This window comes from Rhododendron vialii, chromosome 8a, assembly GCF_030253575.1.
Source record: "Rhododendron vialii isolate Sample 1 chromosome 8a, ASM3025357v1".
In the NCBI taxonomy this organism is placed as follows: Eukaryota; Viridiplantae; Streptophyta; class Magnoliopsida; order Ericales; family Ericaceae; genus Rhododendron; species Rhododendron vialii.
In genome coordinates, this window is record NC_080564.1 from 2,449,514 (window position 1) to 2,589,979 (window position 140,466).

Sequence of the window (140,466 nt, forward strand, 5' to 3'; positions counted from 1 at the left end):
TTCTACTAAAATCAACATGAGTCCCATCTAATTTATGAGATTTTGTCAATATTAGATCATTATATAAATTCGTGTATTCCAATTTATAAATTACCGACAGAGCATAGATGTATACTGCTTCCATATATAAATTCTCATGTTATGCAATCTCACCAAAACTTTAAATTAGAGTGATAATTTTTTTTTCAAAAGGTGCACTCTCACGGCCTCGCCCCATCCTGTTAGTTGGTGGATTTACTCTCCACGTGACCTTCGTTCGATTCCTGAGGTCAGCACGCAAGAAATCAATTTTTTTGTGAATCCCAAAATTGCGGTGTGGATGACTTGCCTTTAATCGAACCGGAAAGTGAATTAATGAGCGCGTGTAAGGTCAAGGTGTCCTCCACATATATGGGTGTTGATTATTGAAGTGTCACGTGTGAGACCGAATTATTGGATCGATGGGGTCAAGAATAAAAATTCATGGGTATACACAAAGATATTTTTGTTGGCCGACTTCAATGTCTTGCCAACTATATATAATGTGATAATGTAAGTTATACCATATGATTTAAACATGCCACGCTGTTTTACTTTTTGCTGATGTGAGATCTTGACTATATTCTTTTTTTGATAATGCATCTTGACTATATTCCTTTAAGAATATAACGGGTGAATTGCACCAACTTTTTCTTGAAATTTCAAGCTAATACATTAGGACCCCTGAGGTTCTCAGTATTACAATCCTTACTCAGAGTTTTGGATTTGTATTACCCACAGACCCTTCTAGTCGCTAGTTAGGTGAGTGTTGCATCGTCTGTTTTTCCAACTATTAACGAAAGTCACATACTTGTCTTGAGAAGGAAATGAATCGACCGCTTATATTTTTTTTTATCGGCTCGCTTATAGGTTCTTAATTTGACTTATTGAATATTTCAATTTTTATGTCCTTTTAAAACCGAAAGTGTGCTTTACATGTATAGTCAAAACTTAAACGAAGGGCATTGCTACAATTACCTACTCACCCTTCTCTATTTTAACAAGAAAATATGTGTTGTTTCAGCACCAATTTCTACTATTTCAGAAACAAAATTCATTCTCTAACTAAAGTAGTGATACTCTTTAGTTATTGACGAAGAAAATTTGGTCAGAAAGTTGTCTCCTTTGAGCTTTATAGAATTCGAATCAAGAAAAAGAATTTACTTTCTCTGATAGTTTTTTTTTTTTTAAGGGGACTCTAATAGGATAGGATAGTTGACTAACAAGTCTTCTAAAATTTGTCTTCCATAAATATTGGTCTATTTCAAGAACTCCAGTTTTCACTGTTCAGATGCTGCTTCCACAAATTGGTCACGCGGCATGGACCACCGAAAGAATTAAACATTTTTCGGGTACCTGTGTAAAATGGACCTAAAAGAAACTTTTGTAAACTACAAAAAAGGACCCCTTAAATCATGCAATTATCGCATGGGTCGTCATCTCTCCCTCTCTTTTTTTTTTTTTCCCCGACAGTCAGGGACTTGGATCACTTTAAGCACATCTTGACTATTTCCTTTTTCGGTCGGGTCAAAGATAGATCATTCATGTTGGGTCTAAGGGGGCATTTTCCGATAAGCTAAATAGGCTAGCTCCCATGTTTGCACAGATATTTAAGCATGCAATTCTCATCATATACATCAACTAAAATACTACTATCATTTAGCAAAAATAACTTGACAATTGTCAATAACATGTAATTCGATAATATAGCAAAAACTACGCACCTTGAGGGATTGACAATAGATTTATCGCTTGCATCTTCATGTTAAGAGGTTGCCATGTTTCAAACTCATGTTTGAATTTGTAGTTCATTCTTGTTGTCACTTTTTTTCCCTCTCTCTTTTCGCCTAGAAAAGAAAACGCAAGTTATATTGATACAAATCATATACAAATTACGTGTCGCATAGGTCGAAAAATAACAAATACAACAAAATAAGAACAAAACACACAGAAACAATGAGAAAAAACACAAAAAAGATAAGCCGTTCAGCTCCAATGTTGAACCCAATACTTTGCTCGTGGAGATGGGTGGAAGATGATCGCTGGTTACGGTCCCTCTCTTTATTTGTACGTGAATGTGTACAATGTACATATACATTTATATATATATATATATATATATATATATATATACACTACACGCAAGTACTCCATAATACTATTCAAATCAAGGTCCGTACTCTGACTCTGACAAGGACCACTGAAGTATGGTGGCACATGCCCTCTGTCAAATCACCCCTAGATGGACGGTCACGATCCTCCCACCAAAATGCCTTTCCACTGATCCACAGAGAAAGCCACAGCTCGATTCCTGGTCCTCCCTCTTTCTTTCTCCCTCCCTCTCTCTCTCTCCTCCATTTTCTCTCTCCACTGCTACCAGGTCCAGCTCCGGTCGGGGCCATTATAAAACTCGCTCTCTCCCTTTCCACGCTCTTTTCTCGTCATCCACAGTGACTGCCAATGAAAAAGCTCCAATTTTTTTTTCCACTGTAAAATTTGGGGTTTTGGGAAATAAGGAGTTCATTCATGGGGGTTTTTCAAATTAGGGCTTGGATTTGGCAAAGGAAGTTGCTTTTTGTTGGGAGGAGCAGGTGGGGGGGTTGAAAAGTATGGTTTTTGGTTTTGCTGAATTGTAGGGTTTAGGTTTGAGCTTTTTTTTGACTATGGTGTGAATTAGGTTAAGAAAGAAAATGATGAAATGATGGAGTGTGGAGCCCTGGTTGAGGAGATGTCAAAAAGGTTTAAGTTTGAAGGGAGGTTTAAGTGTGAGGATTATGACAGCTAGAGCAATAGGTTTTCTAAGTTAAGATTTTTATATATAGTTTAAACTACTTTCTTTATACTTTATATTTGCATTAGATATGAAGCTTTCAACATCAGGGCTGGGTCAGCAGGCTCATGAAGGTACCTCTTTCTGTCTCTCTCTCCTTTCTCTCCATTGTCTTCCCATGTTGTTTTATATGCTTATTTATGTCTCTTTGTCAACGTGTTTCTGTATTTCTTTATGATTTCTTGATTTTATATGTTACTTTTTCATGTGTTCAACCATCTGTTTGTCTAATCGGATTTACAAGTATATATAGATAACCAACAATTGGGGTATGTCTTGTTTGGTTTATGAAAGGGGAGAACAAATGCTTGAATTCAGAGCTATGGCATGCTTGCGCTGGTCCTCTCGTGTCCCTACCGACGGTCGAGAGTCGCGTGGTTTACTTCCCTCAGGGTCATAGTGAGCAGGTTTTCCATGTTCGCTGCTTTGTTCATTTTTTCCCTTCCCTTATTATTCATAGCTCTCTGAATCCTTTTCACACCTTTAAGGAGGAGATATGTATTGAGGGATTTGATAAGAAAAGAAAGGATTAGGGTTTCTTTCTAAATCACTCATTGGAGAGGAAAGTAGTAAAAGGATGTGTTTTGATTGGCTCCTTCCCCTTTCTTTTCACACCCTTTCTCACAATCCAAAGGGGCTAGTTAAGTGATTGGTAATAACCCCGATTGTGATTGGAAACCAGGTTGCAGCTACAACTAACAAAGAAGTTGATGCCCACATACCGAATTATCCGAGCTTGCCGCCTCAGTTGATCTGCCAGCTACACAATGTGACAATGCATGTGGGTTCTGTCCTTTATGCACATTCTTATTGAACCGCTCTACTTACTGCCTCTTTCTTGTGAATTTTGCATTGAGGTTTATGAAGGAATGAAGTGGTTGTTATATGTGGAATTTCAGGCTGATCTTGAAACAGATGAAGTATATGCTCAAATGACCTTGCAGCCCTTGACACCGGTAGTCTTTAATCGTACTCGTATTTCTTAAACTAATTATATGGCTCATAGTCCAATTTCTAAGTGTCTTTAATGTATTGATGCAGCAAGAGCAAAAGGATACATATATTCCCGTTGAGCTTGGAATTCCAACCAAGCAGCCTACGAATTACTTCTGCAAGACATTAACAGCTAGTGATACTAGTACTCATGGGGGGTTCTCTGTTCCTCGTCGCGCCGCAGAGAAAGTTTTCCCTCCATTGGTGATCTCCTTGTGCCCTTCTTCTCTTACTGTATACCTAAGCTTATGGCCTAATGCATGTTACTTGTTATTGGGTTCGTCAGGATTTCTCTCAGCAGCCACCTTGTCAGGAGCTCATTGCAAGGGATCTCCATGATGTTGAGTGGAAGTTTAGGCATATCTTCCGAGGTAGGCAATACTTTTGAGTAAAATGTCTTACATGGTTGAAAGTAATTTTTTTTGTAATCAATCAGTGAAGTACGGACTCAATATTATTGCCAGTCAATCTGTTGGAGGGAAATATATGGTTGGACCCATTTGTTAGCAAGTCAAGCTTTTGGGAAAATTGTGATTTAATAGGAGTATATCTTTTGAGAGCTTCTCTGGTTTTAGGAGGTCCTAGGTTTAAGTCTTGCCACCCTGCTGAATGCTGTTATTGTGTATTATGTTATGCCTCTCTTTGTAGTCCGTCCTGTGCAATACTGGGTCCTTCTGACGGGAAGTGTTAGTTTGGTAGACATAGTTGGGCCATTTTCTGGCATCTTAGGCTTTGGGATAATTGCTTGTCCAACGCATAGTGATACCTTCTCCTTGTAGAACAATGCCCTTGAAGGAGAAGCTGTTAGAGTCTCAAAGGTAAAGAGGAAAGATAGTTAGAGCAGTCCATAGAGGTAAGTGAAGTTGGCGTGCCGGCATGCCCGTATGATGGGAAACTATTTCCTGCGGTTTCAGTGAGGAATCAACTGTTAGTTATTTGTTTGTACGTGCTTGGTTTTGGGGCAAACCTTTTCACTCTAGTATATTTTATATGCATGGTGAAAAGAATTGTTTGGACACACCTAGGACATGACAGTGGTTATGCGAGATCTACCCAATGCTAGATGCAATCATACAGTGATGCGTATGAACTGATAGACCATCATGATTGTGTCCTAATAAAACTGGTTTTTCATGACACTGTCTTCTTGCATTGTTCTCTTCTTCCGTAGAAAGGTACTCTTACGGAAAGTTTGTTACGTGTGATCTATTAGTGCTCATGCATTTGGCTCTAAGTAATTCATATCCATTCCCGGTTGCGGATAGGTGGTGTTTGGTAGCGAATTCAATAGATCTATTGCTCGCCTTGCCTATACCTCTAAGTCGGTTTGTCTTGAATCACCTACATCGGGAAGCAACCTTTCTTTTTGACGAGTGAGAAAAAGAAGAATGAACATGCTTAATCCCCGCCTACATGATGATAACTTTGCTTGATAATCTAATGCGGAAAATGAATTTCTTGACATGCTGACATGTATTCTTTCGGCCTCATTATGCAGGACAGCCTAAACGGCATCTTCTTACTACAGGGTGGAGTGTCTTCGTCAGTGCTAAAAGACTTGTTGCTGGAGATTCTGTTCTGTTTATCTGGTATTTGTTCTCTACGTCTTCTGCTCTATATTATCAGTTTGAATTTGTCATTTATGACTTCTTGCGTGGCCATTTGTTTTCGGTATCTTACTTCTTTTTTATTCTGATGATGAACAGGAATGAGAAAAATCAGCTACTACTAGGAATTCGCCGTGCTACTCGACCTCAAACTGTGATGCCATCATCTGTCTTATCTAGCGATAGCATGCACATTGGACTCTTTGCAGCTGCAGCTCATGCTGCTGCTACAAATAGCTGTTTCACAATTTTTTATAACCCAAGGTGGTAATAATTGTTCATATTTGCTCTTGGTATCTTTTGTCCTTCCATCTGTAATGATGTCTTCTTTTGATTCAGGGCTAGTCCATCTGAATTTGTCATATCCCTTGCGAAATATATAAAGGCGGTCTATCATACCCGAATTTCGGTTGGCATGCGGTTTCGAATGCTTTTTGAAACTGAAGAATCGAGTGTTCGCAGGTATGGTAATGATTATCATTCAATATGTTTTTCTTGGTTCATTCTTGCTTTGTCATGACATAGGAAGCTAGTCTAATTCGCTATGATTAGTTTCTTTCATCATTTATGATATTCTAGCAATGGACCTTAGATGCATGGAATTTACCAGAGCCTAAACCTCCACGGTTTGTTAAGAAGCTGCGGGTGTGTAGCATATAGTATGGAAGAAAACTAGTACAATGGACGTGCGGTTTTCCATGTCTTTCTGTTTGGAGACAGGTGGCGTGTTTGATTGCCCCACCTCTTTTGGTGGGAGTTTACACAAATCCGGTGCCAATATATCATGCCTATCTTGTGTTGTGGCACTTGTGTGCTGCTTGTGCGTCCAATGTTCTTATTTGGGGGGGCTTTGTTTCTTATATGTGGGTTCTTTCTATTACCAGATATATGGGTACTATAACTGGCATTAGCGACCTTGATCCTGTTCGTTGGCCAAATTCTCATTGGCGATCTGTTAAGGTAGATATTTGTACTGCATTTACTTCTCGTATAGTGGCAAGTAATTCTGTACTCATATGCTCAATTACATGGGATACTCAGTTCTATTAGTCATCCATTTTTGTGGAGTGAGCAAATGATTGCTTATGCGTTAGTTGCTTTGTGGTCTATTAAGTTGATATCTTTCACGGTATAGTAAGCAAATGTGAACTTTCTTTGGATGGTCTAAACTCTAAAGCCTTTTGTTGTGAAGAATTCAGGACAATCAGAAGCTAAAGTGTCATCTCTTATGCTACATGTGTCCTCTTTTTTTTCTTTTTCTTTTTCTCTCTCTGTAGAAAACACAGAACATGTTTTTGTTTGTTCTCCAACAGAGCTCAAAGTAGGATGGGCTTCCATTACTTCTGATCCACTCATTTTCACTTCTATTGGTAAATAGCGGGAAAGCATGTTTCATGTGTTTTAACCTTAATTTGAAACTGTTTTCAAACTTAAAGTTAAAAACATGCATGAAAAATGTCTTTGTTGTTTTAGAAGTCTGTAAAATGTAAATATGAAAGCATAAACTGAACTTTAACCAAATGATTCCCCGAAGAAACTATGCGTGAGGCTCCCATCCTATGCCTAAAGCTCTATGTTGGTTATTAAATACTATTTTACCCTTTATAAGTAAATAAGTATATGAATTATGAAATTTAGAAATCTCCGTGCCGTTGGATGTGGAAATTAGATGAATCTGATGCTTGGAGCCTTCAAAGCCCTGGTCTACACAGAAGGCACCTTGGTGTTATCTACACTACCAAAGCCCTCCTGCTTTGTTCCTTGTTTGTCACTCTTTGCCCTTTGGTTTGGGTGTTTTGATTTATGTCTCGCCTTTATTATATTGATTAATAGACTGTAGAGAACTGTATATGGTTTTCATATAGTTGCAAACCTTATTTCTCAAAATATATTGGACTGAACAAAGTTGGTATCTGTTAGCTTTCACTGACTGGATACTACTGCAGTGGTTTGCTTTCTTCTATTGTGGTCTATTGACAACCTATGCAGTGGCATGTTAGCCATGACTTCAACTCTTGTGACTCTAAAATTTCGTACAGATCTTGCGCAGATGACATAATTTATTAGCAATTTGTCATTTCCCTTTACCACTGAGTCCTTTCCTATTACCCAACTGGTTGTTTAAAGGATGCATTCCAATCTACAAAACTGAACACAGAATTTTGGTACATCATGTTGGAAATCGTCATATTCTATCTTTATTGTTTGGTACTCTATTTCTTGTATTATTATCATCCGCCGTGGCAATACAGCAAGGAAAATTACTTGTGGGGTCATTACTGAATATGTCAGTAGTCTGTTGCTTTGCTCGGTATTAATTACCATTGTTCCTGTACTCTGTTGCCATTTCAATGTAGGTTGGCTGGGATGAGTCGACTGCAGGGGAGAGGCAGCCACGGGTTTCGTTGTGGGAAATTGAGCCTTTGACAACTTTTCCAATGTACCCGTCACTCTTTCCTCTCAGGCTGAAGCACCCTTGGTATGGTGGAGCCCCATCGTTTCTAGGTACTTTCTATCCTTAGATGTGTTAACTTTTAACAGTTTCCACCCATTTCTTGGCTGCGTACTGGTGTTGTCATTTTTGAAGATGTGGAACCAAGGTGCTTTGGTTTTGTTAGTGGGACTTCACCAATTTGATTTTTTCTTTAACTTGCCGCCAAGGTCCCCCATCATGTGGGCTGTATTATTCCCTGGTGTGGCTGCATTATTTTAATTGGGCAATAAAAAGTATTCAAGGCTTGCCTTCTCTGATACCATGTTACTAGCAGACAATGGTGGGGAACATATTTTCCCCACTAGTGAGTTAGTTATCTATGATGTGAACTACTTGTCTGCAATACGTATTTCGATGGTCTATCTTCCTAGTTCCATCAATATGGTAAAAGCATAAATTTGCTCTTGGTATGTTAACAGTGTGTAGGTTAGGACTAGGATCACTATCCTGTCTATTCGGGTGGCTGTATGCCTTGGTTTGTATATGTTGTATGCGTATAAGGCAAGGGCCTGGGGCATGGCTTAGTTAAAAATGCAGAGTAAATGGTTGTAAATATACAATCATTATAAATGTAGCTTCTTAACCAATGGGTATAGGACATTGGTTAGGATTTACTAATTTATACATCCCGACGAAACTCTGAAGATATGTTAGGGAAACCTTTTCAAGCAACTCTCTCTCTCTCTCTCTCTCTCTCTCTCTCTCTCTCTCTCTCTCTCTATCTCTCTGTTTTTATTTGCCCGCTGTGTTCTTACAATTATCAGTTACGGAATGATGTGGTTAAACAGGAGAAACTGGAGAGCAAGGACTTCATTCCCTTAATTTTCAGAATGTTGGGATGTTTCCCTGGACTCAGCCAAGAGTGGATATCAATCAGCAGTACCAAGCCATGTTGGCGGCCGGTTTACAGAATGTAGGAGGTGGGGATTCTCTCAAACAGCAATTCTTGCAGTTGCAGCAACCTTTCCAGAATCTTCAACATCCGGGTAGTCAAAATCCACTTATGCAGCAGCAACAAGTAAATCAACCAGCAATACCCTTGCAGATTCTGCAGCAAGTCAACAATCAGCAACAGGTCAACAACCAGCTAGAGGAACACCGACAGCAACATACTTATCAGGAGGCATTTCCGATCCAGCAGCAGTCGAATGTTCCATCTCCTTCGTATTCTAAAACAGATTTCTCCGATTCAAACAGTAGTAAATTTTCGGCACCTGTTGCTCCTTGTTTACAAAATATGCTGGGGTCGATGTGTGCTGAAGGTAGTGGCAATATGTTCAGCTTCTCTAGAACCGGTCAGTCCATGTTCAGTGAGCCTTCCCAACAACCACCACAATGGGTGTCAAAGTTTACACATTTACAGGCCAATACTTCCGCCAACTCGGTGACGCTTCCATCATATCCTGGGAAAGATTCTTCTGTGGAGCAGGAAAATTGTAGCTCCCAGAATCATGCTCTTTTTGGTGCCAATATTGATTCTGGATTACTCCTCCCCACTACGCTACCGAATATTGGTACTTCAGTCAATACTGATGTGTCCTCTATGCCGTTAGGAGCTCCAGGGTTCCAGAATTCTTTGTATGGATGCATCCAAGACTCTTCTGAGTTGTTGCATAGTGCAGCAAATGTTGACCCCACAACCCCCACCCGTACATTTGTGAAGGTGCAAACCCCAATGTTCACTGTGTATTTGGGATTGGTTTCTTTCGACATAGGACATTTAAACAAAATATTTACGCAGTTTGTCTTGTTTGGTTAGATAAAACTCAAGTAAAACTTATTTTTGGGAAAACAAATGCCCAGGACTTTAAAACGACTTATGCATCAAATCACTTTATGTCAATTTTTGGAATGGATCGATTGTAGTACAGCCAACAAGTCTTCACGAGCTGTGAGTTTTCTGTCTGCTTCTCAATGTTTCCCCTCCATTGGTAGCAATATACTCCAAGGTGTAGAATCTCCTACCACCACCACCACCTGAAACCACCATTCGGCAAATGGCATTGCCACATGAGATATGAAGAAGAGTTCATTCTCCTCTTACTCATTTGTGATCTGAAAGGTGCACAGAGCAGGGAATTAGCTTACTGCTTTCTAGGGATTGACGGGAGAGTATTGAAATCAAGTACCTCTTTCGCCAATTGATTTTTTCATGTCAACCAAAGACCGCAAAATGGACATTAATAAAGCATTTTTGTAAACCATTTACTGGGAAAATATTTTACGGCAGAAATTGTTTACATTGAATCAAACTTTTTCTGCAGAGTATTCAGCGGATATAACATTTGTAGTATTTGCAGGTTTACAAATCGGGGTCCGTTGGACGGTCACTGGACATCACTCGGTTCAACAGCTACCATGAGCTGAGAGAGGAGCTGGGTCAGATGTTTGGGATTGAAGGGTTGTTGGAAGACCCTCAGAGATCAGGCTGGCAGCTTGTATTCGTTGACAGGGAGAACGATGTGCTTCTCCTTGGAGACGACCCATGGGAGTAAGTAGTTAACTGTATACCAGCGCTTTCTTATACTGTTCTACATGGTGTCAACTTCCTAACCATTGATTTACTATTGTCTTCTTGTTTTTGATTGTCTTTTGTTGTGATTTAGAATGCTAAGAACTTTTCTTTAAACTCTAGCTGTAACTTGATTTACCGGGGAATAGGCATTTGCCACCCAAAGGCACAAAGCATTTGATATCTGGATGTGATGTGGAAGTTTTCGGTCTGCCTCGTCCCCTTCTGCCTTCCTAACTATCTTTGACATATTCTATTTATGCTATGTTTGGATCTTGGAGTTATAGATTAAAAGGAATAGGAAAGGGGAAAGATAGGAAAAGAAACTGAGTAGTTTTCTCTTTTTGGTGTGGATTACAAGAAGAAAATGAATAATGACTTGAATAGTTATTTTGTTTTACAAGTTCTTTTTCCCTCTTTTGTCTAGTTGGCCATATAGATGGTGGACATCTGTACTTGTTTCATTTACCTTACATATATATTCGCATTTGGATTTGTCCAATTGGTATTAACTCTATCGTACTGTCTACACCTATAGTCCGTGGAAGGTAAGAGAATTCTAAATAATTATGTCTTAATGGTCACTAATTTCCTTTGGACTCGCTTGATCTTTTGCAGGGCATTTGTAAATAATGTCTGGTACATCAAGATACTCTCACCAGAGGATGTGCAGAAACTGAGGAAGGAAGAAGTTGAATCCTTCAGCCAACACACAGGTGAAAGGACGAATACCAGTGGGAGTGATGCTCGAAACCTTGTTTCTGGACTACCCTTTGCTGGCTCCCTTGAATACTGAATGATTGAGAATGAAAATGCAGTCTTCCGAATTCAGTTTGCTTCAAGAACCGTCGTCGTCTTCTAGTTCTAGAATTCTACTATTTTGTATTTACTTCTTTTGTTCTTTTCAACTACTGAAGCTTTATACATGCTTATTTAGTTGTTTTTTTAAAGTATGGAGTTTCGTGGATATTATTCAAGTAATATCGAACTTAGTATGAAGGGATGAGAGAACTAGGAACATGTTTGGCTAGCCTAGTCTTTAGCCCTTGAAACCAGGGCATCAAATTGTATTGTGGTTATCCTGTAATTTCCCTTGATTTTCACAACCTCTTCTATGTTCCTTTGTATTGCCAAACTGCATTTCTACCCACCTGCTGGGTTCATTAGCTTGTGCTTCATTCATAGTGTGAGCATTTGATAGTTCTCTCTCGCTTACCATGCATGTTTAGAGCAACCATTTCACATTTATGCTGTGATTGTTGGAATACTGCTTATTGCAGATGTTATTAATGGCCTCAAATCTCTTGCTTTATGTTCTTGACAACTTTGGAATGTTGGAACATTGAGCAAAGAGGTGCAGAGGCAAAAATAGTTTTTGCTGAGATTTTGTTCATGTAACTTTTGAAGGAGGGAGATCTTGATTAAATTAAAGTCGTTATGATTACATTTCAAGTTCATTTGTTTCCACCGATGGCTGGAGACATTCCTTCAAGGCTTCTAGCATAGTTATTGATTTACTAATAATGCTGGACGCAAGTGATTGCCTCTGGGATCTTTTGGCAGACGGAGTTAATATTAACTACTAGCAAATAAGCGCAAAAGTTGGTTCAACTATCAACTCGTTTGGACAGCTTTGCTCTGGCTTTGAATGGAGCTCCGGCTGATGGACGTTGAACTCGGTTTCCCGGGATTAGTCAAAGTTCACGAAATTGGACTGAACACTTGATTATCAAAAATAAAAATCTCAAGTTACTACGATTTATGGGTGGAAGAGGCTTCACGATAACCAAACCAAATTAAACTGAGCCTTGTGTTCCGATAGATTGGGGTCGGCTACATGAATCCTGTGTTATCCATTGAGCTCTGTCTAGGATTATTTTTTCGCTTAGATTTAGTAAACTCAAGTCCTTTCGTAACAAGGCATCTAAAGTCTGTTTAGGTATTTTTTCCCTAGCTTGACTGTCAATTACTATCATGTCATTATTCTATTCTTAACTATAACGTCTGTAGGTTTATGATAAATATGTTCGAACAATTTTATTCTATTTTCTCTCAATTTATCCTGCATAGGTACAATTCTTACCGTCTTACGAATAATTTCATTTCTAATTCTAGTTTTACCGTACTTCCACTTTAACATTCTCATTTTAGTTACTTATCTTACTCACTTTTTACTTCAACATTCTGTCCACAACACACCCAAAGTGGCTCTTCCGATTTGACAGAGTGAAGCAAGCGGGGGAAGAAGGGACTAGATCACCCATGGGACGGGGGCGGAAGATGGAGTGGGCGGCGAGAGCCAACCACATGGGGGGCATACCGCGGAAGGCAATCATCTTCGCTGCGGGGGCTTTCGCCAGAGCCGTCGCAAATCTCCTAAACTCGACCACCGTTCACAATCCCGAAACCCTAATCCGCCTCGTCCGATCCCGCCCTCCCGGCGTCCCTCTCCTCACCGTCAGCAACCACATGTCCACGTCAGTCAGTCAGTCTTCTCTCTCCTCCCTCTCTCTCTCCCCCTAGATAGTCTACATTTTATTATCAATAATACTATGGTGATCACGACCATGTTTTGGATATCAAGTGATAAAAGGGGCCCCACAGCTGCATAATACTAACACGTCGCGTGGTATCCTAGACATGATTATCATGTCTTGCCATGCCTAGCCCGGTGACAAGCACAAGCCGTGCCATGAACATTCCTTTTTAACGATGACTTAGGTTCTTTTTCCCATAGTAGCATTGGCCGCCATGAACATTCCTTTTTAACGATGACTTAGGTTCTTTTTCCCATAGTTTGTGCTATCACGAGCATTGAAGCCAAACGGCCAAGACAAGGTCATGGCTTGTGCTCGTCACCGGGCTAGGCAAGGGATGACAAGACGTGTGCTTGTCGGTCACTGTAGTATTGCTCATCTTAATAAAATCAATTAGGGGTGATAAACAAGCTGAGTACGTGTAGTTAGTTGTTCGAGTTTGATTTGAAAACTTAACGATTTCAAAATACGTTAACCTTAGCTTATTTATGAGACAAGCCGATCTTGAATGAACTTTAATCAAGCCGAACAAGTGTTGATCACGAGTAGAATAATATGTTATACATCATGAGCTGAGTATTAGGTTGTTTGTGCTTGGTTGGAAAGCTGAAGGTGCTTCAAAATATGTTCAAGCTTGATTTTATAATATATCGATCTTGAATGAGTTTTTAACCAACGAACATGAGCTTAAACTAATAAACTCGAGTATGTTGGTTAGTTTATCGGCCCGAAATCAATCCTTTACTTTCAGCGTACTTGTAGGTTAACTTTGAAGCCGTAATTTATTTGCTGTTTACTTTAATTTTTAGGCATTCGTACTCTGCCTCTACTTGTACCTGGTGAGCTCAAGTCATTACTAGTACGGAAGTATTCTAAGATCTGGAGAAGATTTTGCTGCTGTCTATGGGTTCTTTAAGAATCACATTAACATTCCATTTTTGGTCTCCGTACAGCTTGAGCGCAACATTCTTTCTAAAATTCGTGATCAGGGTTTGACAGTTTAAATGGACACCGAACAAACACGAAAAGGTGTTTGCTAAAACAGAACGGGCAACTTCAGTAATTGTTGTCAGACATTACAGCTATGTTTAGATGACCGGAATCATGAGTAGGAATAAGAATATGATTGCCAGGAATCAAATTCCTAGGAATTCAATGTCTGAAGTAATTATATTCTAGTGTTTGGATTGATTCAATAATCTTATGTAGGAAACACGTAAACATTTCCATTTTATGAGGATAGAGTCATAAATCTCAGATTACCATGGGGTAATGGAGCCATTAGATTCACACGTAGGCTTGGAATGATGACTGATTAAATATGTCACCAAGAATTACATCCATATTCCGGTCTATTCCAAAGGTAGGAATCATGAATATGACATCACATTCCCATTCCTCCTAAAGATTCCTGCCATCCCAACTGAGGCTACTACAAGTTCTCCTGTAGATGGAAAGTTCCTGTGTAGAAAACATTAAGCGAAATGTTCTAATTCGTTGTGATTTCCATACTGCAATCCTAGCAGATGGAGACAGTTTGACATGGATGGATGTCTTCTTTTACGGGATTTTCTTTCTCCATGGGGCTGATCATCTCACTGGAACCCGAAATAAATGAATCAGTTATTCTCACTGTTGTACGGCTTCATTTTTAATGAACGATCAAATAAAACAAAAAGGTTCATCCTGATGCCATTGATAGAACCAAGCTCTTAATTCAAATCATGCTAATATTTACCTTAGATGGTAATGGGATTCACTTCTCAGTCATTACTTCTGATGGGTTTTATTTGGTTCATCGCAAAGATTTAGACAGGCATAATGGGTTGAGAGATCTTCATCAGGGGCCTCTAAAATATTGGTATTATTGCAGGTTGGATGACCCTGTGATGTGGGGATTCAAGGGCTTTCCCACAATGGATGCAAATTTGGCACGATGGGTACTCGCTGCAGAGGACATATGCTTCAAGAATCCGGTGCTGTCATATTGTTTCCGACTTGGTATGTAAGCTCATGCTAATTTGGTCCATTTTCTGATGTTTATTTTCCTTTTGTTCTTGTTATCTCTAACTAGTAACTTCTCTTGCCAATTTGCGCTATTTTCCAATGTTTATTTTCCAATGTTTATTTTTCTTTTGTTCTTGTTGTCTAACTAGTAACTTTGAAGCTTCTCTCAAATTAGAATTGTTATGCGCGGTATTCACTCGTTAACAAGATGAAAATGTTGAATCGTGGTTGTAGATCAGGGTTTCTAGAAGAATAGTTTTTCTGGTCCCATGTATTTGATAGTCTTATCCGGAAATGGCAAAAGGGATTCTTAATGTGGATTGTTAGTGCTTGGGTTCTTTCTTGCACTTAATCGGGGAAGTTAGTGGCGGGTTCGGTATATGCATGTTATGTTGAGTAACAACATGCAGTCATATATGTACTATTATTCTGTCGCAATCCGGTATCACTACCAAAACTTTGAGGTGGGATGAAATAACATTTCATTAGAATGGAATTGTGATCGAGTAGCCCCGTAACGCCAGTAAACAAGCAACAAGTGAAATTACTCATATTACACAATTTTTATAGAGAATTCTACTTTTGTGAAATTGTGTTATGTTGTATATTCACATGGCAAGTGGCGATTGGATATGTTGTCGTACACCTTTCTCAGTCTTAATTCGGTAGCTTTTTTTTAAAAATATTTATATTCTACAAGGCTATGTCTTTTGGCAACACTCTAAGAGCTTTAAAGTTGATGTAATGTTGGATAATTGTTCTCTTTATTACGTGGAGCCTAGTAGGAATCATTGATCATCAATTTTGTGATCCCTTATTGCTGGGGGTGTTTTCCCTATGCTTCGTTGAACTAGGTTCGCTCCTGAAAGAGTTCAATTCGCAGGGAAATGCATACCTATAACAAGGGGTGGTGGAATTTATCAGGAACACATGAACGAAGCCCTTGACCGGTTAAGCGATGGAGCATGGGTACTTCCTATATAATTTACGATGATTGCTTCTATTAGTATAACTTTGGCGTTGTTTTTTAGAATATTGCAATTCTGGAAAATTCGGGCTGCACCTTTCTGAATATGGTTTACAGCTCTTGTACGGTTGCACCTGCAGATTTATTATGGTACCAGCTTTGAAAATTTACCAAATGAACCTAGTTCGAGATACATGGTCTTGACTCATCATAGTCTGCTATATTTTGCTAATGTTATACAGAATTCTGGGGCTTAGAGCATCCACAGTGGAATAACCAAAACTATAGGATTGTTAAAGTTAACAATATTTTTTCAAAAAAGTGTTCACAGTGGCATAATGAAATTTGACAACATCTTAGCAACTCATCAAATTTTGGCCCTTGGATAATCAAAACTAGCAACCTTTAGCCAATAACCAAAAACCTTTTCTCTTCCATTTCTCTCTCTCTCTCTCTCTCTCTCTCTCTCTCTCTCTCTCTCTCCAATGTTTTTAAGAAGAATATTTTAGAAGAAGTTTTTGTTTTTTTTGCAAAACAGTAAAATTGTTTTTCAAAAACCATTTTTTAAAACTATATATTTTTTTCAAAAACTGTTATTTTAAAAAAAATTGTCTTTTTTTCAGAAACTTTTTTTAAAACTTTTTCCAAAGAGTGTTTTTTTTTTCAAAATAAAAGTTTTCAAAAAATTATTTTGAAATTCTAATAACCTTTTTTTTATTAGTTTGAAAACTATTTAAAAAAAATTTGTTTTATATGGTGGCAATTTTTTGATTTTTATAGGTTGAAAAGGTGACGTGGCAAGTTTTGATTATTCAATTTTGATTATGCCATTGTGAACATCTACATTGCTAACCTTAGCAATCTCTTAAATGGATAACCAAAAAATGATGTGGCAACTTTTGATTATCCACGTTTGATTATTCCACTGTGGATGCTCTTATAATGTGTTTGTTGTTTTTTTGCAATTGTAGTCGGCTAAATTTTGGTACATAATTGCTTGCCTATGGTAATTTTCTCCATTTAGGTGAACCAAATATAAGACAATCTCATAAAATCTTCGGATTAGGCTGTCATGTACTAACAATGGGTAATTATAGTTGACCATTTTGTGGTTTGGCTGAAAAATAGCAGGTGGGCAAAGTGAACACAACCTCCATTAATACCAACATGATGCCTATTTAATTATAAAACACAATGCACATGCGGAATAGGATAAAGTACAAAGTCTAACCCCAGTGTTGGTGCTGTAAAGAATCTATGTTTCACTTGTTTTTCAGTTATTTTATTTTCTTCAAGATAGTGTCACCACGTCATAATCTCTCTCTCTCTCCATAAAACTAGAAGCTAATGTTAACTGAAAATTTGGATAAAAGAAGTGGCAAACTAATTGGTTTTTGCACGGAGATTTGGCGGGAAAAGATCTTCCCAGTCTATTGCCTGTAAAGGAACATTTTGCACCCATTTCACATTACCTACAAGGTGGTAATGCGTTCACTTGTAGACTGTGGGAGGTTTATTTGTTTCTTCGCCTAACCTCGGGGACAAAGTGTGATTACTCCTAACATAATATATGCTGGTCTGAACTTTATCTTTCTCTGTGCCATAAATCAGTTTTATCCTTTTACTTGTGCGGGAACTGCACTTGAAGTTCTTTTTATCTGGAATTTGCAGTTGCATACTTTTCCAGAGGGGAAAGTGTCTCAGGAAAATGAACCGATTAGAAGATTAAAGTGGGGGACTGCGAGTCTCATTGCTCGGGCTCCTGTAACCCCTATAGTTTTGCCCATTGTCCATCATGGTTTTCAAGAGGTAAGCTTCCCTAGTATTTCGTTGAATGTACCCAAAAAAGCATAGCCATTCGAAACTTTTCTCTATACATGTCAAGTTATTGGAGTTGGTATTATTGTTGCTGGTAATTGTGTTCTGTGCTGCTATTCTACGTTTTCCAATTTGCCCCAAGCCCATTATTTTGCTTCTCTGTGTACAAAACCTAAATGGGAAGCGATATACAGCATTGCTATTTTGGCATCCTTTCTTACTCTTCCATGTAGTTATATTTTTCCTATACACGGAGAAAAGAAAAATATGTTTCCTGTCCTTTACTTTAACATTGCTAACATCCCCTCCCTCCGTTAATTTTCAGGTGATGCCCGAGAAATATTTATTTGGCCGAAGGCCTCCTTTTCCGCTATTTAATAAGAAGATAACAATAACTGTGGGTGACCCAATAGAATTTGATCTACCTAAAATGAGTGAGATGGCCGTGTCAATGTCCAAGGATTGTTCTTCTTCAAGTTCTGGATGGCCGAGCGCCACCCGTTTTGGACTGAATGAAGCTGCACAAAAGTGTCTCTATAGCAGCATATCGAAGCAAATCTGGGTGGTCATGGAGAACTTGCGGAATTTGGGCAAAACTTTTCTTAAACAAGATGATTAAAGTTGCAAGCTTTTTCTATAAAGACTTCACACACTGCTCAAGTGTTTGAAGTTTGTAGTGTTTCCAGCAGCAAGGAGGTAGTAATTTGGCCTTCCGCCCATTCACAACATTGAAGTTTTTCATGATTTTTTGATTTCATTGTTTCCCATTTTGGGGGACTTTCTAATGTTCTTGACATAGATAATTTTTTTGGGTCTGATTTATTTACCGAAATGTGCTCTGGTTAGAGAATGGAAATGGCATATTTTTACATTTGTGTCGTGTTTTGTATTTGTAAGTAATTATGGTGAAAATATTGTAGTTTGAGGCCTGAATTGCAATTTGGTGTGCATGTGGCAGAGGGAAATTAGCCAGGAGGACCATTTTTTGGGTGATCGTTCTACCACTTCCTGAAATTTGATTCGCATTATGGACTTGTAAGTAGTTCAGGTGAAAACATTGTTGTTTTTTTAGACCTAAATTGCAATTTGGTGTGCATGTACTGAGGAAAATAGCCAGTAGGACCATTTCTGGAGCATCCAGCACTTCCTGAAATTCAATACTCCATTTTCAAGTGTTTATTTATATATACAACGCACATTATTGGGAGTATGGAATAGATTTTTTTGTTTACTTTTTCTGTACCTGTAACGCCACTAATTCTATATTTTTATGGGAGTATCGGCATTGCCTAAAATTAGCTTCTTTCGATAAATGCTATGATGAGCGTTATCTACCTACGCTCTTGTCGCTTGGTATTTGGTTAGAATTTTGTGATGAAAGGGCTGAGCTGGTGCCTGGTGGAGCTAGAGCCACCGCCTGCAGCTTCTCTGTGTTTTTTCGTTGTATTACATTACAAGGTGTCTCGGGTCATCTTATCTCCGCGTTGCATGCGCATTTCTATTAGAACCATTGCCTTGCCATCTTTCACTGGTGCATCTTACTATTCTTTTTTTTTTTTTGATCCTATCTTACTATTCTCATCGCGGTTGATTTTGGCGGTGCATCTGACAATTATTACAACTTTCTTAGTCTATTTTATTTACGTCTTACTAATACCATAATAACTATCTGCAGTGAATACGATTTTCATATGATTCTCTTACTATTTCATTAGAATTAAACTACGATACTAAAAAAACAAGTAACATATGAAACTTAAACACTAGTACAGTACTATTTTGATGCAAAATTCTTCTCTTCTCCGTCCCCCACCCCACCCCACCAAATACTTTGAACACTTGCAAAAATTCTTTCATGGCCCTTTTTTTTTTTTTAATAAATTCGATGGCCCTTTTTTTCTTTTTAAAAAAAATTAAATGTTAGGAAATTATTTACTACCCAACTCACACCGACCCAAACGTACTCCCATAATTATTGAAAAAGTGTATCAGTTGGATCGATGTTAAATTTTTCTTGGAAAGTCACAAAAACTTTATAAATTTAAAAGACGAGTATGTTTTGCACAACTCAGACTTCAAAAAATAAATTTGGGTTTGAGAAATAAAACAAAGATGGTGGTGGGAATGAAATCCCCAATGGCCGTACAAAACACCCAATCCCCCACCGTTCACAACCACTCCGCCGCCCGCCGTTCAATCGCTTTCACGACGCCGGAAAACTACGCCGCCCGTCTCTCCCACCTCCTCCGCCTCAAGGGCTGGGCCCCACTCTGGTGCCCCACCGTCCTCGTCCAAACCACCCCACACACCAAATCCTCCCTCCTCCTCCACCTCTCCCCACCAAACCCTAACTCTAACCCCAATAATAAACCATCGCTCGAATCCTACTCCGCTATCGCATTCACTTCCAGAACCGGAATCTCAGCTTTCTCTGAAGCCCTAGAAGACGCCGTTGAATCCCCCTTGCTCCCATACGGCGACGTTTTGACGATCTCTGCCCTAGGAAAGGACTCGGAGCTTTTAAAAGACGAATTTATCGAACGGATTTGCGAGAATCGTAAGCGAATTAGGGTTTTGGTTCCTAAAATATCGACGCCGGGGGGAATTGTGGAGGAGTTAGGGTTTGGCGGCGGCCGGAGGGTTTTGTGCCCGGTGCCAGTTGTGGTGGGGCTGGAAGAGCCGTTGGTGGTGCCGAATTTCCTGCGGGAATTGGAGTCGAATGGGTGGGTGGCGGTGAGGGTGGACGCGTACGAGACGCGGTGGGCGGGGAGGGAGTGCGCGGGGGAGGTGGCGGGGAGGGCTCTGGGGGGAGGAGGAGAAGGGGAGGGGGGTTTGGACGCGGTCGTGTTTACGAGTACGGCGGAGGTGGAGGGGATGTTGAAGAGTTTGGGGGAGTATGGTTTGGATTGGGGGAGGGTGAAGGGGAAGTGGCCGGAATTGGTGGTGGCTGCCCACGGGCCGGTTACGGCGGCCGGGGCGGAGAGGTTGGGGGTGGGGGTGGATGTGGTGAGTGAGAGGTTTGCTAGTTTTGAAGGAGTTGTTGATGCACTTGCTTTGAGATGGAATAAAGCTTTGGAATGTTAATCGGGATTCCCAAGTTGGATTTGAGTTTTGTACGTTCAGGAATTTGGATGAATTTGATAATGAGGTTTCTTGCTTACAATTTCACCATAATGTTACATTTGCAACAATAGGTTTGAATGACACTGTGAAATGTCACCAACGAGTGTAAATGCTCTTATTTTTTCGTCGAGTTTGTGGTAGTTCGCAGTGGAGAACCAAAGTGAATAATTTGTTTGTCGCGGCGGGGGTGGTTCAGGCATGGGCCAGTGGTGGCGGAGGGACGGAGAGGTGGCTGTATTCGCATCCTGTATCGATATCAGTGCTCTATAGGTCCGGTCGAATTGCCAAGTTAAGAGTTTACCCTCAGCTAAACTGCCAAATCATCTGTTCCCCCCTTGGTGACTTCACAAATACATATAGATATCAAATGCGCTAACTTAATTTAAAGCATTTATTCCCTCTGTAATTTTTTTTTTTTACGTAACTCAAAACAGCCAAATAGGATCTATCATGGCTGTTTTCAACGATTCTGGGTTGTTTATTTCCTTGATAAGCGTATATCGCCAATGTCGGGAATATTGATAAAGATTTGGTCGAATCATATTTTAGATTAAAAATATGATTCGTTCCAATAGATCTCAATATCCGATGAACTTCATTATTTGCATGGATTTACATGATCTTATTTAACCATTCAAACTATTTACATATATGAGACATCACATGACGGTCCAATGCTGGCACTGGCTGGATGCCGGCCGGCTGACTTTTAATATCCATGATATCTTGTGCTTGATAAAGACCGAAAGAATTAAGAATATTTTGGTTTGTCTAAGAAACCTGCGATGCTTTCGAAGATGCCACTTAACTCGTGTGGTAATGTAAATAAATGTACTAGTAGTTGACAAGCACATGGCTTGTGACAGGAGAATAACAAGCACAAAATTTTACTAGGAGGGTTCTAACGTCATTCGCGCATCCATCGGTTATAGGCGGATCAACAACTTTGGTTTCGGCCTAGTTCAGGCTTTACATTTCCAATATAGCTTTCTTCTTGTTGATTTCTCTCGTAAACTGATTTGATTATCTATTGAACTTCTTGCTCTTTCAAATGTGACTTTCTGCGAAATATGACGGGTTTTATTACTTTATTCAATATCAAGCTGAATAGATATACGCAAGAGTATATTTTTGATCTTAACTTACGCAAGAGGATTTTTTTTGGGATCAATTTGTAAGATCTTATTATCTTCCAGAGTAGTCAATTGTGAATGTAAATATTATTCTTTTGTATCCTTTTAGTTTTGCTTCGTATTATCAATGTTTTTCACTATTCTTTAAAACTTATTATGTGACTTTCCGTGCATGACATGGTGAGTTTTATTTATAATACTAACATTAATTATACTGGGTAAACATACGTAAGAGATTCTTTTGATCATAGCATAACATATTATATCAATGAGAGTATTTGAAATATACTTCACTATTCTTCCTCCCTCCTTCAGCTCCAGCTCTCTTTTCTCTCTCTCTAGACTGAGCACTGGCAGAGTTCTCAAGTCTTCTGCCCGCGAAGTTCCCCTGAGGTAGTGCAGTACCATCTTCCGGTACAAAATATTTCATCCATTTCAAGCTACTTTGCAGTTTGTGTTCCAATTGTGTATATGTTATTTATGTTTTCTAGTACGATTACATTCAGCCACTCAAAGAGTCTCATTTTGATGATCAGAGTCATTCATTTTGTTTTTTAGTTCAACCCCGTCGGTAAGTAAGGTCAAATAACAGTTGTTCCGATTCATTGCTTGAATAATCATTTGTTGAAGTCCACTTGAGTTAATTTTGTTATAGTTACTTGAGTTAATTTTGTTATAGTTTACAGCGAAACAAACCAAACTCTACAATGTGAACAACTCTAATTATCTAAGTAAGATTAGGTGTAGACCCCACATAGGGTGGATAAATTCACTCTTTCGCTGGGTGGGTGAATAGAATTGCACTCTATAAGTTTGTGTGAATATTCACATGCTCAGATGGCGTACACTTTGGTGGTCTTTTGATTTTTTTTCTACTTAATTTCACTCTCTTTCAAGTTTCATTTGAATCTTCTAGATATTTGGTTGGTATTGCTTATGTTATTGCTTGCCAATTTCTAGGTTCTTCTCTGTGGGTTCCCTTTTTATGGTATGCTGTGCATGCAGAGACGCAAACATCCACACATAGAATGAAACAAAAAGCTAAGAGAGTAGGAGAATGCAAATTGGAAACAAATGCAAACAAAGAGACTTCAACCCAGGACCTCCCATAAACTGTGAAACCATGCAAGATTACCATTCCAAAACCCAAGGCTGTTACCAACTGGCCCAAGAATGTATATCAAGCTATAAAACATGATATATGTGAGGCAACATAGTTGGATTTGAGTGCTCGCTTTCTGGTTGTTTTGTGCTTGTAATAAGATGTCTCCGGGGATCATATGATGAACTTGATTTAATTTTGTAATTGAATAAGGTTGCTATTCTGCAGAATTGGAAGAATCTCTCTCTTTAAGCGCATGCTCTTTAGATTTTTTGCACTTAACGATAAATTAAAATTTTGTCCTTACTCCTTATTCCTTAAAATCAGTTTTAAGGTTCATGACATGGGTGACGACAATGAAGGGGTAAAATTCAGTTAAGGCAATGAGGTAGAACAGTTTTGCACTGTTCATGATATTTCTGATGCAATGACATCTGATATGCCTCAAGTTATGACACAAAGTGTTAGAGAACTCATGTTTTCAAACACCTGTATGACCAGGGACGGATACAGGTGGGTGCCGGGGTGCCAGGCTCCTGCACAACACTAAATTCTCCCCTTAATTATACTAGTTTTCAGGTTCATTTGGGAAAGTTTTTAAGGGATTGGCCCCTGCAAGTCCCTTGGCTTAAAAAAAAATCTTAAAGTTTTTATATCTGTTGGAAAAAAAGCCATAAAAAATTTGAAGTTAGCAAATATTTTGGGTTGCGTCTGTAAATTAAATGGCGGCTATGTACATACATGTCTCTTGCTCAAGCTTTTTCATAGCAATATATACTAATGAAATATACACTTTACTGTCAATGTAGAACATCATGTGGTTCGGGCCTCCTCTAAGTACAAATCTTGCGCCCAGTGCTACCCCTCCCAATGTCAAAAGATCTTCCTCAGTCAACTCTGTTGCTCTCTCAAACTTGGATGATTGTGAAAGCGATGGTTCCATTGTTCCACCACCGTAAGTTTCTTTCATTCTGCTATGTTGAGATGTCAGCTCTTGACCTTATGCCTACCTGTAAGGCATCACGGGCACTTTCCTCTCTTAGAATAGATTGTGATGATTCTGTAATTGTACATAGGATTTGCTGCCTCAATGGCAATTCATGTAGAAGACTAAAGTTGATTTCTGTTGAATGTTATCTTTTGCAGTACATCAGCTACCCTCCAAAGGTCGGTTAGTACTGCTTCCCTCCAAAGGTCTGGTAGTACTGCTTCCCTCCAAAGGTCAGGTAGTCTGCCAGATATTGCTGGAGCTGTACCCTTTATTGAGAAATTCCAGGTGACAAGATATGCTTATGCTGATAATTATTATCAACTGTCCTATTAACCACCGCGAGGTGGGAGGTATATAATACAAACAAAATGCTATTTTTAAAAAGTTTCAAGCACAGTTCACCTGAACCTGGAAATGACATTGAATTTTGATACACATTTCATGGACATCCTTGCACATTTTACACATTAACCATTGCCTTAGAGCAGTTGTTAGCATTTTTCTACTCTTAATTGATTGCGACTCAAGGCTCTATTTGGTTTGTGGCTGCACATCCAAGTTTTGCTTTAGTGCTTCTGGTTACTGGTGGTTCAAAAATTTTGCCTCACTATATTCTTTTCTTTTTGGTTTGTTAGGTTGAGGGGTTTCTTAAGGCAATGCAAAAACTGAATAAATCTTTCGGGAGACACAGTTTTTTTCCCAGCATGTCCCTGGGCGCTCAAGTGCCGGAAAAATTCACAATTGAGGATATGTTGTGTTACCAAAAGGTGACTAGAAACTAAAAGTTTGATGAGACTTTGCTGTATTGTTGCTTATATTAACTGAAATTGAACTTGCATCTTTCAACAGGATCCTATACCAACTTCAGTCCTAAAGATAAACAATGACCTAGTAAAACTGGCAGTTAAACTATTTAAGCATATTTTGAAGTACATGGGCGTTGATTCACCCGATGAAGTAAGCTTAGACGAACGTATTGAGCTTGTTGGGCAACTGTACAAGCAGGGTTTGAAGAATTCTGAGCTGAGAGATGAACTTTTTGCGCAAATTTTAAAGCAGACAAGGAATAATCCTGACAAGTATGCATTTAACCTACTCTAGGCATTGATGCATTCTTTATGCTTCATCTATTTTTATACTAAGTGCTTTCCTTTAATTGTCGCTTTTGGAAAACAGGCAATATTCAATTAGAGCGTGGGAGTTAATGTATTTATGTGCGTCATGTATGCCTCCTAGCACGGATATTGGCGGATTTTTAACAGAATATGTTCGCAATGAGGCAGAGGGTGCGAATAGTGATCCAGATATCCAAGTCCTTGCGTTGAGCACCTTGAATACATTGAAGATTTCCTGTAATGCTGGACCAAGGCAAAAAATACCTGGCCGTGACGAGATTAAAGCACTTTTGATTGGTAAACAGTTGAACACTACAGTTTTTTTCTTGGATGAAACTTTTGAAGAAATTACATATGGGATCTCGACGACTGTGGCTGATGCTGTTGAGGTACTATTGGACTTTTCCTTTTGCATGTGTTGATACATACATGATAAGGAGAGGTTAGAAATATAATGAGAAGTAAAATATTTAATGGGGGCAAACCAGTATGTTCAGGCATTTTATGCAAGTACCACGGAAACAAATTCTGAACGAAGTTCATAGATTCGTGGCCTCAGCCTGGTTGTTGAGAGTCTCCCTTTCTCAATCCCATGAAGTAGGAGATTAAAAGAAACTGCATGAATCTCACTGTGGAAGCTACTTTTTGTCAGATTGATCAACAAGACAGTGGGGAATCTTGTTAGTCCTCGGTCTTAAACTCCATTGGATGGACATTTAGTCAATGCTTCCTAGACTTAATCGAAAGGAATATTTCAATGATCAGAGTAGCAAAATAATAAATTCTAACTAGAGAACCGTCCTCTATTAGTTTCAGAATCCTAAATGTTTCACTAGCTTGATAATTACATTAATTGGATGAGAGAATTTGGAAAAGAATGATTTGTCCAAATTGCTAGCAGAATTATCTGGTGTTTGAAAAATTCTTCACAATGTCTTCGATAGAGAGGTTTCAGCTATCATTTTGGCTATTGCTTACTAGGCAATGACTTTTCTTCTTGTTTCTTAGCAAAATTGATCCATGCCTGATTCCTTTAGTGGTTTCAAAGATAATATGAGCGCATTCTGAAAGTTCAGATTGTAATTCATGGGAAAGGAGAAGATGCTTCATCAGGTCCGAATTAGTTGTATTCAAAGTTCATACAAAACAGACTGTCCAACACTATCAGATGTGGCTGCTCAGGGAATTTTCAGGGCAATGACTGAGAATATTCACGTGCTTGCCCCTTTGCTGCTAAATTTGCTTGTGATGCATTTGCTGTGTTTTCTAAATTATGCGGGGTAGCGATTTCTTACAGAGTTTCTTAGCCATGCAACTCTTGATAATATGACGCCAACTAGTTCTTTCTTTCCAAGAAAACTCTTTCCATTCGCTCATGTTGCATGCTTGTATATTTTAAGGGGCCTCCTTGATTGCTAGTTTATTGCGTGCTAGTACATTCAACTCTACATATGTCGTTATGGCCACCTTGCTTTTCCAAAATTTGGACAATCATTTGAAATATTTAAACCACAGTTTTGGGTGCATATGGTGGATTTATACTCTACCCTTTTTCTTTTCTTTAACCCCACTTTAGTCCGTATGCTTCAATGATATCTTCTTGTGATTTATTAGTATTGTTTAACAGCATATCCGCTTCAGGAGCTTGCAGGGATTATTAAATTGCAAGCATATTCAAGCTTCAGTCTATTTGAGTGCCGGAAGGTTGTTGCCGGTTCTAAATCACCAGAACCTGGAAATGGTATTTACATTAACCATGTGTTGTGAGATTTCTTGTAGTTTACCATCCTCTTAATGACCTTAACGGAGGCGAAGGGCCTTTTGTACTTCGTGGAGAGGTTGATCATAGTAATTGCATATACTAATGTTATTCTTCCTCTCTACCATGGACATAGGCACCCTGCCAAACCACGCAAGACCATGTATATGTCCTGGTCTTTTGCTTTCTTGGAGTTCGATTTGTTCTCTTTATAGTTTGTGATTACAACCATCTTGTTACTTTTGTAACACCTTGGTTCCTAATTGAAAGTTCTTTGAAAGGTCTTCTTAATAATGTGCACTTTGATGTATACAGATGAGTATATTGGGCTGGATGACAAAAGTTACATCGGGGATCTTCTAGCTGACTTTAAGGCACCGAAAGACCCAAGTAAAGGAGACCTGATGCTCCGCAAATTGGTATTTAGAAAGAAATTTTTTCGGGAGTCAGATGAAGCTATTGGAGCCCCAGTTTTTGTATATTTATCTTATGTTCAAGTACGTAATCTTGTTTTGATTTTGTTTTTAATTGCTTAATCACATGAAAATATTCAACAATGCATTTGAAGCTTAAATTACTTCTGACATCTGAATCATTGATTTCTGGGCGTATTCTGACAGTTGCAATATGATTATATACTGGGAAATTATCCTGTTGGAAGGGAGGATGCGGCACAGCTGGCTGCATTGCAAATTTTGGTTGAAAATGGTTATGTTGTGAGCCCTGAATCATCCGCGTTAGTATTTGTTTTTCATCTGCAAATTTCAGTTGTAACATGGTTTTGTTGTATTCACTTCTTGTCGCATATTAGCTGCAGAGTTCTTTTTCATTTATTTCGCTGTGGTGGTGTTTTTCCTCATATGTTTCTTGTCTTTGTTGCTTATGCTGAAGCCAAAATGCATTATTGATTTCAGATTGTTTCCCTTTGGCGTATATAGAAACTTACTTTTCTCTTAAATGTTACAAATTTTCAGTGATTGGGCATCACAGCTGGATCACTTTCTACCAAAGCATATTGCAGTAAATCGACCAATTCGGGAATGGGTGTCTGATATTTTATTTCGGTACCGTTCAATGGTAAGAACTAAGAACACTACTATTTTGGAATTCCATATGAATTCGTAATTCACTTTTATGAAGGTAGTGTGGAGTTTCGTTTCCTTGTTTTTCCTTTATCATTTCTGTGTGATTCAGGATCAACAAGTGCATGGTAGAACTTTCTGTTTCCTTTCATCAGAAAAAAAACCAATTTTGCCCACTGCCATATTTGACTTGTCTTTTCCAGATAGAGCCCAATACTTTTTCCTCCGTAGTGAGCGATCTCTGTGGTTCTTATTTGATTGTTAGATATCTCCTTTGAATGATTATTTTTCGGGATAGTTGCAGAATATAAGGTTTTAGATTGAATTTTGTCTCTCTGTGTAGGAAAATCTTACAAAAAACGAAGCAAGACAACAATTTCTCCGGATCTTGAGAGCACTTCCATATGGGCATTCAATTTTCTTTACCGTTCGCAAGAGCGAAGATCCCCTCGGACTCTTGCCTGGGAAGTTTACTTTGGCCATCAATAACCGTGGGGTGAGCCTTAAAATAAGATTAAGTGTTGTAGACGCATTGTAGATTTGTAGTTACTGGGCACTAGTATGATCAACGCTCAATTTTTTTAACAGGTTCATTTTTTCCGCCCCATTCCCATAGAGTATTTGCATTCTGCTGAGTTAAGGGAGATCATGCAATTCGGAAGCAGTAATACAGCTGTATTTTTCAAAATGCGAGTTGCGAATGTGTTGCAAGTCTTTCAGTTTGAAACTAAGCAGGTACTTGACACTTTCTCATGGATCCATTGATATGTCAATTCTTCACATTTGCAACTGTGGCCTTTTTTTTTTATATCATTTATGTTGTTGTATGATTTTTCTCCGTCTAATTCAGGGAGAGGAAATCTGTGCCTCTCTTAAAACCCACATAAATGATGTCATGCTACGTAGCAACTCAATAGCAAAGTCTGCTGCTAGTGTGTCAACAAATGGAGATATTTCTGATAAGTTTAGGCCTTCCAACGGTGAGGCTTATGAGAAACGCATCGAGGATTTGTCCAGAGCTCTCGAAGAATCACAAAGGGCTGCAAATCAAGTGAGCAATTTCGCTTTTGAAAACCTTGCTTATTGTTTCTTTTCGTTGTATAAGTAGTCAACCATAAAATCCTCGAAATGGTCCTGAAATAAAACTGTTGTATAAGTAGTCAACTGTAGTAAATATTCAATCGTTGTAATAATAAGACCAATAGATATACAATTAGGTACCAGTATTCCCGGTGAAGTAACCAGATTTTTACAACTGAAAAAAGTGCCGCGCTATACGTTGTAAAAGGGAGTTAGGTGATGTCAGAATATCTCATGGAATTTGCACTTGACAATAGTTTGGGTATGCTTGCAGTTGTTGGAAGAGCAACGTGAGAAACAAAAGCAAGAAGCGAAACTGCAAGAAGAATTGGAAAGCCTGAAAGGTGTTTTGAGATCCGAGGAGGAAAACTTAATGGAAGTTACTAGTGATCGCGACAAACTCAGATCTTTGTGTGATCAAAAAGATTCGGCACTGCAGGTGACTGACTATGCTTTTGAAATTAGTTATCCAATAGTTGCTCATTTACTTACTTGTACTAGTGTTTTGGTACTTATCAGGCTGCTTTATCTGAGAAACGGAACATGGAAGAGAAGTTGACAACGCGTAGTACTAGGGTGTTTGAGAGTAACGCCAGCAAGGAGCTAGTTGAAGTAAATAAAAAGGTATACTTGTTATTGCACTCCCATTGCCTCTTATTCTTAGTCTTCTATTCCATTCTGGAATCTGGACAATTTTTTTCTGACTTAAATTAGTCTTAAAAGTAGGGATTTAAGGGGCAATGTTGGGAATCTGATTGCACTCGACTTGTATTACATGTAATGTCCACTTAGACGGTTGTAAGTCCTAAAATAGACGAACAAAAAGGATAGAGGGTGTACATCGTGTTGTAGTCAACTGAATTGTAGGTACGTAGACAGTTTCTTTCTAGGTAGCTACGTGAAAATTCATTGAAAAAAGGATCAACATTATGTACAAAGGGGTAAAAACTCAACTGTGCTTAGTTTCAAAACAACTTTCACGGCTATTAGGTGCTGTTAGAATTTCTAAGGAACTTCAGCAATCTGGGTATGCAAATGCAGTTATTGGAAGAACGACGTGAGACACAAAAGCGAGAAGCGAAACTTGAAGAAGAATTGGAGGGCTTGAAAGCCATTTTGAGATCCGAGAAGCAAAACTTAATGGAAGTTACTAGTGATCGCGACAAACTCAGATCTTTGTGTGATCGTAAAGATTCGGCACTTCAGGTGACTGGCTATGCTTTTGAAATTAGTTTCCCTATAGTTGCTCATTTTCACTTACTATGTAGTGTTTTGGTACTTATAGGCTGCTTTATCGGAGAAACAGAGCATGGAAGCGAGGTTGGCAACGCGTGGTAGTAATACAGTGTTTGAGAGTGCTGCCAAAAAGGAGCTAATTGAAGAAAATAACAAGGTATACTTGTTAGAATTCTACTCCCTCTGTCTCCCATGCTTAGTCTTCTATTCCATTTTAGAATGTCACAAAATATTAGTCTTTTCGGAAGAGTCAAAAGAAAAAGTGTGTAGATTCCAAATCTAACCTTCATAAAGGTAGTTTTAAAAGTGGGGATTTAAGGAGCAATTTTGGGAATCAAATCCGACTTGCCTTGTCTTACATGTATGTCCCTTTAAACAGTTGAAGTCCCAAAATAGACTAACAAAAAGGGACAGAGGGAGTATGTCATATTGTAGTCAACTCAAATCCAGGTAAATGGCTTCTTTCTAGGTAGCTAATGAGAATCCATTGAAAAAGGATCAACGTTATTTACATGCAAAAGGGGCAAACCCTCAACTGCTTGACAAAAGAGGTTCTACAAAACACTACCATGGCCAAACCGAAGAACATATGTTTCTCAATTTAAAACAAAGCTAGAGCAATAATATCTCTTGCACAACCAACCATTCACCATCAACTTGACATTCCTTAAGCTCTTCTATGACTTGTAATTCCGTGAAACTTGCACGACACCATCTAATGCCCAGTTCATCTCCTTTTTTACTCCTTTAAGTTCCTTCTTAATACGCTTCAATTGTCTGATTCAATCCGTTAGTTTCGAAATATCTTTCAAGGCTATTCATTTGCTTAATTATTGTTCAGAAAGTCTTCGGATTATAACTGATAACTATTGCTTTCCTTATGATTGTTTATGCCTAGGTTTTACAAAAGATCCAAGATGAATTGAACATGTGCAAGTCAGAGTTGCGTGCATCAGAAGAAACTAGAAGAAGACTGGTTAATGAAAAAAAAATGTTGGAAGAAAGAATTGTCAGCCTTGAAAGGCAGAAAGCTGAGGAGGTAATAATTGGAATCTTTGCTTTCTAAAACAAACCTAGGCCAATTTTTGCTTGGAGAAGGCTTTGATGTCCCCATGGCCCTGGAATGCAGGTGGAAATTCTTCAGGAAAGCTTTGAACAAGATAGCAAGGCCACTAACCTTCAAGTTTCTGAACTTATAACAAAGCTGGAAGAGGTTACACAAGCTTTGGCTATGACACAATCGAGTCTTGCGACCAAAGAGAAAGAACTTTCCTCTTTGAAAAATGATTACAAGGAACTTGAGGAACTCAGAGAAATGAAAAAGGTGGTGATGGTGATCTCATGCTAAATTCTTCAGTATTTTGCTAGTTTTAGGGGATATGGTTTTATTCCTTATCTATTGTAGACATATGACTGTATTTGTTTCGGTTTGTAGATAAATATCTTAAATTTTTTACTGAAGGGTTCTTGGTTTTAGGACATTGATCGAAAGAATGAGTCAACTTCAGCGCTCTTGATGATGCAAGGTGCACAATTAGCTGAATTAGAAACACTCTATAGGGAAGAACAAGTCCTCAGGAAACAATATTTCAATACAATAGAAGGTAGAATATTCCCCTTTATTTTCCCACCGGTATGAAGGAAACTTTATTGTTGGGTTTGATTTCCCACCTTAAATCATCGTAATCTTATTGTCACATGTTTATAATTTGAAAGATTCAACTTTCTTATCCAATGCTTGTATTCACCATTGAATTTTTTTTGCACACGTCAGACATGAAAGGCAAAATTAGAGTCTTTTGTCGATTAAGGCCTCTTTCTGACAAGGAGATTGCTCAAAAAGAAAGAAACGTGCTTCAAACTATAGATGAGTTCACTGTTGAGCATCAGTGGAAAGATGATATAAAACAACATTTGTATGATCGTGTTTTTGATGGCATTGCCTCCCAAGAAGATGTATTCGATGATGCAAGGGTAAGTTCAACTAATTTGAGCGGTTTGTTGACATTTAATGTTTTTGGAATACGATATACCTACTATGTTGCAGCTTCGTAGGTTCTTCTCACATTTTTTGTAATATTATTGGATTCTCATTTACCTTTTTCTGAAATATCGATGCAGTATTTGGTGCAATCTGCAGTAGATGGCTATAATGTGTGTGTGTTTGCATACGGCCAAACTGGTTCTGGAAAGACATTTACAATTTATGGCTTGGAGGATAATCCCGGGCTTACGCCACGAGCTGCATCTGAACTTTTTAGAATTCTGAAGCGGGATAGTAAAAATGTTCAATTCTCTCTAAAGGTAACAACTATATATCCCATAAATCTTTGGTAGTAGTTCAACATTGGGAAAACATACTTGTTTCATTATTTTTTATCGATAAGCAGAACCCGTTCTTGAGTAAACACACTTGTTTGATGATCTCACAAATTTATTCACCATTTGATGCATCTTCTGTCTACCCATTAGATGCATAATTTTAAATCTGTACGGACACATACAAGTGGTCTGTTTATCCGGCTACCGATAAAAGCTATGGCTAGTTTTACTTTGTCTACATCATGGTTGTAAGTTAGTACAACTAACTTAGCATTATCTTCATCAACTTGCTTTGGATAAATGTCTTACACATCAACCTGAAAATATGCAGGTATATATGGTGGAGCTATATCAAGATGTACTAGTCGATCTTTTATTACCGAAGAGTTCAAAGCGTTTAAAATTAGATATCAAAAAAGATTCAAAGGTGATTATACGTTTTTCTCATTGGATATTGACACTTTAATTGTATGTAAATTTGCATGTTTGACTTTTACAAACTTTTCTTCAAATTGACTATTATTGGTATATTGAAATGTGCAGGGCATGGTATCTATTGATAATGTGACAGTAGTATCAATTTCAACACTCGACGAATTGAATAGTATCATCCGGAGAGGATCTGAACAACGACATACAAGTGGGACTTCGACGAACGAGCATAGTTCAAGATCCCATGTAATACTTTCCATTGTCGTTGAGAGTACCAACCTTCAAACTCAATCCGTGGCTAGAGGAAAGGTATTATTTTTGGTAACACTATATCATTTCAATGAATATGGAGACATCTACCTTGACGGGATAAGACTTAAAAGAGCTTCTCCAATAGGCTAGACAAATGAGACCTGAAAGGCATTTTTGTTAGTCTAACTTTGTGCCTTGAAACTACCTAAATGTATCGAACTTCTATATTTATATCCCTCTTTCTCTCTACCTAAAATAATAGGTTTTGGATGACTAGCTAAAATAAAGAGTAGTGTTATATACTTGCAATACTTATTTTGCTTATTCGTCTCACCATTCTAATTGTGCAGCTAAGTTTTGTGGACCTTGCCGGTTCTGAGAGAACGAAAAAGTCTGGCTCTCATGGTGTTCAACTCAAGGAAGCTCAAAGCATTAATAAATCACTTTCGGCTCTTGGCGATGTCATCAGTGCTTTATTTTCTGGCAATCAACACATACCTTACAGGAATCACAAGTTGACAATGTTGATGAGTGATTCACTTGGTGGTAACGCTAAAACGCTGATGTTCGTGAACATATCCCCGGCTGAGTCGAACTTAGATGAGTCAAACAATTCTCTAACGTAAGTTCTTAATTGTTTTCCTTTGTGGTAGTTAAAACTCCCAAATTTTTCCGATTCACTTGGTGACAATGCTAAAAACACTGATGTTCGCAAACATATCCCCGGCTGAGTCAAACTTAGATGTGGCTCACAATTGTCTAACTTGTTAGACTTTATCCCAAATCATTTACCTAAGCCATCCAAGCTTGGTTATATATAATCTAGAGTCTACTCCATCTATTGCCAATCGGTTTTAAGTTGGACCTCTCCAAGAAATCTTATCAAAGCTAGATCTTGGGTGACCTCGTCTCATACGGACAAGTCTCCGCTTGAGTCAATTTCCTCACCTCCTCAATTCATACAAGTACCTCCACGTGCTACCGGGCTAACGTGTCGAGTTTATCCCACATCGCTCCTCACCTCCCTGAGTTTTCCATTGAGTATCGATGCAAGGAAAGTACATTTAGTCGTAAAATCATGAGCAATCCATTAGGAAAGCAACTGAATAGTAATTCTTCTCTTACTATGTCATTTTTATGGATAATCTTTATATTCTTACCATCACATGTTGACTCTAGCTTCAATTTCTTATATCTAACCATATCATAAACTTTCAGGCGGTTTCTGAATAATGGATATTATACATGGATTTACTAATGGGAAATTTTTTTTTTAGGAACCACATTTGTGAATTTAAATTCGACTGTTCATTATCTTATTGTACCCAAATAAGTGCATGCAATTGTCGAAATCAGCAATAGAAAATAATAAGAGGCCAAACTATGCATTTCCTTGACGTAGACCATGACGGTTCTATTGTAATATTTCAGGTACGCATCAAGAGTTCGGGCAGTCGTCAATGATCCAAAAAAGAATGTTTCATCGAAGGAAGTACTTCGTTTGAAAAAGTTGTTGGCATATTGGAAGGAGAAGGCGGGTAGGAAGGGAGACGATGAAGATCTAGAAGAGATCAAAGAAGACCGGCTAACAGAAGAGTAAGGCCAATGGACGTTACCATGTGGAATACATACATCTATACATAAACATTTGTTGAAGTTGGTAAATTCTTGTTGATGGATTCTCTCACGTATAAGGAGCGATACAACAACAAACATGTCGAAAATGTTGTACCGTGTTTTTTTTTTTTCTCTCTCCGGATAATTGTTTTTCTTTTCAGAGGCCCGAGGATGGAGTGCTAGATGAGGGTAGGAGAATGTTTCACAGGAGTACTGCTGGTTGTTTGTAATAATACGTATTGATTCTTATGTATCTAATATTTTGTCTTAGAAGGCACAAAAGCATTTTCTTTCAGCAAACATACTTTTTCCCCCCCAAGGGGGAAACTATTTCTTGCAATAATCTTCTTTTTAGCAGATTTCTTGCAAGATTAGCTCCATGGAAAAAATGATGCAAGGAACTTGGATCTAACGTTTATCAAACTTAAGGTGGCTCTTTAGTGTTTGTAGCAGAGTTTTCAAACTGTCACTCTAAACAAAATTTGTGTTTGTATCCTAGTGAATTGTTGGGTCGTGACCCGACCCTCGAATTTGCATCCCCAAGCACAAGCACGAAATCAACCAAGCACAAACGAGAGATATTTGAGAAAATACTCCTTGTATATATTTACACACATATACAATTGAAAAAACCTCTACGGGATAGCCACAAACCGGCTTCCCCACTCCTCTCTCTCCCTCACTCCGGTGGCTCTCTGACAGTCTCTTCAGACATCTCCGAGGAGCCCCGCTCCTCCCTTTGGGCCGGAAAGCTCTCAAGCTCACACTCTCCCGCCCTCTCCCACTATCTAGACCACACACACACTGCCGAAAGGCAGTCCAAAATAGGAGAAAGGGGACCAAGGCGTTATATCCCCTACAACACACACCCACACACTTGGGTGTACCCCAACAGGAATCACATTGTGCACATCTTGTTTGGCACCATACATGAATCCACCTATTCACGCGTAGCTCGGGCTGGGGCTGGACTCGTTTAAATTTTGTTTGAGATTTATCGATTTGGAAAACAAACGAGCACGGGTCAAATTTTTCGGCTCTTTTGGTAACTGAATTAAGCTCGAGTACACTTTAAGAGCTTGAGAAGGCTGACAGAAATAAGAATATGTGTATAATGAATAGATATAGGAATAAAACATTTCGATATGTGAATTATGGTTGTCAAAAATATTAATTATTGTGTGATTAAACTGATTAACATGGTGAACATGTTTCTATACTTGGTCCACATCTCGTCTATTATTTCTTAACGTGAATCTGATTGAGGCTTCTTTTCTCTTTGAGGTTGAGCTCGGTTCATTTATATAAATGTGATTGAGTTAGACCTTTTCAATATCAGACCAGTCGAGCTCGAGCGGGCTTAATTTTCATCGGATGGAGAGCTCGAACACCAAAAAAACTCAGCTCGACTCGGCACATATCCCTATTCAAATTACATGCCATTGTGCTACGTAAATTACACTACTGCGTCATTGTAAGCAAAAAGCAAAGTATGGATTGCCAAAATAAGAACCAAACTTAGACCATGCCCTCCGCAAATAGTTTTTTTTTTGGGGGTAAATACGGCAAATAATTTTTGCTATAACGAAAATAAAAACACGAGGACAGAAAACACAATAGTTACATAATTAATCCAAACAATTCACCTAGTTCAGATTAATAAGTACAAGAAGCAAAAAACGTAACCCTAACGATTCATCTGGTCCATAATATGGAGCTGACATCCGTTACGCTTGCGAAAAAGCTACGGGTACCGATCATAAGGGTGTGCATATTGTATAGATGATGTGTGGGGCCCACTAATGGGTCCCGTACAAATGATTTGATCCGATCTGCTCGGTAATTTGAAATTTTTTTTTCCGGAAGTAAGTCTTGTGAAAAATCAGCTCTATTAAATATTTATAAGTGATTGATCCAATAGCTAAATTTTTCTCAGATCATTTGAGCGGGATCCATTAATAAGCCCCAAACAGTACAATATTTATACGCCTATGGTCGGTACCTACAGTCGGTCTCTCGTCATTCAGGTTAAAGAATCTCCTTGCACCGCAGGCGGGCTCGTGGTAGAGTTTCGTGGATTAAAAAGGGGACAAACGCACAAGAAGTTTTCATCATACATGAGCTCATGCTCGTAATGACGTACGGTCCTGCGATATGGACTCAATTAAAATCAAATTTAGTACTCGATTTTAGTACTCAATCAAAATAAATTACTAAAGGAATTGATTTAACAACTAATTACAAGCTACCGGGCATATTTTTTTCACAGACTGCCGCGTGAGAGCATCTCCAACCCTTCTCTATATCTATATTGCGGATGTGACATATTGAGGGCATTTTTGTAATTTCTCTTTTATTTATTTATTTTTTTTAAACTCTTTGTACTTTATGAGAGAATATTAGAAGAACCCATCATGTTTTTTTTTAGACTCAAAAGCATAAAAAGTAAAAAAAAAAGGAAATAAATAATCAAAAACTTCATTGATATATCACATCCACACTCTCAAATATAGATATAACATATGCTCCGACTCATCATCATCATCGCTAAAAAACAAAAAAACAGAGCTTTTCCTTGTCCCCTGCCTTTAGTCAAAGACCTGAGGATTTCTTTATATATTTGGAAAAAACAACAACTGGAATTGGTTACAACCTTACATTTTCCACAAAGTACCTCGAATCTAGTCATTTTTTGTGAGGTTGGAAAAGACAACTGAAATACAACTTGTTAAGAAAAACCAACCGAGTTACTGAAATACGACATGTGGGGAAGACCCACGTTTTTCATCATTTCTTATACAGGAACATGTGTGTACGACATTTGGAGAAGACCCACGTTTTTCATCGCTTCTTATATAGGAATATGTGCGTAAATGGTTCTGGACACAAATGTGTTCGTATCTGTGTTCTGAAGTTGTATTCTCAGCGGTGCGCTCTTGTTAAAACTTGGACAATAGAACACATGAGTGCGGTTATAAAAAAAAATAGAAGTGCGAAAATCGCTACCCGTTTTCGTCTTCAGTTCGATCACCTCTTTATATCTTGGAAAAGGTGATTTATTTTTGAACAAATAACAAACAAAGACTACAGTAGGAAAAAAAAATTATTTCCATTAAAAATGTGGCTTTTTAGACACCCCAATGTTGTAGTATATAAACCTCTAATTAGTCCATAATCTCAGACAGCTTGAACAAGAAAAATTCCTCTCCCACCCTAAGAAAACCAAAGAAAAATGGCCATAACAAGTGATTATGCAGTCCCAATAATTGATCTGGAGTCCTTTCCAGAACAATCAAAGAAGCTGATACAAGCATGTGAGGAATGGGGTTGTTTCAGGATCACCAACCACCACAGGATCCTCCCTGCACCTCTGGCGGCGGAGATGAAGGCAGTGACCCGGTCCCTCCTCGACCTTCCGGCCGAAATCAAGCGGCGGAACACCGACGTGATCGCAGGAAGTGGGTACATGGCGCCTAGTAAAATTAATCCCTATTATGAGGGTTTAGGCCTTTATGATATTTCATCTAGTGATGCTGTTGAGGCCTTTTGTACCCAGTTGGATGCCTCTCATGACCAAAGGTTTTTTTTGCTCTTTAATTCACTCTATACAAAGTCATTATTATTGATTACAGTAATACCACTGCATGAATTGGGTTTCTGTGATTAAAAATCTTATCTTTCGGTGCTAATTTTTAGTATCATCATAAATTGTGATTTTGATTCTGAATCCATTGGAATGTAAATCATAAAGCACATGCTCACCTCCATACCCCAATCTCTCATGGCCAATATATTCTAAACTCAATTCGTCCATTTTGTTCAATATATTACAATTAAGTTTATACTTCTATTGATTACAATTAAGTTTATACTTCTATTAATGTCTGATCAAACTGCTTTGTTAACGAATAAATCTAAAGACGCGGTAAATGGTTTGGATCAATGTTGTTGGCCTGAGTTGGGACCCACAAAGTCAAGTTCGGAGTGGTCTTGAGAGACGGGGTCTCAAGGTGAGCTTGCCGCGTCCAATAGTCATGGTACCACGAATGCACCATGAGACCCCACGTGCATGCAACGGTTCTGTATCCGGATGTCTATGTCCGAAGCATTATTGATGATGTTAGTGTGAAGAAATGCTTGGTTCTATGGGCTTCTATATAGGGCTTGTTTCTGTGAATTATAGAGTTTCTCTTTCCATTATATCTGAGTAAACTTGACTCTTATTTAATTAGGAAAACGATAATGAAGTATGCTGAAGCAATACACGAGCTAGCGATGGACATAATGGGCAAGTTAGCCGAAGCCATGGGGTTATCCACCCTTTCGTTTGAGGACTGGCCTTGCCAATTCAGGATCAACAAATACAACTTCACGCCAGAGACCGTAGGCTCCACCGGCGTCCAGATACATACCGACTCGGGGTTCCTTACCGTGCTTCAGGATGACGAGAATGTGGGTGGTCTTGAAGTCATGAACAAGTCCGGTGAATTCGTGGCCGTGGAACCAATGCCGGGTACCCTCGTTGTCAATTTCGGGGACATTGCTACTGTGAGTAACCTCGTTTTGTCCTTGTTTACGAACCATAATGCTTAACAGAAAAGTGCACATAATGCAGTGCGAGTCCTAGACCAGTTTTAGTGAATTGTTTTTTCGGAAAGCTGGCCCGAACACCAAAGTTATCAAAAAACAAAAAATCTTAAGTTCTTGAAAATGGTTTAATTTCTATTACTGTATATTAGTATTTCAAGACATGGCCTGGCAAACACTTACAGTTTGCTCAGGCAATTCCTAAGCCAACCTTCTCTTTTTGCTACGCTTATCCATGCCCCAGAGCATAATTTCTTAATTTATCTCTGGAATTCGCATTTGCTCAAATTACAGTTTTCTCTGATATGTTTTGTTGTGATTGCTGACATACTAAGATATGGAGTAACGGAAGATTTCGCAACGTAAAGCACCGGGTGCAATGCAAAGAAGCAACCATACGTCTGTCAATTGCTTCGTTTCTCTTGGGACCGAAGGAGGCACTGGTGGAAGCCCCTCCTGAATTAGTCGACTCAGAACACCCCCGGTTGTACGTTCCTTTCACTTACAAAGATTACAGAACGCTCCGAATCTCAAATAATTTTAGTGCTGGTGAAGCTCTTGATCATGTGCGCGTCAACTCTTCCCAAACTACACAAGCATAGAGAACACGTTTATCTGTTATTGACATTCATACGAAAATGAAATTTAAACTTGGGGAGTTTCTTGGCTTTCTGCCTGAATTACCTGGGTTTGTATTGAATGATAATTTTCCTGGTGGAGTTCTCACGAATTCAAGTTCTTATTTCCAGAAAGACCAGCAACCAATTCCGTTTTGGGCATTAGACAAAATATATTGTTGCATGATTGCATCAGATTCATAAAGTTCCGGCATCTGTTTCTTGTGAACGGCAGGAATACATCAACGTATTGGCCCCGACTACACCGGTTCATTGGGAGTTCTTCATCTGTTAGATATAAAAGAACGAATGAATCTTGTAGGATTCCCAAGAAATTGTTCAATTCTTCCGGTTTGATCGTGGTGTGATCAATTTAACAGCAAAGCGCGCGTATATATAAATTTCTTTAGGGTGAAATTTACAGCAAAATCTAGGCCCCTTCATGTCAACATTTCTAATAACCAGATTGTCAATGGAACACATTTGTACAGAAAATAAACATCCGAATAGAATAAATGATGGAGATCTTGAGATATCCTACTCCCTCAAAAAATACCAAGCTGGTAGGAAAAAAATAAAATAAAAGAACAAGGAAATCTGATATAAACACAAAACAACATTTGTGCAAGTGTACAAAAGATACTACACCATACTGTCATCGTCACCATATTGTTCGTAGCTCGAACGCGGAGCCCATTCCGAAACGAAATGGGACGTTGGCAAGGAGTTCGTGTCCGTTGTTGTGGAAGTGATATCTCCCCCTCCCACGGGCATCATTGAAGGCCAAACGAAAGCTGGTCTAAACGGCGGCACATTGGGAACTGGCACTGAACCTGATATTATCTGAACAATCTCCTGAGTCTTAGGCCTTTGGCCCGCTATTGGATGGGAACATGCCAAGCCCAGAAGCAGCACTCTCTGAGCTTCCTCGATCACGTAGTCTCCCCCGAGTCTCTTGTCCACAGCATCCAGTAATTGCCCATCGCGGTGCAAAGACCAGATCCAATCCACCAACAACTGGAACCCACCAATCTTGGTTCCGGGTCGTAGCCCAGAGACTACTTCCAACAAGACCGTGCCGAACGCATAGACATCCGACTGTTGGGTGGCCTTGCCTGTGTGGAAGCACTCGGGTGCGATGTAACCCATCGTCCCGAGCACACCCTCAGCCGTCCCGGCATATGAGGTCTTCTCATTGTCGAGGGCCCGAGCGAGGCCGAAGTCCCCGAGCCGGGAGTTGAAGTCTGAGTCGAGCATGATGTTGCTGGCCTTGAGGTCACGGTGGACCACCCTTTGGTCGTATTCGTTGTGGAGGTAGTGAAGGGCGGAAGCCACCCCGGTGATGATCTTGTAACGGAGATTCCAGCCCAGTGGCTTGCTATCAGCTCCGCCGAAGAGGTGAGCGTCGAGGCTGCCGTTAGGCATGTATTCGTATACCAATAGGAGCTTGCCGTTCTTGTGACACCATCCTAATTGTACATAGAGATAAGTTGTTAGAAATACACGTATCACAAGCAAGACTGCAAGAGAAATATGCTATATACAAAAACTCCTGCAAACATGCTTAGTTTTAGACAACAAAGGGATACAAGTATGCACTGTTGAAACAAAGTGAAGTTTCAACATTGCTTTGAAATGAGAAGATAAACCAGCAGATACGGTTTCTCGGAGAGTGCAAACATGCTTAGTTTTGGACTTGGGTACGTTTGTCGGGTGCAGGAACTTGTCTAAGTGAGGAATTCATCTAATTTTCATCATATGGGGATACATTGAAATATTCAAATATCTTTCTCGAAAAAGTAGTGTTTTTTTTATCGGTCGGAAAAATAGTTTTTACAAAGGGTCCAAGGGCATTTTTCTACATTATAGGAGCGATCAATTTCTTATTACACAATATACTTGAAAGGCGAATGGCCAACAAAATATGCCGGATACAGACTTCATATCAGTACCCGGGTGTGTTTGATTTGGGTCTCTAGGCTTGCCTTCTCTGATGCCTTTCGGCTTTGATTTGAGGGCTTAGTTCCGCAGCAGAACGTCCATTTAGCTCATCGGTTCTTGGAGGTATAGGGGGCTCACTATTTTAGTGGTATTCTAAGAGCAATTGCTTGTCTATATGTTGCCAAAGGTTATGTTTGTCTCAAATCCCCCACCCATATTCCCAAGGATTGAGAACTAGATGGGTTCTGTTATTGTTATTGTTGTTATAAAAGGCTACATGTAACAAAGCCTCTCAATGAGTGGAAAGATCCCTATACATATATAAAACTTTTTCGCCCCTTGGTTTTTCCTTTTTTTTTTGCCAATATTGTATATATCAGCGGGGGTTAGCGGAGTGTTAGTATGTTAGTTCACAGGAAGTTCAGAGGCTGTTCATATCCCTGAACCCCAAACCGCCCCTCGCGGGGCTCGAACCATGCCTCCACTAGAGGAGGCGTACCAACTTAGCTCTCACACAAATCTTGGTGTCTCTCTCTCCGTTTTTTTTTTGGATCATCATCTTGGTGTCTCTTGGTTGCCTATTTTGCGCCTTCTGTGTTGTTGTCTTATTCAATTTACACTTGACAGGAGTACCAAATCCCTTGCACATTTTTCAGTTCTCCTGTTTCAATCCCCAAGAACACTTTTTTGCTTTACTCTGTTCCATTCAGTCGAAATTAGGAGTTGAACCTCTTACCTATTTGGCATCCATCCATAGTTTCATAGTAAATCAAAGAAAAGTCGCATATTTATTTCTAAATAGAATACAAATGGAAAAACCTAACTGTTAGAGATATATCCTAGTTTTGCACTGGTAGATGCTGTGGTCCTTGAAGTGGGTAAGGTGCCTAAATTGACTCTTCAACCAGTTTATGATACCCAAGTCTGACTCAACCACCCTTCCTAACTCATACATTTCTCCAAAGGAAACAGCCATGAAAAAATGAATCTATTTATTTGAGGGTCTAAGGCCATCCCCGTCAAGTAAGTCGGTCATGGGTTATTTGGTAGGTTATGTGATAAGGAATTCACAAGCCTTCTCAACCTTGGGTTACCATTAGTCTAAAATTTAGAACTTCTCAACCTACTTGACCGTGATGGCCTTAGACCCTCAAGTAGGGTTGGCATCTTTCCATATTTAGAGTCTAAATATGGAAAAATGCCAACCCTACTTTGACCCCTTGTATTGATCTTGGACCAATTGAAAGTGGAAACCACAGGCATGTTCTTTACTTTTCATAAATTTTGCTCGAATGAAAGTGATCTCCTTGGCTTCTTGCAAAACATAATTCATTTCCTAATTATCAGTGTTCTAAAAGTTGCTAGGTGTTAGTCTAGCGGTTGGCTACCTTCGAGCTTCGAGGCCTAGTAGTCGGCGATTAATTGGTGCATAGAAATTAGTAATGGGCGATTAATCGGCGCATAACAATTAGTTGGATCTAGTTCGATAGTTCCCGCCAGCGATTAATCCTCGATAAATTCCGATTTTTAGAACCCTGCTAATTATGGTCTCAATGGTATATCGTGCTATCTCCAACCATACGTTCAGTTCTTCTTCAAAATGGAGGAAGCTTAAACCATACTTCAAATTTTCACAATGAAGCTTTTCCCCTTATCTTCAACTAGAGCTAAACTCCTGCCAAAGCCAAATTGTTGACACAAACTAGACCCTGCCCTCCACTAGTGTGACGAATATCAATTGGCTAAGGATTGATTTGACAACGTTAATCTAGAAACTGTACTAGTCATACGATGGGAAGTCGATAAAGGACACTATAGAATTCATATGACCTTATTGTGGTTATTAATACTATGATGGATGCAAGTCATCCCGTTGATGAAACATCAAGTACTAGATAAGGCAATCAATTCTACAATACAGAAACATCAAGAAGTGGACCCAAAAGTATTAAAGATCTAAGATGAACTAAATGGCTAAATTTCAAAAACAAAATCTTGGACTTACCCAGAAGCCGGACAAGATGTTTGTGCCGGAGACGATTGATGATGGTGAGCTCAGCCAAGAAATCATCCTGACCCTTCAAATTTCCCCTCGAAAACCACTTCACCGCCACCTCCAGATTCTCATTCTGGAGGTGGCCTCTATACACCACTCCATAACCGCCCTGCCCCAACTTGTTCTTCCCATCGAAGTTGTTAGTCGCCTTCTTCAAATCCTTGAATTTGAACTCCCTTGGAGTCCCAGGCAATTTCGTCAGTGCCCCTAATATGTTTGAATTCGACCAGGCTAGTCGCCTTTTTCGGCGGTAATAATAGCCCATCACCATTGCCCCCACCAGCACCAGCAACAATACTGACACCCCTACTCCAATCAAAATCCCTATCCACGGTTTCTTTCCCTCCGGAAAATATTGCACTGTCAAATTCCACCTCAAAACGCAGTTGAGCTGCTCGTAAGTCCCGGTTGATGCCGAAAACCCGAAGTACGAGTGCTGATCCACTATTCCTCTTAGATCAAGACTCGTTTTTAAAACCGGGTCATCTGGCCTCGGAGGGGTATCCCCGTCCTTGTCAGCCTGTCGGGTGATGAAAACGGCAATCTCTTTTTTGACACCGTCATACTGGACCCACACATTGTGAAACCTGGCCTCGCCAGCTGGAGCAATATCTATACCCAACGGGTCCAGTGAGGTGACATTCCTAGACTTGACGCTGTTAATGTCGAGTCCAATGTGATTTGCATCAGCATCAAAATCATTGTCCTTGAAGGTATCAATTTCGACAGCGACGATTTTGTTTGTTGGGGAGCTGTCGGTGGTAGCGTTAGTGAGGCCCAAGTACTGCCCGGAGCTGTTCAGCGGGAGGAAGTCTGGCCCCACGAAGAAGGCTAGGCCTTCGGCGGGGGTGGTGTTTCCGAACCGGTAGATGTTGATGAGGAAGGAGGTATTGAATGAAGCGATTCGAGTGGAGGTTGAGTTGATGCTACCTTCAGGTGATTCAAGAAATCTCAGTCAGTGACAACATACACAAGTGTCACAGTACATGAATTATTGAAAATCTTTAGTGCAGTTGCAATGTGTAGGGTCCTGCTTATTGGTATCATATTAATAATTTCTTATGCATAAGCATTTAACAAAATCTACGATAAAATAAATCCTTTGGCTACACCTAGAGCTCCTCCAACGCAGCTGCTATTCCCATCGTATACCAGCTTGGACAAAAAGGATGCTTCAATGGTCTGCCATTGAAGCCATCCAAATTCGGCATTGCTATACCTGGGGTCAATTTTTTTTGTTTGTTTGGTAATTAGCCTGTGCCAAATTTGACACAAAGTAATTAAACGAGATCCAACGTCGAGATTTCCATGTTAACAAAATACAGTCCTATGACAATTTTAAGGGTAGAAAACAAAAAATGTTTGATATTACTATATTAGAGCGCCATCGCCAAAATTTAGCAATTAGAGAAAGTTCACCCATTAATAATGAAATAACTTTGTCAATTTCAAAAAATAACAATATGGCTAATTCGATTCAGTGTTATTTTGGCACAATATCAAACTTGAGATGGCTGGGGTAGCGTCGCAGATTCGGAAAAGCCATCAAAGATGTTTTTGACATTTATTGAGACAAAAAGACAGCGTGGTGCGACTTGAATGCTCAAAAAATCTGTCAAGTTATAGTTTTAGCAGCCAAAACGGCAACGGTAGCAGTCCACCGTTTGGAGATGTTCTTTCCTGTTTGCTTCGCTTATGGCTTAAATTTCCTTATTGAATAGATTCACGGGAAATAAGCAGCCAATTTTTTCACTTAACAAAGTGATTGCCTATTGCAATGAGCAAACAGGTATCAGACTTAGGTGTTAAGAATAAAGAGGTCGGCAGTTCAACTCTTCTCCTAAAGTGCTAATTTAACTATTAAAAAAAATTATTTTATTTTATGCTTTTATTTCTCAAACTACCACCCATTTTTCTACTTCATCTAGAAACTATCAAAACCACCTATTTCGTCCTTAAACTATCATAATCTCACCTATTGAGTCCAAACTACGAGATTTGGACTCATTAAATGACCCATTAAAGGACTAAGGCCTCCTTCCGCTAAGTTTCTTATTTTTATTTTCTGCTTTATGAGATAGGTCATTCTCTCACAATACATCACATTTAATTCAAAAAATAAATATTTATATTAATTAAGGGAACGGGGCCTAATTAGTTCATTAAAAGACTAATTGGACTCAAAGGGTGGGATTTGGATAATTTAAAGACGAAATTGGTGCTTTTGATTGTTTAAAGACAAAGTAAAAAAAGAGGTGATAGTTTAATGGATAAAAACATAAAATAAAAAAACTCTTAAAAGGGGAGCAAACGGGCCTCATTTCCGGATAAAAAAAAAACAAAAAAAAAAGAGGCCTCATTTCTACTTCCAATTACCTGATACTGATACTACACTTCGAAGAAAACTCCCAATTTAAAAGAAACTGATGTTTTAGAACTATGCAAATACATAGAAGAGTTTTTTTTTTTTTTTTTTTAATCCCTCAAATTATCACTTCTTTTTGTACTTCGTCCTTAAACTACCAAAATAAACCATTTCGTCCTTAAACTATCGTAATCCTACCCATTGAGTCCAATTAATCCTTTAATGTCCAAATTCCATTGGACTCAATATGTGAGATTACGATAGTTTAAAGACGAAATATGTGATTTTGGTAATTTAAGGATGAAGTAAAAAAAAGATGGGTGTGTTTTGTACCATATTGTTAACAGGCGGCTTGGTAGGTTATGATTAGGCCTGTCAATGGACCGGATTCGATCCGAAAAATTCAATCCGGATCCGGATCCGATAATGTCGATCCGATAATTCGAATCTGGTAATCCAAATTCGGTTTGGATCGGATCGGATTAAATCCTTTATCAATCCGAATGCGAACTTTATTTTTTTAAAAAAATAGTAAATTTTTTATTTTGAAAAAAAAAAAGGTTAAGAAGTTGTATTTTTATTTTAAATTTTTTTGGAAAATAAATTTTTTTCTAAAATTTTTGAAGTAAAAAAATTTTCAGATCGAATTTGGATTTCGGATCGGATCCGAATTTTTCGGATTCGGATCGGGATTACCACTATCGGATTTGAGTCTTCTCGGATCCGGATCGGATTTGAGTCTTATCGAATTCGGATCGGATTTGGCCCATGACAGGCTTAGGACTCATGATGGGTGTGATTTTTTCTTTGTTTTTGTTGTCAGTTTTGGTTTGGTGATACGTATATGGATGTAGTTGCATATACTAGTATGGATGTTTATAGATGTAGAGAAGAGAAAGGGGAAAAACGTATCAATTTTTCATATGAGAGGATATGTAAGTTGCATGTGATATTTTTCCATCCAATTCGTAACGGAATGATAACGGAAGTTGCATTTTCATTAGTCATAGGCGATCTCCGTTCCGTTTTCTCAAATAAGGACCTAAAAAATAAGAATCTATTTTCAAAGTTAAAAATAATAGATTTATAAAAATAAATTTTTAATTTTTTTTTGCAAAGTTTGATCGAAATTTATTAAACAATATTCATATTGCATATTTTTTGATTTCATTAAGCCTACCATTTTTAAACTTGAAATTGGTAAATAAATACTTATTTTATTTTTTAAGGACCAAAACCCGGAACGGGGCTAAGTGCCAAAATAAAAGTTTGAGGGATAAGGTGTCCCAGTTAACTATAAATTACACTTAAAAAAAAGGAAATGATATTGACACTCCAAAAATTGATGCAGACACTCCAAAAACAAAAGAAAATGACTTTGAAATTACACTGATTTTGGAGTGCCTGCATTAATTTTTGGAGTGCCAATGGCCTTGTTCGTTTAGCATATTTGGGTATTTTAGTTTTGGTAGTGGGTGAAGAGAGAAATAAGGTAATGATTGGAGAGATGGGTAATGAGTGGAGAGAGATAGAGAGAGAAATGAAATTAATAATTGAAGAAAATAGAGTAATGATTGAAGAAAGATATAAAATAATAATTAAAAAATAAAATTAAAACAAAGTAAATATGCTAAACGAACAAAGCCATTATCATTTTCCTAAAAAAAACTCTTAATACTACCGTATCTAGAGACAGAAGAGTTTTGTATATTCTGAAGAATACCTTCCCACAGCTTGAACGGCTGATCCAGAAACACTCTTCCCGATTTATTCCTGAGGGTGTATTCATCATTGCGCGAATCTGGTGTGATTTGGAGTGCACCCAGACTAATGGTCGCGTCACCTTCCACTGCAAATTTATCGTAGTAGGATTCATCAAAGGGTCGTCCGTATTCGGCCTCGAATGTCTTCAGTTTCTGGGCGGAGGAAGACGGCGCCACCGCCGCCGCAAAACAGAGGAGGGGGAGGAAAATTAGGCGGGGGCTCGCCGCCAATCCCATCTAGTAACGATATCCAATGTGGGTGAAAACCAGAAACGATCAAATGGATTAGTGTTTTGATGCACGAGGGGATTTCTTGATTCCTTTGGCTCAATTAAGAAACAAGAACTTTGAGAGAGGAGAGAGAGAGAGAGAGGGTGGAGGAGGGAGAAAGTGGGTTTCAATCTTTGTTTTTTTTGATCGGCGGTTTCAATCTTTTTAAAGAGGGGCCATTGATCTTGGACTGCAAATTGGGTCATTGCTTGGAAGTTGCATTAAATTGGTCGGACTGGTACTGTTCTACTCAAATATTCAAAATCCTATCCCAAAATGGAAATAATTTTAAAGAAAAAGTCCACACGCAATGCGTTTGGTCGTAGCATTTTTTTCCGTAGTAGCATTTTTTTAGTTTATTTAGTAGTAGCATTTTTTTCCGTAGTCTTTCATTAATTTATTTATACTTTGCAGACGGATTTTGACTTTTATTTCAACAAGAGAAATACTACTAAATTTGTTTATCAGACAAAAGAAATACTATTTAATACTCCGTACAAGAAAAAAAAAAGTATGTAGAACAAGTACAGGAGATGAGGGGCTCATCCTAATGTCAAAATCAAATCCAACATGTGAGCCAAACCAAGAATGATGCCCCCTTTTCGTTAAAGTTTTTATTTTTTAAGCACTTATTTTTTGCTTTATAAGATAGTTCATTCTTCCACAATATATCACTTTAATTTAAAAAATAAAATAAGTATTATTTCCCTTAGCGAAACAAGATCTGAATGATTGATTCCAAATCCATCGTGTGGAAATTTTCCAATAGAAGTTGTTTCAGTTTCATAAGTGTAGTATCCCAGATTTCTAGGAGAAAAATAGTGATTTGTATATAAAATGGATAGCCTTTGGTGTTTACCAGGGTTTTTGTAACTTGCATAAAGATTGTGTTGCTTGGGGAGACTTGTATCTGTGATCAAAATCTATATAGAGTTTTTCATAATAACCAAATCCTTTCGAGATCAAAAAATAAACCAATTCTCTTCTTCTTCTCATTTTTTTGTTTTGGTTTAAAGGTAGCATGAGTTTTATGCTAATAAAAAAAAAATTAAAAAAACCCTCAAAACTAATCAACAAAAAGGGTGGAAGGAGGCGACCAACGTAGCAAAACCTCTTTGGGCGTGACCATAGGAGTTCCCTACCCGCCGGTGGAATGTCCGGTTGAGCCACAGCTATTGTCTATGAGAATGAGCCGTCACCACGGCACCACCTAGGTACACGTTGGCAGGAGCACAAAATCTCCAATCCTGCCACGTGCACTACTCGAAACCGAGCCACGCCTGTGGAAAGAGGGATGCCCAACCAACGAGACTACCACAATTAGGAAAAGTGGAGACATGATCTTTTTTCTTTTATTCTCGGCAAAAGTACATAAATACCCCTTCAACTATCATTTTTTCCCACGGAGATCCCCTAATCTTTAAAAACGCCCAAGGAGACCCCTTCAACTATTCCCCGTTACCTAGGTGACACCTTTCCGTCTTAGAACTGTTAGCTGGAAGCTCACTTGTCAGAGATTTGGGCTTTCTTTTGGACAAAAACGCCCTTTGTCCATACTATATACACCTTCTTCCCCATTAAGACCTCTCTCTCTCTCTCTCTCCCCCCCCCCCCTCTCTCCCTTCGACCCACACCATTTTTAGATACCCTCCCCAATCTCTCTCTCTCTCTCTCTGTAGGCAGCCATGGTAAATGTCAACAGTAGTAACAACAGTCGCCAAAGCCGTAGTCATAGCTACAGCTCCAACCAAACCCAGAACTGGGTTGATGTTTACTGTCGTTGTAGAGAAAAAGCCCCCTTGAGGACTTCCAAAACAAATGCTAACCTTGGAAGGAGATTCTTGGGGTGTGTGAATTATGAGGTTAGTTAATGGCTACAATAATCCAATTTTGAGCGCTAATTTTTGGTATTCTACATTATTTGTCCTAATTTGTTTTTTTTTAATCGGTTTGTAGGAGAAGAATGCATGGAAATTTTTCATATGGGTTGATCCTTCTACTTGCCCTAGAGGACTAGACTATGGTAGACACTTGCAGGAAAAAATCAAAGAGCTGCAAGAAAAGGAAGAGAAGATGGAGAGGCTCAATGAAGTTATGGAAAAGGACCTGAAAAAGATGATAAAGAAGATGGACAAGCTGTGGAGAATTAACAATGAATTGAAGAAGAAAAATGAAGTGATGTGGAAATGCAATGTGCTGGGCATGGTAGTTATATGTGTACTTTTGGTAGTTTGGTTGGCTAATTGGAAACACACCTATAGGGGGATGTTGTACCTGCCATGAACTTGTGGAAGATGTAATCACCCTAATACAATGAAATATATGCTTTGCGTTTTGGTAAACTTGTGTTCTCCACTCATGTGGTTTGTGTTAACATGAATGGCTTACTAACAGTCACTGGCCATACCAAAACACAGTCATAAGCCTTACACAAAGACATTACAAAAGCTGCAGTCATAAGCCTTACACAAAGGCATTACTAATAGGCCCTTACTAATATAAAGTCAAAAGCCTTGCACAAAGTCTTACAAAAATAAAGTCATAAGCCTTGTGCCATTACAAGGCATACCCATTCACAAGGCATTACAAAAATTTAGGCTATCTACCTCAAGTCAAGTCATGAAAAATCATTTGGTGGGACCATATGAAGCTTGGGAGGAAATAGTAGTCATAACTCTGCCATTCCTAGTAATTGTACCTTATGGCGTAAACTTTGATGCTGAGGTACTGGATTGTTGACTGGAAAACTAACGTTCACCAACTTTTGTCAATCTCTTGGAAGCCTAACAAAATACACAAGCAACTAGTACATAAGTCATATGCATTATCATAGTCAATTAAAATTGTACACAGTTAACAAAATACACAAGCAACTATACCTTGTTCTGTTGTGGTTGGTCAACTGACTTTCTTTTACCATTTGCCACACTTCCACTTGCAGCAGATGCATTCCCACTTTCAATACCTCCACCCCTTCCTTTCCCAGTTCCTCTGCCCCTTCATCTGCCAGTTTTTCTTCCTCTTCCTCTGCCAACAGTCCCACTTCCACTACCTTTTGGCTTACCAACTGGTTGCACACCACCTCCAAACTTGGCCTTCTGTTTTCCATAGTACTTGCCCTTATGTTTAATCCAACTCTCTTGTGGTGTTGTACAAGTTCTCACATTGTGCCCAAATTGGCCACATTTTCTGCACATGATAGTAGTACTATGCTTCCTAACCTTGTAAGGATTATTGGGCTCATCCTCTCCTTTTCTCCTAGCCTTCTTTGGTCTCCCAATTGTTGATCTTAAAAGTGGAGGCATTATTAGATCACATTTAGTTTGTGGCCATAAGCTTTTATCTGGTATTGGATTAATCCTATAGTTGTAAGTCCTAACAAATGTATCAGTTGTGTAACATTGATTCACATAATCTTCAGGTAGGGCCTTGTGAGTTATGATGGCTGCACATGCATGATTGCAAGGAATTCCACTGAGATCCCACTTTCTACAAGTGCAGGAGTGGTCCCCAATATCAACCACAAATGTTTTGTTTGTACTAGTTACCTCAAACACTGTCCCCCCCGAGTATATCACTGCCAATCCTCTTGCTTTCACCTTTTTCTTCTCAACTTTCTTACCAATACTTGGACACAACTTACCCTTGAACTTTTGACTGAATTCAAGTCTTTGCACATACTTTACCATCAGTTGTTTCCTTATTGTCTCTATTACTATCAGTATGGGCTTATCCTTTGCCTCCTCTATCCATCTATTAAAACACTCACTCATGTTGTTGTCCATTCTGTTAACCTTGGACCTAGGGCTGTAGTAGGCTCTAGCCCAAACCTATTTTTCCTCACTCAGCATCCACTCATATGCCTTTTTATCTACCCTCTTCATGTCTGCCATTTGTTTATTGAGCTCTGAAACTGTGTAAGCAGAGGCTGCTCCCCAAAACAAATCTTTGTACTCTTTCCCTTTGTAGGTCTTGTTATAATTGGCATACATATGCCTTAGATAAAATTTTTGCTCCACATTAGGCATGAGTCTTTTGAATGATTCAACTAAACCCTGCAATCAATAAATTAAGGAAATGATAATAAATACCATTAATATTACAATAAATTTCTGCAATTACAACATAAAACAAGGCAAAGAATAATGAATATGGTTACCTACTGCTTGTCAGACATGAAACACCATCCCCTCTCCTCAGGTCTTCTTATTACTTGCATCAAATGCTCTAAAAACCAACCTCAACTGTCCTTAAGTTCTACTTCAACAATGGCAATACACAGAGTGTACATTTGGTTATTGGCATCTCTCCCCACTGCAGCCATAAGTTGTCCACCATAATGCCCTTTAAGGAAGCATGCATCTAAACCTATGAAAGGTCTGCAGCCAGTAAGAAATCCCTTTGCCTGAGCATCAAAGCATATGAACAATCTTTGGAAAAACACAGTTGAGTTTATCCTTTTCACCTTAAGAAGTGCAGTTGATCCTGGGTTTTTGTTGATCAAAATCTGACAATAATCCCTTATTCTCAAGTATTATTCCTCATGACTCTCCTGGATTGTTTGTAGAGCAACTCTCCTGGCCTTATAAACCTTCTTCCTTGACACATGCAACATCCAATCCCTCTTAACATCATTTTTTAGCGTTTTCACATTTTTATCTGGTTCATCTGTCAACACCTCCATGTACTTACCAGCTATCCACTTAGATGTTGCATACTTGTTGATGTATTTTCTGGTACAACAATGGTCAGCTCTGATATTCTTAATCTGGAATGACTTCTCACCAAGCATTGGTGATGCATGTAACCTAAAACCACATTTCTCTTTGCAAATGATAGTGACTCTTGTACTTTCATTCTTCAAGTAGGTGTATTCACACCCTTCCCTAATGTGGAACTCTTTGAAGAGAGCTTTGAAGGCAGTCACATTAGGGAAAACCATACCCTCCATAAGTCTGGGGTTCTCCATATCTTTATCCTGGTCAAACTCAACTAACTTATGCTTCTTTATGTTGCCACCCTCATCCTCTGGATTCGATAAACATCCTAGGTCATCATCACTCTTATCATTAAATTCTCCTTCCTCATTCACAGTCATAACGGCAAGCCCTTGTTCAACCTCCTCCTCATCATCTTCAGATGAGTTAGCAAAGCCACTAAACTCGTCATCATCAGTGCCACCATCACTGTCACCATCACTTTCATCTCTGTGTCATCACCAATTTCCCAATCTTTATCAGAATCATCATCACTCTCAAGTGGACCAGCTGGTATTATACCTTCATCAAGATTAACTATGTCATCAAAGTCATGAAGGTCTATTAAGTCATCAATTTGCACACTAAGGCCAACCTTAGTCAAACTAGATACCTATTCACCACTAGGTTTGTTTTGCTCCATCATAGGGTTGTGGATATAGATATCAATCACATAAGAGTTGCTATCCTTGTGCATTTCAAACATGGCTAACATTGTTTTGTCAGAGGTTACACCCACCAACCTATCATCCATAGTTTGATTGACACTATAATTCCTTCACTACCGCCTTTAGATCAATGTATGACTTCATGTCAGGGTCAATCTTAAGTGAGGTCACACTCCCACCAACATACATTTTTTTGGGTCCCTCAGAAATATACTCTCCATGGTAAAACAAAAGTGTTACTGATGGATAAGCCATTTGTCAACTGAAAGGTAAACAATAAAACCAAAAACAATGGTCAATAATTGGTTCTATTTGGACAAAGACAGACATGAGGGACCAAAGCATATGACTAATGCATAATGGGGGGACCAATAGTAGAAAAAAACATTAAAAGGGCATACCAAACAGAAAACAACAAAGCCCCAAATAACATACATATAATTGCTTTTGTTTGGAGATGGACAAGGACATACATGGGGGACCAAAGTAGAGGAGTTGTGCATAATGGGGGTGGGGGGACCAGTAGTAGAAAAAACCATTAAAAGGCCATACCAATCGAAAAACAACAAAAGTCCCAATTTTTAATTTTGTAACCAAGTCTAACCCAATTTTTAATTAGAGTATATACATTAAGATACTACTTCCAAGAACCCTAATATTCTCATACAAATTCCCAAACATACAGATATAACATATACTATGTCAACTTAAATCAACATTCGCGCCATAGTGTCAATACATCTAGGGTTTTTCCTATTACAACACATACCTTCAAACTAGGGTTCGATCGAATGAGCAGAGCGTTTAAACTATAGTTATTCAGTTGCCACGATCCTCGATCTAGGGGTTTTTTTGGGGATCGAAGTCAGGAGTGGGAGAAGGGGAGAGAGAGAGAGTTGCCATGAGAGAGAGAGAGAGAGAGAGAGAGAGAGAGAGAGAGAGAGAGAGAGAGAGAGAGAGAGAGAGCACTGATCGATTGTATGAGCAGAGCTTGAATCGTCTCACCGTATATAATAAAAATGGTATCTTAGTCATTTCATTTGTTCCGTTAAAGGAGTTTGCTTTTTTTTTTCTTTTCTTGTAGTTGAGGGGGTCAGCGTTTTTAAAGGTTAGGGGGTCTCCGTGGAAAAAAATGATAGTTGAGGGAGTGTTTATGTACTTTTGCCTTTATTCTCAACTTCCTTGTTTGGATAAAACAATTAAACAAGGAGGTTAAGAATAAAAGAAAAAGAATCATATGTCTCCACTTTTTCCGATCTTTACGACTCCACCAATTTGCAGTCATATTTGAAAAAAGATTATAGCCTCCACCAGTAGTACATATAAACTTTAAAATTAGGACAACAAACTAACAAGAGAATTCTCTTTTTTTATCTGCTAACAAGAAAATTCATTAGCTACAGAATGAGTTTAACCCAAACATGCATCTTTTACCCTAATAAGGGTGTGTTTTACTAACTAAAATATAAATACTTATTTTTTTTGAATTAAAGGTGGCATATTGTGAGAGAATGACATGTCTTGTAAAACAGAAAATAAGTATTTAAAAAAAAACCCTTAGCAGAACGGGGAGTCAGAATCTAGTTTTGATGGGGTTTTTAACAAAACATACCAATTGCAAAAATTTCTTCCTTTCTTGATCTTATGGCCAATCTTCTTGAATCCAAAGCTGGTGCAAACGATTCGTAATACAAAAGAAGTAACAAAATAAAGGAGCAATGCGCTCTTCCAAGTTATATAGAACAAGAAGAACGCCCATTTGGTGCTATGTGCAGCCAAACGATTTTCTAAACCATTTTTAGGAAATCACTCAGTAAATCAACAAATCCTGATTTCCCTTTCACCTTCAAGTTTATGAAACATCTTTTAGCAAATTGTCTGTTAAAAGTTAAATGAGATGCCTGTAACCTGATACGAACACCGTGGTTATAGCTACGAGACCTTTGGCTCAACGGCATCAAAAGGGTATTTACGTGCCAGGAGAATAGATATCAGTTCAACTCAACTCTCAAGATGTTAATTAGGCTATTCTAGCAAAAAAGATTTTTGCCAACCCAAAAAAATACGATTTATTATAGAAATCTAGGGAGACAATTTCCAAGCAATGCGGCATCAAAACGAAATGGGAGATCCTGTTGATCATCAAAGATCAGCATGGGTGTTGTTACTAATCTCAATCGTCTAAAAATGTTTTGAATGGTCCAAATTTTAAGAAGACTTTCTAGGAAGATTTTTTCTTTAAAATCTGAATCATTAAATGTCGAGATGGATGGTCTGAATGGGGGACAACAGCCATGCTGACCTTTGAGGTAATAGGATCTCCAGTTTGATCAAAACATTGATAGAGAAATAGTCAAGTGCCGCAAAAGTACCCTCTTGCCCATTATGTGTATGTATTTAAAAGGTCCATTACGTCTCTCCTAGTAATTAATTGCCTAGGTGAATTGGTACGTGAAATTACCCTCTTGCCTTCCTCCAAAGTGCCGCGAAAGTTAGAGCGGAGGAACTCAACAAGTTAAGTGAATGACGGGAAAAGAAAGACTTGCTTTCACAATTGAATCCAACAAAATCTTCTGTCTCTCCCAAATTTAAATCCCCGTGATGGCCATATTTCCGCCCCACATGTTCTCGGCCACAGTGACGCCTGATGGGATTTGCGGTGAAGCTCCATATGATTGCCGCCGCGCTCCTCTGTTTCACGGCGGTAGCTGGCCCGAACCTCAAAACTTTCACCGCTACCTACGGACCATTCAATTCCAGCTATTACGAAATATTCCAGTTGGAGAACTCGGCCGCCGTCGCCAGCAACGCTCTCCAACTGACCACGGATTATACAGCCAACCACAGTACCTTGTTGAACCCGCCACTCGAGAATCAGTCCGGACGAGTGATGTTGAAACAACGATTCAAGTTATGGGAACAAGGTTACAACGAAACCTCGGACAGGGTCGCTTCGTTCAACTCCTCCTTCCTCTTCAGCGTCTGCCCGTTGGGCGGCCGTAATACCACCCCGGGCGAAGGGCTGGCTTTCGTCATAGGCCCGGACACGTACATTCCGGCAAACAGTTTCGGCCAATATATGGGCCTGACCAACTTCAGTACCGATGGCTCCCCCGAAAGCCGCTTGGTCGCCATCGAGTTCGACAATGTTAAGCAGGAATTTAATCCGGATGCAAACCATGTGGGACTCAATATAAACAGTATCATATCTACTGTTAATGCCTCTTTGACTCCATTGGGAATTGAACTTGCTCCACAGGGCGAGGTCAAGTATTACAATGTCTGGGTCCAGTACGATGGGATCAATAAGGACATTGAGGTGTACATTGCACGACAGGCCCAGTTACATGGGAAGACGCCCTCCAGGCCCGATTCACCGGTCCTGAAATCAAATCTTGACTTGGGAGAGGTTTTGGATCAGTACTTGTACTTCGGTTTCTCAGCTTCGACAGGATTTGGTTTGCAGATCAATAGTATCTATAGGTGGAACTTGACGGTGGACTCCTATGATCTGGAGGACAAACATCCTCTGTTGAAAAAGACTCTACTTGTAATTGGGGTCGGGGTCGGGGTTCCACTGCTTATGATGGCAGTGACGGGCTATTATTACCTACGCAAAAAGCGATCATTTGCACAGTCCAGGTACACCATCTTGCTAGGGGAATTGAAGAGGTTGCCAGGAACCCCAAGGGAGTTCCAATTCAAGGATTTGAAGAAGGCGACCAACAACTTAGACGAGAAGAACAAGTTGGGCCAGGGTGGTTTCGGTGTAGTTTATTGAGGCCACCTGCAGGATGAAAATCTGGAGGTGGCCGTCAAGTGGTTTTCCAGGGAAACTATCAAGGCTCAGGATGACTTCATGGCAGAGATCACCGTCATCAATTGTCTTCGTCACAAACATCTTGTCTGTTTGCTAGGTAAGTCATTTTTGAAGTTTACAACTCTCTCGTCGTCAAGTTGCTTCTAGTATTAACTTCATATAGTAGCAGTGATTTATGGCATTGACTGGCAGTTTAATGTTTCATTCCATTGAAACGTTGGTTCAATATTCTTCTTAGACACATACTATTATTAGAGATCAATCAATTTTTTTTTATATTCCGATAGCTTATTTTTTGATGTAAAAAACTTTTATGGACTATTTTTTCACTGTCACTAATCATTTTGCTCTCAGGGGATTGGGGGACAATATTTTGAGTTCCCCAAATAATTTTGCTCTCGGGACCAAAAATTTGGCTACGAAGGTCATCGAAACTCTGTTCGTTTTGTTCAGTTCGTTCCTAAAAACTATACTTAGCTTGAAATGAATGTTCTCCGAAGGGATTCCTTTTTGGAACCTAATTGAGGAGTTGTTCAAAAACCACATCATTTTTCGGTTAGCAGAATATTTGGTAGCTAAAACATTTTGTGGACAATTTTGTTTTACTTTTATGAACCAAATTGAGGAGTTCTGTTTATTTGTTTGTGATAGGATGGTGTCACAAGAAATGGAAGCTGCTACTTGTATATGACTACATGCCAAACGGTAGTCTCGACGCACACCTATTCACTAGTGCATTAGACAACAAGTCACTAAGCTAGGATTTGCGTTACAAGATCATCTCAGGGGTGGCCTCGGCCCTGCACTATCTCCACATCGAGTACAATCAAAGGGTAGTCCACCGGGACCTTAAGGCCAGTAACATCATGCTAGACTCTGACTTCAATGCCCGACTTGGGGATTTCGGCCTTGTCTGTGCTCTAGACAAGGAGAAGACCTTGTATATAGAGGCCGAGGGCGTGGCTGGCACACTGGGGTACATAGCGCCTGAATGCTTCTTGACGGGTAAGGCCACCCAGCAGTCTGACGTCTATGCATTGGGCGCAGTTTTGTTGGAAATAGTTTGTGGCTTGCAACCTGGAACCAGGATTGGTGCGTTCCAGTTTTTGGTCGACTGGGTTTGGTCCTTGCACCGGGAAGGCCGGATATTAGATGCTGTAGAAGAGCGGCTCAGAGATGAGTATGTTGTTGACGCGCGAAGCTCAGAAAGTGCTGATTTTGGCTTTGGCGTGTTCTCATCCTATAGCGAACAAAAGGCCTAGAACTCATGAAATTGTTCAGATCATATGTGGTTTAGTTCCGGTGCCTTATGTGCCGCCATTCAAACCAACCTTCATATGACTGCCGATGCCCTCCGTTGAGGATGATGATATTAGCAGCTTGGCTAGCACGACAGAGACAAGGTCCTTGCTAATGGCCCATTTGGAATTAGACTTCACTTCGCAATGCTTCAGCCGAGAGCTTTGTGCCAGTGACATATTCAATATTGTATAGTTTGTTTTGTAAATTATGAAAATTTATTTATATAGATTACCTAGGTATATAGATTTGCTATGTTTGATATTTAGGGCTTGTTCGGCTTAATAAGCCATTTGACTTAATTTTGTTTTTATTCAAAAAAAATTCACATTTGTTAGTTTTTCGTAATTTTTTTTGAAGATTATTGCTTCATCATGACGAGAGGAATCTAAAAAGTAAAAAATTACAATCGAAATCCAATTTTTTCAAATAAAGACAAATATAAGCCAATAAACCAATTTTCTTGTCTTTATTAAAAAAAAAAAAATTTGTGGCTTGCGACCTAGAAGAATGATTGATGGGTTTGGTTGACTGGGTCTAGTCCTTGCACCGCGTAGGCCGGATATTAGATGCTGTAGAAGGAGCGGCTCAAAGATGAGTATGTTGTTGAGGAAGCAAAGAAAGTGCTGATTTTGGCTTTGGCATGCATGTTGTCAACCAATAGCAAGCTTAAGGCCTAGAACTCAAGGAATTGTTCAAATCATATCTGGTTTAGCTCCGGTGCCGTATGTGCCACCATTTAAACCAGCCTTTTCTTGGTCGTCAATGCCCTCCGTGGGAGAAGAAGATATCAGCAGCTCGGCCAGCCTACAGAGACAACGTCCTTTCTAATAGCTCAATAAACCAGAACCCATGCCCTTCCACTCCATTTGCACACCTCGCTGCAACAGAAATTCGCTAAGATAGAAGGAAGAAGAAATCCCCCTGTGAACTGCATAAAAACAAAAAAAAAAATATTTGTATCTAGCATTGTTCGTGTTACAATCACACAAAGATCAAGTTTTTTTTTGATGAAACAACACATTTAAAGGGAAATACGCCCACAGATAACAGACACAACCAAATCCCCTAATTTCCTTTCATCTATGGAAGCTTTTTTCTCTTGAACTGCGAATGTGTTCACGAATATATCATTCCTTATTTGTCTGTATGGATTTAGCTCGACAGTTGAGGTCAGTTCAAGTGATTTGTACGCCTATTTAAACCGGTTTTGGGGCTTGAGCTCATTGAGGAGCGTTGGTATATTATATCTTGTAGCAATTAAATATGTGTTTGGCTTGACGGGAACAGACGTGTTAAAATTTTGATGGTGGTCCTTTCTTGATGATCCGAACCATTCATATATCAGTCCACCTGAATATATTATCACATTAATTTACTTTGGCAATACGGAGACACACTTTTTATCACTTTTGATTTTCCGAAGTGATGATCGTCCATCTTTATGAGAAAATTGAACCGATCATATGTTGACCAATATTCGATCAAACTGATTTTGCATAAAGAAATGAATCATCTCCGGTCCATGTTTTGGGCAGTCCTGATTGGTACCGTTCATTTGCTGCAATAAATGATTTGGATATATTTTTAAGCTTACCGATAAGAGTTAATTCTTAACGGAGGATCCGAACCCTTTGCATAAACGTGTTTAGCTAGCGTGGTCTACATTAATTATGACTGTTAGAAATTATTAATTAAGGTGGGCCCATGACGAGGCCCCAATTGAAAATCAAGAAAACCATCACCTTCGACTAATATCGTTGAGACTTAATCACACGACCAAAAAAAGAGAGAATAGAATGAATGAATCACCTTCTACTAATATCGTATAGCATTTTTTGCTGATTTATGATTATGGGGCGTAGATTGTAATTTTTAAAATGTGGGGTGGAATGCTATGTGAAAACTTTATATCTATCTCAAAACCAATTGGTAATAAGCGGAGAGATTCCTCATGTTATTAAGTAATCATACATTCAACTCTCAAGCAATGTGTGATTATATTTTCTTAATAAGTATTTGTATATATACGTACGTTTTTTTTAATCGAAAAGGCATGAAGCCAAATTATATTGTAATGACTAATATAATATCGGCCAATAAAATACTTTGGCATACAATTAATTAAACTCCCGAAAAGAGAGAAGAAGGCCTCCATGCGGTGAAGTGAGCAACCACAAAGGGGACAACATAAAAACCTTCGCGCAGGGAGGATGTAAAACCTCTATGTATGGGGTACTATTACAACACGAATACGAAAGAAAACCTCCACGCACGGAGGAAAGATAAAAAAAAACAGATGGGAAGGGATCGGCCGCTCTATCCGCATCTCTAGCTTTGGAAGCTCCACCAAGCCATCACCATCTTCAAAGAAGTTGTAGTCTTTGCGTATACTGTGGGTACAGATTGGAGTCTACTTGGTCAAGGGTGATTGCCCATGGTGCGCGCGTTCAAACCATTGCGGTTAATAGCTAGCTAGCGTTAGGCCATAGCCATAGAATAAATCTGAGACCAGATTTGAACAAATGACGACAGACCAAGCGAAGGAAGGACGAAGGTGAGAGAAAGAGCAGAAGGGTAGGGATCACAGCTACTGTATTTCTATTAATTGGTTACAATTAATTATAGGCTTCTCTGATGGTACAGTACAGTTGACTGATTGCGCGCCTAGCTTGGCTTGGATTAGTTTGGGTACCTGATTCATTCATGCGTAAGTCAAATTGAGAATATTAATTAACCATTCAAAAATTTATTATGTTGATCGAATATGCGTTGCTAAATCTTTGTATGACAAGGATAATTTGAAATGACGGCTACATATATACTTCTTTAAGACGAATCCATTTTGACCATTTGACCTTAATTTGATATTCGATTAATTTTCAATTTATTGCATGAATGATCTTATTAGAGCATCCACAGTGGTATAATCAAAACAAAAATGTTTATAAAATTAGTAACATTTGCTCAAAAAGAGCTCACATTGGAATAACCAAACTTAGAAACATCTTAGCAACTCATCAAATTTTGGCCATTGAATTATCAAAACTACCAACTTTTTGCCAATAGTCAAATTTAATTGTCTTCATATTTTTCCAATCAAGTATACTATTATTACACAAAAACTTTCGTTCTTCCATTTACAACATGTTTATAACAAAAATACGTTTAAAAACAGGTTTTCCCAAAAAAAATAATATTTAAACAGTTTTATTTCAAAACAGTTTAATTTTATTAAAACTTTTTTTTTTCAAAAACTGTTATTTTGAAAGAAAAAACTTTTTCTATTCAAAAACTGTTTTTTTTTAAAACTTTTTCCCGAAAACTGTTTTTTTTTAATCAAAGTTTCCAAAAAACTATTTTCTCTTTTTCTAATAACCTATTTTTATTAGTTTGAAAACTATTTTTAAAAAATTATTTTCTATGTCACAATTTCTAGATTTTTGTAAGTTAAAAATGTGATGTGGCAAGTTTTGGTTATTCAATTTTGATTGTACCATTGTGGACCTCTACATTATTAACCTTAGCGCGCAGCCTCTTAAATAGATAACCAAAAGATGATGTGACAATTTTTGACTATCCACTTTTGATTATTCCATTGTGGATGCTCTTAGGGTCTAGAAACGTTTTAGGATTGTCTAGATTATATATTCATGTACGGTAGGCCCAACACCTATGCCGTGCAAATGAGAAATCTTAATCGCATATAATTTACGTAGTACCGGCCTAGAGAAGGAAAAAAATAAATAAACGAGCGAAGCATTTGTCTTGGGCCCAAAATGTTGCTAAAATGAGGAGGGCCCCAAAAAAGTTGTGTTATTCATTAGATACATGTCTTAATATTTAGCCATAATCAACATGTCAAATAAGTGGGATGAATATATGAGCATAATTAATACTTTTGCAGCTAAAAATGTAAGAAGGGTGATCTTTAAGTGATTGTGTTACAAATTTTGGTTGTGATATGCATAGTTCTAAAATTTTATCTTTGGAATTCTAATTTTACTTTTTGAAGATGTCTCATCTCTATATCAATTTGCTTCTGAAAATGAATAAAGAGCCCCTAAAACTTGTCTGGAACCTCGAATATGTCGAGGCCGGCCTTGGACCCTGAAAATGTCAAGGCGCGCAGTCCCTGGATTCATGGTGGTGTAATATGATCAAATTAAGACATCTGAATTCTTCTGTTGCAGTGATAGTTCTATTTTCATTGACCTAATATCAGTGGTGGTGTATCGCAGCCTACGTACGTCTTAGCTTTCACCATATCAATGATAAAGCAAAAAAGCATAAACAAATATTTTCACTAATCAAAACCTCTCAATTAGTATTCCACACAAAAGTCAATTTTCCATGTCATTATGTTGGAGATCTCCATTATGTGTGACCGGTGCCTAGAAAAGAAGTAAAGACTGCTTCTACAATTGCATTCGTCAAAAATCTAATCCCCGTGATCTCCATTTCTTTCCACTGTGACACTTGATGGGATTGACGGTGAAGCCCCGCATCATGACCGTAGTAATGCTCCTCTGTTTTACGGCTGTTGACGCCCTGCACCTCGAGACTTTCACCGCTACGTACGGACCATTCGATTCCAGCTATAGCAAGATATTCGGCTTCGAGGGCTCAGCCACCATCGACAACAACGCACTCATATTGACCCCGAACTCGGACTATCAAAAGGGCTTGACGCCACGGCCAACCGGAAATCTGTACGGACGAGTGAGGTTATATAAACAATTCATGTTGTGGGGACAATATTACAACAAAACCTCGGACAGGGTTGCCTCGTTCAACTCCTCCTTTCTCTTCAGCGTCTACCCGTTGGGCGGTAATACCAGTCCGGGTGAAGGGCTGGCCTTCATACTTGTACCGTTCTGGAACCGGGCTCTGACATACAGTTACGGCCAGTATCTGGGCCTGACGGGTCTCGGCATGGATGGGTCCTCTTACAACAGCCTACTAGCCATCGAGTTTGACAACGTCAAACAGGAATTCGATCCGGATGCTAACCACGTGGGACTCAATATAAATAGCATTAGATCTAATGTTACTGCCTCTTTGACGCCGTTGGGAATTGAACTTGCTCCAGAGGGCCAGGCCAGGTTTTACAATGTTTGGGTCCAGTACGACGGGGTGCATAAGGTCATTGAGGTGTACATTGCACGACAAGGCGAGCTTGAAGGGGAGACGCCCTCCAGGCCTGATTCCCCAGTCTTGAAATCGATTCTTGATTTGAGAGAGGTTTTGAATCAGCACTCGTACTTCGGTTTCTCAGCATCGACAGGACATAATGCGCAGCTCAACTGTATCTTGAGATGGAACTTGACGGTGGAGTATTATTCGGAAGATGCTCCGGAGCCGGAGGACAAACATCCTCCCCAGAAAAAAAATATTCTCCTTGAAGTCGGGGTCGGAGTTTCACTGCTTGTTATAGGGGTTGCAGTGACGGGCTATTATCACCTACGCAAGAAGCAATCAATGGTACCGTTGAAGTCCGATATCTTACGAGGGGCATTGAAGAGATTGCCAGAAACTCCGAGGGAGTTCCAATTCAAGGATTTGAAGAAGGCGACCAACAACTTTGACGAGAAGAACAAGTTGGGCCAAGGTGGTTTCGGTGTAGTGTATCGAGGGCACCTGCCAAAAGAAAATCTCGAGGTGGCAGTCAAGTGGTTTTCTAGGGAAACCATAAAGGGTGAGGATGACTTCTTGGCAGAGCTCACCATCATCAATCGTCTCCGTCACAAAAATCTTGTCCGACTGCTTGGTGGGTATTCCCTTTTCAAGTTTACAACTTTCACCTCTTCAATTTGCTTCCAGTCTTCTCTTTATATGGTAGCAGTGATTTGTGGCATTCTTAGCAAAAAAAAAAAAAAAGCGGTGATTTGTGGCATTGAAAGGTAGTTTTATGTTTCACTCCATGGAAATATGGAAAAATTGCTTCACAATCTTTAATCTGAGACGGATGATCACTACAAGAGATAAAGGGATATCGAAAAACTGTCGAAAGGGGGATTGGGCGACCTTATTCTGAGTTTCCCAAATAATTTTGCTCTCAGCATAAAAAAATTTGTTTCCTGAAGGTGATTGCCATTCTGTTCTTATTTTTCAGCTCATTACTAAAAAACTTATCTTAGCTTCCAATAAATATGTTATCTAAAGGAATTATATTGAGGAGTTTTTCAAAACCACATATTTTGTTGTTGAGCAGAATATTTGGGTAGGTAAAACATTTTGTAGACAAAATATTTACTTTTATGAACCAAATTGAGGAGAATGTTGTCTTTCTTTGTGACAGGATGGTGTCATGAGGAAGGGAAGCTGCTACTTGTATATGACTACATGCCAAATGGTAGTCTTGACGCACACCTGTTCACTAGAACACCAGGCAACAGGTCACCAAGCTGGGATTGCCGTTACAACATCATCTCTGGGGTGGCCTCGGCCCTAAATTACCTCCATAATGAGTGCGACCAGAGGGTGGTCCACCGGGACCTAAAGTCCAGTAACATCTTGCTGGATTCTTACTTTAACGCTCGACTCGGGGATTTCGGCCTCACTCGCACCTTGGACAAGACCTCATACACAGAGGCCGGGGGTGTGGCTGGCACACTCGGCTACATTGCACCTGAATGCTTCCTAGCAGGCAAGGCCACCCAACAGTCTGATGTCTACTCGTTTGGAGTAGTCTTGTTGGAAATAGTTTGTGGCTTGCGACCTGGAACAGTGATCGATGAGTTTGACTGCTTGATCAATTGGGTCAGGTTCTTGCACCGAGAAGGAAGGATATTAGATGCCGTAGAAGAGCGGCTCGGAGATGAGTATGTTGTTGAGGAAGCTAAGAAAGTGCTGGTTTTGGCTTTGGCATGTTCTCATCCGATAGCAAGCGAAAGGCCCAAAACTCAAGCGATTGTTCAGATCATATCCGGTTTAGTTCCAGTGCCTTATGTGCCGCCATTCAAACCGGCCTTGGTATGGCCAATGTCTTCTGTGGAGGAAGATTATATCAGCAGCTTGGTTAGCACGTCAGAGACAAGGTCCTTTCAAACGGCCCAACTGGGATCGGGCTTCACTGCGCAATTCATCAGTCAAGAGCTCTTTGCCAATGAAAAATTCGAAAGTGTGTAATTTCGTTAAGTAAACTAAAACCAAGTCCCTCGCTCCTTGGCTATATCCTTTGCAGATGTGTCTTGAATCAAATTCGATCACAAGGATCGAAACCAAATCGGTTTGGGACTCTTTCTTCTCCCAATTAGGCCACATTTAGTTCAAAACAGGGCTTCCTCCTCTTTCCTCACCTATAGATATACGTCAAGTACATACGTCCATAGATAATCTTATAGATAAAACGACGGCGGTGACGTTTTGGAGGCGATGGCGATTTTCGGCCTAAACACTTCTTGTTCTCCCGTGATTCCTACTTTTGTTGTAAGCGCTTTAATCCGACTGTTTCTTTTTCTGTTTTTTCTTTGTTGCCTGCAACATTCTCTTTTTGGTTGCAGCTGTATGTTAATTTATGAGCGAGTTATCTTTGGATTGTAGGAATTTCTTTCAATTTTTCTTTCTTACCTGTTTTTTGTTGTTTTGTTAAGAAACTGAATTACCAAATTCTGACTTTTATTCTCTGTATTTCAAATGGCTGTGTGAGGGAAAAGGGAAAGCGATACTGGGGAGTTATTAAATTTGGTAAGATGGTGAACCAAATTGAGCAGTTTTACGCATTTGTTCGTTGCAGGGGTAAAGCTTTGTACATTAACTTTTTTCTAGATCCCCGCAATGGCGGGAGCCTTGTGCACGTGGTTTTCCTTTTTGTTTTTTTTTAAATCCATTTTATCCATTTGACCGCCACTAAGAAACACATTAGTTGGACGTGGCAGCAGTAGCTTCATCATCATTGGTACAACGAACTTTTAGTTAGCCCCTGTTTCACATAGATTTTTTTGAGAGATTTTTGATCTTTTGTCCTTATTCAGTTTTTTGGACTTTATCTTGAATATTTTTTCAAATATTGGGATAAAAGTCATAATTTTTTATTTTTCTGATTCCACTCGACGAGATAAACCAATAATCCATAAAAGGTCATGGCCAAGACTATTGATGTCAAGCATGTGTCTAGTACAGTGGATCAACTTGCTGATTTGGTAAGCTGTTAGTACAATTTAGTGGCCAAACCACTTCAGTTGATGCATGTAATCAAATCTATATAAGATGTACTGTAATCATGACTTAGTTGAGTTGAAATCATAATAGATTGAGATTCCCTTTCACTCTCTCTCTAGAATTTCTTTTATAATCTTGCACATAATCCCATCACTTATGGGATTTGATACTCGTTTACTCTGAATATATAGTGATCATATACATGTATAAAATGATCATAAGCACTTTCCAGAATTTTACAAGCAGCCTGGCTAGCTAGCACGACGGAGACAAAGCCCTTCCAATGAACCATTTAGGATTGGGCTTCACTCAGCAATGAATCAGTCGAAAGCTCTATGCCAGTGACAAATTCAAAACTGTCTAGTTTTTGTTGTAAACTAAAACCAAGTCTTCCCTCTCCCCCATATTTTTTTTTTAAACAACAATAAATTTATTAAGAAACTTGACAGGGATGCATCAAGTTCCCTATCAAGTAGGGGGAGAGGGGAGGGTGATCCAACCAATGATTGGATGAAACACCTGATGGGAACAAAGCCTAAAACACATAAAAAGCATAATCCAAACAAAATGGGCCAAGCCCAACCCAAGAAATTCCAAAACCTAACCCTAACTTCTGAAAGTCTTCCACTGCCGCCACCCGAGCACCACCGACCTCCACTATTACGCAGCCAAACTATTACCACGAGACACCACTGATCCGCCACCTCCAAATACCACCACGCCACCAGTACTGGCCAACACCACCCAAATTTCAGCCATGTCATGACAATCATATTTGAGTACTATGTTATACAGATATCATCTAAATTCTAGTCCAAATTCTTCAGGGAGTTATTTTATCAATTTAGGGTTTGCCCGTGCCTGAAGGCACAGCGCAACGTAAAATCTAATTAGTGACAATTGTGCAATTAATATTGTTTGAGAGAGAGATAAAGAGCAGTAGAATTTATAAAACAGATCAATGGTTATGATTTATAGAGAGATAAGATTCTCCCTTATTATTACTTCTTATTACGTAGATTGCATTCTCTAGTTTGTAAATAAAATAGACATTCTATTTGGAGCCCGTACTTAAGTCTTTATCCATGATGTCATCCAGCTACGTAGCCATCCTGAAATTGCATAGTTGCCCTATTTTGAGAGAGAGAGAGAGAGAGAGAGAGAGAGAGGGTTTGAATCTCCTCTTTTTAAAGAGAGGCCAATATTGATCTGGGAGTGTAAATTGGGTCATTGCTTGGAAATTGCCTCTAATTGATTGGACTACTGTTTTATTCCACTGTTCAAAATTTCCTCCCGTCGAAATCGTCAGTCAAATGGAAATAATTTTATAAAGAAAAGTCCACACGCAATGCATTTAATTTGGGATTTTTTTTTTCTTTCAAACTTTAGAGGAACTTTTATTGATACGAAAATTATATATCGAAAACAAGTAATCGTCCTCAAGAAGAGAGGAAAGTAACCACAAATGAAGCCTAAACTCATAAATAAACATTCAGAATCTCACACAGATTAAACTCGCCTCCAACCTCAAAAAGTCATCAAGACGACTTAAAAAACCCACCACAACACCCATAAAGAGTGAGAGAAAGTCCCAATGCATTTAATTTGGGTTTGATCCAGCATTTTCATGTTTGTTTGTTTTGAGTAGAATTTTTTTATTAGTCTTCATGCAAAGCTGCTACCCACACATATAAATAAGTACATATTTTATACAAATTTTTTATGAGGCCCATCTTGAATCCCACACAAACGATTCAAGTCATTTATTAAATGTAAAATTTTTTCAAGATTTTTTGCAAAAAATCAGCTCAATCCGATACTTATAGATACTTGATCCAATCATCTAACTTTTCATTTTGATTTCCAGATAGTGAACAGTTAAATGATTGGATTGAACATCAATAGATTTCGGATTGAGCTAATTTTTTGCGAAGATCCTTGAAAAAATATTTTACATTTAATAAATGGTTCGGATCGTTTGTGTGAGACTCGAGATGGGCTCCACAAAAAATTTATGTAGAATATGCACCTTATTTATACGTGTTTTTAGACTTCTCGAAAACGAAGACCAATTGGTCAACTGGTCAAGTCGCCGGCGTTTTATTGGGTGAAGTGAAGACGCAAAAATGAAAGACTGCTTTATACTCAATTTCATTCGTAAATACCTTATCTCTGCCTCTCCCAATTCCCCCAAATCTCTGTTATCTCCATTTCCGTCCATATATTCTCGGCCACCGTGACACTTTGATGGGATTGGCCGTGAAGCACCCTATGATCGCCGCCATGCTCCTCTGTTTCACGGCGGTCACCGCCCAGAACCTCAAGACTTTCACCGCTACATACGGACCGTTCAATTACACCTATTTCGATATATTCGGCCCAAAGAACTCAGCCAACATGTCCAACGGCGTGCTCCAATTGACTCCGAACTCAGCCTACCTGTCGGGCTCGTCGGGCAAGCCCCTCCAAAATCAGGTCGGAAGAACGCTGTTGAAACGACCGTTCACGTTGTCGGAACCAGGTTACAGCAAAACATCCGACAGGGTCGCCTCGTTCAACTCCTCCTTCCTCTTCAGCATCAGCCCGCTGGGCCGTAATACCACCCCGGGGGAAGGGCTGGCCTTCATAATAGCCCAGCCCTTCAAATACTGGCTTCCGTCACAGAGCTTCGGCCAGTATCTGGGCCTGACCAACCCCAACACCGATGGCGACCCTGCAAACAGCCTAGTAGCCATCGAGTTCGACAACGTCAAGCAGGAATTCGATCCGGATGCTAACCACGTGGGACTTAATATAAACAGCATCAAATCTACTGTTAATGCCTCTTTGACCCCATTCGGCATCGAACTTGCTCCAGAGGGCGAGGGCGAGGCCAGGTTTTACAATGCCTGGGTCCAGTACGACGGGGTCAGTAAGGTCATTGAGGTGTACATTGCACGACAAGCCAAGCTTGATGGGGAGACGCCCTTCAAGCCCGATACCCCGGTTTTAAAATCGAATCTCGATTTGGGAGAGGTTTTGAAATATCAGTACTCGTACTTTGGTTTTTCAGCATCCACAGGAAATAATGTGCAGCTCAACTCTATATTTAGATGGGACTTGACGGTGGAGTCCTTTGTGGAGGAACATCCACCGTGGGAAATGACTCCAAATCCTCCTCATTGGCAAAAGACTCTCCTTGTAGTCGGGTTTTCACTGCTTGTGATTGGGGTAGCAGTGACGGGCTACTATTACCTATACAAGAAGCGATCGATGGCACAGTTTAAGTCCAACATATTACTGGGGGCCTTGAAGAGATTGCCAGGAACCCCGAGGGAGTTCGAATTCAAGGATTTGAAGAAGGCGACAAACAACTTTGACGAGAAGAACAAGTTGGGCCGGGGTGGTTTCGGTGTAGTGTACCGAGGCCATCTCCATGATGAAAATCTGGAGGTGGCCGTCAAGTGGTTTTCTAGGGAAACCATGAAGGGTGAGGATGACTTCTTGGCCGAGCTCACCATCATCAATCGTCTCCGTCACAAACATCTTGTCCGATTGCTTGGTACGTCCTTTTCCAAGTCTACAACTTTTTCTTCTTTAATTTGCTTCTAGCTAGTCAGGTTCAGTCGAAGAGATCGAAGCGAAGTCATCAATTTAACCATTCGCATGGTCGCCCCAAAGACTGAGCTTGTCTTTATGGTTCCTAAATGTCATCTCAATTCTGTTCTTGTTTTTCAGCTCATTAAAAAAAAAAAAAAAAACTTATCTTAGTTCCAATAAGAGTGAGTTTCCGCTATTCTTTTTTTCATCTTCAATCTTCAGGTTAATGTCAATAGTCAAGTTCTTTCTGCTAATTGGTAATTTACTTGATATGTGGGAGAAGAATGGTATGCCTAGAAATCTGTGAAAATATGAGTTTTTAGTCCATTTAAGAGAAGCTCGTTGTTAAATATGGTATCTAAAGGGATTATTTTCATGAACCAAATTGAGGAGTTTTGGAAAACCGCATCATTTTGTTGTTGGGCAGAATAGCTAAAACATTTCGTAGACAAATTATTTACTTTTAATGAACCAAATTGAGGAGTACTCTTTCTTTGTATGTGACAGGATGGTGTTACAATAATGGGAAGCTTCTACTTGTATATGACTACATGCCGAATGGTTGTCTCGACGCACACCTATTCACTAAAGCGCCAGACATCAAGCCACTAACTTGGGATCAACGTTACAATATCATCTCCGGGGTGGCCTCGGCATTGAACTACCTCCACAATGAGTACGACCAGAAGGTGGTCCATCGGGACCTCAAGTCTAGTAACATCATGCTAGACTCTGACTTCAACGCCCGGCTAGGGGATTTCGGCCTCGCTCGCACCCTGGACAAGGAGAAGACCTCGTACTCAGAAGTCGAGGGCGTGGCCGGCACACTTGGCTACATTGCGCCTGAATGCTTTTTGACAGGTAAGGCCACCCAACAGTCTGACGTCTACGGGTTCGGTGTAGTCTTGTTGGAAATAGTTTGTGGCTTGCGAACTGGAACAAGGATTGGTGAGTTCCGCTTTTTGGTCGATTGGGTCTGGTCCCTGCACCGAGAAGGCCGTATATTAGATGCCATAGAAGAGCGGCTTGGAGATGAGTATGTTGTTGAGGAAGCTCAGAAAGTGCTCGTTTTGGCTTTGGCATGTTGTCATCCGATAGCAAGCGAAAGGCCTAGAACTCAAGCAATTGTTCATATCATATCCGGTTTAGTTCCGGTGCCTTATGTGCCACCATTCAAACCGGTCTTTGTTTGGCCTTCGATGCCTAATCTGGAAGATGATGATATCAGCAGCCTTGGTAGCACGACGGAGACAGAGTCCTTTCCAACGACCCATTTGGGATCAGGCTTCACTCCGCAAAGCATCAGTCGGGAGCTCTATGCCAGGGACAAATTTAAATCTGTGTAGGTAGTTTCTTTTGTAAACTAAAACCAATTATCATGTTTGAGTAATATATTATGGTTATCAGCTTATCTGTTATGAATAATAAATTAATTGAAATGTACAATTTAAGATCTCAGTTGTACTGACTGGACACATACCACGTGAATGGAATGGCCATACATAAAACGGTGTCCGAATCCTCTCACGCATATAGACAATTATGTGTTCCGAATCTCCGATAGAACATGTCTTTGAATTATTGGGAGAATGAATAGATAAGCCCCTCACTGCGTAGTTATATCCTTCGCAGGTGAGCCTGAATCAAGTTCTATCGGAAGGATCCAAACCCAATCGGTTTGGGACTCTTTCTTCTACCAATTAGGAGACATTTGATTCCTACTGTAGCGTATGTCATCTACGTACATCCATATTCACTATCATGGACTACAGCACATTGCAAAAGCGATCGCGATTTCCAGGCCTAATGTTCTCCCGTGATTCCTACTTAATTTTGTGTCAAGAGCTTTAATCTGACTATTTCTGTCACTGTTTTTTCTTTGTTCAATACTTCAATTCTCCCGAAACATTCTCTTTTTGTTTCTAGATGATAATTTATGAGAAATTTATCTTTTGATTGTAAGGGTTTCGTTCGATTTGGCTTTCTTGACGATTCTGTAATTTTGTTTTGAAGTTGAGTTACAATTCTGATTGTTACTCTGTAACGTTTCACCCCGTTCCTCTCTCTTGAAACTTATGTATGCCTAACAGTGTTATCGATGAAGGTCCACCAGACGAGTGTCCTCTGAAAATGTCTCAAGACTTAAACCTTTAATGGTGTAAAATTCAAATTGAAGCAGTTAAAATCGGGATATATGATTGAATAAGGGAAAAGGGAAAGAGATAGTCATAAAAATTGGTACATATTTGCTGAACCGGCTCGTGCTTTGCATGTTGGACTCTGACTTCAATGCGTGACTCGGGGATTTCAGCCTTGCCAGCGCCCTGGACGAGGAGAAGATCTCGTCCCCGGAGGTTGGGGGCATGGCCGGCACGTTGGGTTACGTTGTGCCTGAATGCTTCCTAACAGGCAAGGCCACCAAGCAGCCCGACGTCTATGCATTTGGTGTTGTTTTATGGGAAATAGTTTGTGGCTTGCGACCTAGAACCAGGATCGATGAGTTCTACTTCTAGGTCGACTGGCTTTGGTCCTTGTGCGGTTGCACCAAGTTCGGATGTTAATGCTGTAGAAGTGCAGCTCGGAGATGAGTAAATGTCTTTTAGTTTTGTGGCCAATCCCATCTAGTGGCGATGGCCAATGTGGCTATATTGCCGATCCCAAAAAAAAATAAAAATGGCAATGCGGGTACAGAACCAGAAACGGTCAAATGGAGAAGATAAATGGAATAGTCATTTGTTGCACGAGGAGAACGGGGCGGCCGAGGGAAAAAAAAAATCTTCAATGCAACGATTTTTTGTAATGTCCTTTCACATGATGTGAGTTTTACGTATATATAGGTTTCACATAATCTGAGAGAAACGTTACAAATAATCGTTGCATTAAAAATTTTCTCGGCCTGCTGTGGGGGGGGGAAGGAGGTTTGAATCGGGTCATTGCTCGGAAGTTGCCTATAAATTGGTTGGACTACTGTTGTGTAACTTCCATTCAAGTGTGAACATTATATCTTTTAACACTAGTTCCAAATTCAGAGTTTATTTATTTTTGTACTTTTCAAAATGCCCTTGTCCATACGAATTTTTTATCCTAAGAATTATGGCCAAGAGAATAAGATCTACTCCTATCTATGAACACATCCTGACAAATAGTGGCTCAATGATTGATTAAAAGTACAAATGCCCTTGTCCATACGAATTTTTAATCCTAAGAATTGGTCCTGCTACACACACAGCAGATCTGTGCACATATTTTATTGTGAGCCCACCACGGGTCCATGTAAATTATTCGAGCCGTTCATTAAATGTAAAATATTTTTTAAAGGGTTCCCGTAAAAAATAAGCTCAATCCGATACCTATAGGTGTTTCATCCAACCATCTGACTTTTCATTCAAATTTTCAAAAAATGAAAAAGTTATATGGTTGGATTGAGCACCTATAGGTATCATATTGAGCTTATTTTTTGTCAGGGTCTTTGAAAAAATATTTTACATTTAATGAACGGCTCAGATGATTTGTGTGAGACCCGTGGTGGGCCCCACAACGAAATCTGTGCACAGATCTGCTGTGTGTGTAGACTTTCTGTAAGAATTATCACTACTACAAAAATAGATAAAGACCTTGGTTATTTGGTGTGATCTTTCACTTTTAATCTCGCATTCAAAACCGTGGTCTATCAAGGTGTAACTAAAAGTCTCTATTTTTTAACCACAGGATAAAAACCGTGATTAAAACTCATTAATACCGTGACTAAAAACATAAAAACTGTGATTAAAAAAGACAAAACTGTGACCTTTAATAGCTTAACATCTCAGTTTCATTATAAAACCGTGGTTGTTTAGAGAATAATAATCTCAGTTTTTGAAAAAATCGAGATTGAAAGTGGCGTTTTCCTAAAAGAAAAAATCCCCCTTTATTTATCCTGCTAGATTTTGAACCTAAGTCTCTTGAGTTTTGTATAGAAGCTTCAACCAACTGCACCACACACATTTTTCAATATAGAATTGAAATATTTAATATATAACATATGCATTTAACATTAAAATATATTTCGAACATCATTTTGAACCTTCAAATATTAAAATTAGAAATTTTGATAAACATGAAAGTTGTAACCATTTGTGTTATTGTTCAAACTCAATTTGAATTATCTCAATTAATGGAGTTTTGAGCATAGAGTTGTACTCGAAATACATTTGGCGACGAAACGCAACTTTCATAAATTTCATCACCAAAGGTATCCATTTGGTGACGAAATATATTTTCATCGCCGAAAGTACTCCATTTTTTGACGAAATATTTTTTGTAGAATGGTTGAGAGTGACATTTATTTAGGGGTATTACACACGTAGTTGATTAAGGGGTAAGCGACTTTCAACTTTTCCTATATAAGAGCTTTCATCTCAAGTCTAAAAAAAAATGTGATGTATTCTCTAATTTACGATCTCAGTTTCTAGATGATTGAGATTAAAGATTTTTTTTATCTCAGTTTTTCAAAAATGAGATCTATTCTTTAAGTTACAATCTTACTTTTAGATTATTGAGATTAAAAAATCTTTTCATCTCAGTTTTTTTCGAAATGAGATATATTCTTTCATATATAATCTCAGTTTTTTTAGAATGAGATCTATTCTTGAAGTTACAATCTCACTTTTTAGATTACTGAAATTAAAAAATCTTTCCATCTCAGTTTTTTCGTATAACTGAGATTAAAACTATAGTCCATAACATTTTATTACGCTTTTACAAAAAGTAAGATCTTTTTAGTTTTTGGACCGTGATCTTTATACCATTTTGTAGTAGTGTATGGCCAAGAGAATAAGATCTACTCCTATCTATGAACACATCCTGACAAATAGTGTCTCAATGATTGATTAAATTGCACACAGGCAAACACGAACACACTGGAACATAAAGAAAATGAGATTAAATTCTTTTTTAACAGGCGGTAGAAAACTTTACTTTTTTACCATCATTTTTTTCGGCCCTATCATGTGTTTATTATTAATCTGAACCGTTCATTTTATAGACACAACATAATAATATATCCATGCAAAAAATAAACTTGATTGAACATCTAGGAGTATCAAAAATTGAATTTTGCTTTGTAAAATGAACAGTTTGTCTTTATTATTATTGACAGAAATTAGATCGTCTAGTTTATAAACCAAAATTCAAATTTTGATATATCTATCGATTTTCGATGAAACTGATTCTTTACCTGACAATACTATAAAAGTCAATAGTAGAAAAGTGAGATTTTATACCAACGGTAAATAAATTTATTCTAAAAGAATATCATCATTGACAGTTTCCTAGCAATGTGGCAAATGGAAATGACAAAAACGGTGAGAGAGAAATCGTTGGGTTCTGCGAAGAGTGAAAGCGGAGAAAGACAGGCCAACTGGTTAACAAGTCAAGTCCCCCCGCGCTTTTTGTTAGGTGAATAATTGGAAAAGAAAGACTCTGCTTTTACTATTCTATCCAGCAAAATCTTATCTCTCTCTCCCAATTCCCAAATCCCCGTTATAGCCATTTCTGCACACTTGATGGGATTGGCCGTGAAGCTCCGTATGATGGCCGCCATGCTCCTCTGTTTCACGGTGGTCACGGCCCAGAACCTCAAGACTTTCACCACTACATACGGACCATTCAATCGCAGCCAATCCAATTCCTGTTTATTCAAGCTGGAGACAGCCACCATCTCCAATGGGGCGCTCCAATTGACCCCGAACTCGGCCTACCAGAGGGGCGTGGTGGGCATGCCACTCGAAAATCAGGCCGGAAGAGCGACGTTGCGTCAACCATTCAAGTTGTGGGAGTGGGAACAAGGTTACAACAAAAAAATGGACAGGGTCGCCTCGTTCAACTCCTCTTTCCTCTTCAGCGTCTGCCCGCTGGGTGGTAATACCACCCCGGGGGAAGGGCTGGCCTTCATACTAGCCCACGTAGATTACTGGAGGGAGCCCATTCCGTCAAAGAGTTTCGGCCAGTATCTGGGCCTGACCAACGTCAACACCGATGGCTCCGCTAGAAACAGCCTAGTAGCCATCGAGTTTGACAACATCAAACAGGCATTCGATCCGGATGCTAACCACGTGGGGCTCAATATAAACAGCATCATATCTAATGTTACTGCCTCTTTGACCCCACTGGGAATTGAACTCGCTCCAGATGGCGAGGCCAGGTTTTACAATGTCTGGGTCCAGTATGACGGGGTCAGTAAGGTCATTGAGGTGTACATTGCACGACAAGCTGGGTTTGATGGGGAGACGCCCTCCAGGCCTGATACCCCGGTCTTAAAATCAAATCTCGATTTGCGAGAGGTCTTTGGATATCATAAGTACTTGTCCTTTGGTTTTTCAGCATCGACAGGAAATAATGTGCAGCTCAACTGTATCTATAGATGGAACTTGACGGTGGAGTCCTATGAGCTGTACGAACATCCTCCAAAGACTCCAAAACATCCTTCTTGGCTTAAGACTCTCCTTGTAGTCGGGGTCGGCGTTCCACTGCTTGTGATAGGGGTAGCAGTGATGGGCTATTATTACCCATGCAAGAAGCGATTAATGGTTCAGTTTAAGTCCAACATATTACTAGGGGCCTTGAAGAGATTGCCAGGAACCCCGAGGGAATTCCATTTAAAGGATTTGAAGAGGGCGACCAACAACTTTGACGAGAAGAACAAGTTGGGCCAGGGTGGTTTCGGTGCAGTGTACCGGGGCCACCTGCATGATGAAAATCTGGAGGTGGCCGTCAAGAGGTTTTCTAGGGAAACTATAAAGGGTGAGGATGACTTCTTGGCAGAGCTCACCATCATCAATCGTCTCCGTCACAAACATCTTGTCCGGCTGCTTGGTGGGTCCTTTCCCAAGTTTACAACTTTCTCTTCTTCAATTTGCTTCTACTCTTATCTTTATATGATAGCAGTGATTTACGGCACTAACCGGTAGTTTAATATTTCACTGCATCGAAATTTATCTTCCATATATAATCGATCTAAGACGCATGATATTCACTGCAAGAGATAAGTTCTTTTTAGGCCCCAATTGTTTTGGTTCCGAAAGCTTTATTTTTTGTTGCAAAAAACATGTATGGACTTTTTTTTGTCCATCACTAGATCGCGCGGTTGTTAAACGGCTATTGATAAAAAGGGAGATTGGGCGACCTTATTCTGTGTTCCACATATAATTTTGCTTTCAGGACTGAAAATTTGGTTCCCAATTGTCATCGCAATTCTGCTCTTGTTTTTCAGCTCATTAACAAAACTAATCTTAGTTCCAATTAAGGGTGAGTTTCCACTATTTTTTTTTTGTCTTCACGCTAATGCTAATAGTCAAGTTCTTTCCGCTGAATGGTAATTAACTGATGTATGTGAGGAGAATGAGATGCCTACAAATCTGTGAAAACATGAGCTTTTAGTCCATTTAGTTTAAATGAGGCTCGTTGTTAAATATGGTATCTAAAGGGATTATTTTTGTGAACCAAATTGAGGAGTTTTGCAAAACCACATCATTTTGTTGTTGAGCAGAATATTTGGTAGCTAAAACATTTCGTAGACAAAATATTTACATTTAATGAACCAAATGAACCAAATTGAGGAGTACTCTTTCTTTGTGTGTAACAGGATGGTGTCACAAAAATGGGAAGCTTCTACTTGTATATGACTACATGCCGAATGGTAGTCTCGACGCACACCTATTCACTAAAACACCAGACAGCAAGCCACTAAGCTGGGATCAACGTTACAATATCATCTCCGGGGTGGCCTTGGCGTTGAACTACCTCCACAATGAGTACGACCAGAAGGTGGTCCATCGGGACCTCAAGGCCAGTAACATCATGCTGGACTCTGACTTCAACGCCCGGCTCGGAGATTTCGGCCTTGCTCGCGCCCTAGACAAGGAGAAGACCTCGTACTCAGAGGTCAAGGGAGTGGCTGGCACAGTTGGCTACATCGCGCCTGAATGCTTTTTGACAGGTAAGGCCACCCAACAGTCTGACGTCTACGCGTTCGGTACACTCTTGTTGGAAATAGTTTGTGGTTTGCGACCTGGAACATTGATTGATGAGTTTCACTGTTTGCTCGATTGGGTCTGGTCCCTGCACCGAGAAGGCCGTATATTAGACGCCGTAGAAGAGCGGCTTGGGGATGAGTATGTTGTTGAGGAAGCTAAGAAAGTGCTCGTTTTGGCTTTGGCATGTTCTCATCCGATAGCAAGCGAAAGGCCTAGAACTCAGGCTATTGTTCATATCATATCAGGTTTAGTTCCGGTACCTTACGTGCCGCCATTCAAACCGGCCTCTTTATGGCCTTCGATGCCTGCTCTGGGAGAAGATGATATCAGCAGCCTTGCTAGCACGACGGAAGCAAAGTCGTTTCCAACGACCCATTTGGGATCAGGCTTCACTACGCAATGCATCAGTCGAGAGCTCTATGCCGGGGACAATTTTCAATCTGTGTAGTTTGTGTACTATATTATGGTTATTAGCTTATCTGTTATGAATAACAAAATAATTGAATGTTGGTACATCAATTTAAAAAACTAATCGAGATCTTAAATTTTGTACAAATAATTTTGAAGGATTAATTGGGCACAAAAGTACTCATTTTATGCCAAAAATTGTGCGAATTTCTATAGTGAACTAAAACTGAGAGACGGAGAGAATACGAAGGTAGAAAGACAGAACAATGCTACAAATAGAGAAAATTGGAATGAATAGAACCATCCTCAATTCTACCGGCCGGACACATACCCCGTGAATGGAATGGCTATACATGCAACTGTGTCCGAATCCTCTCCCGCGTATAGACGATTTTGTGTTCCGAATTTCCTACGAAACATGTCTTTGAATTATTGGGGGAATAAACAGATAAGCCCCTCGCTCCGTAGTTATATATCCTTTGTAGGTGAGCCTGAATCAAGTTCTGTAGCGTACGTCATCGACTATGGCAGTGGCGATTTGGATTCTTTAGCACGTGGTAGAGGCGATCGCAATTTCTGGCCTAAACACTTCTTGTTCTCCAGTGATTCCTACTTATGTGGTAAGAGCTTTAATCTGACTGTTTCTGTTGCTGTTTTTCTTTCTTCAATACTTCAATTCACCCGAAACATTCTCTTTCCCATGTATATGTAGGCCCCACACCATGTGAGAGAGGTGTTACAAATAACTATTGCATTAAAAAATTTCTCAGACGGCAGAGGGGGGAAGGAGGTTTGAATCGGGTCATTGCTCGGAAATTGCCTATAAGTTGGTTGGACTACTGTTCTATAACTTCCATTCAAGTGTTAAACACTTCAACCATCCAAATGGTTAGCAAAATGAAATACTTATAAAGAAAAATCCACCACACTCATCTACTTTGGTTTTGATACAGCATTTTTTTGTTAGACTTCATGTATTTTGGGTAATTTAGTTTAGGACTTTAAAGATGAATTTTGACTTTTATTGCAACAAAATAAATTAAAAGCATTGAATACAACTAAGGTATTTAGAAAAATAATTGAAGACGTAAACTAAAAGAACAATGACACAACAGAGATATAGAAATTGGAAGTTCCGCAAAAGTCAGAGCTGAGTAACCTGGCCAATTTCTTAAAGGAAGCGGCTCCTCTCTTGTTTACCTATCTCCGGTCATTGTCTAGTTTGGACTTTTGTGGGCCTTTTTTGGGCTCAAAACAATTATTTGAAGGGATTCTTCCATGCCGGCCTAAATTTGTCACTGTCTATCTGTCTGAACCCACTGTGTGTCAAGTCCATCCCACATAAGTCCTGTTTTAAATAAATTGTCAAAAGTACCCCCACCCTCACCCTTACAGACCATACTCACACACTCTCTCTTTTCCCAGTTTCCACAGTTCTCTTCCGATCTACAGAACAATGGAAGGCGAAGAAGAAGATCCGTCGAATCCAACCCAAACAATGGAAGGCGGTGGAGGTTACGAAGGCAGTGGTGGTGGCGCCGAGTATGGAGGCAGCGGCAATGGAGGATATGGAGCTTGTGACGGTGGAGGTTACGGCGATGGCGGCGGCGGGAGTCGTGGCGGCGGCGGCGGCGGCGGCGGATATGGCAGTAATTCACAGAATCGAAATGCTTCCAGTTTTGTCCGAGTTAACTCGGCTGAACTGGTTGGCGCTCCATTCCGATTTCCCCAATTCTGCTGGTTAGTCGGAAGCCTAGAAGCTTGAAGTTCATCCCGACTCTGTTTTCGGAGGGAATCTCCTATGAGTCGATTGGACTCTATCAGCATCGCCTTCTTCCCCATTTTCCATTTTCCAACTTCAAAGCTTCGTTGGCTTTGTTTCTTATTTTACACTAGATCTCGTGATTTTTTCAAAAGTTGCTTTATTTGTTTTTTTTTTAAAAGTTTAATGTGCAGAATGCAGTTGTGATGTGAGCTGTGCATTTAGGAGTGTGAATTATGTAATTTGGAGCCTAAATTCTACATTTAGGAGATGTGAATTGTATCGATGGCATATGAATTCTGCGAAAAGGATGTGAATTCACATTTTCAAGAATTCATCTAGAATTCACATTGAGAATTTATACCCCAAGAATTCACACAAAAAATTCATCCAAAATTCACCAAAAATTCACACATTCAGAATTCACCCAGAATTCTTTGATTTTTGGGGATTTACACCAATAATTCACACCTAGAATTTACACTCAAAATTTACCTCAAAAATTCACACCTCAAGAATTCTGGGAGTAAAAATTCTGCATATGGGTGTGAATTCTGAAAAGATCTAAAGATGTGAAATCTAGAGAGTGTGAAATCTAGGAGTGTAAAAAGTTTATAAAGGCAAAATAGTAAGAACATCTTTAAAAAGGGTTTGGATGAAATAGCACTACAAAAAAGGGTTTGGATAAAATAGCAGGCAAAAAAAGTGTGAATTTCTCATTTGCATGTGAATTGTGTCTTTTTAAAAAATTTGAATTCTGATGGTGTGAATAGTGAAGGGCGTGTGAATTTTAGTGGTGTGAAATCTTGTAAAGGGGGTGTGAATTCTGCAAATGGATGTGAATTCGGAGGTGTGAATTTGGGGGGTGTAAATTCTGCAAAAGGATGTGAATTCGGGGGTGTGAATTCTGCAAAGGGATGTGAATTCGGAAGTATGGATTCTTGCAAAGGGGTGCAAATTTGGGGGGTGTAAATTCTGCGAAATGATGTGAATTCGAAGGTTGTGAATTCTTGCAAAGGTGTGTGAATTCTGCAAAGGTGTGTGAATTCTTGGCGGTGTAAATTCTTTAGAGAGGTGTGAATTCTGTGGGGGGGGTGTGAATTCAGTGGGTGTTAAAAAGTGAAAAGGGCAAAATAGTAAAAGCATATTTAAAAATGGCCTAGATGGGATAGCACTTACAAAAAAGGGTTTGTATGGAACCCATACAAAAAATAGGACTTGCCAGGAATTTTCCCTTATTTGAATCATTCATGTTGGAGATTTCGTCAAGAACTTCAACCTCACCAAAAATTATGTTGATCGGATACCGTTTAGTAACCTATCGGTGCACAATTCATCCTAAACAATAGGCTCTGAATGATTGATTAAATTGCACGTAAGCAAACATGAACACTCTGAAGTATAAAGAAAATATCATCACGGACAGTTTCCGAGCAATGTGGCAAATGGAAATGACAAAAACGGTGAGAGAGAAATCTACGCGTAAGCAAACATGAACTTGGCTACATTGTGCCTGAATGCTTTTTGACAGGTAAGGCCACCGACCAGTCTGACTTCTATGCGTTCGGTGTAGTCTTGTAGGAAATAGTTTGTGGTTTGCGACCTGCAACAAGGATTGATGAGTTTCATTGTTCGCTCGATTGGGTATGGTCCCTGCACCGAGAAGGCTGTATATTAGATGCCGTAGAAGAGCGGCTTGGGGATGAGTATGTTGTTGAGGAAGCTCGTGCTCATTTTGGCTTTGGCATGTTCTCATCCGATAGCAAGCGAAAGGCCTAGAACTCAGGCAATTGTTCGTATCATATCAGGTTTAGTTCCGGTACCTTACGCACATGCCGCCATTCAAACTGGTAATTTTTATGGCCTTCGATGCCTGCTCTTGAAGAAGATGATATCAGCAGCCTTGGTAGCACGACGGAGACAATGTCCTTTCTAACGACCCATTTGGGATCAGGCTTCACCTCGCAATGCATCAGTCAAGAGTTCTATGCCGGGGACAAATTTAAATCTGTGTAGTTTCCTCCTTTCTTTTGTAACTAAAACCAAGTTTGAGTACTATATTATGGTTATCAGCTTATCTGTTATGAATAATACATTAATTGAAATGCTCGTGCATCAATTTTAAAAACTAATCGAGATCGTATGTTTTGTAGAAATTATTAAAAAGGAATGTGCACAAAAGTACTCATTTTATGCTAAAAATTGTGCGAATTTCTGTAGTGAACTAAAACTGAGAGACAGAGAGAATACGTAGGTAGACAGACAGAACAATGCTACAAATAGAGAAAATTGGAATGAATAGAACCATTCTCAATTGTATTGGCCGGACACATACCCCGTGAATGGAATGGCTATGCATACAACTGTCTGAATCCTCTCATGCGCGTATACAAAATTATGTGTTCCGAATCTCCTATGAAACATGTCTTTGAATTATTGGGAGAATGAACAGATAAGCACCTCGCTCTGTGGTTATATGCTTTGCAAGGATCCAAACCCAATCGGTTTGGGACTCTTTTTTCTACCAATCAGGCCACATTTAATTCCTACTGTAGCGTACGCCATGATCGTACCTCCTTGTTCACTCTCATCAACTTCGGCGGCAGCTATGTGGATTCTTCAGCACATGGCACAGGGGATCGCGATTTCCGGCCTAAACACTTCTTGTTCTCCCACGATTCTTACTTTTGTAGTCAGAGCTTTAATACGACTGTTTATGTTACTGTTTTTTCTTTGTTCAATTTCAATACTTCAGTCCACGCGAAACATTCTCTTTTTGTTTCTGGATGTTTGTTAATTTATGAGCAAGTTATCTTTTGATTGTAAGGGTTTCGTTGGATTTGGCTTTCTTGACAGTTTTTCTGTATGACTTTGCACCTTGCGCACCACACGAAGCTGAACTTAAGTTTACTATTTTGATTGTTACTCTGTAACATTTCACCCCATTCCTCTCTCTTGAAACTTATGTATGCCTAACAGTGGTTGCCCCTATTTTTTCTTTTGAAACTCTTTTGTTCTGCATGGTTTAGTTATCAGTGAAGGCCCACCAAATGAGTGTGCCCTGAAAAAGTCTCGACACTTAAACCTTAATGGTGTACAATTCAAACTGAAGCAGTTCAACGGGGATAGATGATTGAATGAGGGAAAAGGGAAAGAGATACTGGAGTCGTAAGAGCTGGTACATATATATGTGCTGAACCGGCTCGTGCTTTGCATGTTGGACTCTGACTTCAACGTGTGACTTGGGGATTTTGGCCTCACCCGTGCCCTGAACAAGGAGAAGACCTCATACACGGAGGCTGGTAGCGTGACAGGCACATTGGGTTACATCGGGCCTGAATGCTTCCTAACAGGCGAGGCCACCAAGCAGCCCGAAGTCTATGTTGTGGGTTGTGATTTGGAACAAGGATCGATGAGTTCCACTTCTATGTCGACTAGCTCTGGTCCTTGTACAGTTGCACCAAGGCCGGATATTAATTAGATGTTGTAGAATTGCGGCTCGGAGATGACTATATTGTTGATGATCTCACAAAGTCCTGATTTTGTCTCATTCAATAGAAGACGAAAGGCCTAAAACTCACGCAATTGTTCAGATAATATCCAGTTTAGTTCCGGTGTCTTACGTGCCGCCATTCACAAAAAATAAGCTCAATCCGGCATCGGTTAAGGCGTTTACGAAATATTCAACTTTGTCCAAGAATTCAGGCCTGAATTCTAAAGCAAAGTTGAATGTTTGTAAACATTTTTACCATTACCGGATTGAATTTATTTTTGTAAGAATTGTAAACAAAGTATTTTAAATAAAATGAGCGGCTTCGATCATTTTTTTGGATCCCAAATAGATCTAAAATTGATTTATACGTGCTAGTATAGATTATTCGTAGGGGGAATTACAAGACAATGGAACAAGGGGCAAAAATTTCTCAACCCATGAACAGGTTATTTGGAATTGCTCAGATATGAAATGGAACAAAAGAAATTTCCCATAGATGAAACGGACAAAAAGAAATTCCCCATATATCATATATGGAGTCGGTTTGTAGTCGAATCTGAGTTTGGATCTAAGTTGCACCTTATTTTTTTGAAGTAGCACTTGAAAACGACTGAATTTGGATCTAAGTTGCACCTTGTGTCCTAACAATTGCACTTTGAGTTGAACTAAATTGCTCCAGATTCGGGACAAGAGTTGCATCTTCACTTAAATTAGATTGCACCTTCGCTTAAATTAAATTGCAACTGATTGCACCTGATTCAGGACAAGAGGGGTATGAAAGTGCAACAATTTTAGGAGAGGGGTATTTTTTTTATGTGTTTGTGTGTGATTGTAGAAAAGTTGATTTTATGATTATTCTGATACAAATCCCCAACGGTATTCAACAATTTCTCACCAACTTCAATAAGCCTTTGTTCGGTTGTGGGTTTGGAAAAAAAATTTCAAATCCAAATTCACTCATTACCTATATTTTCAATCATTACTTTCATTTTTCTCTCCACTCATTAACCCTATATTCAATCATTAATTTCATTTATCTCTCTATCTCTCTCCACTCATTACTCCTATCTTTAATTATTATTATATTTTTTCTCCTCACTTATTACCTAAAAATCAAATCCAAAAATTTTCCAAACTCACCACCGAAGGCATTATAACTTTTCAACTCCTTGGTTGTAGCTACGTCAAATCAAGATAATATCCTCCCGCTCAACGCGTTTTCCCGAATATTCAAAATTATTAGGTCCACGGTCTACTACCTCTTTAATTAACTTGTCATCAGTTTTATACTGTTGTGATAGAGTGTTGAGGCAAGTCATCAAAAAGTATAATCTAATGCACTTCTGTTGCCTTCCATTCTTGGCAGATTCCTCCCCTCTATCTTCACAGCTATGTGTTTCTATCGAATATGGTTATGTCGGCACTTGCTAAAGTACGGTGCGGTCGTTTTAGGCCGCTAAAAAATACTCAACTCCTATTATATGTTTTGGTACTCACTATGAAAGTCTAAAAAATCATACATACATAATGAAATACAGTCCACGAATGTTTCCAGATTTTTTTGGTTTACTGCTAACGAATTAAATCACATAGGTGATGAAGGTTTGAAGATATAAGCTAGAAAATGGTTTGAAACATGAAGGGGCTTACTATAATATTCATTGTGCGGGCATATGTAATACTTTGTCTGCTAAATTTACAAGAAGAGTGATTTTTTTTTTTTTTTTATCAGCAAAAGAAGAGTGATATTTAATTGTTGCTTTTGAAATCTGAGTTATTTTTGTTCATACTTTTGAATTTGTGGGGAAGGTACGTAATTTATCTACTTGATGTTTAGTTTGTAAAAATTCATAAAAGAGCCTCATTTTTTATTTTTACTTTAGGCTCCGGTCCAGGCCAACCCTGGTCAAATTCAAACAATTCAATCCAATAAGAATCTCCAATCATAACAGTGACTTACTAGTATTTCATTTTCTTAGTTTAAGACTTGAGGCAATTGTTGGTATTGTGCTCGTAATTAGTTGGTTGATCTTAGTGTATTTTGGTAATTTGAATGAAATTGATTTTAATATAAAATTTTTTAAAATTTATCTTTGTAATTTGAAGTACTTTAAATATTTTTTGAATATAATAACTTAGTTCAAAGAAAACCGTGGTTAAAAACCGAAACCTAATCGTATTTTATGGTTTGGTTCTATGTCTTTTGTGGGGTTGGTTTGGTTTTTCAAATTCATAATCGATCCATAGGTATTAGTTTGGTTCTTGATTTACTAAAGTAGTAGTTGTTGTTGTTGTTAAACACATGAACAATTCTGTTTTAAAAGGATTCCCTTTGTCCCACTTTACTAGTTCCTTTTGCAGTCGGCGCCTTATTCGGGTCAATAAACGATGTATTTTGTCACCAAAAAAATAAAACAAAAATGTTAACCAATAAAAAATTTGCAATTAGTTCTTTGACACAAAAATTGATTTATAAAAATCATCTAAAAAATAATGAAGTTGTAAATATTAATAAAACGGTCCCGCTAATCCCCTTGATCTCGTTATTAGAGTATTCCTGCTCCAGAACACCTTTTTAAAAAATAAATACTTATTTCACATTTTCAAACTCAAAAATAATGTAAATGAAAAATAATTTTTTGATTTTTTTTTTACCATTCAAAAGATTTTAATGAGATCTATCAAATAAGATCCATATTGCTAGAAAAATTATTTGCGTAAACATATTATTTTTGAACTTAAAATTATCTTTTTAAAAAATAAGTACTTATAATGAGTTAGGGAACAAGGCCTATTAGTTTAATAATTTATATCCATTCATGCCCCACATGATAGCTTTGCTCTTTTTTGTCAAAACCGACTGAGAGGTGTTAGGAGCATATTAATTTGTCATACCTCAATCATACTTCTCTCACATACATTCGGGTCCATAGCATTTATTGTGAAATTCTCATACATGTATGTGAGAGGGGTGTGACATATTAATGTGTCCCTAGCATTATTAAAACCGTAATTGCCCTATTGATGTACTCCTCGGTCCTCGGACAACTATTATTTTGAGAGCAACCTGAAGCTATTCCTTTGACATTTTTACCCTCTTAATTAATACTTATAGTGTTACTTTCTCTCTCTGTTAGTTTAAAAAAATAAAATGTTCTAAAAGATTATATTTAATTTATCTCTAGAGCTCTCATAGTCAAGTATCTACTCAATAAGATCTCAAATAAAGATCATATACTTAATTATAAGACCTCTAGAAACAAAAATTAATTATAATCCATTAGGATAAAATAATCAGAGAAATAAGATCTCCGCACCGGGTCAATAAACGATGTCTTTTGTCACCCAGAAAATAAGCAAAAATGTTCAACAAAAAAAAAAATTAAATTAGTACTTTGAGACAACAATTAATTTTTAAAATCATCCGAAAGGGAAAGGAGTAGTAAATATTAAAGAGAACCTTGACAGTAACATACGAAAAAACTGTAGCGCACGTTTTTGAAAAGTCAAAAGGCAAATAAAAACGGTTGCTAAATTGTCAGCACAACTCCACCGTTGAACAAGTTAAATTCTTTGAGAATGGGCAGTGTTTGTAAAATAACGTGGCAGAAAGACATTAGACCCCGTTCGTTTAAGAGGTTTAGATTTTGAATTTTAATTATTATTCTTTTTTTTAATCATTACTTTAATTTTTCTCTCTATGACTCTCCAATCATTACCAATTTTTTTAATTGAAATTGTGCTCCGTTTCAATAATTTGACCCTGCAAATGAAGTTGCCCCAAGAATGGAGCACTTTTCAGTTTTCACTAAAATCATAAATGTGCTTTTTCCTTTTAACTCTATGATTAAGCTAACAGGAGTGAATAATTCACTCATATTTTTCGAATACAGGCCAGTGCACATTAGCAAATTTCATCCGCTTTTCACAGATATTGAACGTTTTTTTGCCATTAATAGCTGCCTAAAGGTACTCGTTAGTTCGTTGTATTACTAATGCATTTAAGGTTTTTTAGTGATCTCTTTCTGTCCCAAAATTTTCGTCCCAGTGGAGTATCACTTTTCTCTTTGAATGCGAGGTGTGTTGAGCGGTGCAGAGCAACCGCTTTTCTTGGTAATTGACGGCTCGAATCTTAAACGAGCAATGAACGGTTCAAATTTGTATGCAATTTAAATATACTCAGATTCGATCCGAGCCATCCGTACCAAGATGAACAGCTGGATCGGCCGCTCTACACTCACTCAACAAGGATTATTACTTTTTGCTATTCTAAAAATATTGTTCCAGTCGAAAAGTGATCGGCAGAAAGTAAAGAGTTTACTCTTTTACCCTTACTTTTTTTTAAATGAATTTGAAGGATGAAAAGATGGATGAAAAAATATGACAAGCGTAATAATGGCGATCCCTTAATAAGTTGGAATTTCCACTAAATTTGGGCACAGGAAGTAGTACTAATATACTATGAAATTTTCTAAACTCATTTGGTGTGACCGTACCAAGGAAATATTAAAGAAAGACTGCTTTACATTTCCATTTCTCAAAATCTTATCTACGTGATCTCCGTTTATGTCTGTGTACATTCTCGTCCACGGTCATTGATCGGCTTGGCCATGAAGCTCCCTACGATAGCCGCCGTGGTCCTCTGTTTTACGGCAGTCACTGCCGAGAACCTCAGGACTTTCACCGCGATGTACGGGCCATTCGATTCGAGCATTTCTGATATATTCCACTTCGAGGGCGCAGCTGGCATCCTCGACAACTCCACACTCCAATTGACCCAGGACTTTTTCAGCATGTCAAAAAGTACCGAGTTCTCCCCGGAAGCCCAACCATTTACGTTCCCCCTGCCAGTGAATCAAAGCGGACGAGTGATGTTGAACCAATCATTCAAATTGTGGGAACAAGGTTACAACAAAACCTCGGACAGGATTGCCTCGTTCAACTCCTCCTTCCTCTTCAACATCGACCCATTTTTCGGTCATCCCATGGGCGAAGGGCTGGCCTTCATCATGGCCCCGAACACGTCCATTCCGTCAAACAGTTCCGGCCAATATCTGGGCCTGACCAACTACGACACCGACGGCCACCCTGAAAACCAATTGTTCGCCATCGAGCTCGACAACGTCAAGCAGGATTTTGATCCGGATGCTAACCACGTGGGACTTAATATAAACGGCATCATATCTAATGTTACTGGCTCTTTGACCCCATTCAAAATTGAAATCGCTTCAATTAACGAGTCCAGCTGGTTTTACAATGTCTGGGTCCAGTACGATGGGGTCAATAAGTTCATTGAGGTGTACATTGCACAACAAGCCGAGCTTGATGGGGAGACGCCCTCACGACCCAGTACACCTATCTTGAAATCGAATCTTGACTTGGGCGCAGTTTTGAATCAGTACTCATACTTTGGTTTCTCAGGATCGACTGGGTTTGGTTCGCAGTTAAACGGTATCTTTAGGTGGAACTTGACGGTGGACTCCTATCCGGAGGATGTCATCTCTCTGGAGGCTCCTCAGGCTTTCGCTCCCGCTCCCGCTCCCGCTCCCCCTCTGGAGGAAAACCATCGTTCGTCGGAAAAGACTCTCCTTATAGTTGGTGTCGGGGTTCCACTGCTGGTGATGGGGGCCGCACTGACGGGGTATTGTAACCTATACAAGAAGCGATCAGTGGTTCATTCTCAGTCCAACATCTTACTAGGGGCCTTGAAGAGATTGCCAGGAACCCCAAGGGAGTTCCAATTCAAGGATCTGAAGAAGGCGACCAACAACTTCGACAAGAAGAACAAATTGGGCCAGGGTGGTTTCGGGGTAGTGTACCGAGGCCATCTAAAGAATGAAAATCTGGAGGTTGCCGTCAAGAGGTTTTCCAGGGAAACTGTAAAGGGTCAGGATGACTTCTTGGCAGAGCTTACCATCATCAATCGTCTCCGTCACAAACACCTCGTCCCACTGCTGGGTATTGTCATTTTTCAAGTCAAACTCTCTCTTCTTCAATTTGCTTCTTGCCCTCTTCGTATGGTAGTAGTGATTTACGGCATTGACTTGTAGTTTAATGTTTCATTCAATCGAAACGTTGATCTGACAGTCCATGAGACATAGTATTTATTACAACAGATAAGGTCTTAAAGGAGCAATTATTTTTGAATCGAAAGCATAATTTTTGGTTGCAAAAAACTTTTGCGGACTATTTTATCCCTATCACCAAATCGATTGTTAAACGGTCAGCTGAAAAAGTTTTTAAAAAAAAAAAACAGGGAATTGGGTGACCATATTCTGAATTTTCCCAATGATTTGCTTTCAGTGCCAAAATTTGGTTCCTAAAGGCATCCAAATTCGTTCCTATTGACTAGTTCATTGCTAATTAAGAACTTACAATTTATCTTTCAATAAATATGGTCTCCAAATGGATTGCTTTTATGAACCAAATTGAGAAGTATTCCGAAACCACATCATTTTGACGCTGAGATAGCATATTCGGTAGCTAAAACATTTGGTAGACAAAATATTTACTTTATGAACCATATTGAATAGTACTACTTACTCTCTCTCTCTCTCTCTCTCTCTCTCTTATGTGACAGGATGGTGTCACAAGAAAGGGGAGCTGCTACTTGTATATGACTACATGCCTAACGGTAGCCTCGACACACACCTATTCACCAAAACACTAGACAAAAAGCCACTAAGCTGGGATTTGCATTACCAGATCATCTCAGGGGTGGCCTTAGCCCTGCACTATCTCCACAACGAGTACGACCAGAGAGTCGTCCACCGGGATATTAAGCCCAGCAATATCATGCTAGACTCCGACTTCAACGCTCGACTTGGGGATTTCGGCCTCGCTCGTGCTCTGGACAAGGAGAAGACCTCGTACACGGAGGCCGGGGGCGTGGTCGGCACACTGGGCTACATTGCACCTGAATGCTTCCACACAGGCAAGGCCACCCAGCAGTCCGATGTCTACGCGTTCGGTGTAGTCTTGTTGGAAATAGTTTGTGGTTTGCGACTTGGAACAATGATCGAGGAGTTTGTCTTCTTGGTTGACTGGGTGTGGTTCTTGCACCGTGAAGGCCGGATATTAGATGCTATAGAAGAGCGGCTTGAAAATGAGTATGTCGCTGAGGAAGCTGAGAAAATGCTGATTTTGGCTTTGGCATGTTGTCAACCGATGGCAAGCGAAAGGCCAAGAACTGAAGGAATTGTTCAAATCATATCCGGTTTAGCTCCGGTGCCTTATGTGCCACCATTCAAACCGACCTTCATATGGCCGTCGATGCCCTCTGTGGAAGACGATGATATCAGCAGCTCGGCCATGCGCCCGATGGAGACAAGGTCCTTTCGGACAACCCATTCGGTATTAGGCTTTACCCCGGAATGCATCAGCCGAGAGCTCTGTGCCAATGACAAATTCAAGACTGTGTAGTTAATTTCTTTTGTCATAATACCAAGTATTTTTCCTCTTCAAATTTCAACAATGTTATAATGATCATAAGCGACTACTGTAGTCTTGTTAGTGGTTATCATCTTCGAGATCGTTTTAATTAGGTGAAAAGAATTTTAAAAATTACACACTGAAGTACGTTTTTTATTGTAAAAAAATTACATGTATTTTGTTAAAGGATTAAAATTAGAAAATGAATGTATTACATAGCTAGACAGTAGACAGACACAAAAGACTCTTCACTTGTATTGGACACCCCGACAAGGTTATCGTGCATGGGGAGACTACACTTGTATCTGTGTGGAATGTGAATGTCCTCATGAGCATCGCAAATGCATGTGATCGAACCATTTTCGGGAACTTTTAAAAATTACGAACATACAAGCAAATCTATAGGAAAGAGAATAAATTATATACACCGGCGGGATAAACATTTGTTTCCTCCAAATCAACTACATTGTGCCATGTCGTCAAAACAATGGTTCAAATTAATAGAACATCGAGATGTCGTGCAACATATTTGATATGGAGCAAACAAATGTTTACACCGTTGGTCTAAATAATTTAATCTCTATAGGAATTTAATTTCCTACACCCCTTAATTGTTGTAAACATTTTTTTTTTGTCTTTTAGAGGATAATTAAATAGATCTTGAAATTTGTAAAAAGTGTGTGCATTCAGGGACTGTTTCGTAAATTCACCCACTATAAGACGAAAAAAGAATTGTTTGCATCAATTAGACGAGTGTAGAAATCAATTTCCAATCTATATATCATAAGAGTGGAATGTGGTGACATGTTTCATGCTTATGTAAATCTTTACCCAAAAAAGTGTTATCTATAGCATTTTAAAATTTGAAATTTGCATGGAAATTGTTTACTAACTTTTATACAATCGTAGTAATGAAGCATTCCTAAATTATGGATAACATATAAAATCTTAAATTTTTTTTTATTGATTATGAGATTTTAAATGTTTCACCATTCTCTTCAGAGAGATTGAGAGTTAGGTTCCTCTCTCTACTCTTTGCTTGTTTGTTATTCTCTTCCCAATCAGCTTTTCATAATTTGTTGTATGAAATGGGCTACTTAATATTTACACAGGGAAAATGTAATTGTTCAAAATATTTTATTTAGGGTCTTCATAAAAAATCAGCTTCATCCAATATCATTAAGGGCGTTTACAAAATGTTCATATTTGCTAGCCTATATTCTAAAGTAAAATTGGACGTTTATGAAATGTCCATATTTGCACCTCTGCAGTCCCGGCAGACAAGCCAAATTCTTCTACGAAGAGTGCAGCAAGTGAAAAGAAATAGTTTTCTTTCTCTTTTTGTTATGGTGCAAATCTGTAATTCTTTTGTAGTTCTGGGTTGAGTTGTATACCGTTGAGAAGTTAGTTGCCCAGGTCATCTATCTGTGTTCTCTGAGTTTTGTCCAATGAGAGTGATGTAGGACAAAAATGGAGAGTTTTTGTATTTTATTTTTATTGTTTTAGAATAAGAATTTGACTAGGAATATTTTCGTTTATGTTAGAATTATTAACTTTCCGTATTCAGTTTGATTTTGATTTCTGCCTTTATTAGGATTCTTGGTCTACAAGAATTAGGATTTTATTTTAATTAATTAGGAAATATCTTTTATTTAATGCCGCTTGTTTTGGCATGATTTATTATTTCTTTTACAGTAGGATTTCTAGGGTTATGGTCTTATAAAAAGGGCTGTAACCTATTCAATTATTCAACTTTTAAACTTTTATCAATAATATTGCAGAGATTCTCTCTCTTTTTCTTGTACGCAAGATTTGCTCGTTGCGACGAGTTGTTTATCTCGTTTGGACTAGTACGCTAACTAGTCTCTCGTGAATTCCGCCGCGTCAAGTGGTATCAGAGCAAGGCTTTGCCTGGTTCGATGTCACCAAACAAAGTTGAAGACACACCCATTGACGTTGGTCGTGGGCTTACTGACCTAAGGAAGATGATGGAGGATACCCGAACACAATTGCAGGATCGAAGCATTCAGTTAGCCGAAATCCGTCAAGATACTCGCACTCAGTTCGCAGAGATCCGTGATTTACTGCATGGGTTGACTCTACAAATTCGCCAAAGGCCAGAAAGGGTTGAGAAGGATCGCGCGTTGGGATTTGCCCATCGCCAACCTCCTAACAAGAATAGGAACCGCGTTGAGGGATTTGCCTGCAACCAACCTATTCACCAAAACGTCTCCGGAGGATATTCTTATTATCACTACGATAGTAGGAATGAATTTGAAGGCGAGTTATTCGAGGGCCATGAAGATTATCAGTCGATAAAGCGACAAGCAAATTTCAGGTATTACAATAAGTTGCCAAAATTTAGTGGTCTTGAATTTTTTGAAGATCGTTTGGATTGGATATTGGACATTGATGATTTTTTTGAGTATACGAAAACTCCTTCCTTAACTTGAAATAAAACTTCAAGAAAAAGTGTACTTGCAAAGATTGTTTCTCAGCATGCTTTAACTTGTTGACAAAATTCACTAGATGAATGTTGAGAACCCAATCAAATTGCTGCACTCCAAGAAAATCAACTAGAACCTTATGCTGAAGTTGCTGATTCTCTAGACTTTGATTTATTATAGAGTTGGTTGGCACTCCTTTGTTAGAAAATCGGATTTCAGCAACAGCCATATTTTCTTGTAGTGTTGTAGTCAACTCCATTGTGGGTGATTCATCAAGCCCAAACGCACAAACCTCCAATGCAATATTATTTTGGTCCTCCGCAGCCTCATCTGAAATAATTTCAATATTCTCTTGCACACAAGTATTGATGCCAATTTCATCTTGATCATGAACTTCAATCTTGCATTCCTCTTTTTTGCTAATATAAAGGTCAACTTTCTCTTTATCATCAGTTTCATTGTACCCATAATGATTGCATTCTACATTGACCTCCATTGTTTCTTCGATATTAGGTTCAACAAATATCACCTTCTCTAGTTTAACTCGAGCTCCTTCCTCTTCGGCAATCTCATATCCATCAATACAATTAAGAAGTGTCGAACTTGAAGTTGAAAGAGCATGGCTAGTTTGTTGACTTTCAGAAATTGCTTGGTATTTACTCAAATAACTCGTAACTCTTTGTGAAAAATATTGCAAATCAAAAGTACCTCGGAACATTTGTTTTGACTCAAGTTTTCTTCGGTATTCTTGATACAATTCCTGTCCATGATTTGATTGAAGAAATCTATCACTCATCAATCGTCTCATCCTGGGCCATGTCCTAATGGGTTGTTTATATTGTCGCAATCTATTGGACTGCAATCGTTCCCACCACGTAGAAACATAGCCATATAATTTACGAGCCGCATATTTGACCTCATTCTCTTCAGGAATATCCGTGTAGAACTCAAAGAATTTATCTACTTTACGAAACCAATAAATAAAATTTTCAAGATGGCAATACCCATGAAAAGTAGGAATTATTGGTTCTACCTGAAAAGTTAAAAAGTCGCCATCTGTGCGATAAAATCCTTCGGACCTTGAATGTCGCTTCTTCGACTGATATCCATAATAATCATCAGGTAACTCATCTTCAGATCCATCCTCACTATCAAGTTGATAATAAGAATATCTTCCGGAGACGTTTTGGTTAATAGGCTGGTTGTGGGCAAATCCCCCAACGCAGTTCCTATCAACTTTGTATTTAACAGATTGACCATGGGCAAATTTCAGGTATTACAATAAGTTGCCAAAATTTAGTGGTCTTGAATTTTTTGAAGATCGTTTGGATTGGATATTGGACATTGATGATTTTTTTGAGTATACGAAAACTCCTTTTGAACAAAGGTGGAGGTTTTTATTATTGAAGCTTACGGGCCCGGCGCTACAATGGTGGTTAAAATTACAATCGTCAAGAGATCGATTGGGCAAGCGTCGAATTCATGCATGGTCGAGAATTAAAAGACTTTTGGTGGAGAGATTTTTGCCCTGGAACTATGAGGAATTACTGAAGGAAAAATATGGGCCAAAGCAACATAATACAACCATTATTGTCAAAGATGTTGAAGAAGTTGCAAAAGAGGAGGGAGATCGGATTGAACTTGGTGACGAAGAAGAAACTGGCGATGAAGAAGTTGGTGGCAAAGAGGAATGTTTGAGTGCCCCTATGCTCGAACATCGGTTGGATTTAGATGGAGGTGCAACCAATGAGGTAATTGCAAGCAAGGATGAAAATATCGCAACATTGTATCAAGTACGAGAACCAAAGGAAGAGGAAAGTCATAAATCAGGACCTATAATTTCTCGACATGATGATGTCTTCCCTAATATTGAGCCTTGTGAGCCACACGGAAGTATGAGTGGTCCCAATGGTGAATTTGGTACAAGATCTCTTAATGCTACATCATTCATACATGATGTACCAATTAATTCTGCGATGGATCAACATAAAGAGAAATTGGAATTTCTGCATGACGTTCAATTTATTGATTTTCTTGGGTTGGAGCAGTTTGAGTTTTCACTCAATTCTCGTATTGTGAAAATTGTCAATCAATTGAAGTGTGCAGAAAAACTATCTTGGCAAGTGTATTTTTATTGGAAGACGAGTGAGAAGTTGAAGTATTCCAAATATTTATTTATTTGGAAAGGCAGATGGCAAGTTTCTAATGAGAACTCGAGGGCGAGTTCTTTTGAAGAAAAGGAGACTGATGTAGGACAAAAATGGAGAGTTTTTGTATTTTATTTTTATTGTTTTAGAATAAGAATTTGACTAGGAATATTTTCGTTTATGTTAGAATTATTAACTTTCCGTATTCAGTTTGATTTTGATTTCTGCCTTTATTAGGATTCTTGGTCTACAAGAATTAGGATTTTATTTTAATTAATTAGGAAATATCTTTTATTTAATGCCGCTTGTTTTGGCATGATTTATTATTTCTTTTACAGTAGGATTTCTAGAGTTATGGTCTTATAAAAAGGGCTGTAACCTATTCAATTATTCAACTTTTAAACTTTTATCAATAATATTGCAGAGATTCTCTCTCTTTTTCTTGTGCGCAAGATTTGCTCGTTGCGACGAGTTGTTTATCTCGTTTGGACTAGTACGCTAACTAGTCTCTCGTGAATTCCGCCGCGTCAGAGAGTGACTCAATTCCAGAGTATATAAGGGTATGTTTCTTCTCTCTCTGTATGGTAGAACAACAGAATGATAATGAGACTAATTTCTACTTTCTCTCTCTGAGAGTTTCATCTTCTCGAATTTTGTCAGATCTTTTACATAAACAACCTACGTACTCAGCAAGTTCTATTATGACTAGTTCGAAATATTGAGGTGAGTACATAGCGAAACCCAGAAAACCATCCCTACTAATAATCCAGTTGTGCTACAATGTGAGCGGGTCTTGCACTTAATGGGTGAGGATTTTTGTGATTGTGTATGCAAGTATGCAAGTGCTTGTGGTTGTAGACTTATTGCAAATAATATAGTCGAGAGTTAAATAGGACAAATAACATTAGAATGAAGGTATATACGTACATACTGAGTCCTTCTTCATTGGTGCTCGGGCCACCATTTGGAATTGCTTAGGCCAATGTCAATGTTCACCCTTGAAATTGATTTATGTTGGAATTTTGAGTGCTCTTTTTATGCTAAAAAAATTGTGTGAATTTCCGTAGTGAACTAAAACTGAGAGATGGAGAGAATACTAAAACTGAGAGATGGAGAGAATACGTAGGTAGACAGACAAAACGATGCTACAAATAGAGAAAATTGGAATGAATAGAACCATCCTTAGTTGTAACGGCCGGACACATACCCTGTGAATGGAATGGCTATATATACAACTGTGTCCGGATCCTCTCACGCTTATTGACAATTATGTGTTCCGAATCTCCTACGAAACATGTAGTTGAGTTATTGGGAGAATGAACAGATAAGCCCCTCGCTCCGTAGTTATATCCTTTGCAGGGGTGCGGGAATCAAATTAGGTCGCAAGGATCCAAACCCAATCGGTTTGGGACTCTTTCTTCTACCAATTATGCCACATTTAATTCCTACTGTAGCATATGTCATGTTCGTACCTCCTGATTCACTCTCATCAACTACAGTGGCGGCGGCGATTTGGATTCTTCAGCACATGGCAAAGGGGATCGCGATTTCCGGCCTAAAAACTTATTGTTCTCCCGTGATTCCTACTTTTGTGTTAAGTGCTTTAATCTGACTGTTTCTGTCACTGTTTTTTCTTTGTTTAATACTTCAATTCACCCGAAACATTCTCTTTTTGTTTCTACATGTTTGTTACTTTATGAGCAAGCTATCTTTTGAGTGCAAGGGCTTCGTTCGATTTGGCTTTCTAGACAGTTTTTCTGAAATTTTGTTTTGAAGTTAAAATTACTATTCTGATTGTTACTCTATATGCCTAACAGTGTTTCCCCCTGTTTTTTCTTTTGAAACTCTTTTGTTCTGCATGGTTTAGTTATCGGTGAAGGTCCACCAGATGAGTGTGCTCTAAAAAAGTCCCAATACTTAAACCTTTAATGGTGTACAATTCAAATTGACGCAGTTAAATGGGGATAGATGATTGAATGAGGGAAAAGGGAAAGAGATACTGGAGTCATAAAAATTGGCACCTATTCGCTGAAACGGCTCGTGCTTTGCGTGTTGGACTCTGACTTCAACGCATGACTCGGAGATTTTGGCCTCGCCCTGAACAAGGAGAAGACCTCATGCACGGAGGCTGGAAGCGTGGCTGGCACAGTGGGTTACATTGCGCCTGAATGCTTCCTAACAGGCGAGGCCACCAAGCATCCTGACCTCTATGTATTTGGTGTAGTTTTGTTGGAAATAGTTTGTGGCTTTGCGACCTTGAACAAGGATCGATGAGTTCCACTTCTAGGTCGATTGGCTCTGGTCCTTGCACAGTTGCGCCAAGGCCGGATATTAATTAGATGTTGTTGAAGTGTGGCTCGGAGATGAGTACATTGTTGGGGAAGCTCAAAAAGTCCTGATTTTGTCTCCTTCAATAGAAGACGAAAGGCCTAAAACTCAGGCAATTGTTCAGAGATAATATCCGGTTTAGTTCTGAAAAATCCTAGCTCGCTTAGGAATATAAATATTTGCCATGTTTTAAACTTTTTCAATACCAACCCACAATCAATATATAAACCCAATCAATCACCAGAAAGCAATAAACATAAGAACACCAAGATATACGTAAAAAACCCTAAACGGGAAAAAATCACGGGAATGAATCAAACACTATAAACATTGTGTAGTTACAAATAATCTTATCCTATGATTTGATTCCTCACAATCGAGCCTAAGACCTACTTGCCGAATCCAAATTTACCACACCCAGTGCTTGACCGCCTCTACCTTGAATCCACAAGCCTTCTGTTTGCCTCCGAGAATCCACCGAAGGACTTTAACTTGTTTAGGAATCCTCCTAGAGTTTTTCTCAAATAAATCGAAGAAGATACTGAAATCTCTTGAAGATGTCTTGTATGCTCAATGATCCATCGATCCAATTTTACTCCAAGATACACAAGCAAAAAGGGGGCAAATTGAGTACGAGGACATACTATAAGGGTTTTTGCTATAATAAGGACATAAATATTTTCCTGTAAAGTCTAAAAGACATTCTGCCTAGAATTTGGGGAATTTAGAGGCCAGCTCCAAAAAGTAGGCTAGGACTTAATTTAGTCCTGACAAAAATATTCATTCTTTATTTCAGTCATTTTTCTTGATTTTTCATGCATTTTTACTATTTTACCTATTTTTCTTAACTTTTACATGTCCATTTTTAGTAAAATTTATATTTTTAGAATCAACTCCTGATCCATATTATTTCGGACAAAAATACCTTTGGCTATGTGAACTGGTTATGAGAACTGTCAATTCTCATAACCAGTTAACGTAATATTTTGAACAAAAATATCCCTACCAGTTCACATAGCCCGAGTTAACATATTATTTTGGACAAAAATATCCCTGAACTATAGCTATGAGAATTGAGGCTATGAGAACTAATTTTTAGAATCAATTCCTGAATCATATTATTTTGAACAAAAATATCCTTGGCTATGAGAATTGTCAAATATCATAGTCAGTTCTATGAGAACTGGCTATGTGAATTGCCAATTCTCATAGTCAGTTCTATGTGAATTGGCTATAAGAAGTGATGTTCTCATAGAGAACTAGCTTTGCGAACTGGTTATAAGAACTGAACTATGTGAACTATGTGAATTGAAAAATGCACAGTTCACATAGTCTTATCACATACTAAAATACACAGTTCTCATAAAAAATATATAGTTTTCATAGAAAATACACGGTTCTAATAGACAATTCTCATGGACAATACACAGTAGACCGAGGGCTTCCATGGCAGAAAGGCGGGGCCGTCGATGCCGATAAGGTGGTCCTCCATGGCGGCAGATCCAGCGGAGTTACCGAGAGGGCTTCCATGGCCGTCGTGTGTGCGGTTAGAGATCTGGACAGAGAGACAGTAGACCGAGGTGGAGCTCGTCGTCTCTAGAGGATGGCCGGAGAGAGAGAGAGATGACAAAGGATGGCCGTAGTTGTAGTCGTCGCGGTCCGCGGGTTGTAAGGAAGAAGCACGAGCAGTGATTTTGGGGTAAAATAGTCCATCACTCAGCATAACCAAGCCTATTAGGTTTGGGAAAATATTTCAGGGTTGGGTTCAAAACGAACCTAAAAAGGAGGACCGGCCTCTAATTTTCTATTTACAAAAAAAACCCCTCCCAAGGTTGACTGGCATTAAAAGTGTCTAAAACCTTAGGGTACCCTATGAAAGTGTAATAAGATCGAAAAACATGAAATATATATATTTTGTGTTAGCCAAACAAGACACTTGTCTCTTTTAAGACAATTTAAATGAAAGAGATATTTTTTGTGTTAGCCAAACAAAGCTCTTGTCTCATGAAAGGCAATTTTGTTTTTTCACGAATTCTAGACTCTAAAATATTTTTTACTAATGAACTCTACACCATACATCATAGAATTAAGCTTGACTAAAGCTGTTATGGGATTGTCCATTTGTATTCACAAATGATATGAAGTTCCTGTGTGTATTTCCTTGAAATCCAAGCCTCACAGCCTCGTATGTATATAGCCTCCTTGATTTTCAAATGGTGTATTCCATAAAGTTGCTATATACCGAAAGGAAATTGATATTCATGCTTTTTTTTATTTATTGTAGGTGTTCCACTTTGTTCATGAAGTTAGTAGTAACTTCACGTTGAAAGTGGAGCGCTTGTATCAAAGAAGGAAGCACGAATATCAATTCCCATACCGAAAACACGATTTCCTTGATTTTACTTTCCTTTCGCTAAGAGTCAAAACCCTTGATTGTATATCTCTCAATTACACAATATTGATTTCCTTCCTCTTCCTAAACAGACACTCTAAAAATAATCTATATTATAAAATAGAGCGGCTTTTTGTCTACTTATATAAACATGAGCATCCTTATAACCATTGGATCTCAATTTCAAAAGGTTATGGCCGTTGGATTGAATCATTGATTCCAACTTATTTTCCACACCTATCCCAGCAGTTTTTCTCTTCTCCATCGTGTCTCCTCCTCTTCTCCATTGTGTTTCCTCTCTTCTCTCCTCTCCTCCTCCATAGTTACTCTCTCTCTCTCTCTCTCTCTCTCTCTCTCTCTCTCTTTCTCTCTCTCTCTCTGTCTCTCTCTCTCTCTCTCTCTCTCTCTCTCTCTCTCCGCAGAATCCACTTCTCGGTGCTTCAGAAAAAAGAAAAAAAAACAGCGCCCACAAAACTCCTCCACCAATCAGCCATCCACAAAATCGATTTAGTTCTCCATTTCCGGTACGATTCCCATCATCCTTAGGTCTTCTTGCAGAAAAAATAATGTGGCCTAAATTGCTATTTAGGATGAGGATTTTTTTGATGGGAGTCTTACGGGGGAAAAAATTGTTGTTTAGGATGGGAATTTTTTTGCTGTTTAGGATAGGAATTTTTTTATCTATATATTTTGTTATTTGTCTTTCAAAGATACTAACTTTGTATTTGTTAAAATGCATATTTGACAGTGAAAATAGTGGAGAGTGAATTAATTCTTTATGCCCACTTTTGTGTAGCTCTCTTAATTTTTGGATAGACTTTGTGATCCGATATTGCGAGGACAGGCGACATGACAGTAACAACATGTGGAGACATGTCTGGGGAAATACTGGAGACACGGCAAAGCGAATTTAACACTTTTTAAAAATAATTCCAATTGAGAGTTTATTTGTTGTGGATTTTGTTCCTCTTTCGTTTTAATGGTATTGTTTGATCAAATCAAATCATGTTAGGACCAGCACATCCTTTTCCTTGGGTAACAATGTGATCAAATCATTACAGGACCAACACATTCCTTTCCCTCGCTCTCTCCCCTATCACCAAGCGTATGACCGAAACATATTGTATCGTGCCTTCAGGCACGGGCATGCACTAGTAGAAAATAAAATACAACTCGATAATTGGGGATACAAATAAATGTGTATTTTGTAAATGAAATTGCCAACCAAATTGGATGCAGCTTTTTCGGACTAACAAGTTCCAGTGCCTTACGTGCCGCCATTCAAACCAACCTTCGTATTCGGGTGCCTTATGTGGAAGAAGGTGAAATCAACAGCTTGTTAGCACGACGTAGACAAAGTCCTTTCCAATGACCCATTTGGGATGAGGGCTTCACTCCGCAATGCCCCTCGCTCTGTGGTTGTTTCCTTTCCAGTTTTGGCTAAATCAAAATTCTCTTACGAAGACTCAAAACCTAATTGGTTTGGACTGTGTCTTTTCACTTGTAGGCCACATTTAATTTAAACCTGTAACGCCCCGAATTTTGGGTACGTTAAATAAGTAATTTTATTGAAAATAAACTGAGTCAAGCTCTTTATTACAACAGAAACTTAAAAGGAGTACTTTTATTACAAACGGAAGGGAACTAAGGTTCCTAACTACAGCTCCGCCTGCTCCTCCATCTGAGCCAGCTCTTCAGCTCCAAAGGCCTCCAAGGTGTACGGCTCACCTTGATCATCTACAAAGTCTGACACATTATACCAGCGTCGCCACCGATATAATATGTCAGGGTCACCAAAAAGGCAACACCGTGAGCTACGAAAGCTCAATAGAAAAATCCTTACCCACCTATCTTAACTTACAAACAATAAGACATCGATTTCCACATGATACGTGTATACTCAATTACAAAAGACAATATCAATCACGCATCCGCAAACGCTATATAACTACCGTTGGTGTCCAAGATTTCCGTGTTTCTCCTACGCGACTCATCGTAGACCGTGTCAACATTTTCATTTACAAAACAACCTTTCAAAATCATTTGTTTAACTCACACAATTTGCATTGGCTCCGTACCGCGGATAACCAAGCTACACACCCAACCTCGGTTCCGCCGCACCGGGTTCCCGAGTATCCTCACAATGGTTCCGCCGCGCCGGGTTCCCATTGGCACACAATTGCATTGGCTCCTCTCTGCGGATAACCAAGCCATATCTCACCATGGTTCCGCCGGTCCGGGTTCCCATGGGAACGCACACAACCTCACAATGGTTCCGTTGATCCGGAATCCCATTGGAACACACACAACCTCACAATGGTTCCGCTTTTCCCGGATTCCCATTGGAACACACACAAAACACACACCACACAATGGGCTACTACGTCCGGCCACATTGCGGTTTCCAAAACATTTCATACCCTTCAAAACACTCCTTTTCATAAACCACACCCTAGGTGTCATGTTTCTACTTTCTTGATTTCCGTGTCTCGTTTCTCATGCATAGACTCCGCGGTGGGACTTTTCACATACGATATCATTCATTGTAATATTCAATCTAACAAGATCATACATTTCAAACTACTTGACATGCTTGAATCACTTAATAACGAACAACATGCATTTCATATGTTTCCAACAAAAGATAACATTATCTACTTTAAATAAAATGATTAAAGATACTTCCAAATGAACTTATGTTTGGGTACAAGACTATACTTGGGAAGGTAGGTAAAGATAACTACTTGGGATGGAAGTTAAGGAGATCCTACCGTGCTTCTTAGCGGTAGTAGTCGGTTATGAAGATTCGGTCGTCGATTTTGGATTTCGGCGGCGTAACGGCGTCGGTTTGCTTCGAAAGGAAAAGAGTTGTACTTTCTTTTCCTAGAAACAACTTTCTAACTTAACTAAGCTACTTTAAAAGATCTAAAGGTGGTTTTGGAAGGTGGTTTAGTGGTTTCTCTCAAGAACACTCAAGAACACAAGAAAACAAGAACTTTGGAAGCAAGAACTCTTAGAATTTCTAGAGAGAAGGAAGAGCAATGGTTGAAGGTGTGAGTTTAAGCTTGGAAAGGCTTGCTATTTATAGGCCAAGGCTCCTCCTCTCCCTCTCTCAACCGAATCTCTCTCTCTCTCTCTCTCTCTCTCTCTCTACATCTTTGATTTCTTTCACTTGTCATGCTTGATAGAAAGCTTGATGGGTTAGGCCATGGGGCTATCTAGGCTTGCATGGCTAATCTTAGTACCTTGGATGGGATTTTTGAAAGATATGTTGAAAGATTTGGAGACAATGGTACAAGATTCTTGTGTTAAACAAATGAAAGATGTACAAAGGAGGACAATGGAGTTAAGATTTGGCTAGGAAGAATAACCACAAAAGATTTGAAGTACATGGGAGATCAATGTCAAGGCTCACACATCAAATCCTTCTTCTTTCTCCTCCTCTCTCTCTCCCTCTCTCTCCCTCTCGGCTCCTCTCTCCTCTCTCCCTCTCTTACGGCCTCTCTCTCTCCCTCTCTCTCTCATGGTACATACACACACACACACACACACACATATATATATATATATATGTACTTACTAGTTCAAAAAAAAAAAATAATAATAATGGGTACTTTGGTACTTTAAAATCCAAAATGACTAAAGGGTCAAGATTTTCCCCAATAAACTAACAAATGGGTACATGAGTACTAAGGCAATTACATCATCCAAGTACTTATATACATATATACATATGTACTAATGTACCCTAGGGTTAAAAGGGTCAAGTTTCTCCCAATAAACAATTAAAAGGTACTAGTACTTTAATTAATATACTAATGTACTTTTGTACTCCCGGGAATCTTAACAAAATATTATTTTAATGTGTTAAGTACTTAGTTGGAAGATGAACCTATTACCCAATGGATAATAATTTCTCTAACGGTTATCGTCCAATGGACAATAAGGTACGAGTACTTTAAATCATAATTTAAGTCTTTTAAAAGACTACATGTCCTTTTGAAATTTACCCATGTGTTTATATATATGTACTTAGCCAAATATAATAAAGAAAAATCTTTTGTCCAATGGGTAAAGACTACCCTAACGGTTATTGTCCAATGGACCATAGCTACTAGGGTACTTTTTATAGTAAAATATTCAAAAAGTACTTTTAAAGTAATTATAAAAGTCTACTTCCAAAAGATTATAGTACTTTGTTCAAATCTTTCAAAAATCCTTTTATTATAAAGAATTGGGTTTCTATTATCCAATGGATAATAGTTCCCCTAACATTTATCGTCCAAAGGATAAAGAATAAAATCAAACAATAAAAGAAATAATTAAACAATTTCTAGTCTAGGGTTTGAAAAGGTTCAAAAGGTTCAAGATGGGCAAAACGGTCCATCTATGGTTAGGAAAAAGTAACTAGGTGACTTTTTAGTTTGGTTTCTCTAACAAGCCGGTTAGAAGCTAACTAGACTTGCTAAGTAGGGCTTAAGAGTCAAGAAACGATCTTTGAAGGGCTAATGTGTAATTACGACAAGTTATGGAAATTTAAAAGGAAATATTAAAAGCAATCTAAGTAATAAAAAGAAAAATTCAAATATTTAACGAAATTTTTATTTACCAAAATTCAGGAGCGTTACAAAACCAGTCATTTCTCCTCTTATGCACATTTAACGCAGACGAGTGCTACTAACCCCTAACCTCTCTATCCAACCAACCAGTGGTCAAATAAGGACAGGGCCTCTTTTAATAGGGAGGTGAGTATGGTTTGTTTTTTTTTTTAATAGTCCCACGCCCGAGTAGTTGATTCTCCCCTCACCTTAACCCCTCCAAAAAAAAAAAGCGTACATAAAAGGCAGCTGTACAGACCAAAAAACAAGCGACAAGGGCCTATGCCGTTGATAGACGCTTTTCCGTTGCCTATTTAGACAGGCTGATAATAATAACACCAAGATCACCACGGATTTGTTAAAGAGGGAAAGCCCCTGATATAGTCCTTCTACATGCAACAAGTCTTTTATATGCACTGCAAATTTTGACATTACGGAAAACAGTTTTGGTATTAACAGCACACAATGACTTGGTAAAGTGATTTTGACATTAATGGGTTAACTTGCCGTTAAAAGTGAAATTTCACGGTAACTATCAAACAGAGCTTTCCTCTTCTGAATACAATCCCATAGCTTGAATGGCCGACTCAGAAACACAGAAACGCTAGCTCTATGTGACTGATATTTGAGGTTGAATTCCTCTTGGGCTGAATCGGCTGTGATTTGAAGTCCTTGATTAACAATGGGATGTTCCACTCCAAATATGCTGCAGTAAGTTTGATTGAAGGGTCCGTATGAAGAAATTCATAAACCTAACACTATTGAAGAAGAAAAGGAAGAACAAAAGAAAACAAGAAGATCTCTCTCTCTCTCTCTCTCTCTCTCTCTCTCTCTCTCTCTCTCTCTCACACACACACACACACACACACACACAAATTGAAATGTTCTCTGTGACTCTCATCGTGTTACAGATTCCTTAATACACTTCACAACTTCATTAGGCCTAACTGATCTAACCAAGATTCCAATCCCATCCAGTGTGAGCGATGGCCAATATGGGTATATCACCGATCAAAAGAAAAGAAGAAAAAAAGAAAAGACAAGGCAACGTGGGAATACCGGAATAGAACCAGGAATGGTCAAATGGTGAGAAAATAAAATGGAGAAGTCTTTTATTGCACGAAGGGGAGGGGGGGACGGTGGCGGGGGGAGGGGGTTTGAATCTTCCAAAGCAGGGCCATTGATCTTGGACTGTAAATTGAGGTATTGCTCGGAATTTGCCTCTAAAGTTGGTTGGACTATAAGTACTTCTTTTCAATTGTGTTCATAATTTTCTCCCATCGAAATGGTTGGTAAAATGAAACAATCCTAAGGAAAAGTCCACGTGCATCTTGTTTGGATTTGATCCAGCATTTTTTTACCACTTATTTCTCAAAATAATTCAACTTATTGTATTTTTCTGATAAAAATTGGTTAATTCTCAAAATACTAGGGTAAAAGTACAAATTTTTTACTTTTTCGATTTCTCTCGTCGAGACGAATCAATAATTTACAAAAATTTGGCACAAAACTAATAAATGTGAAAAAAATTTGAATAGTGACAAACCAACTCATTTCTAGTTAAGTGCAAAAGAACACATTTATTTTGGGTAATTTTTTTTAGGACTTTTAAGCTGAATTTTGACTTTTATTTCAACAAAAGAGAAGTATTTAATACAAGTAAAAAAAAATTATTTAGAAAAATTATTGAAGATGCGTTCCACACTTTCACTTTTTAAAAAAGAAAGTTTTGAAAAAAAGAAGGTAATTTCAAAATCAAAAATCACGTGTTGAAGCAAATAATTTTTCTATAAATATGAATCTTGTTTGATAGATCTCATTGAAATCTTTTAAATTATGCAAAAAAAATTGAAAAATTATTTTTCATTTTCGTTATAATTAAATTTAAAATTACCTTCTTTTTAAAAAAGAAAGTTTTGGAAGAAAGCAAAACGGGGTCGAAATCTAGAAGGACAATGCCACAACAGTGATATAGAAATTGAAAGTTCCGCAAAAGTGAGAGGGAGACTTCACCAAGTCAAGAAATTAAGATTGCTTTAAAAATCCCAGTACATTCGAAATCTTATATCTCTGCCTCACCCAATTCAGTAGTCCCTGTGATCTCCATTTCTGTCCGTGGTTCTCGGCCGTCGTGACACTTCATGGGATCGGCCATGAAGCTTCACATAATCGCTGCCGTGCTCCTCTGTTTCACGGCGGTCACCGCCCAGAACCTTGAGACTTTCAGCGAGACGTACGGACCATTCAATTCTATTTATAATGTTGTATTCGAGTACGGGGGCTCAGCCGAGACCTCCGAGGGCGCTCTCCAATTGACCCCGGTCCTGGGTGTCTACGGCTTCGTGACCTGCTTGGGAAATCAGACGGGACGAATGATGCTGAGAAAACGATTCAAGTTATGGGAACAAGGTTACAAAACCTCCGACAGAGTTGCCTCATTCAACTCCTCCTTCCTCTTCAACATCTACCCGCATTTTATTAACAGTACCCCGGGCGAAGGGCTGGCCTTCGTCCTAGCCCCGGACACGTCCATTCCATCAAACAGTTTCGGCCAATATCTGGGCCTGACCAACGTCGAAACTGACGGCTCCCTCAGAAACCGCTTCGTCGCCATCGAGTTCGACACTGTTAAGCAGGACTTCGATCCGGATGCTAACCATGTGGGACTCAATATAAACGGTATCACATCTACTGTTACTGCCTATTTGACCCCATTGGGAATTGAACTTGCACAGAACGAGACCAACTTGTTCAATGTGTGGGTCCAGTACGATGGGTTCGATAAGGTCATTGAAGTGTACATCGCACCTCAAGCTGGAATTAATGGGGAGACACTCTCCAGGCCTGATACCCCGGTCTTGAAATCTCCTCTTGACTTGAGAGAGATTTTGGATCAGCACTCATACTTTGGTTTCTCGGCATCGACAGGATCTGGTGCGCAACGCAATAGTGTCTTCAGGTGGAACTTGACTGTGGACTCCTATCTGGACGTTGATGCTCCGGCTCTGGCTCCAGGTCAAGCTCCAGGTCCGGCTCCGGCACTGGCTACGGAGGACAAACATCCTCTGTGGGAAAAGATTCTAGTTGGGGTCGGGGTTCCACTGCTTGTGATTGGGGCAGCAGTGACGGGCTATTATTACCTACGTAAGAAGCGATCATTGGCACGATCTAAGTCCAACGTCTTGTTAGAGCATCTCCAATCCACCTCTATTTCTCCAAAATAGAGGATGGATGTAACACATTGAGGGGAGATTTTATAATTTATTTTCTTTTTTCTTCACTTTTTGTAATTTTTGAGAGAATTTTTGAGGAACCCACCGTCCTTTTTAGAGTTTGGTCCTCTAAAAGTAAATTTGGTCCTCAAAAAATGGAGGATCAAAAGTAAATTTGGAGTACAAAATTCCTCCAAAACTCTAAAAAGGATGATGAGTCCCTCAAAGATACTCCCAAAAAGTACAAAAAGTGAAAAAATAAAAAAATAAATTATAAAATCTCCCCTCAATGTGTTACATCCATCTTCTATTTTGGATGGATTGGAGATGCTCTTAGGGGCCTTAAAGAGATTGCCAGGGACCCCGAGGGAGTTCCAATTCAAAGATTTGAAGAAAGCGACCAACAACTTTGACGAGAAGAAAAAGTTGGGCCAGGGTGGTTTCGGTGTAGTGTACCGAGGTTACCTGCACAATGAAAATCTGGAGGTGGCCGTCAAGTGGTTTTCCAGAGAAACTATTAAAGGTCAGAATGACTTCTTGGCAGAGCTCACCATAATCAACCGTCTCCGTCACAAACATCTTGTCCGCCTGCTTGGTAAGTCCTTTCTAAAGTTTACAACTTTATCTTCAATTTGCTTCAGATTTACAATTGCCTGAGAGTACCGTTACATAGTACTCCAGATCACTTCACGACACATTCTTGTAAAGTCTTCCACTAAGTATAAGACCCCACAAGAATATGTTATTATAAAGTGGTCCGGACACGCGGTACTCCCGGATTATTGAATAATTACTCCTACTTTTGTATATATGGTAAGTGTAGTAGTAATTTTGGCATTAGAACCAAAAAAAAAATGTAATTATTATGGCATTAACAGGTAGTTTCGATTGAAATCTTGTGTCAATGTTTGATCTAAGACACTAAATATTGCCTATAACAGATAACAGATAAGGTCTTAGGGATCAATTATCTTGGTTCCAAAAGCTTTATTTTTGAGGAGTACTCTTTCTCTCTATGTGACAGGATGGTCTCACAAGAAAGGTAAGTTGCTACTTGTATACGACTATATGCCCAATGGTAGTCTCGATGCACACCTATTCACCAGAATACTAGACAACAAGCCACTAAGTTGGGATCAACGTTACAATATCGTAGTTGGGGTTGCTTCAGCCCTGCACTATCTCCACAACGAGTACGACCAGAGGGTGGTCCACAGGGACCTCAAGGCCAGCAACATCATGCTGGACTCCGACTTCAATGCCCGACTCGGGGATTTCGGCCTTGCCCGCGCCTTGGACAAGGAGAAGACCTCATACACAGAGGCCGAGGGCGTGGCTGGCACATTGGGCTACATTGCGCCTGAATGCTTCCTAACAAGCAAGGCCACCCAGCAGTCTGACATCTACGCGTTTGGTACAGTCTTGTTGAAAATAGTTTGTGGCTTGCGACCTGGAACAAGGATCAATGAATTCCACTTCTTGGTGGATTGGGTCTGGTCCTTGCACCGAGAAGGCCGAATATTAGATGCTGTAGAAGAACGGCTTGGAGATGAGTACAACATTGAGGAAGCTCAGAAAGTGCTGATTTTGGCTTTGGCATGCTCTCATCCGATAGCAAGCGAAAGGCCTAAAACTCAAGCAATATTTCAAATCGTAACCGGTTCTGTTTCGGTACCTTACGTGCCACCATTCAAACCAACCTTCGGATGGCCGTCGATGCCTGTTCCGGAAGAAGATGATATTAGCAGCCTGACTAGCACTACGGAGACAAAATCCTTTCCAACGACCCGTTTGGGATCCGGCTTCACGCTGCAATGCATCAGCCGAGAGCTCTATGCCATCGACAAATTCAATATTGTGTAGTTTCTTTTGTAAACTAAAACCAAGTCTTCTAATATATTTTTTTTAAAATTCAGCAATGTTATAATCATAATACTGTTTGAATATTATATTCTAGTCAGTATTGTCAACAAATCATGCAACTGAATTTTTCGCACGAGTTTAACAAACTAGTTGAGATGTTTAAGTTACTGGACATATTTTTTAGGATTTATGGACAAATGTACACTTTAAGTTTGAAATTACGTTTCTCATCCAAAAAAAGTATGAGAAATTCACTTTGCAATTAAGATGAAACTAATTCTTTTTTGGGAGATGTTCTTGTTGTGTTGACTGATGAATGATAGAAGTTCGGATCGGGGAGGGATTAGTTGAGTCATTTTTTGTGCATTTTTTTAGTTCCAGCGTGGAAGGCTGGCATGTCTTCAACTAGACCGGAGAGGGATTAGTTGAGCAAGATTAAGTAATTTTTTCGTGCATTTTTTAGTTCCGACGTGGATGGCTTGTCTTCGACTAGACAGGGATTAGACGAGCTGCACACAAATATGCCTTGACACCCCTGACTGCCTCTAGCCCTACAATTCCGCCTTGTGCTTGATTCTCATGGTTACATGCATTATCCCTATCCCCTCTTCACTAAATCTAAGATCTACCCGTCCACAGCTCAAAAAACCAGAACCCATGTCCTTCCACACCATTGGCACGCCTCGCGCGTTGCAACAGAAATTATATACCCAAAATAGAAGGAAGAAGAAACCACCCAGTGATCAAGTGTTTAGGCACGGCACAAAAAGAAAAAAGAAAAAAGTGTGTTGTGCACTGATGTTTGTCGACCCCTTGCTTGTTCTGGGTGGGTACTGTGCCCATTTCACGCATTTGAGCAGTCCATTGTGTTTTTAGACAGCTCGGATTTGGAGAGAGAAAAAGAAGAGAGAAAGTATAAGGATGAGAGGAGAGAGAGAGTTTTAATTCGAGCCGTCTAAAAGTGTATTGAACGGCCCGAATGCGTCGAGCGGACACCATGTGGGATATAACCACGTCCCGGCACTGAAAAATTCTTCCTCGGTTACAATCAACAAATCTTTGATGTAACAACACATGTAAAAACAAAAATGTTGATTGCTATATGGAGTCTCAAGATGCATATTTTGGTTGGGGAAGGCAAAAAGTGTTGTACCGTGCAACGCTCAATCTCACGGTCTAAAAATATTTTGGATTGTCCGGATTTTAAAATAACTCTTTTCTGAGTTAAAATATTTCTTGGAATAGTTCTTTTAAAATCGGGATCATTAATTGTCAAGACGGACGGTCTGAACGAAGCGCTGCACCGTGCAGCACGCCGGTCCCCGTGGTTGGAACAAGATCCAAAAAAATGAAAAAATACATTTATGTGTTAGCCAAACTAGACCCTTATTTCTTTTACATGGGATAGTTTTGTCATTGGAATTATTAGTGGACTAGAAAAATTAAGAACCTTAGAAGTGGATTAGTGGGGTTAGAAACAAGCTAGAGTGGACCTCCCAAAAATTCTCCCTAAAATATAAATATGAAGCTGGAATACTATAATATTTGTGAGAGTCTACGAGACAACCAAATCCAACAACTGAACCAATACAATAAATAACAGCATCGATCCATTATAGGATATAAACAAATAAAGAATATTGAAAAACCGATTAAGGGATGAACATCCACACGCAAGTGGAGATATTTGAACTCTTAACCTCCTATTGAGAGGCCAGAGTCCTATCAACTGAACTAGCCTCAATTGGTAAAAACTGAGCAGGTAGTCAGTCGCCGTCTATGGGAATCGAACCCATGAAATTTTACGAATAATATGAATTACATCATACATAGTACATAATACTACATCATACATATTCCTTGAGAATCTCATGTTCGATCGGCATTGTTTGTAAAATAATGGCAGAAAGACACTGAAGTAATGGGACATGTTGATGCACATAGTAGCTGATATATAGTGCAATCATGAGTGGAGGGAGAAGAGGTCAAGCGGGTCACTTGATGGGCTTGTCCATGAAGCTCCCTACGATAGCCGCCGTGGTCCTCTGTTATACGGCAGTCGCCGCCGAGAACCTCACGACTTTCACCGTGACGTAAGGGCCATTCGATTCGAGCATTTCTGATATATTCCAGTTCGAGGGCGCTGCTGGCATCCTCGACAACTCACTCCAATTGACCCAGGACTTTTTCACCAACCAAAAGAACAAGTTCTCCAACTTTACCGAGGAAAACTTGATCCCCCCCTCCATTCAATCAGACCCGACGAGTGATGCTGAACCAATCATTCAAGTTGTGCGAACAAGGTTATAACAAAACCTCGGACAGGATTGCCTCGTTCAACTCCTCATTCCTCTTTAACATCGACCCGTTTAGTGGTAGCCCCATGGGCGAAGGGCTGGCCTTCATCATAGCCCCGAACACGTACGTCCCTTCCGTCAAACAGTTCCGGCCAATATCTGGGCCTGACCAACTACGACACCAACGGCCACCCTGAAAACCGATTTTTTGCCATCGAGCTCGACAACGTCAAGCATGATTTTGATCCGGATGCTAACCACGTGGGACTTAATAAAACAGCATCATGATATCTAATGTTACTGCCTCTTTGACCCCAATGGGAATTGAAATCGCTTCAACTAGCGAGTCCAGCTGGTATTACAATGTCTGGGTCCAGTACGACGGGGACAATAAGATCATCGAGGTGTACATTGCACAAAACACCAAGGCAAAAAATGTAAATTGAAGGCCTAAATGAAGGAATTAGGCCGAAAAACCCCAGGACTCACAACCTTCTTGACAGTAGCGCAAAAATAAGTCAGCTCACTAAGTTTGGGCCCAATCGGAGCTCGTCCAAATTTTGCCAAATTGGATAATTTGTAATTAAGCATCGTTTGGACTTTCGGGACTTCGATCGGTCCAATTGATCATAAAATTAGGTCTCCACGTGTTCTACTTCACACAGTACCGACCCAAACTAAAGTTTAAGGTGCGGTTGCTTGAGGCCACTAAAAAATACTCGACTCCTTCTATATATTTTGGTACACACTATAAAAGTCCAAAAACTCATAACGCATGTAATGAGATCACTCGATGATTGTTTTGGTTTTTTCATTTGATGTGAATAAGTCCTATAAAGTGACGAATAATTAAAGATAAACACTCGAAAAAGGTTTGAAACCCAAAGGGGCTTTCCTATGGTAATATTTATTGTTGCTTTATGCTTCTGTAAAGTCAGAGTCAGCTCTAGTCAGACTTGGACGATTCAATCCAATGAGAATCTCCAATCAGAATGATCGATGGTTTTTCCCACTAGAACAATGTGTCGAGGCATGGCTTGTTAGTTTTTTTTTTTTTTTTTTTGTGTAACGGACTAGCTTGCGCATATATTGGACTAATTTCTATTGCTCCCTCTCACATCTTTTTCAAATGCTTGCGCTTGAGAGTGCAATGACCCCAAGAATTGCCGGTTTGAAAAATCGAACAAAAAACCTTAGGAGGGAGCGAATCCCTAAATCCCAAATAAACCATTGTGATTTCATGGCTCGTTAGTTGTTAGTAGAGTAGTTTAACCCAAGTACAATTTTCTGTTTTGAATGGATTGCCTTGAAGAAGCTGCAAATCTTGCAAAAGCATTGAAAAAAGTACTACCTTAGTATTAGTAGTGCACCTTATTGACAAGTCAAAAAGCTTATAAAAACGGTTGCCTCGATGTCGGTGTCACGAAATTTTTCAAATAATAGTATGAATTATATCATATCACGAGCAGAAATTCTAATCGCAATGAAGATTTGCAGAAAATCTTACAAGAAAAAATGCGTTTGGCTTCATTCTGGATCTCACAAAAATCTAGAAAAATATTCATAAATTATTGAATATTATTTTATGGAGCCCTGTAAAAAATGAGCTCCAACGGATATTAGTAAGTATTACTTTTGAATTCGTTGGGACGAAACTGCTCAATTCGCCCATAAGAATCTAAAAATAATACTTACCGATATCCGTTAAAGTTGATTTTTTACAAGACCCCATAAAACAATATTAAAAAATTTATGGATATTTTTCTAGATTTTTGTGGGATCTGGAATGAGCCCAAACGCATTTTTTCTTATGTAATTTTCTGCAAATCTTCCTTACGAATAGCAGTGCTATAACAAATTCGTATACCGGGTCATTAGCACAATACCACCGTTGAACAAGTTATATTCTTAATTTGGGAATCTCATGTTCTATCGGCAGTGTTTGTCAAATATATTATGGATTTCTTCATTTTTTTTTAAACTGAAATTGTACGTGCTCCATTTCGATAAAATTTACAGACACCAAGTGGGTACAAACACTAAGTAGGTTAGGATCGCAATAAAGGAAACAAGAGGGGAGATATTATAGAACACTGGTACTGGTATTCATTTACTTGGACTAGCCTGGATTACATTACGGGGATGTCCTCCTTTTTATAGGGAGGAAAAGGTTGCTTACATCATCTATTGCATCATACAAACAGTAACTACTCATAATTAGATATTACTGTACACGGTGCATATTATTGCTCCTACTATTCTAGCCTAGACTATTGTACTGGACTTCTGTACTAAAGCAGAACATAAACAGAACACTCCTAATACTTTCACCCCTCTCCGGATAGAGGACAAAACTACAGTACACACCAATAATTTTCATCACATAAAAGAGACAGTTGGTACGAGCACGTGATTGTCACTCTGGATCATCTGAACTACTTTCTTCATCTCTGTCAGTCAAGTGATACTGGGTCAAAAGATAGCGAATATTTTGGCGCCATTCTTCTGGATAAGCTTCATTGAATTTCCAGTTTGCAGACTCATAATGGAGGAGAGATGAGGGAACGTCGGCAGGTGTTAATCCATTGAGTGAACACATTGTTTGAGTCATGACCAGATAATTTCCACTGTGGATCTCAATGCTTGGGGAGTCTTGATATATGCTGAAAGGAATATAGTGTGATACTCCTTTTTCCAGGTGATAGAACCATCAGGATTAGGAACACATCTGTTGTTGCGAGTTGTCCAAAAAGCAAATTGGAGATCTTCGTCTGGACCTGTGGTGACTTGTCTGATCTTTTGTTGCCAGTAGGGTATGTTACCAAAGAGCAAGAGAAATTTCAGAAAGAAATCTTCTGGTGGTTGAACTTGATTGAACGCCGCATGAGCCAGATAGACCAAGACTGCTGATTTATTAAAACAGACGCTTATAGTATACACATCTACTAAATACCATAAGAGGAGGTAAGCTTCTTTTTTGAAATAAAAAACATTATGGTAAGACACTTCAAACTGGGTGAGAAAAGGATAGACAGGATGAAAGGGTAGACCTTTTATGGGACCTTCATCAAGACCATACTTGAAAATACAGAGATGTTGAAGGTTTTGACACATTTGGACACATCTAGAAAGAAGGGTTAACTCTAAAAGATGACACTGAAGGTGGACAGGAAAATTGACCGGATGGAAACAGGAAATCATGGAAAAACAACCAGGAACAAAGGGATGTGGTTTTGTTTTTGGAAAACTGATTGATTTCTTTTTTGAGCCTTGATAAAAAATCAGGGAGGACATTTGTTTTTCCTTTTATGTGAATAGCATCGAAACTCCAATTGGAAAACCAATTTGCCCATCTGAGTAACTGTGCCTTTGGAAGGTGCTTCTGTTTGAACTTGAGCATGCTGGAAAAACTCATCATATCAGTCTCAATTAGGAAATGATGACCGATTAGATGAAATTCAAACTTCTCAATGCTCCTTTTGATTGCCAGAATTTCTTTGTAAGTAGAGTGGTAATGAAGTTCTGCTGGAGAGAATGCACCACTCTTGTATCCACAAATTCTGCGCTTTTGATCTGAATTTTCTTCCAAAAGAACTGCTCCCCAATATAGATCAGAGGCATCTGTCCGAAGGACTCTTTTTCCATCTGAAGGTATGGCTAATGGAGGAAGAGTTTTGGTTAGAGCTTTGAGGTCTTTTACAGCTTTGGTACAAAGGGCTGACCAAAGAGAAGGGGTTTTCTTTAGTAGAGCTGAGAGAGGAGTTCGGTATTGAGCCAGGTTGGGAATAAAATCAGCCATATAGTTAACAATTCCAAGGAACTGTTAGACTTGTTTGACTGTGAGATTTTCATCTGAAAAATGATCCAGTTGGGAGGCTATATGAGGCTGGAGGGTATATTGACCTTTAGAGATATGCATCCCTAAAAAATCAATTTCTGGTTGGGCAAGAAACATCTTTTTCTCTGAAAGCATGATGCCATGGGTTTGGACTAGGGAATGAAAAATTTGTAGTAGGACAACATGAGACTCAATATCTGGAGAAAAAAGTATGATATCATCTATATAGACAAGGGCTGAGGATAATATAGGAGCAAATACCCGAATCATGGCCTTTTGAAATAAGGATGGAGCTGTTTTCAATCCAAAAGGCATGACTGATCACTGGAAGTGGTGATCTGGAATGCAGAAACCAGTTTTGGGACGATCATCTGGATGGATGCCCAGCTGCCAAAAACCTGCTTTCAAGTCAAACTTTGAGAAAATTTGAGCTTTAGGCAAGTTTGCAAAAAGAACACTTCTCCGAGGAAGAGGGAATTTGTTATCCTGCAAAAAATGATTAAGAGGCTGGTAGTTGATAACCAGGCGAAGTTTTCCTCTTATCTGCTTTGTTCTTTTGTTGACATAAAATGCTTCACATGCCCACTGAGAGGTTCTGGGCTCAATCAAACCTTCTGATTGAAGTTGCTGAAGTTCTTGAAGAGCAAGCTGGTAGTGTTTTGGGTTCATTCCATGATGGGTAGCTTTGGTAGGGTTGATGTCTTCATTTTTCTTAAAGAGAAGAGAAATGAAGAAGTTTGGATTTTTTCAAAGTGGGTTAGAGCATTTGGTGAGGAACTAGGAATGGGATTCAGCACAGGAAGTTTGGATTATGGCTTCTTTAATGGTGGAGAAAGTTTCTATGGAAAAGAGATTTGGTTGGGTGGTCCAGGGTAACAAGTAGTTTTTGTATTTCAAACCTTTTTTGAGCCAGGAAACTTTGTTGAGATTTTGGAGAATATCAAAGCCTAACAATAAATCTTTCCCTGGGAGATCAGAACCATAGACTTGATGTTTTATGGTGTATCCAGGAAAGAGTTGAATGGAAACAGGCTTACTTATCAGAGTGATAACAAATTTTTCTCCATTGGCTGCTGTAAAGGGTCTGAAACAAGACTGCCAGTAAGACCTGGGGAGAATTGCTGGGTTGAGAATGGAGGCTGCTGCACCAATATCAAAGAAAGCGATGACTGGTATGGGTTTCTCATATTTGCCAAGCAAAATTTTGACCTTGGCTAAAGGCTGAGCCAGCATGATGTTGGAAAACCCAATTGTTTGGACTTCATAAGAGAATGAGTCAGGATCATCAGAAGAGTCACCTGGTTCTGAGGAATCGTTTGAATCATCAAAGGTAAATGCAAGGACTGCTTCATCATCAATGGAAAATAGTGATTCTACATCAGCATTTTCAAGATCATCATTAATGAGAGCCAAAGAGTTCACCATTTTGTCTCTTGCTGCCTTATTTGGACACTGTTTTGCATAGTGCCCCTTCTTTCCGCATATGTAGCAGCGATCAGACTTTCGCTGCCCTCTGAACTTTTTCTTCTTGAAAAATTTCCATTTTCTCCGGCGTGGGAACTTGCCAGATTTTGGAAACTTTGAAAACTTGCCAGGAGATTGAAACTTCCATTTCTGAAAGTGTTTAGACTTCCGGTATGAAGGACGGCAAGTGCACTTCTTGTCTTTGCACTTTATAGATAGGTCAGGACGATCACATGCTTTACCAAGAAGTTTTCCTTGTTCTTCAAGAGTTCTGAGGAATTTTTGGTGATTGCACAATTTTTCCAAGGCAATCAAAGAGTGCTGGTAAATACCACCAAGAGATGTTGCATTCAGTGTCAATCCTTTTGTCTGAAGTAATCTTGTTGTCTCATTTCCCAATGGTTCTGGAAGGGAATTGAGAAAGGCTTGCTTGAGATTGACATCATCCATGCCGTTGAGAAGATAAAGTCTCTGAGACATACGGTCATAGTGAGTCTCGAGATCTTTCCTTTTGAATGAACAGCACTTCATGCTGAGATATTCCTCTCGAACAAACTCTTTTGTGTTGTTGTGGTCACCAAGAAACTCAGTATGCAGAACTGAGATGAATTGATCAAGGGTTGGCAATTGTTTGAGCTGTAGCTGTCGGTATTCACCAAGAGCTAAGTACCATTGACGTAGGCGACCAAGAAATTTTGTTGTACACTTAGTAATGACATCACTGAGTGTAGCGTTTGGGGAAAGCATAGCAGCTGTGCACCAAGCATGAATCTCATAAAGTTTATCCAACCATTTTGATGGGGGAATGGTGTCAAAAGAGAAACCTTGGGTATGCATATTGGAATGTGAGAAGGAATCAAAGGTAGGAATTTCAGGGGGTGTATCAAACTCAGGACCTTCTTCAATGATGGGATCTTCAACATGTTCTTCTGGGTTTTCAGGGTTCATCATGAAAACAGTAGGAATTGGCATAGAGTTTGTGGATTCAGTATCTGAATCAAACTCAATGGTTGGTTCAGGAGATGGGGTTTCTGGTATAGTGGCTAAAGTATGTAGGAGAGTGGAGATTGGATTTTTAGCAGGGCTAGATGTTGGTTGAACCATTAATTGAGGTGATTTGGAATTTGGGTCAGATGGTTTGGAGGGAGTGGAGGTAGTTGGAGTAGATGTAGATGGTGGAGACGGACTTTGTGGAGGCTGCACAGGTTTTATCTGGGGCTTTGGGAAAGGAAGTTTTGGTGGAGATGTTCTTTTTGGTGGAGGAAGAAAAGCTGATGAGCTCCCAAAGATATTGGACTCACCAAATCCGGAAGTAGGATTTATAGGTAAGGGTTGAGACATTTGAGGATACCCAAACAAACTTTGTTGAGAAGAAGATGTGAACATATCAAACGGGCTTTTTTGTTGAAAATTCTGCTGAGCTTGGAGAGAATGAAGCTGGTTCTGGAGATGCTTCATTTCAGCATCCTTGTGGTAAAAGGCTGCTGAAAATGCTTGGTTGGCATAGGCCATTTGGAGAAGTTCCTGGTGAACATTCTGAATTTTTTGCTGCAAATCTCTGATAAGAAGTTCCAAGGTTGATAACTTCTTATGAACTGCATTCTCCAAATTTTGCTCGGAGTTAGCAATTCTCTGAAGAATTTTGTTTTGAGCCAGAGAATTTGCTGACTGCCAATTTATTGCTGCTTCTGCTGCTGACACTGCTTTGGTACTACCATCAGGGAGAATGGTAGTAGAGTCTGGAATTTTATGCTGATGGGTCGTTCTTTCTTAGGAATTATGAAATTCCAAAGGAGGAAAATCTGCTTCTGTCCAGGAAGGGGATGAGGTGAACATGAAACATCTACTCGGTTGACTCGATGAACCATCATCAGATAGAGGTTGAGGAGGAGGTGGAGATTTACAAGGAGTGGGAGGTGAAGAAGGACATATGGGACATGGTTCTTCAAGATCCTCATCATCTTCTAGGAGACTGTCTTCTAGACAATCGTCACAGTCACAGGTATCAAAATAACAATGACCTGTTTCTGGATTTTTGAAATAGAAGACTGGAAGGCCACTGAGATCAAAATATTTAATTGGAGGACCAGGCCTAGAACCATCCACAAACATGTTAATTCTCAAGGGAAAAATAACAGGATGGGTTGAAGATGAGGCAGAGGTTTCTTTTGGAAAAGTAATTTCCACGGTACCATCAGGTTTAGTGATGAAAGTTGGGTTTGAGGATTGGACAGGTATGGGCTTGTTTTGATTTTTCTCATAAGCTGTAACCCAGGATTCTGGGAGAAGCTTGAGAAACTCAGGACGGGAAATTTGTCGGGGTACATGGACACAAGAAGCTTGGTGAGGTGCATTTATGGTGAGGAAAAGGGCTTCATCTGTGGAGGATGGTAAGGACATGTCAAAAGCATGGTTTTGGAGACGGTAGGCCATTTGGTAGTGAAGGGTGGCTGCATATGTGGAGGAGATTTGGGAGGCACCACCAATTTGAACTTGGACCTTCAAGGCGGATAGCAGATAAGGATCTGCTAATGGCATGTTGAAATTGGGGTAAAAGGAAAAAATCACAGTTCCAGCATTTAGAGTGGTTTGAACTGTAGCGATGCATGCGTGCTGATACTGTAAAAACCTGGTATCGACCAGAGCAAGTCTGGACGTAACAGGCAAACCTTTTCTACCATGGAATACAATTTGACCCTCCTAACGAAGTTGCCCCAAGAATGGAGCACTTTTCACTAAAATCACATACAGGACCCTCGCAAATTTTATTACTTACGATTTAAACCCAAAAAACACATATTTCAATTAAAAGTAATTGAAATACCGAAATATTCGGGGCGGGTATTACACTAAGAATCCTCCTAGTGCTTTTCTCAAATAAATTGAAGAAGATACTGAAATCTCTTGAAGATGTTTTGTATACTCAATGATCCATCGATCCCATTTTACTCCAAAATACACAAGCAAAATTGAGTAGGAGGACATACTATAAGAGTTTTTGCTATAATGACATAAATATTTTCCCGTAAGGTCTAATGGACATTCAGTCCAGGATTTATAAAAGACCCCTCCCAAGGTTGACCGGCATTGACCAATATTGACCGGCATTGACCAAGGTTGACCAGCATTGACCAAGATTGACCGGTGTTGACCAATATTGATCGGCATTGAATTGAAAATGCTTAAAACTCTAAGGTATCCTGTGAAAGTGCTTAAAATCTTAGGATACCCTATATATGAAAGTGCCTAAAACCCTAGGGTACCCTATGAAAGTGTCTAAACCGCTAAAATTCTATAATAGGAAAGTGCACAATTGAATCAATTTAAAAACCAAATCGAGATCTTAAATTTTGTACAATTTTTTTTAAACGATTGTGCACATAAGTACTCTTTTGATGCTAAAAATTGTGTAGTAAACTAAAACTGAGAGACGGAGAGAATACATAGGTAGCTAGATAGACAGAACAATGCTACAAATAGATATAATTGGAATGATTAGAACCATCCTCAGTTGTAACGGCCAGACACATACAAGGTGAATGGAATGGCTACATATAATACAACAGAAACCGAATCCTCTCACACGTATAGACAATTATGTGTTCCGAATCTCCTACAAAACACATCCTTGAATTATTGGGAGAATGAACAGATAAGCCCCTCGCTCCGTGGTTATATCCTTCGCAGGGGTGCCTGAATCATGTTCTATTGGAAGGATCCAAACCTAATCGGTTTGGGACTCTTTCTTCTACCAATTAGGCCATATTTGATTCCTACTGTAGCGTACGTCATGTACTTACATCCATATTCACTTTCATCGACTACAGCACATTGTAGAGGCGATCGCGATTTCCGGCCTAATTTTCTCCCGTGATTCCTACTTTTATGGCAAAGAGCTTTATTCTGACTGTTTCTGTCAGTGTTTTTTCTTTGTTCAATACTTCATTAATTCACCTGAAACTTTCTCTTTTTGTTTCTAGATGATAATTTATGAGCAATTTATCTTTTGATTGTAAGGGTTTCGTTCGATTTGGCTTTCTTGACAGTTCTTCTGTAATTTTTTTTTGAAGTTGAGTTACAATTCTGATTGTTACTCTGTAACGTGTCACCCTGTTCCTCTCTCTTGAAACTTATGTATGCCCAACAGTGTTATCGGTGAAGGCCCACCAGACGAGTGTTCTCTGAAAATTTCTCAAGACTTTAACCTTTAATGGTGTAAAATTCAAATTGAAGCAGTTAAAATCGGGATATATGATTGAATAAGGGAAAAGGGAAAGAGATAGTCATAAAAATTGGTACATATTTGCTGAACCGGCTCGTGCTTTGCATGTTGGACTCTGACTTCAATGCGTGACTACTAACTCGGGGATTTCGGCCTCGCCAGCGCCCTGGACGAGGAGAAGATCTCGTCCCCGGAGGTTGGGGGCGTGGCCGGCACGTTGGGTTACGTTGTGCCTGAATGCTTTCTAACAGGCAAGGCCACCAAGCAACCCGACGTCTATGCATTTGGTATAGTTTTATGGGAAATAGTTTGTGGCTTGCGACCTAGAACCAGGATCGATGAGTTTCACTTCTAGGTCGACTGGCTCTGGTCCTTGCGCAGTTGCACCAAGGCCGGATATTAGATGCTGTAGAAGTGCAGCTCGGAGATGAGTAAATGTCTTTTAGTTTTGCGGCCAATCCCATCTAGTGGCGATGGCCAATGTGGCTATATTACCGATTAAAAAAAAAAAGACAAAAAAAGGCAATGTGGGTACAGAACCAGAAACGGTCAAATGGAGAAGATAAATGTAATAGTCATTTGTTGCATGAGAGGAATGGGGGCGGCAGGAAAAATAATCTTCAATGCAACGATTTTTTGTATCGCTCTTTCACATGATGTGAGTCTCACATATATGTAGGTCTTACACCATGTGAGAGAGGTGTTACAAATAACCGTTGCATTAAAAAATTTCTCAACTCGCAGAGGGGGAAGAAGGTTTGAATCGGGTCATTGCTCGGAAATTGCCTATAAATTGGTTGGACTACTGTTCTATAACTTCCATTCAAGTATTCAAAATTTTCTCCCATCCAAATGGTTAGCAAAATGAAATACTTATAAGCAAATGTGCACCACACTCATCTAGTTTGGTTTTCATCCAGCATTTTTTTGACGTGTGCTCGTTTTAATAGCATTGTGTTAGACTACTTTTTTTTTTTGTAATTTATTTTAGGACTTTTAAGATGAATTTTGATTTTTATTTCAACAAAATAAAATAAACGTATTGAGTACAACTAAGGTATTTAGAAAAATAATTGAAGATGTACGGGGGTGTTTGGGAACCCCATTTTCCCATTTTTGCATTTTCATTTTTCTATTTTGGGTGTTTGGCATTGCATTATGAGAATGGATTCTTGGAGAATGGATTCTTTGTTTTTCAGTTTTGGAGCAAAAACCCAGAATCAAGTCAGGAGGTGTTTTTCACATTTTTACATTTTTCCATTTTGTGGTCAATTACCAAATCCACTTACCTCCCTTCCATTTACCAGTTTTGCCCCCTCCTCTTATCCACTTATTTCTTCCTCACCTGTTCACACTTCACACCAGAGAGAGAGAGAGGAGAAACGAAAGAAGAGAAGAAACTCGGAGAAGGGTCGTGGTCGTCGACGGAAAAGTGACGTGGTCGTCGACGGAAAAGTGAAGGACGGTTGCTTTGTGGTGGAGAAGCAATCGAGCGACTCGTACGCTGATTTCACGACTTCCATGGTGGAGATGATTGTGGAGAAGCAGATTTTCGGTGCTAGGGATCTGGAGGATTTTTTTTTTTTTTTGAATAGAGGGATCTGGAGGATTTGCTGGAGACTTTTCTGTCTGTGAATTCTCATCACCATCATAGGGTTATCGTTGAGGTGTTCACTGAGATTTGTGATGCTTTGTTTCCGAACTGGTCTCTGTTTTCTTAAAACGAAAAAAAAATGGGTGTATTTAACTGTGGTTTGTTTTATTTTAACACAGTAGAAACAGCCAAAGGCAAAAAGAAAACAAAATTTGTACACTTTTTAAAACAATAATAAAGGTCAAGGGCAATTTCGTAAAAAATAATTCATAATTCATTTTCATCATTCATCTACCAAACACTACTACTGTTTCAAAATACATTCTGCACATATCTCCCAAACACTCCTTCAATCTCTAAAATACATTCTGACCATAATTTAAAAAGCCAAAAAGCCTAAAAGTTAAAAATAAAAAGCCAAAAAGTAGGTTTCCAAACACCCCGTAATCTAAAAAGGACAATCACACAACAGTGATATAGAAATTGGAAGTTCCGCAAAAGTCAGAGGTGAGTAACATGACCAATTTCTTCACAGAAGCGGCTCCTCTCATGTTTATCTCTCTCCGATCGTTGTCTAGTTTGGACTTTTGTGGACTTTTTTTGGGCTCAAAATAATGATCGGAACCGTTCATGTTGGAGATTTCGTCGAGAACTTCAACCTCGCCAAACATTATGTTGATTGGATACCGTTTGGTACTCTGTCGGCACACAATTATGTTGAAAAAACACCTAAAATGGGTACGAATCCAGTGTGAACATTATATCTTTTAACACTAGTTCCAAATTCGAAGTTTATTTATTTTTGTACTTTTCAAATGCCCTCGTCCATAGGAATTTTTACCCCTATCTCTGAAACACATCCTGACAAATAGTGTCTCAATGATTGATTAAATTGCACATAGGCAAACACGAACACACTGAAATATAAAGAAAATGAGATTAAATTTTTTTTTACTGGCCGTGGAAAATTTCACTTTTTCACCACCATTTTTTTCGGTTCTACCGTGTATTTATTGTTGATCTGAACCATTCATCTTGTAGACCTCACATAATAATATATCTATACAAAAAATAAACTTGATCGGACATCTAAGAGTATCAAAAATTGAATTTTGCTTTGTAAAATGGACAATTTATTTTTATTATTATTGACAGAAATCAGATCGTTTAGTTTATAAACCAAAATTCAAATTTTGATATATCTATCGACTTTTGATGAAACTGATTTTTTGCATAGCAATACTATTCCGAGGGTTTTATAATATGAACGATTCAAATTACAATAATAAAAAGCTCGGTAGACCCCATAATGGTCAATTGTGAAAAAATGAGATTTTATACCGACGGTAAATAAAATTTATTCTAAAAGAATATCATCACGGACAGTTTCTGAGCAATGTGGCAAATGGAAATGACAAAAAACGGTGAGAGAGAAATCGTTGGGTTCTGCAAAGAGCGAGAGCGGAGAAAGACAGGTCAACTGGTCAACAAGTCAAGTCTCCCCGCGCTTTTTCTTAGGTGAATAGTTGGAAAAGAAAGACTCTGCTTTTACTATTCTATGCAGCAAAATCTTACAGTAATGCTACACACAGCAAATGTGTACAGATTTTATGCACAGATTTTTTGTGAGGCCCACTATAGATCCCATACAAATAATTCGAGCCGTTCATTAAATGTAAAACATTTTTTCAAGGGCCCCCGCAAAAAATCAGCTCAATCCGATACTCATAGATGCTTGATTCAATCATTTAACTTTTCATTCGAATCTCAGGATAATAAAAGTTAAATGATTGAATCAAACATTTATAGATATCGGATTGAGCTGATTTTTTGCGGAGACCCTTGAAAAAATATTTTACATTTAATGAACGGCTCGAATTATTTGTGTGGGACCCGTAGTGGGCCCCACAAAAAATCTGTGCACAAAATCTGTACACTTTTGCTGTGTATAGCATTTCTGAAAGGGAAAATTTCAAAAAAGCCCTTGAACTTTCTGACAACTTGCAAAAAAACACCTGAACTTTCACTATTAACAAAAAAACACCTAAACTTAGCATTCCGTTAGCAATTAAACCCCTGCCGTCCAATTCCGTCAATTTGTAACGGATGGCGCTAACGGATGGCGTTAACTTTTTATTTTTTTTACTTTTTACATTCAAAAATTACTTTTAACTCTTTCTTTTTTTATTGGTAAATAAATATGCAATTAAGTTCTTTTTTTTCTTATTATTTATCGAAAATTACTTTAACCCTATTTTTTATTTTCAAATTTTACCTTTCCCCCCTCTGTCTCTCTCCCTTTTTTTCTTATTAGAATCGACTCCACACCACCAATTTACCCCACAACCAACCGCCAAAGTCTTAGCCACAATTTCAGAAATTCAAAAGTTCTTTTAACCTCCTCTTTGTAACTTTTTCTTTTTTTTACTACTTTTACTTCCAAAAATTACTTTTAACTCATTTTTTTTAGTCATAAATAAATATGCAATAAATAGTAAAAATGGGTTAAAGTTATTATTATAAATAGTAAAGATTTGAGTTAAAGTAATTTTTGATAAATAGTAAGAAAAAAAAACTTTATTTCATATTTATTTACTACTAAAAATAAAGAGTTAAAAGTAATTTTGGAAGTAAAAATATAAAAAACAAGAATGCTAAAAAAAAGGAGTAATTTCGAATTTCTGAAATTAAAGCTGGAGCTTTGGCAGTTGATTGGTGGAGTGGGGTTAAAATTCTAAAAAAAAAAAAGAGGGAGAGAGAGAGAGAGAGAGAGAGAGAGAGAGAGAGAGAGAGGGGGAAAGGTAAAATTTGAAAGTAACAAAAAAGATGGTGGTTAAAGTTATTTTTGTAAATAGTAAAAAATAGAGTTAAAGTAATTTTTGATAAATAGTAAGAAAAAAAAGAACTTTATTGCATATTTATTTACCAATAAAAAAAAGAAAGAGTTAAAAGTAATTTTTGAATGTAAAAAGTAAAAAAAAATAAAAAGTTAACGCCTTCCGTTAGCTCCATCCGTTACAAATTGACGGAATTGGACGGCAGGGGTTTAATTGCTAACGGAATGCTAAGTTTAGGTGTTTTTTTGTTAATAGTAAAAGTTCAGGTATTTTTTTGCAAGTTGTCAGAAAGTTCAGGGGCTTTTTTGAAATTTTCCCTTTCTGAAAATCTTATCTCTGTCTCCCTCTCAATTCCCAAATCCCCGTGGTAGCCATTTCTGCACACTTGATGGGATTGGCCGTGAAGGTCCGTATCATCGCCGCCGTGCTCCTCTGTTTCACGGCGGTCGCGGCCCAGAACCACAGGACTGTCACCACTACATTACGACTGTTAAATTTCACGGAGGTCGAGGCCTATAACCTCGGGAATTTCACCGCTACATTAGGACCATTCAGTGAAAACTACTACAGTATATTCCGGCTGAAGAACGGGGCCACCATCAACAACAATGGGGCGCTCCAATTGACCCCGAACTCAGCCTACGAGAGGCGCTTGGTGGGCATGCCACTCGAAAATCAGGCCGGAAGAGCGATGTTTAAGGTACCATTCAAGTTGTCGGAACAAGTTTACAAGTACAACAAAACAAAGGATAGGGTCGCCTCGTTCAACTCCTCGTTCCTCTTCAGCGTCTGCCCGCTGGGTCTTAATACCACCCCGGGGGAAGGGCTGGCCTTCATCATAGTACCCCCGCACTACGGGAGCGATTCCTTTCTGTCAAAGAGTTTCGGCCAGTATCTGGGCCTGACCAACGTCGACACCGATGGCTACGCTACCGATGCCTACGGTAGCCTAGTAGCAATCGAGTTTGACAACGTCAAACAGGCATTCGATCCGGATGCTAACCACGTGGGACTCAATATAAATAGCATCATATCTACTGTTACTGCCTCTTTGACCCCATTGGGAATTGAACTCGCTCCAGATGGCGAGGACAGGTTTTACAATGTCTGGGTTCAGTACGACGGGGTCAGTAAGGTCATTGAGGTGTACATTGCACGACAAGCTGGGCTTGATGGGGAGACGCCCTCCAGGCCTGATACCCCGGTCTTAAAATCAAATCTCGATTTGGGAGTGGTGTTTGAAAATTATGAGCACTTGAACTTTGGTTTTTCAGCATCGACAGGAAATAATGTGCAGCTGAACTGTATCTTTAGATGGAACTTGACGGTGGAGTCCTTTGTGGAGGAATTTCCTCCGAGGGAAAAGACTCCAAAACTGCTTAAGACTCTCCTTGTAGTCGGGGTCGGGGTTCCACTGCTTGTGATAGGGGTAGTTGTGATGGGCTATTATTACCCATGCAAGAAGCGATCAATGGTTCAGTTTAAGTCCAACATATTACTAGGGGTCTCGAAGAGGTTGGGGTTGGTTCAGTTTAATTCCAACATATTACTAGGGGCCTTGAAGAGATTGCCAGGAACCCCAAGGGAGTTCCGTTTCAAGGATTTGAAGAGGGCGACTAACAACTTCGATGAGAAGAACAAGTTGGGCCAGGGTGGTTTCGGTGTAGTGTACCGGGGCCATCTGCATGATGAAAATCTGGACGTGGCCGTCAAGTGGTTTTCTAGGGAAACTATCAAGGGTGAGGATGACTTCTTGGCAGAGCTCACCATCATCAATCGTCTCCGTCACAAACATCTTGTCCGGCTGCTTGGTGGGTCCTTTCCCAAGTTTACAATTTTCTCTTCTTCAATTTGCTTCTACTCTTATCTTTATATGATAGCAGTGATTTACGGCACTAACCGGTAGTTTAATATTTCACTGCATCGAAATTTATCTTCCATATATAATCGATCTAAGACGCATGATATTCACTGCAAGAGATAAGTTCTGTTTAGGCCCCAATTGTTTTGGTTCCGAAAGCTTTATTTTTGGTTGCAAAAAACTTGTATGGAATTTTTTTTTGTCCATCACTAGATCGTGAGGTTGTTAAACGGCTATTGATAAAAAAGGGGATTGGGCGATCTTATTCTGTGTTCCACATATAATTTCGCTTTCAGGACTGAAAATTTGGTTCCCAATTGTCATCGCAATTCTGTTCTTGTTTTTCAGCTCATTAACAAAACTAATCTTAGTTCCAATTAAGGGTGAGTTTCCACTTTTTTTTTGTCTTCAGGCAAATGCTAATAGTCAAGTTCTTTCCGCTGAATGGTAATTAACTGATGTATGTGAGGAGAATGAGATGCCTAAAAATTCTTGAAAACATGAGTTTTGGTCCATTTAGTTTAAGTGAAGCTCGTTGTTAAATATGGTATCCAAAGGGATTATTTTCGTGAACCAAATTGAGGAGTTTTGCAAAACCACATCATTTTGTTGTTGAGCAGAATATTTGGCAGTGAAAACATTTCGTAGACAAATATTTACTTTTAATGAACCAAATTTAGGAGTACTCTTTCTTTGTGTGTGACAGGATGGTGTCACAAAAATGGGAAGCTTTTACTTGTATATGACTACATGTCGAATGGTAGTCTCGACGCACACCTATTCACTAAAACACCAGACAGCAAGCCACTAAGCTGGGATCAACGTTACAATATCATCTCCGGGGTGGCCTCGGCGCTGAACTACCTTCACAATGAGTATGACCAGAGGGTGGTCCACCGGGACCTCAAGGCCAGTAACATCATGTTGGACTCTTACTTCAACGCTCGGCTCGGAGATTTCGGCCTCGCTCGTGCCCTGGACGAGGAGAAGACCTCGTACTCAGAGGTCGAGGGCGTGGCAGGCACACTTGGCTACATCGCACCTGAATGCTTTTTGACAGGTAAGGCCACCCAACAGTCTGACGTCTACGCGTTCGGTGTAGTCTTGTTGGAAATAGTTTGTGGCTTGCGACCTGGAACTAGGATTGATGAGTTCCACTTTTTGGTCGATTGGGTCTGGTCCCTGCACCGAGAAGGCCGTATATTAGATGCTGTAGAAGAGCGGCTTGGGGATGAGTATGTTGTTGAAGAAGCTCAAAAAGTGCTTGTTTTGGCTTTGGCATGTTCTCATCCGATAGCAAGGGAAAGGCCTAGAACTCAGGCAATTGTTCATATCATATCCGGTTTAGTTCCGGTTCCTTACGTGCCACCATTCAAACCGGCCGTTGTATGGGCTTCGATGCCTTCTCTGGAAGAAGATGATATCAGCAGCCTTGCTAGCATGACGGAGGCAAAGTCGTTTCCAACGACCCATTTGGGATCAGGCTTCACTACGCAATGCATCAGTCGAGAGCTCTATACCGGGGACAATTTTAAATTTGTGTAGTTTTGTGTACTATATTATGGTTATCAGCTTATCTGTTATGAATTACAAAATAATTGAATGTTGGTACATCAATTTAAAAAACTAATCGAGATCTTAAATTTTGTACAAATAATTTTGAAGGATTAATTGGGCACAAAAGTACTCATTTTATGCTAAAAATTGTGCGAATTTCTGTAGTGAACTAAAACTGAGAGACGGAGAGAATACGAAGGTAGAAAAACAGAACAATGCTACAACTGTGTCCTAATCCTCTCCCGCATATAGACGATTTTGTGTTCCGAATCTCCTACGAAACATGTCTTTGAATTATTGGGGGAATAAACAGAAAAGCCCCTCGCTCCGTAGTTATATATCCTTTGCAGGTGAGCCTGAATCATGTTATGTCACAAGGATCCAAACCCAATCGGTTTGGGACTCATTCTTCTACCAATTAGGCCACATTTGATTCCTACTGTAGCATACGTCATCTACGTACATTCATATTCACTCTCATCGATTCCTATATATATATATATATATATATATATATATATATATATAATATATATATATATATATACGGGGCGGTTCCGGGAACACCCAAAAAAACACCTAAAAAAACACATCATAGTTGCTAATCAAATTTTGATGATCTGAGCAGCTCAATGTGATCAGGACGTGATTTTAAGGGTACACGTGAGAAATCAGCAAAAAAAATGACCGGGAAGGGCTTGATCCGAACAGTTTCGAACAGTTTTTTATTGAACAGTTCAAATAAAAACTGCTCAAATCAAACATTTTTCGGTCATTTTTTTTTGCTAATTTCTCGCGAGCACCCTTAAAATCACATTCTGCACACATTGAACGGTTCGGATTATAAAAATTTGATCGGGAACTATGAGATTGAGATTATGGGTGTTTTTTTAGGTGTTTTTTTAGGGTGTCCCTTGAACCGTCCCGATATATATCATCTCACTCCCCCTCACCTGCACCCAATTTCGCTCCTACTTTGTGCAACTAAGCTAACCGTCACAAATAATGGGAAAATAAAAAAATTTATAGGAGCAGTTGTGTTGAAAACTAATTCCTCTGAATTAAGGTTGTAGACATCCCAATCTGGGCTTCCAGGTTAGTTTACTTACGGTTTTTGATTCTTCAATGATGAATTGGATCAAGAACACCTCGGGAATGATAAGTGCTTGAGCTTTGAGTGTTTGACACTCTTTTGAATCTAACCAAGCCTAAGCCACTTCAAAAGCCAAAACCCTATTGACGCGCGCTAGGGTGCAACCACTCGCGCCAGGGCGCAACCATCCTGCGCGCGGGGCGCACCATCACGCGACGGACTAAAACCATCGTGCGACGGTCAAACTGCCAGGTGGTGGTCAACAGTCAAAGCTGGACCGTTGACCATCGCGCGCCAGGGCACATCATCGTGCGCCGGACTGACTCCCTCGGGCGACGGTCCAAGCTGTCCCCATCACCTTTATCAGCTGGTAAGCTTAACCACCAAATAAACCTCAGTCAACCTCGTGGACTGGCTGAGCTCCTCTCCTTGCACCAACCGGATTTACCACCATCCCTCCCTATAAATACCCCTCTCCTTCTTCTATTCAAAAGGTTCAAAAATTTCAAATGGTTACACCTTGGGTTACCAAATTTCAAGTCCAAAGAGGGATCACACTCAATCCTTCATTTTCACACTTCAATCATCCAAGAACAAAGCTTGTTCTTCCACTTCAACCTTTTCAAACACCTCAATCAAACATCAAAGCTCAAATTCATTTCAAACCCAAAAACAAAAGGTATAGCTTACCTTTGTTCTGCTCTCTGTTCTGATCCCTAAGAGGGGGCTGGCAGGGCCAAGGCTGGTAATCAATACCTGTCCTGGTCCTAAAGCTAGCAAGATTTCAAAATCCGTCATGGTATGAACCAACGCGCGATGGACCCACTCACGCGCGCGACTGTCTCAGTCATCGCGCGATGGTCCTCGCGGGGATTGGTGTCCTACTGTTTTATGTTGTATTTTGTATATAGATCACTCTGCAAGCACGTAAGAAACCAGTTTACTGCTTTCCTTAGTATAAACTGTTAGCTTTGTAGTTAATTTGTGTTTCCGCTATTTTGGAGTATCCCTGGGATCATTTTGGATATGTTCCAGAATCCAGAAATATGTAAACCATACACTGGTTAAAAGGCTCAAACCATCGCGCGCCAGAGCGCATCCTCGCGCACCATCGCGCGCCAGAGTGAGACAATCGCGCGATGGTCTGCCTTTGACCAGTGAGTGGCCTTACACGGGTAACTTGGTTTTAGGCCATTATTTTGTCCTCACATTGTTTATGGGGTGTTTTGTTAATTTATAGGGCTTTTTAGCCTTTAAACTACTTAAAACTGTATATTATGCTGCCTATAAACTGTTTGGTTTGTCCTGGGTTGCACTGGTCCTTCCAGAGCCCAGAGGGTTTGAGAATAAGAGCTGTGGATTTGAGCTCACTGGCGCGCGCGTGTCTTAGAGTTGTGCACGCAAGAGTGAACAGCATGCAGTGACTTGTTCAGTGCATGCTGGTTTCTTCCTGCGCACGTCACTCCAAAATAAGGGCCTCCCAGTTTGTATAAACTCCCACAGCAGTCTGTTCTCATCCTATACTAACTGCTCATCCACGCGATCATTCACATTCTGCAAACGTGTTACAACTTTAATCTCCATTAAACTGTTCTCCGCCCCTAAATGGCTAAAGAATTGATTAATCAAACAGAATCGCAAATGTTTTCGCAAATGCCTAAGTAGAGACCGATCTCAGGATTGGGCGAGAGGGGTGCCTTAAAATCCTTCCCCTCTAATAACCTGGCTCCCGAACCCATATATGGTTATGACGGACTGGTGCCTTCACCTTTTTCAAAAATCAAACAGCGCAGCAAGCGTTTCAAGTTCGGTTCCTTAGGTGTCGGACCTTCAAACTCAAGTGGCGACTCTGAATTGAACGCTCGTCTGCCAAAAGAAGCGCGCTCATCGATCCGCCCTATTTTTCCGGGCACGCTGCCCACAAAGGTCCCATGATATTTTCCTTTGATGCATGACCACTTGTGCGGTCCTCAAGGACTAGTACTTTGGAAGTCGTTTTGGCCCTTTTGGGTCCCCCTTTTGCTTATTTCGAATTATAGCTGATGGTAAGAACAATGACTATTAATTGCTTGATCAAGAATTTGAATCTCCATGCCACATCAAGGTCAAGGTCTTTGGAGTAAATTCTACACGGTCTACAACCGTGTAGACTGGGGGAAGGAGGTTTGAATCGGGTCATTGCTCGTAAATTGCCTATAAGTTGGTTGGACTACTGTTCTATAACTTCCATTCAAGTGCTCAACACTTCAACCATCCAAATGGTTAGCAAAATGAAATACTTATAAAGAAAAATCCACCACACTCATATAGTTTGGTTTTGATCCAGCATTTTTTTGACGCATGCTTGTTTTAATAGCATTTTTTGTTAGACTTCACGTATTTTGGGTAATTTAGTTTAGGACTTTAAAGATGAATTTTGACTTTTATTTCAACAAAATAAATTAAAAGTATTGAATACAACTAAGGTATTTAGGAAAATAATTGAAGATGTAATCTAAAAGGACAATGACACAACAGTGATATAGAAATTGAAAGTTCCGCAAAAGTCAGAGTTGAGTAACCTGACCAATTTCTTCATGGAAGCGCTCCTCTCATGTTTACCTCTCTCCGGTCATTGTCTAGTTTGGATTTTGTGGGCCTTTTTTGGGCCCAAAACAATTATCTGAACCATTCATGTTAGAGATTTCGTCTAGAACTTTGACCTCACTAAAAATTATATTGATCGGATACCATTTAGTAATCTATCGGCCACAATTCACCCTAATAAATAGGCTCTGAATGATTGATTAAATTGTGTGAGCAAACATGAAAACTCTGAAGTATAAAGAAAATATCATAACGGACAGTTTCCGAGCAATGTGGCAAATGGAAATGACAAAACGGGGAGAGAGAAAGAGGGCCTCTTCTCGCGCCCCCCCTGACACGCCCCCTCCCCCCGGCCCCACTCCCTTTCCACTTTTGCCCCTTTCTTTTCTGTTTTTTTTTTTTTTTTTTTACTTTAACTGATTTTTTTTTTGTTTTACTTTTAAAAGTAAATAATTATTGTTTTATTTTTTTTTACTTTTACTAATTTTTTTTATACTATTAAAAGACTTTAATTACTGTTTTAATTTTTTTTAATTTTTCCTAATTTTTTTGTTTACTTATAAAAAACTTTAATTACTGTTTTTTTTTAAAACTTTTACTATCTTTTTTTTGTTTTACTTTTAGTAGTTTTTTATTTTATTTTTAAAAGACTTCTTACTATAATTTTAATTAATAAATGAATAATTAAAATATAACTTATACTAACATAACTTGTACTAATGTTAATTAATCAAACCAAACATAACTTGTACTAATTTCATTGAAGAGTGAAAATACATGAAAATTCAATTTCTAATCAATGTTTCCACCAAATTCTGCTCCTGTCCCTCTTGGTCTTGTCTCCATTATTTCTTCCCACAAACTAATTCGTGTTGCATAGCGAGCAGCCCATCTTTTAGCTTCGTCTGATGAATTGTTCCACCACCATATTGGATAGGGTGGTACAGGGTAATGAGGCTGCAAGAAAAGTTGCACAAAGTGATTGTTCCCAACACGGGCAATAGCTATTTCAATGCGCTCTTGGGCTGGAACTGGAGGGGATCTCAATGGGAAGTGAGTAAAACAACCTGAAGGAAGCGCATCAAATGTATGCAGAACAAGGTTGTACGCCGAAGCGATGACAACTCCCATACTCATAGCATCCATCCAATACTCATTTGGTGCCGAATCTTCAAAGTAATTTAAAGACCGTATTAGGTAGTCTGCCCAACCTATTTCTGGATATAGCGCATTATATAGATCCATATTTTGTTCAATCTCATTAATGAGATCTCTTCGAACTTGAGCCCAACGATCTTCACCATACCCTATGTGAGCGGCTATCGCCCTAAATCCACAATGACCGTCACCTCGGACGTCATTAATGTGAGAAATGTAATGCTGATAAGCTCGAGGTAAATGCTGAATGTAGTCGATATGGATGGATGGAACTGAAAATTCATCACGGTTCGCTTGAGTTTTGCAAACTCCCTCGCCCCTCCCACGTCTCCCAGATTCGATCCTAGATGATGAAGTCGATATTTCTGTAAAGGAAGGAATGCGTCGTCCACTTTGCTCCTCTCACCAGTAGGTCGACCTCTATGAGCCGTGTTATAAGATGGGCCTCGAACTGTGCTCTGAGATGGATCCGTCATATCAATAATCCTGTCTATCATGTGCTCTCGGGTAGATTGATCCATCCCACGTAATCTGTCTACAACTTCATATGCTCTGTCCGGTCGTTCTCCGTCATCATTCACAATGGGCGCACGCATGGACAACTTAGTCCAATGATCGTGGATACTCTGAATCGGAATTGGCATGGAGTACCAACGGTAATATGCAAGATCATGTCTGCATGGCAATCCGTGCGTAATTTTTATTGTACAGTCGCACAACTGGAACTGGAGGTAGGATGCATCTTCAGCGCATTGTAGTTGAACATTGATGAGCTCCATTGCCTCTAATGAAATGCGAGTTCTTACTTGTTGAAAAAGTTCGTCATGTATTTGCCAATGGCGGGGGATGTTGATAGATCTCTGAAATGACCTCCGAATGTCCCCGAACTGATTTTTCAACATCTTGTCTATTTTTTTAAAAGCTTGTTGTAAGGATGACATAGTACCCCCCAAATATAGCTTCAGCCTCGCATGTGCGGACTCTGCCCTGTAATATAATAATGAACTGTGTTTAAATACGAAAGTTACAGAAATATTCTTTACAGTAGTACAATAATGTACGTAATTGAAATAGTAAAGGTAACAATGCATAAAGTAACTATACCTCTGACTTGAATTGCTTCCGAGGTGCATACACATATTTATCCATGCTGCCACAAACCTATCTCTGTATGGCATTAACCATGTATTGAAAAGGTATTGTAAGAGCTGCGGGTGTTGTTTATAGTCATCGCACATGGCATTCCACTTTTGATTGAAAGACGCTTCGGTCGTAGAATTAATAAGCGAATGCCATGACATGTTAAAGTCGTTAAACGACGGACCAAGGACCCCTCTGCAGTGCTTTATTATGCATTGGTTGATGTGCCAAATGCAAAGAATGTGACGTGCCGAGGGAAAACATGCTTCAATGGCGCTAAGAAGCGCCAAATCTCGATCTGTAACAAACACCGATGGCAACAATGCCCCCCTTCCAAGCATCCATTTCTTTAAGGTACTCAGGGCCCAAGTCAAGTTCTCTATCCTCTCATTTGTAAGATGTGCAAACATGAGAGAGTAAGTGCACATTGTGGATGTGATACCTACAACCTCCAATAATGGTAACCGGTACTCATTGGTCTTGTATGTGGCATCAATGACCAATACGGACGGAAAGTTCACAAATAAGTCTAGGCTTTGAGGATGAACCCAAACAATATCAGTGATTTCGTTGGTGTATGGATTTGTACGATATTCATGGAGGTATCTTTTATGTATTAGTTGATTCAAGACAAACTGGGTAGGATTTAAACCGTCTAGTTCTGCTATGTTATCCGTATATTTGAGGTTGTATATGCTTTGGGCACATGTAGTATTTAACGGATTTTTTTTCTTTAAAACACTAAGAATTTCACGAGGTGCTGTGTTGTCCGCCATGTCGCGCACAATTTCTTTCTCCTCTGGTGTTAACCTTGACGGGTACTCATGCCCATCAAAATATTCTGCTGTTTCATGGTTATGGATACCACATTCAACCCTTACACCCCACATGACACCCGCTGGAGGTATTGGTATACCTCGCAGCTCAAATGGGCACTCGCATTTTTTTGTCCCAGTATTCTTTTGCGAGGATTGCCCTTCAACTGCATTCCGTGCCGATCTATACTTTTCACTTCTTTCACAACTAAGAATGCACTTTGGCAGCTTGCCACCAATTAAACTAGCAGATTTCTTAATAACAATAACAATACCATTGTCTTTACCGACTCTTCGCACCCAAGCTACCATGTCGTCTCTACTTTGAAAAATCTATAAGCAAGAAAAAAAGGATATGTATAAGTGCACCATGATCCAATCTAATATGCATAATTTCTGTACTTTTAAATTAAATAACTAATATGCATAAGAACAACAGTAATAACTAACCTGGTGAGTTGTGAATTCGGGTGTAAAGTCACGAAAATTATGGGAGACGGCCTCCCCACTAAGAACATCATTCTCAACGGACCAACTATCTGAAAATGACAAGTTGTAGTTATCCATAATCTTCTTCTATGTTTTACGAACAGTGTGGAAAAGGAAGGAGGAGCCGTGACAAAGGAAGGGAGAGAGAGATAGATGCTGGAAAGATAGTGATATTGGAGGGATAAGCAGGGAGATGGAGGTGATGGGAAGAAGATGGTGATTTTGGAAGGATAATACTGGATATATAAGGATAAGGGGTGATGGATGAATGGTTATAGTTAAAGATAAGAAGATAACAAAAAAAATCTGAATGTGTGGTTGTAATTGAAGATAAAAAGAAAATCTAAATGAGTGGTTATAGTTGAAGATAAGAAGATAAAAGGAAATCTGAATAAGTGATTAGAAATAAATTAGATAAAAGATATAAATAAATACAAAATTAATAAATTCAATAACATAAAAGAATTATAAAATTTTAATAGGTAAAAAAATAAGAGTAAAATTTCAATAACATAAAGAAATTTACTCACGTATATATTATTAAATAATTTAAAAATACATATAAAGAGTAAAAAAATAAGTGTTCCGATTTTTAATTCGTTTGAACCGGTGCGAAGATCTTATTTTTCTTATCATTTCATCCTAAATGGGCGTAATTAATTTTTGACTCTAAGGCCTTTCAATAAGCACCTTAAGAGAGGCCTGAAACTAAATAATAAGCCTTAGGGTACTTGTTGAAAGGCCTTCGAGCCAAAAATTCATTATGATCATTGAAGACAAAATGATAAAAAAAACAAGATCTTTGCATTGATTCAACCGGATTGAAAATTGGAACACTTAAATAATATTAAATAAATAAAAATGAAAAAAGATATAAAAGTTATTATTGCTAGGGTATAATATTAAATAATTTAAAAATACATATAAAGAGTAAAAAAATAAGTGTTCCGATTTTTAATTCGTTTGAACCGGTGCGAAGATCTTATTTTTCTTATCATTTCATCCTAAATGGTCATAATTAATTTTTGGCTCTAAGGCCTTTCAATGAGCACCCTAAGAGAGACTTGAAACAAAATAATAAATCTTAGGGTACTTGTTGAAAGGCCTTCAAGCCAAAAATTCATTATGATCATTGAAGACAAAATGATAAGAAAAACAAGATCTTTGCATCGATTCAACTGGATTGAAAATTGGAACACTTAAATAATATTAAATAAATAAAATTGAAAAAAAATATAAAAGTTATTAAGTAAATAAAAAAAAATATGCCGTGGGTGTTTGAATTATTGGGGGGGGGGGGGGGGCATTTTGGTCTGGGGGGTGCGGTGTCAGGGGGGCGCGCAAAGAGATTTGCAGAGTGAAATCGTTCGGTTCTGCGAAGAGTGAGAGCGGAGAAAGACAGACCAACTGGTCAACAGGTAAAGTCCCCCCGCGCTTTTTGTTAGGTGAATAATTGGAAAAGAAAGACTCTGCTTTTACTATTCTATTCAGCAAAATCTTATCTCTGTCTCTTTCCCAATTCCCAAATCCTCGCAGTACTATAATAATAGATATGGGTCACATTGAGAAGATTCATAAAAATCATAGTTTTAATTGAAAGCGTGATAAAAAGTGGTGTTTAAATTTTTTTAATATCAGTTTAAGTCCAAAGCTGAGTTAAAAAGTGGATTTTAGCGCGGAATAAAAGACCTCGCTCTTGCGGCGAGATAAAAAAAAAAACAACCTCATCATTGCAACGTGATAAAAGATTTTAGGGTGAAAAAAAATGAAATAAAAAATCTCGTTCTTATGGCGAGATAAAAAAGAAAAGACATCACCTTTATGGCGTGATAAAAGACTTTAGGGCGGAAAATAATGAATCTTATGTACTACATAAATCTAACGGTTTAAGGTTATCACCATAAATCCTATGGCTAAGATGGATGGTAAGATAACTTATAAATCCAACCGTTTACCAAATAAATCCTACGGCTATGATTATGTTTGGAAAATTTGTCATTATCAACTGAGTCGTTTGTTCCAATTGTTTTCAATTTCAAAGTTCACCACATTTATTCATTGCCATTTTTAAACATTCCCTAATATTTATTTCTCATATGAATGGTATTTTCCTTTTCCTTTTCAGAGCATTATGTCTTCCATCGGGAAAGCTTTCTGCTTAATATCTAAGCATTCGTAAGAAAAATAGAAATCAATTTGTTTTTTTATTTTTATATTCTATATAATCGAATCTACACTGAAGAGAAAATAGAAAATTCTTTATCTTTCTTTAAGCTTGGAACAGTAAAATATAATCAGTCTTGGGACAGTAAAATATAATTAATTTTTTCTCGAAAATATCCAAAGAAAAGCCCAAAAAAAATCGTCCACATTAATGGGTTGCGTCATGCCGAAAATCGCTAGTAATGAGATAAAAGATCTCGCTCTTGTGACAAGATAAAAGAGAAAAGACATCACCCTTGTGGCGTGATAAAAAAGAGAAAAGACCTCACCCTTGTGGCGTGATAAAA

General features: G+C 39.1%; 15 protein-coding genes and 1 pseudogene across 20 annotated transcripts; 13 read left to right on the forward strand and 3 right to left on the reverse strand.

Annotated features, from left to right (window-relative positions):
- The first annotated feature begins 2,306 nt into the window (after positions 1-2,306).
- LOC131299032 (auxin response factor 8-like) lies at positions 2,307-11,636 on the forward strand. Of its 2 annotated transcripts, XM_058324568.1 has the most exons (14): positions 2,307-2,922; positions 3,143-3,255; positions 3,531-3,629; positions 3,748-3,804; positions 3,890-4,045; positions 4,128-4,212; positions 5,340-5,430; positions 5,548-5,712; positions 5,788-5,910; positions 6,333-6,408; positions 7,806-7,953; positions 8,731-9,605; positions 10,243-10,433; positions 11,073-11,636. In XM_058324568.1, the coding sequence occupies exons 1-14, from the start codon at positions 2,880-2,882 to the stop codon at positions 11,248-11,250; spliced, it is 2,400 nt and encodes a 799-aa protein (XP_058180551.1). In that variant the 5' UTR covers positions 2,307-2,879; the 3' UTR covers positions 11,251-11,636. The 2 variants fall into 2 exon arrangements, with proteins under 2 accessions (XP_058180551.1, XP_058180552.1); XM_058324569.1 differs by lacking the exons at positions 2,307-2,922; positions 3,143-3,255; positions 3,531-3,629 and having other exon boundaries at positions 5,345-5,430.
- Positions 11,637-12,638: 1,002 nt separating this feature from the next.
- On the forward strand, positions 12,639-19,011 carry LOC131299033 (N-acylphosphatidylethanolamine synthase). 4 transcript variants are annotated; one of them, XR_009190598.1, is made up of 6 exons: positions 12,669-12,931; positions 14,865-14,992; positions 15,882-15,967; positions 17,637-17,774; positions 18,109-18,479; positions 18,704-19,011. XR_009190598.1 is itself a non-coding variant. In XM_058324570.1 (5 exons), exons 1-5 carry the CDS (start codon positions 12,717-12,719, stop codon positions 18,400-18,402), a joined length of 861 nt encoding a protein of 286 aa, XP_058180553.1. In that variant the 5' UTR covers positions 12,639-12,716; the 3' UTR covers positions 18,403-19,011. The 4 variants fall into 4 exon arrangements, 2 of the variants coding, with proteins under 2 accessions (XP_058180553.1, XP_058180554.1); XR_009190597.1 differs by having other exon boundaries at positions 18,742-19,011; XM_058324570.1 differs by having other exon boundaries at positions 12,639-12,931; positions 18,109-19,011.
- Positions 19,012-21,712: 2,701 nt separating this feature from the next.
- LOC131299030 (kinesin-like protein KIN-14I) lies at positions 21,713-35,322 on the forward strand. The gene is made up of 26 exons (XM_058324567.1): positions 21,713-22,453; positions 23,951-24,096; positions 24,288-24,417; positions 24,768-24,899; positions 24,982-25,211; positions 25,309-25,636; positions 26,889-26,988; positions 27,322-27,503; positions 27,627-27,742; positions 27,981-28,083; positions 28,432-28,584; positions 28,677-28,823; positions 28,939-29,139; positions 29,443-29,607; positions 29,688-29,792; positions 30,210-30,374; positions 30,454-30,561; positions 31,303-31,443; positions 31,534-31,728; positions 31,882-32,008; positions 32,179-32,378; positions 32,526-32,708; positions 33,058-33,153; positions 33,270-33,467; positions 33,761-34,032; positions 34,842-35,322. Exons 2-26 carry the CDS (start codon positions 23,957-23,959, stop codon positions 35,008-35,010), a joined length of 4,086 nt encoding a protein of 1,361 aa, XP_058180550.1. The 5' UTR covers positions 21,713-22,453; positions 23,951-23,956; the 3' UTR covers positions 35,011-35,322.
- A 2,713-nt stretch (positions 35,323-38,035) lies between these two features.
- On the forward strand, positions 38,036-40,366 carry LOC131299035 (2-oxoglutarate-dependent dioxygenase DAO-like). Its single transcript, XM_058324573.1, has 3 exons — positions 38,036-38,606; positions 39,260-39,575; positions 39,950-40,366. Exons 1-3 carry the CDS (start codon positions 38,260-38,262, stop codon positions 40,214-40,216), a joined length of 930 nt encoding a protein of 309 aa, XP_058180556.1. The 5' UTR covers positions 38,036-38,259; the 3' UTR covers positions 40,217-40,366.
- A 282-nt stretch (positions 40,367-40,648) lies between these two features.
- Positions 40,649-48,724, reverse strand: LOC131299034 (probable L-type lectin-domain containing receptor kinase S.5). The gene is made up of 3 exons (XM_058324572.1): positions 48,317-48,724; positions 44,178-45,158; positions 40,649-41,700 (listed from the first exon to the last, which is right to left on the reverse strand). The coding sequence occupies exons 1-3, from the start codon at positions 48,591-48,593 to the stop codon at positions 40,874-40,876; spliced, it is 2,085 nt and encodes a 694-aa protein (XP_058180555.1). The 5' UTR covers positions 48,594-48,724; the 3' UTR covers positions 40,649-40,873.
- Positions 48,725-50,311: 1,587 nt separating this feature from the next.
- On the forward strand, positions 50,312-50,968 carry LOC131336243 (uncharacterized). The gene is made up of 2 exons (XM_058372027.1): positions 50,312-50,488; positions 50,583-50,968. The coding sequence occupies exons 1-2, from the start codon at positions 50,312-50,314 to the stop codon at positions 50,907-50,909; spliced, it is 504 nt and encodes a 167-aa protein (XP_058228010.1). The 3' UTR covers positions 50,910-50,968.
- Positions 50,969-51,065: 97 nt separating this feature from the next.
- On the reverse strand, positions 51,066-54,140 carry LOC131299036 (uncharacterized). Of its 2 annotated transcripts, XR_009190599.1 has the most exons (3): positions 52,786-54,140; positions 51,506-52,681; positions 51,066-51,409 (listed from the first exon to the last, which is right to left on the reverse strand). XR_009190599.1 is itself a non-coding variant. In XM_058324575.1 (2 exons), exon 2 carries the CDS (start codon positions 52,409-52,411, stop codon positions 51,626-51,628), a length of 786 nt encoding a protein of 261 aa, XP_058180558.1. In that variant the 5' UTR covers positions 52,412-52,681; positions 52,786-54,140; the 3' UTR covers positions 51,066-51,625. The 2 variants fall into 2 exon arrangements, 1 of the variants encoding a protein (XP_058180558.1); XM_058324575.1 differs by having other exon boundaries at positions 51,066-52,681.
- Positions 52,457-53,724, reverse strand: LOC131336247 (uncharacterized). The gene is made up of 4 exons (XM_058372030.1): positions 53,218-53,724; positions 52,888-53,133; positions 52,730-52,738; positions 52,457-52,681 (listed from the first exon to the last, which is right to left on the reverse strand). The coding sequence occupies exons 1-4, from the start codon at positions 53,722-53,724 to the stop codon at positions 52,457-52,459; spliced, it is 987 nt and encodes a 328-aa protein (XP_058228013.1).
- A 2,492-nt stretch (positions 54,141-56,632) lies between the features above and the next one.
- LOC131299037 (probable L-type lectin-domain containing receptor kinase S.5) lies at positions 56,633-59,445 on the forward strand (annotated as a pseudogene).
- Positions 59,446-63,647: 4,202 nt separating this feature from the next.
- LOC131299041 (probable L-type lectin-domain containing receptor kinase S.5) lies at positions 63,648-66,802 on the forward strand. The gene is made up of 2 exons (XM_058324579.1): positions 63,648-64,940; positions 65,472-66,802. The coding sequence occupies exons 1-2, from the start codon at positions 63,653-63,655 to the stop codon at positions 66,299-66,301; spliced, it is 2,118 nt and encodes a 705-aa protein (XP_058180562.1). The 5' UTR covers positions 63,648-63,652; the 3' UTR covers positions 66,302-66,802.
- A 2,674-nt stretch (positions 66,803-69,476) lies between these two features.
- On the forward strand, positions 69,477-72,365 carry LOC131299040 (probable L-type lectin-domain containing receptor kinase S.5). Its single transcript, XM_058324578.1, has 2 exons — positions 69,477-70,874; positions 71,420-72,365. The coding sequence occupies exons 1-2, from the start codon at positions 69,581-69,583 to the stop codon at positions 72,256-72,258; spliced, it is 2,133 nt and encodes a 710-aa protein (XP_058180561.1). The 5' UTR covers positions 69,477-69,580; the 3' UTR covers positions 72,259-72,365.
- Positions 72,366-76,240: 3,875 nt separating this feature from the next.
- LOC131299039 (probable L-type lectin-domain containing receptor kinase S.5) lies at positions 76,241-79,480 on the forward strand. Its single transcript, XM_058324577.1, has 2 exons — positions 76,241-77,764; positions 78,534-79,480. Exons 1-2 carry the CDS (start codon positions 76,456-76,458, stop codon positions 79,370-79,372), a joined length of 2,148 nt encoding a protein of 715 aa, XP_058180560.1. The 5' UTR covers positions 76,241-76,455; the 3' UTR covers positions 79,373-79,480.
- Positions 79,481-80,788: 1,308 nt separating this feature from the next.
- On the forward strand, positions 80,789-82,675 carry LOC131336250 (uncharacterized). The gene is made up of 3 exons (XM_058372036.1): positions 80,789-81,072; positions 81,868-82,025; positions 82,626-82,675. Exons 1-3 carry the CDS (start codon positions 80,789-80,791, stop codon positions 82,673-82,675), a joined length of 492 nt encoding a protein of 163 aa, XP_058228019.1.
- A 6,357-nt stretch (positions 82,676-89,032) lies between these two features.
- On the forward strand, positions 89,033-92,076 carry LOC131299038 (probable L-type lectin-domain containing receptor kinase S.5). The gene is made up of 2 exons (XM_058324576.1): positions 89,033-90,545; positions 91,168-92,076. Exons 1-2 carry the CDS (start codon positions 89,198-89,200, stop codon positions 92,007-92,009), a joined length of 2,190 nt encoding a protein of 729 aa, XP_058180559.1. The 5' UTR covers positions 89,033-89,197; the 3' UTR covers positions 92,010-92,076.
- A 15,867-nt stretch (positions 92,077-107,943) lies between these two features.
- LOC131299044 (probable L-type lectin-domain containing receptor kinase S.5) lies at positions 107,944-111,297 on the forward strand. The gene is made up of 3 exons (XM_058324582.1): positions 107,944-109,109; positions 109,470-109,737; positions 110,167-111,297. Exons 1-3 carry the CDS (start codon positions 108,072-108,074, stop codon positions 111,003-111,005), a joined length of 2,145 nt encoding a protein of 714 aa, XP_058180565.1. The 5' UTR covers positions 107,944-108,071; the 3' UTR covers positions 111,006-111,297.
- Positions 111,298-127,587: 16,290 nt separating this feature from the next.
- On the forward strand, positions 127,588-130,772 carry LOC131299042 (probable L-type lectin-domain containing receptor kinase S.5). Its single transcript, XM_058324580.1, has 2 exons — positions 127,588-129,068; positions 129,825-130,772. Exons 1-2 carry the CDS (start codon positions 127,646-127,648, stop codon positions 130,661-130,663), a joined length of 2,262 nt encoding a protein of 753 aa, XP_058180563.1. The 5' UTR covers positions 127,588-127,645; the 3' UTR covers positions 130,664-130,772.
- Positions 130,773-140,466: the final 9,694 nt, after the last annotated feature.

Bases quoted from the DNA above. Each gene is read 5' to 3' on its own strand.
- LOC131299032 (XM_058324568.1), top strand. From the start codon at position 2,880: ATGAAGCTTTCAACATCAGGGCTGGGTCAGCAGGCTCATGAAG. The intron at 3,805-3,889 runs GTAGTCTTTAAT...GTATTGATGCAG, and splicing joins CCTTGCAGCCCTTGACACCG to CAAGAGCAAAAGGATACATA. The intron at 4,046-4,127 runs GTGATCTCCTTG...TGGGTTCGTCAG, and splicing joins AGAAAGTTTTCCCTCCATTG to GATTTCTCTCAGCAGCCACC.
- LOC131299033 (XM_058324570.1), top strand. From the start codon at position 12,717: ATGGGACGGGGGCGGAAGATGGAGTGGGCGGCGAGAGCCAACCACATG. The intron at 12,932-14,864 runs GTCAGTCAGTCA...GTATTATTGCAG, and splicing joins GTCAGCAACCACATGTCCAC to GTTGGATGACCCTGTGATGT. The intron at 14,993-15,881 runs GTATGTAAGCTC...TTCAATTCGCAG, and splicing joins GTCATATTGTTTCCGACTTG to GGAAATGCATACCTATAACA.
- LOC131299030 (XM_058324567.1), top strand. From the start codon at position 23,957: ATGTGGTTCGGGCCTCCTCTAAGTACAAATCTTGCGCCCAGTGCTACC. The intron at 28,824-28,938 runs GTACTTGACACT...CGTCTAATTCAG, and splicing joins TTCAGTTTGAAACTAAGCAG to GGAGAGGAAATCTGTGCCTC. The intron at 29,793-30,209 runs GTATACTTGTTA...ATGCAAATGCAG, and splicing joins TAGTTGAAGTAAATAAAAAG to TTATTGGAAGAACGACGTGA.
- LOC131299035 (XM_058324573.1), top strand. From the start codon at position 38,260: ATGGCCATAACAAGTGATTATGCAGTCCCAATAATTGATCTGGAGTCC. The intron at 38,607-39,259 runs GTTTTTTTTGCT...TTATTTAATTAG, and splicing joins GATGCCTCTCATGACCAAAG to GAAAACGATAATGAAGTATG. The intron at 39,576-39,949 runs GTGAGTAACCTC...TGACATACTAAG, and splicing joins ATTTCGGGGACATTGCTACT to ATATGGAGTAACGGAAGATT.
- LOC131299034 (XM_058324572.1), bottom strand. From the start codon at position 48,593: ATGGGATTGGCGGCGAGCCCCCGCCTAATTTTCCTCCCCCTCCTCTGT. The intron at 45,159-48,316 runs GTATTCTTCAGA...AATCACCTGAAG, and splicing joins GCCGTTCAAGCTGTGGGAAG to GTAGCATCAACTCAACCTCC. The intron at 41,701-44,177 runs GTAAGTCCAAGA...ATGTACAATTAG, and splicing joins ACATCTTGTCCGGCTTCTGG to GATGGTGTCACAAGAACGGC.
- LOC131336243 (XM_058372027.1), top strand. From the start codon at position 50,312: ATGGTAAATGTCAACAGTAGTAACAACAGTCGCCAAAGCCGTAGTCAT. The intron at 50,489-50,582 runs GTTAGTTAATGG...ATCGGTTTGTAG, and splicing joins TGGGGTGTGTGAATTATGAG to GAGAAGAATGCATGGAAATT.
- LOC131299036 (XM_058324575.1), bottom strand. From the start codon at position 52,411: ATGGACAACAACATGAGTGAGTGTTTTAATAGATGGATAGAGGAGGCA.
- LOC131336247 (XM_058372030.1), bottom strand. From the start codon at position 53,724: ATGACTGTGAATGAGGAAGGAGAATTTAATGATAAGAGTGATGATGAC. The intron at 53,134-53,217 runs GTTTATAAGGCC...GATTATTGTCAG, and splicing joins TGCATGTGTCAAGGAAGAAG to ATTTTGATCAACAAAAACCC.
- LOC131299041 (XM_058324579.1), top strand. From the start codon at position 63,653: ATGGGATTGACGGTGAAGCCCCGCATCATGACCGTAGTAATGCTCCTC. The intron at 64,941-65,471 runs GTGGGTATTCCC...TCTTTGTGACAG, and splicing joins AAATCTTGTCCGACTGCTTG to GATGGTGTCATGAGGAAGGG.
- LOC131299040 (XM_058324578.1), top strand. From the start codon at position 69,581: ATGGGATTGGCCGTGAAGCACCCTATGATCGCCGCCATGCTCCTCTGT. The intron at 70,875-71,419 runs GTACGTCCTTTT...TGTATGTGACAG, and splicing joins ACATCTTGTCCGATTGCTTG to GATGGTGTTACAATAATGGG.
- LOC131299039 (XM_058324577.1), top strand. From the start codon at position 76,456: ATGGGATTGGCCGTGAAGCTCCGTATGATGGCCGCCATGCTCCTCTGT. The intron at 77,765-78,533 runs GTGGGTCCTTTC...TGTGTGTAACAG, and splicing joins ACATCTTGTCCGGCTGCTTG to GATGGTGTCACAAAAATGGG.
- LOC131336250 (XM_058372036.1), top strand. From the start codon at position 80,789: ATGGAAGGCGAAGAAGAAGATCCGTCGAATCCAACCCAAACAATGGAA. The intron at 81,073-81,867 runs GTTAGTCGGAAG...TGGTGTGAATAG, and splicing joins CGATTTCCCCAATTCTGCTG to TGAAGGGCGTGTGAATTTTA. The intron at 82,026-82,625 runs GTATGGATTCTT...GCTTTTTGACAG, and splicing joins AAAGGGATGTGAATTCGGAA to GTAAGGCCACCGACCAGTCT.
- LOC131299038 (XM_058324576.1), top strand. From the start codon at position 89,198: ATGAAGCTCCCTACGATAGCCGCCGTGGTCCTCTGTTTTACGGCAGTC. The intron at 90,546-91,167 runs GTATTGTCATTT...CTTATGTGACAG, and splicing joins ACACCTCGTCCCACTGCTGG to GATGGTGTCACAAGAAAGGG.
- LOC131299044 (XM_058324582.1), top strand. From the start codon at position 108,072: ATGGGATCGGCCATGAAGCTTCACATAATCGCTGCCGTGCTCCTCTGT. The intron at 109,110-109,469 runs GTCTTGTTAGAG...GATGGATTGGAG, and splicing joins TGGCACGATCTAAGTCCAAC to ATGCTCTTAGGGGCCTTAAA. The intron at 109,738-110,166 runs GTAAGTCCTTTC...TCTATGTGACAG, and splicing joins ACATCTTGTCCGCCTGCTTG to GATGGTCTCACAAGAAAGGT.
- LOC131299042 (XM_058324580.1), top strand. From the start codon at position 127,646: ATGGGATTGGCCGTGAAGGTCCGTATCATCGCCGCCGTGCTCCTCTGT. The intron at 129,069-129,824 runs GTGGGTCCTTTC...TGTGTGTGACAG, and splicing joins ACATCTTGTCCGGCTGCTTG to GATGGTGTCACAAAAATGGG.